The following is a 144,179-nucleotide window of genomic DNA, read 5'->3' as shown; positions in this document are numbered from 1 at the left end:
GAAGGAGAAGGAGGAAAGAGGAAAGAAAGGAGAAGGAGGAGAGAGAAAAGAAGGGGAAGAGGAAGGAGAAGGAGGAAAAGCAGAGAAGGAGAAGAGAGAGAAAGAGGAGAGGAGAGGAGAAAGAGAAACAAAGAAAAAATCCGGTTTTTTTTTTTATATATTAGAACGTTCCGACGAATTTATCTGTCGGAAATTTTCCGACGGATAAAAATTCCGTCGGAATAATTGGGTTTTCCGAGGGAATATTCCATAGGAAAATTCCGACAAATTTAAATTCTGTAGGAAAACTAACTTTCCGACGGAATATTCCCTCGGAAGCCTTTGATTCCGAGGGAATTAATTTCCGTCGCAAATATTCCGAAGGAGTTTCCGTCGGAAAGTCCGGATTTTCCGACGGAATTTCAGTCCGTCGAAACGATTCCCTCGGAAAACGGCCTATTTATAGTAGTGTGGGTTTTGGTGGTGGTGCTGGTTTTGTTTAATTGTTTTTTTTTATATATATATGTAGGATTAATACTTAATTACATGCCCTTATATTTCAATAATCATGCTTTAAAAGTTTTGCATTGGCCTTCGCGAAAGGTACAATTGTTGCAAATAACCGTTAACGGAGGAAGTATATATATTATTCTGACAATTATAGATGACTTTCAAGAAATTTAACAAGTCAGGACTGAAATTTTAAGGATTTAGCTTAAAAATAAATGTTCTCCATGTTATGTTCATTAATGTCCAACAATAAAATGACCATTTAAGAAATAAACATGCATGTTAGATGTGTATATGAAACATTTTTTACTGAAAATTTTTATGAAACGGATAGAGTATTTTCAAAGGATAAGGGATTGGTGGAAGTGTAGAACTTACCCTATGCGTGTTCCAGCATGGCCGGTAGTCTTAGACAATGTAAAGAGCATAACATCATAGTCAGCAGGAGAAGTGATGGGTATATAGTGTGGCCAGTAGTAAGCAAGGTCATATATTAGCAGGCCTTCTTCCCTATTCACCACTGGCTTTCGACTTCGACCATCAGGATTATTTGGAGATGTCACCACTTCAATGTAAGGACCTGATTCCTCTTTGAAGGTATTGGCATCTCCTTGCCATTTATAAAGCTCAGATCTCTCTTGCTCCATTGCCTCTTTGTAAAACTGTGCCAAGAAAGACTTGGATATGTCAAAATCAAAATCACACCTTTAGTCATTTCAAAATTCTATTGATCTGGTTAAGGGCGTTGGCACAAGTTTATACATAAATTAATTAAAGCCACATATATTGAAGTGTTGAAGTGAAATTTATTTCGCCCTGAGTATGAGGAGGTTCAAGCTGCATCCACACTTCTAGCCTAACATGCTCACACACATGTGTGAGTTGAGGGGCGTGATAAAACATATTCTTGTATCTCATCAACCATTAACTTAAGATTTTGATTGAATCGCTCCTTTAACAGTTTATTAGTTTCAATCATGTTAAATTAAATGGATTTTTAGTGACTGAAAATTATATTCAATGATCAAAATTTTTAAATTAAAGTGTTGAATAATTACCGAGTAGTAGGGCTCGGCACAAACAACGGGTATGTGCTTATTGTTACAAGTATTACTCTCTTTGACAGTAAAAGCCAAGGCACGAATTGCGGCGATAAACAACTGAGATGAACCCGTCCCTCCGATTATATACCGGCCATCGGTCACTGCATTTCCAACTACACGATGCATCCTCCTAACTGCGTCAATGAACTCCGGCATTTGGTAGATGAAGTCGGGCTCTTTGGGGTTCGCCAAGTAGCTAATCATGTCGGAAGCTTTTATAGTCACCGAGCATTCGTTATCAATGTTCTTCCAGTATGGGTAGAACATCATGGGATCACCACTGCATAAATGAGATGACGCATAACATTAGATAATCCATCTTGCACTTTGTAGTTGTCAGCATTAAACCCATAGTAGGCAAAAATCGCTTGAGCAATTCAACCTTCATTACATTGCCCACCACACCCCACGTACCCACGTTAATCTTTGAATCTTACAAATAACACTAATCAATTAAGGCTATGTTCGGTTTACCTGATATAATATACTTCCTCCGTTATTTTTTACTTGACTTGCTTTGATTTTTACATTATTCACCACCCCTCTGACCGTTTTTTGTAAATTATATACAAGTAATAACATATTCATGTGGGATCTTGTAGATTCGTCTCAATAAGTATTACCATAATATATAATTTCTATAAATTTTACTTATGGGGATTTAAAGTTATTGATCATTAAAGTTTTGCATTGACAAGCGTGATAAATAAAATAAGTCGAGTAAAAAAGAACTGAGAAAGTATCTAATTTGATCTATTGTTATCTTGGTTTACCTGAATTTTGACATTGTTTGTAAATTAATCCTTAAACAAAATTATGAATGGACGTTGGCAGATTTGTATTAATGTGAATTCCTCATATCCATCCCCATTCTCATAATATATTTATCACTATATTTACTGATAAGCACGCGCAATTAAGGAAAAAGGTCTAATTTGATTTGATATAGTTTGATCAAGTCTAATTTGACCAATTCTATTTATATGTAAGATGGTATTATGTTTAATTAATTAGGAGTTAAATTCAAATAATTAGTTGGTCAGATATGTCTAGTATGTAGGTCGTCAAATCAAGGATCGAGTTTAATTAGTACATTTAGGGTGTGTTGTATTCACCCAATTTTTACTTATATATGAACTTATCAAAATATATTTAAACTTTTCTGAACTTATTCAGACTTCTTTAATTAATTGTAAAGTGAATATGACTAGTCCAAATTAGTCTTTGTCATCACAATGTTCTTAAACTTATTTTTCCCGAACAAATTTATTATAACTTATTAATCTTTATCTGGACTAATTTTTTCTAATATAAGTGAAATAGGGTTAGGTGAAGTAGAGAAGGCCTTTAGGCTTTAGCTACGAAGAATTTCAAATAAATAAAGTGCTTGATGATCAATTACATGACGTGCTATGTTACTAATTTACTATGTACATAGAGAGAGCTTTGACTTGGTCAAGTAAACAATCAAGCAATTTTTTTCAGTATAGTTTTTCAGATCACAATATCAATAGTGATTACTGTACCATCCAGCCACCATGCAACTTAAACTTACGTTTCATGTTTAAACTCAACGTGTGCTCAATTATGGATTCATTTAAATAAGATCAATTTCCGCCAAAGTTGTTAGGCTTTGGGGAAAAGAAACAAGGGAAACAAACTCATTACAACCTCTAGCTTCCAACGTTTTTGTAAAAGATAAACAACAAAAATTACTATATAAAGTATGTATAAGTACTTTCAAATGATAATTTGCCTATGGAAAATGCAATAAATATTTATCGTTGTCTGCCAAATAAAAACAATAACAAACTTACTGATCAAGGTTGATAACATCACCGTCGTCCAAGTTATGAGTACCGTTGTTATTGTCATCAATGGTGACATTTTCTTGCTTTGTTTCATGCATTACTACTACCTCTTTTGACTCCATGGTAGATCCTACGTTACAAGCGGCCTTTCAAATATCGCTCTACCAATGCTTTAAGTAACGATTGTTATTTATAAGCCTATGTATCCGAATTTATTCGTTAAAATAAATAAATATATTTGTATTTATGTATGGATGTAGTTAGAAAGCAATATTGGTGAGATGGTTATACAATTTTGTCTTCTAATTAATATAGTTGGGCAATATTGGTGAAATTATTCACGAACAAATTTTTGCCTGCTCACATGGGGAGATATACCTTAAAATCAAAGAGAAGATACAAGTATACAACCAACAAGTAATTGAAAAGAAAGATCGGGTTCACATTTTAGATTCAAAAACTAGCTAAAAAAATTTAACAGCTACCAAACATTTAGTCATTTACCTAAATTTCTGGCTATAAGCCAAAAAAATAAAAATAAAAAATAAAAACCCACCTAGCTTTATTTTTTTTATTTTTTTAATAATTACATACATTTTTATTTGTTGAACACATACAATTTAAAACTTGGAAACATGGGTTGTAACCTCAGTCCTTTTAATTACTCCATACTAAATTATGCCATATAACATGTTATCCTTTTAAATAAATAGAAAAGGATATAATGCATTAGAAGTATGCACTAGTGTATTATTATTATTATTATTATTATTATTATTATTATTATTATTATTATTATTATTATTATTATTAAACAAAACTAGTGTATAAATGTTAATCATGCATGCAATATTAATATGTGCATAGGCCTGGTCCAAAAATTAGTTTTATAACAAGGGTTGTTAGCTTGTTCTTAGTCCCCGTTCAAAATAATAATAAAAAATAAAAATAAAAATAAAAAAAAATAAAAAAAAAAAAAAAGCTTAGTCTTAGTTCACTTACCCGTTGTATTGAAGTGAGTGGTAAGTCAGGGATTTACCTATTTAAATAAGTTGATAGACTAAAAACGACTTGTTGATTTTATTTTTCTTTATTTTGTGTAGGGGTTTTAACTCGAATTTGATAATTCAATTGATATAATTGTATCTTTGTAAACCCTAACGGTGTTAGAGTATATATATTGTGAATAGCCAATAGAAGCCTCTCAAGGAGAGTTTCACTACCTTACAGTGCCAAAACTCAACAATAATATTGGGTAAGGTTTCAAAATTATTTCTTTTATCCATGGTATATTGTATGCTACATTATATAGCTAGGTTCATTCAAAACATGAATAATGTAGGCTTTACAAGAATATTATAGGAAAAGGATTAGTGGGCGCCTTTTTTTTTATTATTAACTAGGTGTGAAGCCCGTGCGATGCACGGGTTTGGTAATATTTTTTTTTTTATTATTGTTAAATAAGAACAGATAAAATCATAAATATGAAAACATCAATTATTACTGTAATGGATTAGCTATTACAATTATTTTTTAAGAAAAGGAAAATTGTTACAATTAATTAAAATCTACTTTTTATTAATAATATAATTAAAATTCAATTTGCTTATATTTTTTTGTCAATACTCCTTTCTTTTAAAATAAATAAATAAATACTCCACCTACCCTTTTCCGTGTTCTTTGGTCTGTTTACATTATGTTAGTTTATTAACTTTGTTTACAATTTTAATTCCATTTAAATACTCATGTGTAGTCATATTCATAAAATAATTCAAATTATTTTATGCATGCATTCTAATGTCTTTTAATTAAAATGTCTCATTATTTTTAAATATTAGAGTTGGCAAACTTCTCGTATTGTGTCAGGTTAACCCATTTAAACATATGTTTATTTATTTATTTATTTATCTTTTGACGGAAAGTATTTATTTCTCTAAAGCAAAGAATAAAATGGAAAAAAAAAATTGTGGTTGCAACAAAATGGACCCATCTACGAATATGAAAGATATACAAATTAAAAAACTATAAATCTCGAAAGTTGTTACATAATAAAAAAATTAAAAAGCTAACATAAGATAATTAAATATCTATTTCTTGAACATGAACTTTTGTTATGTTTCAAGAGAATCCTTGATTCATAAAACTAAACCTGCATCATACACAAAGTACACAAATTAAAGTGTTAATATTAGCATACTATTAAATAATCTATAAGATAAAATTAGAAATTGTAAAAAAATATCTAAATGAATTATATACATCCTAAAACATGTATACCTTTACTTCTTTGATGTGATTTGGTCGGATGAATCATTAAAAGGGAGTTTTGCGGTTTCTTCAACGACTGTAATTTCATCTTTTGAAGTATCTTCATTATCTTTTATGACATCTTTATTCTATATCAAAATTATTTATGTAAGGTTTTAAGAAATTAAAATTTTAAATTCTTGAATTCTAAATAAACATTAAATACTTGTAACAATTATTTAGTACTTCAATGACACTTTTGTTACTAATAGACAATTCAAAGCTTATACAACATACTTTTCTTTGATCAAAATACAAATAATTTACTAATAAATCTAGAATAAATCAAATATAAATTATCATATAATTATAAGTTTTAGTTTATCGTAATTGATAATAATAATATATACAAATATATTAAAATAATAATAATTACCATTTGTCTTCTATTATGGACATATTAACTAATTGTGAAGGTAGTTTTGAAAATGTTAGATGACTATACACTGTAACTCTTAATAGTTAATATAGACACAAATCGTAATTACTAATAGACAATTCAAAGCTTATACAACATACTTTTCTTTGATCAAAATACAAATAATTTACTAATAAATCTAGAATAAATCAAATATAAATTATCATACAATTATAAGTTTTAGTTTATCGTAATTGATAATAATAATAATAATATATTAAAATATATTAAAATAATAATAATTACCATTTGTCTTCTATTTCAATTGAATCTCCAATTTCGTTTATAACCATACCAACCACATCTTGTAAAGCAAAGTGATATACAAAAAAAAAAAAGTTAGTAAAACGAATGATAACACTATAGAATTTTTAAAAAAATAAAAATTGAAAATATGTAAAATATATACCAGGGAGTGTTGCATTACTACGGAACTGACCTAAATGTTGCAATTGAACAAAATCAAATCTATGTAACGGAATTTTATCATTATCTGCAACGCCCTTAATAGATGTATTTTGAAAAAATTGTATCATTATCTTGTTATCGCTCACAACACGATATTCATTCTTGTTAGGTACAACAGAAAAATATCGAATTGTGTAAACTTTGCCTTCAATTAGTTTTGTACGAAATTGTCGTACAAATTTTCCTTTGATTGAAGCGTGGACATAATCACCCTACATATGCAAAATAATATTATATGTTAAAATAATATTGTAAGTTACACCATAAATTTAAAACGATAAGTATTATCAAATAAAAAAAATAAAATTAAAGGCATACCTCTTCGTCAATTAAAAGCATGTCCAAACTAATCAAACTATTATGTTTTCGAAAGTTCAATACATCAAAAAGCCTTGATACGCGTACTTTAATTTTCCAATCATTTTTGGTTGAATTAAGTTCTCGAATCGACGAAGTAGACCTAAGAAAACAATACAATGAAAAAAATAGTTAAAAATAATATTACCAGTAATTATAATTTGAAAAAAAAATTGAGTTTAAGGAATTACACCAACATTTTCTTAAACCTCAATATGCAATTTGTTTTGTATGAGGTATTGTGTGATTCTTTAATGGTGCATAATTAAATTAATGTCTATTTATAATAATAACAAATTATAAGCTAATTAAATTAATTTATATCTTTTTCCAAACTTAAATTTTATCTTTTATTAACTATTGAAACAATTGATAATATTTTACTTGACTGATAAAATTGATAAAAAAAAATTGCCTTGATAAGTATTGTTATCAATTGATTAGTTCAATTTACGGATTAAGGCTAGAACTCCTTTTTCCTTATCTTATACCACTTGCCAAGGAGGGGGAGCAACGAAGAGAATACGGATTAAGGCTAGAACTCCTTTTTCCTCATCTTATTCCACTTGCCAAGGAGGGGGAGCAACGAAGAGAAGACATTTTTTTAGGACGTATTTGAAAATACTATGAATTAATTCATCTTTGTACAAAATATCTTATACCTTTCATTTTATGATAAAATAAAAAAGATAAAAATAAAAAAGATAAAAAGATATATCAAATCTTTCTTCTTATTTTCTTATTAGTCGGAAAAACAATATTTTTATTTCAAAAATAAATACAAACCTTTATTCTTATTGGTCGAAATAATGATATTTCTTACGTGGCAAACGAATTTTTTAATTCCAAAATAAAATAGAAATTACGTGGCAAAATTCTTAAATATCATTCATCACTTTTGTTTAGGTGGCAAACGAATTTTTTAATTCCAAAATAAAATAGAAATCTAACTTTTAATTGGTCGAAAACATACCTTTGCTTACGTGGCGCACCGAATACTCCTTAAAAATGCCTACTTTATATATATATATATTAGATTTTAACATGTTGAATATAAAATCAACTAAACCATATAATAAATAGATTAAACAAGTAGGTCGGGTCATTAAATAAATGAGTACATTTCGAATGAATGGTTGAAAACCTATAAATAAGCACACGATTGCAATTTGTAAGAGGAGGCCCTCTTAAGCGACTAGATTTGGTTAGGATTTGTAACAAAGAAGGATAATAGTAATCTACGTATTACTGTATTAGATAGCTAATCTACAATACAACTATTTTTTTGACGGGTACAATATAACTAATACAACGCAATTTGATTAAAATTTATTTTTAACATGCCCTCATAAGACGGATGGTCAATCCGGAAAATCATTGGTTAAGTCATTCAGTAAGACCTACATTGTACAATAGTTTAATAGGAATTTAATATGGATCGTGAGCAAACATGTCAAGAGAAAGTTTGAACATCTATACGACTATACTATATGCATTGTATAATTCTTTCTACATCGTAACTTCCTGAGGAAGGAGGCTAAATTTTTCTATTGAAGCCTCACACTTCCAAAAATTTTCTGTAACCCTATGAAGATAATTCATTGATAGAAAGAATTTTTCGCGAGAATTTCACATTTACGTTAGACCAAGGAATTTGATGAGAGAAACGGGGGTATAGGAAAGAAAAGAAGAAAAAAAAAATGATTCCTAACTCTTCTGCCTCCTGATCTTGAGATATATCAACTGACAACAGAATGTTGTATTTGATTCGGTAGCGTCTGTGGTTTCTTCCTAAAAGCATGCTTCCTACAATGTTCGAAGATGCTGTCGTATATCAAATCAAATTGGACTCCGGCTCTCTCCCGGTTGATAATGAATAGAATGTGATCTCCTTCAACAACTTTGTAATACCTGCACATATTTTATCCAAGAAACATGGTTAGACATAATATACATGAACAATAGTCACACTGAAAAATTGCTCATGTTCTGTAGCCCAGGAATAATCGTTGAGAGTAGATCTATCAAAATTCAACAAAACAAATTAACTAACTGCAGTGAAATAATGGACATGGAACAAACTAGCCCAAATTCGAAATTACCAACCTATTGCAATATTTTGTGCATCATTGCCAATATTATATTTGGGTATTATATAATGTAACTATGACAATTAAGTTCTACTCCTCGCCTTGTGTTGGATGACTAACACTTAGCAACATATCTAACCCCATTACCTCAGTCAGAACAACATAGCTGAACATGCACCAACGGTATTTGTAGTGGATGTCAACTAGTTTACTTGGATAGTCTTTGAGGCAGTATCCAAAAACCCTGTACAAAATTCTGTCTACATCCTTTGTCTTCTGTCCTTGGTGAGTCTCTACACCCAATGAACTACAATATTTGCTAACCGTCACATGGTATTCGGGTAAGAAATTTTCAGAGCCTCTATTATTCAAAGAGATGTTCTGGCAGAACTGTGGAGATCATTGTACGACACACAACCTTACATCATCTAGTGCCCTTCTAATATATATAACATTATCTACTGAAACCATCGCTCAATAATGTTACCAGCAACAGGTAGGGTCTACAAGAATGAGCTGAAACTTTCCGTCTTTCTGTTAATTCTTTCACGTTAGATCTTTGTCCGTATATCCGTTAAAACATATTGTGCTTAATGACAAGGTATTGACTCTTAAGAGTAGCGGATGACAGAGCAATTGGCAAATAATTTTATGACAATAATTGTGATTACTAGATTGTTCCTACAATTTGAAATAATATAAACAAACCAAAGAGCAATATCATAGCATACGGTTGGTAAACTTGCTAGGCATTTAACTCTGTTACTCGGATAAGGAAGGTACAGCATTTAACATACCAGATACCAGGTTGCAATGGCCGGCAATCTTTATCATTTGTGACAAGACAGTGGGGATGTTCGATAGGAAATCGAGGATACATCATGGATATTGTGTTGAGTGCCCCATCATTGTCCCACCAATCTTCATCCCTGTAACAAGTAAAGAATTATTTTTCTGTCTCACTCAAAAATAAAACAGGAAGAACCGTTGCAAGAAAGCTAGAAAAAAATATCTATTATCAGTATTCAATATTAACACTTCATATTGCTCATTACACAACTTATATCACACTACTTTTGAAAGTTATAAAGAAAACAATTAAAAGTGCCATTTGAAGCATTAAAAGGCTTTTTTCTTCCTAGTAGGAGACACAAAGCTATTACAAAAACTAGCATACAACAGTAAAAGAGAGGTTTTGAACCTAAAACCAAAACATTCGTGATCTCGGTCAAAAAATTTGCAAGCATGAAAATAACATACGAGTACAATCTAAAAAGTTGTTGATTTTATCATTTTACATTACCATTTCAATCCAGCTAGAGAGATTAGAGGTTCTCACACAATAGTCCTCCAAGGAATTTTCAGCAAAGGAAACATGGTATGCACTACAAAATGAAAATGGTCAAAATTCTCATCTAATGCTAGCTAGAAGAGTTCGAATAATACAAATATTGAGTTACTAATTTCATGAAACTGCATATTTGCTCCCACCATTGACTAGTTGTAAAAGCATCTTGCACATCATATACAAATGCGAAATTAAGGAAACGGGTTAAGACCAGACTTGAGATCACAGAGACTTGGGATCTCAAACTTTATGCAAGCCAATAAACTAACAAAACAACCAAGATGTAAATGTAATACCTGTAGCCTTTGTAAGGGGGAGGTAAATCAGAAGGGTGACGCCACATGCACATCTGCAACACTCTGATGAAGAGCAAAGGGTGGATCCCAAGTACACCGGAAGGAACCGTGAAACCAAAGAGCTGTCGGGTTCGCTTTGTAGCATAACTGAAATAAAATGTATCAGGGAAAGTTTGTAAATGGGAGTTAAGCCGCATTGATCCTTGGATTGTTAGATCAGGAAGGATCCAATCTCCTGAAGCAAATGGACCAGCATTTCCTAAGAGATGGTCTACTAAACCCCATACACCAATCTTCCTCCATGACATATTGAAGTGGTCAAATCCAAAATTGTAATAGGACTTTAACCAAGGAATATCAAACCAATCATATATGATAACTCCCAATCGACAAAGCTGAAGCAAACATACAGGTTTCAAGGTCATTCCATCCTCTGGCCTGTAATCAATTGTGCAAATGATAACTATAAGCATTAAAGAGATTTTAAGAACAGAAGCATCATAGTAAGCAATCGACTACTTCTAGGACCCCACCACATTATGTCATTCGGCCTAACAAAGACAGCAATTACAAACAATCAATGGCAAAGAAGGAACTAGAGTGACAATGACATTTCTTAATTATCAGATGGATAAGAAGCAAAGTATTCCAGCTCAAAGCAACAACATCAAACATGAAATAGCGTCTCAACTCCTAACCAACTCGTTCTAAATAATAACTTAAAACCACCTTAATGAAATGAAATGCATCTCACAACTACTAACACACATAGAGTATATCTAAACATCACATCACCATTATAACACACAAATCTTCTTTACTTAGCCCTGCATTTCAACTGATACACATCTTAAGGGAAAGGAACTTACTGCATCCCATCAAAATAAGTTCTAGTGGTCCCATTGAATGCTCCAGATAAAGATGTTATGCTCAACACCCAGTTTGGAGAAGTGTCATGACCTTTAAATGCCTGCATACAAAGACATCACTATGTCAAAATGATACGAAATATCGAGCATCAATTTCATTCTATGCAAACCATGAATGATCCAAACCTTATCCGCAAGCATTTGCTGTAAAACACGTACAGCCTGAGCTCCGGCTGAATGCCCCACAAAATGTATAGGATGATCCTCATCCCATTCAGGGTAATGACCTACATATATACAAAAAATGAATCATAATTAGAATTCATCACAATCCCATCGTCATATTAATAAACAGATGACAATAACATATACATTAATTAAAAGACAGCAAAATTGCAATTGTTTATAATTATCCCGGAAACCTTGTTCATAAATTCTTCCAAATTGCGAATGTCCACATGATTTGCTGTGTTCTTCACCATAATCAACCTGACCCCCTTTCAAGTAATAGAACAATTCCCGCGCCCTGAAAATCAATTACCCAAAAAACCCTTTAAAATCATACATTCATACTCCAAATTTTCCCCAATTTAAAAAATAATTAAAAATAAAAAACCAATTTATTAATAATACAAACCTATCATATATGCTGGTTAAAGAACCCAAATCAGGCACCAAAACTCTTTCATCCTTCTTCTCTGCTCCAGCAAAATAAGATAATCCTCCCAATTTCTGGAAAAAAAAAAAAAAACACCAAATATCAAGATTAAAATAAATACTAAAAATGGCAAAAATTAAATAAAAATTGATGAATCTATTTGAAAATTAATGACTTACCCCTTGACCAAATCCAAAAATTCCATGAACCAAAACAATGGGAGGCAAATCATCAACAGAAGAAGGATGAACATCATCTTCTTTAACCTCAACAATGTTATTATCATTGATATTGTTGTTGGGTTTGAAATAATCACATAAAACTTGGGACAAATCATATGCAACAGCTGTGCTAAATATGTAAAACCCATAAAATAAATGAACCCATGAACTTACAAATAGCTCCACTAATTGCATAGAATTTAACCATAATCTCATCATTTTTTCCAATTTTTTTTTTCTTTTATTTGATTATGATTATCCTCCTCAAATCCCAAAAAATTGAAGGGGAAAAACCAAACCAAAAACCCCCTTTTTGTTTTCTTCTTCTCCTCACCTCAAATCAAGCTCCAAAAACCTCAAATTTTCTAAAAAAGAACGCTAATTTGTTCAAATGTTGGTGAAAAATTCTCAAGAACAATAAATTGTTAATGATTCCCACAATTTCTACTTTTTTTTTTTTTTTTGTTGTTGTTGTTGTAAAGGATTGTTTGGTGCTTTAGGTGTGAAAGAAGGGGCTATAGTTTTTTTGACATACCCCAACCTCACAAGTTTAACACAAGGCAACCAACAACCAAACAATGGTCTATATTAGAAGAGCCTGAGTTTTTTGAACTACTCATACGTGGCATCTTTTTATTTGTTTGTATAAACTGCATGATTCTTCATGGTGGGGTATACTATCAACTGACGTATAGCACAAGTGGACCTAGCTAGCACAATTCGGATAGATGGGTCGGGTTTTGGGTTTCATTTTAAATTGTGAAATCATAAATTTAAACTGCTCATATTCAATTAGGTTGGTGTGAGTTTCTCACAGTAACTTCATGTCGCGTCGAGTATGTCATTGAGTCTGGTCTAACTATGATAAAACACGTTATTTCATTTAGGACCTAGCTAGCACAACATGGCCCTTAAGCAAAAGAAGAAGAACTGACTCGGGATGGAACAAGCAATTATGGAGGACAGTGGCGTATCCAGGAAGTCAGAAGTGTGGGTTCGAATCATCAAATAATAAGATATAGCTCCTTCGTTTTTTTTTTTTTTGCAATGTTGATGATTTCACGCTTGCCAATGCACATTCTATTACTTAAATATCTTAAATTACATTTTTGTAATAAATATACAAAGTTGATATCAAAAAGGGGGAAAAAAATTAAAATTGCTTATATAAGCATTCGGGCTTTCATCAAGTGGTAATATAAGGAGTTTAGAGAAGAAATTGAAAAAAAAGGGAGAATAAATAAAAAGGCTTTAGAAAAACAAGTATACATGAGAGTTTTGAGGTGAAACTGAAAAAAATTTGGAGAAGGTAGTGAGGGTAAAGGAAAAGAGGGGAAATTATTTTTAAAGTTCAAGTGGTAATATTAGGAGTTTAGAGGAGAAATTTGAAAAAAAGGGGAAAAAAATAAATGATGTGAGGCTGAGAGTCGAACCCCAGACCTATAGGGGCCTAGCGCACAAACCAAACCCTTGCTACCACTGATCTGCGCTTTTTTTTCCTATATTACTTATGCACACAAATTCTATTTATTTATTTTTCTATTTTTAAAAATTAAATAAAAAAAAAGAAACAAACAAACAAACCTATTTTTCCCGAAAAATCAGTGGGTTCAATGAACCCACTTGAACCCACCGTGGATCCGCCACTGATGGAGGAGCATGACAAGGCAAATCACGAAGTATGACACTATGGAAAATGAGATTAGGTTGTGTACTCATGCCTAAGTCAACCTTTTGAAATTACAATTACGAAATGGCACATAGTGAGTAAGCTCATATGTGAGCTGAGCTTAGCCAAACCCAAGATATACGTGTTGTTCAACACGAGGCACAACTCATAATTATTTTTAAGGTGACTAGGCGAGATAACATAAACTCACTAAATATGGGTTTATGCCGCATCTGCAAATCAAGAGAAAGAGTCTACTTCACAAATTCAAAGAAGGTTTCATCCCAAAACCGTATGACAATAAGAGTAACCCCTTAACATTATAAAGTAATTAACTCTCTCATTTTTAACCAGAAAGTGTGGTGATACTTGGTTGTTTATTATTCAACAATACTACCATAGATTCATTATCTTTTATTTAAAAAAAAAGATTAATTTGGTATTATGCAAGTACTAGTGAGGAATTTTTAGCCTCTTAATAATTAGAGTCATAAATGACTATAAGTCTATAATAACACACATTGGTATTTCACATGATACCAACAACAAAGTATATCGATACCAACATAATATTTTGCATTCGTTAGTATCACTGAATAAGGTTGTTGGTATCATAATGATACCATTTAAATTACTCCGTATAATGAAATATCAACACACGTTATGATATATTTTTTCCAAATACGATATAAGTGAGTGGACGAATATGCCCTTAATAGAGTCATTTATGACTCTAACTACTAGAGTCTTAGAATTCGTCAGTAGTAGTTCATTGAAGCTATGTGGTGGTCATGAAATGATGATGGATAATACTGGTAGGTAGAAAGAGATTATTCAGTGGGTAAGAGATTCTAGGAGTTTCGTTGACACGAAAAAAATGAGCTGGAACTAGGCTGGAAGGTTATCTTACATACTCAATTCTCCTCCCTAAAAATCAAACTACGGAGTATTAATTACTCCTAAAACTCTATAACCTTATCCTTTTTATGTAGACTACCAAAATTAACAATATAGTACTGCTACTTGAATATAGGACTCCGTAGGGCCCCTTCAAATTTCTTACGGAGTCACTTGTTTGTGGGCCTCATGGCCTAGTATCAACTTCTTTACTTTTTGTTCTTTAAGGAGTCAAATACTACGTATAATGAATTTATTACTATGATGAAGTACGAGTCTTTCACATTTTGACTTTGATCTATGAGAATTAGAGTATTTGATATCTCGTTATTTATGTCAGGCTTTCATAGGCCTTGAGTTATTACAAATTAGATTGTCGAATTATTAATAGATTACAAAATTTCAGCCTCATTAACTAACTTAAAAATTGTACTGGTATGAAATATAAAAGTTAGTTATTCTCTTATACTTTTAAGCAATTTTCATACCACGCTGACAATTATATATTACTTCTTTTATATGATACTTGATCATTAGTTGCAAACATACTAAGACCACTCACAGCAGTGGGCAAAAAAACAATCTGCTCACTCTCTCTCTACCCACTTTTTTTCTTAACAAATATTATTTTGCCTATGAGCAAAGTTTTTTCACAATAACTATCACACCAATGAGCAAAAAAAAAATGTTTGCCCACCAATCTCTCTCTTACTTTTTCAATACCCCACTATTATTTTCTCTCTCCTACACACCAATAACTAATTTATTATTTTGTTTTTAAATTTAACCATACTACTCCAAATAAAATAAAAGTAGATTACATATAATATATTTTTTTAATTTAAGCCGTACATACGAAAAGTAGACTAAAATACGAAATTTAAGCCGTATATACAAAATTTAGAATATTTACAAAAATAAAAGTAGACTAAATATTATGAATATAGAGGATTTTTGTGTTTTCGGAAATTATACCAACAAATATGAAGATGGATGTCTATTTGTAGAGAAAAATATTTTATGACCGTTGGTGAATTTTTTTTTTTTTCCAATTTTATAAAGCACGAAAAGCAATTTACATAAAATAGCCGTTGCAAAATGGCTACAAAAATCTGATTGGTTCTTATACCTAATTGGGTCGCGTGGCAGCATTGGATTTGCTCTTTTTTTCTGAATTTGCTGGGACAAGTGTCAGCATATAAATGGTCTTTTTTTATTTATTTTTTCTGCTTTTGCTTGGACATGTGGCGGCTTTTGCTTGGTTCTTCTGAATGGGTCCCACGTGCACTATTTATCAGCAAATTTGCCCAAGTCTTGGGCATTTTTAGAAATGCTCATTAGCATATTTTTGCATTTCTTCATTTGATCACCATTGTAATGCATGAGCATATTTTTTGCCCACCCAAATTGTCCATGAGCATATTTTTTGATCACCATTGAGAGTGCTCTAATATGAGTGATGAATAACTTATGCTTACACATTTAATGTGTGGGCATTCTTGAGTAAGGAAGTTGAATATTCATACAATATGCGGTGCAAGTAAGACAATTAGCAAAGATAATAGTAGTTATATTATGTTAGATGACTAACATACAGAGATTGGTGGATTACTCATCAACTCGTTTTCAAATTGCAGGATGAATTCTTATCGAAATTATAAGTGGTCACAGGTCAAATCAAATGCTCCACCAACACTATATAAGAATTAGTTATACTACCTTTTTTTTTTTTTTTCAACTTTTGCTATTTTAATCCGTTCACTATTATGTGCAACTTTCTATTTTCTTTCTATTTTTAGTAAACAAAAACCCTGAAAATTACAAATTTACCCTTACTTAAAAATTCAGATTTTCTTAATGTTACCCTTATCTTTTTTCAATCACAATAACTTTTTTATCTAATCTAAAATCATTAACCTAATTTTACCCACCCATTTACTCATCTACCCACCACCCATTCACCCTCTTCATCTTCTTCTTTCTTCTTTCTCTCTCCTCCATCTTCTTCTTCTTCTTCTTCTTCTTCTTCTTCTTCTTCTTCTTCTTCTTCTTTCTCTCTCCTCCAAAAATGTCAGGATATACCCACCAATTCACTCCCAAACACCCCAATTTCTCACATTCACTCAATTTATCACAATTCAGCAACTAACACTACTTCCCATTATAAGCCACTTCTTCCACCACCCTCTCACCGGAAAAACAAACCCCACAAACTCCAATTTCCAGAACATTCTTCCGCCATGGGAGGACCTTCAAGGTGGACCTTCACCTTCACCATCTTCATCCTCGCCATTACAACGATCTCAGTTCAAGCAGGCAACAACAACCATGTCTACCTTTTAAAAATGTTCTTTCTCTCTCCAAAACAACCACCACCATGAAATCACTTGAAAGCCGCCATTAACCCACTTTCTTTCCTCTTCTTTTCTCTCAAATTTCTCTGTAAAACTAACCCATAAAAATGGGGTGTACAGCTTCAAAGCTCGACAACAAAATTCGCCGTTGCAAAATGAGATCTACACTTCCGATTTGTTTTCGTTTTTCGTTTTTGTTTCATGTTTTTATTGTTGATTATTGTAGATCTACAATTTCTATTGTTAATTTTCCGTTTTGTAAGCTTATTGTATGTTTTTGTATTGTAAATTTTCCGTTTTATTGTTAATTTTTATTGTTGATTATTGTATTTCTATTGTTAATTTTCCGTTTTATTGTTAATTTTCTACGTAGATCTACAATTTTTTTACTTTCGAAATTTCTGGGTTTTTTTGGGATTTTGTTCGACTTTTTTCGGTTAGGTTTAGTGTGGTGAGTTGGTTACGGTGCGGTGACTGTGTGGATGGAGCTGTCGGATTTTTGGGTGGTCTGGGGGTGGGTCTGGGTTGGAGGTGGTCGGGGCTGGTGGTGGAGGGGAATGTTAGATTTCTGGGTTTTTTGGTTAGGGAGGGGGCTGCCGGAAAAAGGAGGGAAAGACGTGAGGATGGTGGTGGTTTCGTGGGGTTGGTTGTGGTGGTGGTTTCGTGGGGGTGGTAGTGGTGGTGAAGGCGGCGGCTGGTTTTGGTGGTGGAAGTGGGTGGTTTGATTAATTATCCAAATATTCTCTCTCCACCTTAATTACATATTCCTATAATATATTAATCACCATTATACTTTCTTAAACTTTACCCTTCAATCTTTTGCTTCGTGCACCGCAATATGGCTCAAAGTTGCACATAAAAAAAACGGAGGTAGTCTTTATCAAAATAGGTGTATATTTTAATAAAAAAGCAAGGGTAAGCGGATAAAGAGTGGTAAAGTTATTGTTTAACCATTTAAAGAATAGGAGAAGAAAGAAAAAGGCAAGTACACGCGCCACCGACCATCGTGGGATAGGAATGGGTAAATGAATTTTCAATCATTCAGCTATAATTGCACATCTGCACATGGGAGTTGGAAAAAATACTTCACCCTTATTCCCGAATTGGCAACTCGACTCGGTCTGCCTAAAATATTATTGTCAGTTTGTCACTTCTTACCCAAAAAAACATGAAAATTAATGGTTGTAATATTGTCACTCTTACGTTGGATTTGGACCACATTTTACATTTTATTAAAATCCGTAAAGAAAAGAATAAAATCCGTAAAGAAAAGAAAAGAAAAATATATTAATGCTCTAGTCTAATTAAAATTTCATCTTGTAATCTAAGGGTAAGTTAACTACCATTAATTGATTGTTGGCTAAACAAAAAATGTTAACATTGGGATTTATTTATTTTTTTGGATATTTTGATTTTTAAGTCGGAATACATTATTTTTCACAATACATTCAACAATGTATACTGATATTATTATTTGATATATTATTATTATAAGTGGTCACAGGTCAACGGAGGTAGTTTTGTATGTCTTGTATTGCAAATTTGTTGTATGGACTATCTATTTTATCAACGGACTTTTTTTAATAATTCTAAGCTCTATATTCTTAAATTAGAGTATTGTTTTTTTTTTGTTTTTTTTTTTTTTGAAATAATTAGTTGCTTGTTAAAGTGACATTAAACATTTCATTTCATTTTTAGTTGAAAAACTTTGTCATTTGACAAATCATTTAGCAGACACACTATTGACTAATGAACATCAATTAACTTTTATGATAGGATGATGGCCTGGTTAAAAGTAAATATTTCGTAACATAAAAGGTCTTTTAAGATAAAATCGAAAATCTAGAGAGACAAAACAAGCTTACTTAGGAAAATACAAGTAATTTGTACGAACACAAGTTACACAACTACACAAAAGAAAAATAGAATAACTGAAATCATTTTATGTGGTCTTTATTTTGTATATTTAAATCCAACCAAAAACCGAGTCAAAATAGGCAAATATAGTTTAGGAAAGAGCTCTTTCCCAAATTAAAGTCAAGAAGAACCGCAATTCCCAAATTGCAGCCAAAGTTTTAAGAATTCCCAAAGTACCGTCCACGTCACCGGTTCAGGGGGAAGAAATTTTAAATCCGGTCTACAGCAAAACCGCTACCTGAAGTAGCGGTTTTTACTAATAAACCGCTACTTCAGGTAGCGGTTTCTTTTTAATAAACCGCTACTTCAAGTAGCGGTTTTTGTTTAATAAACCGCTACTTCAAGTAGCGGTTTTCTAGCAGGTATAATTTCCTGATTTCACTTTCCTCTTTCATTTTCGTCTTCTCACCAAAATCCCATCCACGCCTTCCACCAAAATCACACCTCCTTCAACGGAAGCCGGCGCAGCCAAGGAATCCACTTGTTTAATATTTATGTTTTTTCTCGAACGCTTAACATTAATTCAATTTTTTGTTATCGTGTAGGTCCCATGGAGCCGGTGATTCGTCCAGGCCCAGTTGATCCATCTGTTCTACGCTTGCAGACTTCCCATAGGAGCCACGATGTTTGGAGTGGCGTAGCTGATAGAGTTCTCTCAGTTAGGGAGCATATGGTCAGCGTGGGACGTGAGTGGAGGGTAGATGGCGGAGTACTAGAGTACGTTAGGCTTGCTGGGTTTTACGGTGTACATAGGATTTTGGGAGGAGGGTTTTTGCTTGATCGATCTCTTCTTACGGCGTTGGTTGAGAGGTGGAGGCAGGAGACACATACTTTCCACCTAGTGGTAGGTGAGGCCACCATTACTTTACAGGATGTCTCCGTCCTGTTAGGTCTGAGAGTGCACGGCCCTCCTGTCATTGGACCTCCATTTGAGGGATGGCATGACCTAGTTGAGGAGTTGCTGGGAGTTCGACCTGGCCATGATGATAACGGTAAGCCGTTTCTGGAGGGATCTACTTTGAAGTTGACGTGGCTCAGACGTCACTTCTCACAGATGCCAGAGGGAGCTGATGACTTGACAGTTCAGCGCCATAGCCGTGCTTACATAAAATAGCGGTTTTTTGTAAACAAACCGCTACTTCAAGTAGCGGTTTTAAACTAAGAAACCGCTACTTGAAGTGGCGGTTTATTGCAAAGAAACCGCTACTTCAAGTAGCGGTTTTAAACTAAGAAACCGCTACTTGAAGTGGCGGTTTATTGCAAAGAAACCGCTACTTCAAGTAGCGGTTTACCCTGGACCGGAAAAAAAAAAACCGGTTTTTTAACCAGTGCTTACGTGGACGGTAGAATGGGAAAATAAAAAGATTTGGCTGCAATTTGGGAATTGCGGTTCTTCTTGACTTTAATTTGGGAAAGAGCTCTTTAGGAAATAAGGCAGAAATGTAATAGAATACGTTATTCATAGTAGGTAACGTACTACAAAATAAAGCATTAGTAGGTAATCTAAATGTTATTACAAGCAAAAGATCATTCATTACAACATTATTTGTGTTTTTAGTGCAATATACTGTATCTTTTTTTATACTACCTCTATTTCTGAAAGTTTGACTCACTTATTATTTATGTGGTCAAAATAAAAATAACTTTGACCATATTTTATGAGCTATACAATATATATGAATTAGCATGTGAGATCTTATTAGATTCCCCTTATTATAAATAATCCAAATATCAACTTTTTATAATTTTCACTTATACACAACCCGAGTTATTTCATGGTCAAAAATATTTAGTGAAGACCACACAATTACAAAATGAGTCGAACTTTCAGAAACGGATGAAATATTATCTTGATCATACTCCGTATTCTTCATGTGCACTTTCGCGTGACATAAACGCCTTTACTTCACACCTTCGCTCACTGCTTACTCTAGCAAACAGAAATTGTTTTATTTCATGCATGTTGTGACAATAATAATAATTGACAGTTTTTAAATGAGTAGGTTGTATTATCGATGTCTCTTTATTTAAGGTAGATCTTTCAATTCATGATACTTATAACATGCCTAGGAATTTGTGATCAGCTGATCTGAATTTTAATTTACCCTAGTCGATCTTTTTGAATTTGGATCTAAGTTGCACACAACTTGATCGATGGCTTTGGTATTTGCCAAATTTGTGGATCTAGGAGATGAACTACTTGCTGCCTGCTGCTTCCTAGTCTCTACGCTAAGTTATGATTCAATGAATATTAACTTTACAACAAGTCGACAATATCATTTTCTTGTTTAGACACGCATATATGTTCATTTGTGTTTTGGAATATACAACACTTTTTTTTTCACGGACTCAATAAATTTATTGTACGAATTGAAGTATGTATTCCACACATGTTTTAACATTAAGAGTATATACAGATAGAGTAAAATGTGGCTTATTTAATTATACAAATGCAAATTAAAAAGTTAAAACAATACAGACGGTATAAGTTTACCTTTTTTTAAAAAAAAAAAAAATTACAGAGTGTGTGATGCGGGAGCAATAGTCCAATATGGGTTTCTTGAAAATTTATGGAGATTTTCGAAAGCCTACACTATCTTTTAGTTATTGTTAATTATTAGGATTTTTGCCTATGGGTTTTTACCTTTAATTTGAAAGGATTTTTCCTATTTTTAGGCTTTAAGACTTTTAGTTATTAGGATATTTATTTGTTTAATTTATTTATGTTAGGATAGATTTAGTAGTTGGTTACAAATATGATTAGGAGGTTTATTAGGATTAGGATTTTTAATATTATATCTTATTTTAGGATATGATTATTAGTTTCCTATCTTATCTTTGTACGATTTTTCACCGTATAAATATGGGTGCATATCAATAATGAATAATGATGAGAGATTTGTTTTGGGAATTAACCCTTTGAGCGTTGCTCGTTTGATTGTTAATAAAAAACATCACTTGTTGCGACTTATAGCTTGCGAGCCTTGTGAGTATTTTGAGGCGCCTTAAAACCAAAAAACGTTTTAAACATATCCTATTATATTAAAACTTAAATAAACCTGGTCCACAATAAATTATTGTGGACCCGGTATTATCACGTGACTCTAACTTTCTCTCCAACATCTTACTACTGCTTCCGGCCTTCCTCTATTCCCACCTAAAACTCATGCTTTTGATTTCTTTTCCCACTTTCTCTCTCTTCCGACATCCGTTCTTCCATTTTCTCTCTCTACAAAATCAACACCGATTTTTCTGTAAAATTGCTCGAATTATTCTTCAATGGCAAGAACTAGAGGTGGTGGTACAGTTCAACCGAGAAGAGGCCTTCGTTCTTCAGCTACTCGACCACTTTCTGGTATAATTGTTGTTTATCATTTGATTTCTGCAATTTTGAGGTTATTCATTGTTGTTTTTCTTTAATTTATACTGTTTGTGTGATTTTTGTTTCGTATTGAAGATCTAGGGTTTTTCGATTTTTTTCATGATTTGTACTGTATTTCTGCAATTTTGAGGTTATTCATTGTTGTTTTTCTTTAATTTAAACTATTTGCATGATTTTTGTTTGAATTTTGGTTCGTATTGAAGATTATTGAAGATCTAGGGTTTTTCGATTTTTTTTTCATGATTTGCACTGTATTTCTGCAATTTTGAGGTTATTCATTGTTGTTTTTCTTTAATTTAAACTATTTGCATGATTTTTGTTTGAATTTTGATTCGTATTGAAGATTATTGAAGATCTAGGGTTTTTCGATTTTTTTTTCATGATTTGTACTGTTTTTTCGATTTTTCGAAGGTAATGCTTCAGATATTGTGTTTATATTATGGTACATACAAAAAAGGGTTAATTAATTTAGTGATCAAATGGAGCATCATGTCAAAGGCAGTGTAACATCAGGTTTTTTTCTGTTTTTTTTTTTCTTTTTTTCCCTTTCTTTTAGTTTGACATAAAAGAGAGCTGTTGAATAATGTTAATTCAATGTGTGTAGCTCTTTGCTCAACTCAATTTTATGTATAGTAATGATTTGAATAGAGAAGGCGGGATTCATATTGACGTATTCTGGAAGTGGTGGTTTGCTTGAGGGCTTGTTTTCAGCTTTCTGTATAGTTATTTAATCGCACAATTTCATACATATACTACAATTTAGTCAATAATGATGATTTTCTGAAATATGGATTTTGCCTTTTTCCAATGATGTTTATATATGCATTGCTAATAATTATTTAGTTAAGTAACTTCAAGCACCACAAAGTATATGTGTTTGTGTCAATTCATGTTTCGCTGGGTGTAACTTCTTGTTGATGAATTTGGCCAATTAATTGGTGATTGCTCTAGTGTAGTTTGAGGTGCTATGAGAACTCTTTGTAGATTTTGTTTGATCATTTGTGTCATATCTTTTGAGCTCTATTACTCTTTGTTCCGAGAGAGCAAGATCCTTTTCTAGGCAAAAGCATTGTTAATTTATGATTATTAGTGATGGAGTCTGTTAGTTTGGTAATCTAACCTGCATAAGCTTCTTGACCCATTCTTTTTGGCAGTGGTTATGAAAGCCGAGTACGGTATACTTTGTATTCCTGAGGTATCTATATAGCAAGAAGATATGGTAACCAAACATCATGAATAGCCCTGCTGGTACCAGGATTACATCTAGCTTCTCCTTTTGCCACTTCATTTGTTCTCTTAATCTCGATCTCGAGTTCTTTTCTAATGAAATCCCTATTAGTTCTCTTTTTATATATTTAAATAGAGTATAAGCAGCAGAGAAGTAACAGTGAAGGTTTAGTTGAAATTACTGCTATATAGGTTGATGTTTAATCTTGCATAAGTTGGATTTTCTAATTTTAGTAAAAAAAAAAATATGGTCATGCAGAACATTACTTGCCAGAAGATTGATCTGTATGGAGCATTGGTGCCTTGGTTTCTCTGAGGTGAAAGACTTGATTCAGAAGGAATTGGATGTGCAGATTCAAGGTTCAACCATGTTATCAATGATATGGTTACCTCTATTTGTATATAGTTATCAATGATATAGTTTCCTTATTTTTATATATAGTGACCTTTGTGTAAAAGTCGTCAAAATTGATAAAGTTACCTTATTTTTATATATAGTGACCTAAGTGCAAGCGTCGTCAAAATTGATATTGTTACCTTATTTTTATATATAGTGACCTTTGTGTAAATGTCATCAAAATTGATAAAGTTACCTTATTCTTATATATAGTGACCTACGTGCAAGCGTCGTCAAAATTGTTATTGTTATCTTATTTTTATATATAGTGACCTCTGTGTAAATGTCGTCAAAATTTATATAATTTGATATAATTACCTTATTTTTATATATAGTGACCTCTAGGTAAATGGGGTCAAATTTATATAACTTGCTTTGGCACGTGAGACCTTTGGTCCACAATAAAGTTTATTGTGAACCAGGTCCACCCAAGAATTATTGATCCTATTAAACAATTCTTAAATCGTATACTTGCAGAAATGAAAATAAATAGATAAGATTACCGGTCATAAACCAAATAGAAATTTCCTTCAACAATTCAGAAGCATCCTATTCTTATATAAACACAGCGTTCCCATCCACCCACAAACTGGAAGGACGAAGAGCTTGACGTCGTCGATTTGGCAACGACTCGTTGGGCGAGACGACTTGTCCATGAATTTAATTGGGGCAGGAGGTTCATTTTGCGCACTCCACTTAATACGCCCTTAAATGATATGGTGTAGATTAACATTGCGATGCAAGGTTTGAGATATGTAAATGCAGCAGAGTAAATCGGTAATTCTTCTTTTATTTTGACAATTACTCTAGACTGTAGGCCCTACTTGTTGCACGGAGTAAATGTAATTTCTACAAAACTTAGTAATTTTTTTTTTTTATAGAAAAAGTTAGTAATTATTTTAGTCATCGTTTTAATAATTGTCACATAAATATTTTGTTAGATTGTGAAAGTCATAAATGTAGTAGATTGCAAATATGCAATAATGTGATTGTGGTATATTCAAGGATAATCTTTTTTAAGAAACTTTTGTAATTTTAATCAACAAAATTGAGTTCACCGATAAATGTAGTAGATTGCAAATATGCAATAATGTGATTGTGGTATATTCAAGGATAATTTTTTTTAAGAAACTTTTGTAATTTTAATCAGCAAAATTGAGTTCACCGAAAAAATCGATTTAATTATTAAACAAAATGACATATGTTTATTACATTTTCACTTTTCAATTTCATGTTTTGAAGAAGTAAGAAGACAAAGTTCAAGTTCAACCCCTTCAAAAATCCACAAATAATCACTTCCAAATCACAATTTCAAACCATAACATCCACTTCTAGAACTCAAACTCTAACTCGAAATCAAAAACCATATTCAAAGCGTCGAAAACTCAAACCAAAACCAATACCATTCATCATTGATCTCAAGCAACTCCTGTTAGGGTTGGTGAGTGTACAACGGAAGCAAATTAAAGATGTAGTGATTGATAAAATAAATAGAAGATAGATGAAGGCAAGATAAGAGAAAAGAAATGGACACAAAATAATTAACGTGGGAAAAATCATAAAAAAAAAACCCACGAATGACGAGCGCCAAAAATAATCCACTATATAAAAAATAGGAGTACAAGAACCGTTGAAAGGGTGAGTATTACAAGAGAACTCTCACTATAGGAACTCACAAAAGGCTAATGTGTACGGTATGGCTTCTTATGTGTGTATGTGTTGAATGCCCATGACTCATATTTATAGTTGTAGATGGAGTTTGGAAGAAATGGCCGGAGTATTCCAGAAATTCCTCCATCATTCTTGTAGCCTTAATATTTTAGAATGTTCCTGAACCACGTTTCTAGTTACTTCCAATGTCAAGAATTCTCTAGATCATTTTAGTGGCTTGTATGATACGAGTTTGTAGAAAAATTTAGAGAATTGAGGAACAACACCAACCACTCTACATGTATCCGAAAGCTTCTAGAACATGAACCAATACTCCATCAAAATAATGGGCTTTGGAAATTTGGGCCATACCCAACAACTCCATGATCTAGATGAAGCTCTTTCACTCTTCACGCATTACACCCAATTGGGTTTCAAACACGGTTACCCTCAACTCCAATGGTTAGGAAAAGGGACTAGCTTGCAAATATAAAAAATCTTAAGCTATCAGTTATACATTGTTGCACATCTTGTTGATTAGCTTTTTGTAGAGCAATTAACTTGGAAAATATTTATTAGAAAAAAATTATTATTAAATTAAAAATAAATTAATTTACAACTAGCTTAATCATTGGATCAACAGATAGCTAGAATTGTTATAGCTTAAAAACATGATGTATGTGGCATGACAAGCTATTAAAAGAATTAGCCAACCATTACTCTTCTCTCCTTTACAAACTCGCTCGATTTCGCAACTTCGATCAAATTGACCCATATCTTGAGTTCATCAAAAAGCGCGGAATTCGTTGCAAAGAATCACTCTTTATTGGGTAAATTCAGCATTATGGAAAATGTCAATTGGTTGAGAAAGCAATTGGGTTGTTTAATCAAATGCCCACATTCAATTGTGAAAGAAATTTGCAGTCTTTTATTACTTTGCTTAATGTTCTTGTTGATAATGATCGGTTTTCTGATGCCAATGATTTGTTTTTGAGGTGTAAGGAGTTGGGTTTTCGGCCGAATTCGATTTCGTTTAATATTGATGAAGGGGTGGTTGGTTAAGGGTGATTTGGATAATGCGTGTAAGCCTGTAAGGTGTTCGATGAAATGCTTGAGAGAGAAGTTGAGCCTAGTGTTGTGACTTATAATAGTTTGATTGGGTTTATGTGTAAGAAGGGTGATGTGGGTAAGGGTAAAAAGTTGCTTGATGACATGATTAGGAAAAGGAAACATCCTAATGCGGTTACTTATGCTCATTTGATGGAGGGATTGTGTGCATTGGGGAAGCATAACGAGGCAAAAAAGATGATGTTTGATATGGAGTATCGAGGGTGCAAACCCCGGCTTACTAATTTCGGGGTTTTGATGACTGATTTTAGCGCAAAGAGGCAAGCTTGATGAAGCTAAAGCTTTGCTACTTGAGATGAAGAAGAAGAGGCTAAAGCCTGATGTTGTGATATATTACATATTGGTTAATTTTATGTGCAAGGGAGAGTTGAGGAGGCTTATAAGGTGCTTGTTGATATGCAAATTAAAGGTTGTGAGCCTAATGCAGCTAAATAAAGGATATTGGTTGATGGGTTTATTCGTGTTGGTGAGTTCAAGAGGGGTTTGAGTATTCTACATGTTATGCTGTTGAGCAATCATTCTCTGCGTTTGGAAAGCTTTTATAGCTTAGTTACGGGCTTGCTCAAGGGCGGAAAGATGGATGATACTATAATATTCATGTCGAATGAGACTTTTGTGTCGCTTGAACTATTGGTAGTTTTTTTTTTTTTTTTTGACGAGGAACTATTGGTAGTTGATATTTCGAAGTCTGAACTCCGAAGTCCCAACATTAATCTGTCACTAATGAGATGACCCAAACTATGCATACTTCCTATAGCATTTTTAGGGATCATGTGCTATACTTTATTATTCCTATTTCATGAGTTTATATACGGAGTACTTGTTTACGATATCTGGGATGGGAAAAGCTGAGTGTTTGTAAAGTTTAAAGGACTTCCTTATATGTCTTTATACTTAAGTGATTAGGAGGAGCGAAGAATTAAGAATAACATAACCATAGTATATTTTGTGTAATCATGTTACATTATATATCTGATCTTCATAGGTTGGCGAGGGGGAAGGGGCGCAATTGGGTGGTGTTATGTGGAAAGGTTTAAACGTCTCAACTGTGAAGATGGATTAAGCTCCCTGTTTTGCTTACTGAGCCAATAATAAGGTATTCTGTTTCTTGAGTTATTGGCCCTAGGATAATTACTGGTGGGATTAAGACTTTGCTAAATTGGATGTCTGTCCTTCGACAACGATATATAGGAATTACGAGTCCAATGATAAAAGGTGGGCTTTGCTTGGGGAACTATGTTTATGGGCTTTGCCTGATAATAAAAGAAACATAGTAGTGGTTACTCATATGATACTGAAACTTAGGTCCAGATGGAATTTTTGAGTGTGATAGTGAGCTGTGCAATTAGTAGTTAGCAGCTTAAAGTTCCCTTCTAATTATTTCATAGTGAAGATATTGAGGTTTAGGTTTCCTTCTTCTAACCAACACACCAGAAGATGATTAATTGTTGTAACTGCTCCACCCCTATCAACTCCATCTTGTTATTCTTCTTTAGCTCAATTTTGCCTGCATATGTGGGTACAGCTGAGAAAAATTTAAAATCGTGAAGATGGCTTTGAAAACCAAAAAGTTTAGAGTACCGTACCATTCATTGTTTTAAACGATGTTTATGAATTGTACGAAGTAGTTACATACTGTGCTACGCAAAATGAAACTTTATATGTACTTTTCAAACACATTAACTAAATTGACCGTGATGAAATCAAAAACTAATAAGCATAACTTCATCGGTTCTTTTTTACTTGTTTCTTTTCTCACGCTTGTCAATGCAAAATTTTAACGATCAACAACTTTAATTTTTCACAAGTAAAAATCATAAAATTTATATATTATGATAGTAATTATTGAGACGAAATAAAAAAGATCCTACATAAATATGTTTTTCCTTACGTATTATTCACAAAATACGGTCAAAGGAAAGGTGGTAAATAGTGTAAAAGTCATTTTTATATGCATATTATACTGTCAAGTGAAGTGCGTGTTTCTTTTGCGAACTCTTAGCTTCTGTACTTAGACAATCTTTACTACGCGCTCGACATGTCAATCTAGGGAAAAAGGTTTTTTTATATGCTTATTATACTTGTACGGACTATGTGATTTTTCTTTCTTTCTTTTTTTTTTTTTTTTTTGAAGAAGATTTTTCTTTCTTTCTTTCTTCTTCTTCTTTATTCTATTTTATTTTATTACTAGATGAAATCCGTACGATACACGATTTATTTGTATTTTTTCAAATAAAATATTTTACTAAATATATATTTATCTAATAAATTTTGTGATATTCGCTTACTTATTGCTTGAATTTTTATTATAAAATGAATTATTAACTTTGTTTCTCATGTTTAGATAAAATTCGTAATTTAAAAAGACAATATTTTATTTCATAAAGTTTCATATGTGGCTGGTCACACCGTGTAGTCGGGATTACTTGGTCAGGAGTTACTTGGTTGATCAAGGGTTACTCAATCGATCAGAGGTTACTCGAACAGTCAGGGGTTACTCGGTCAGTGTTTGGGTGTGTCTTAGCCGGCCACACGATATGACTAGCCACATAAAAAATCCGCTGGTTTTATTTTTATAATTAATATAAAAATTTTGATCCAAAATAAATTGCAATTCTTTTTTTTCATTGGCTAAAATATAACATTTTCCTATGTGACGCTTTAAAATTAATCTTATGTAGCATAATCCTATTGTAGCGTTTTAAAATTATTAATCCTACGTGACGCTGTTTTATTATAATCCTACGTAGCGCTTTTAAAAAAAAACTAATCTTACGTGGCATAATTCGATTGTAGCTTTTTAAAAATATTAATCCTAAGCGGCGCTCTAATAATTTTTAAAAAATGAAATCCTACGTGGCGCTCTTGAAACTCGGGAAAAACTCCCCTTTATATATATACTAGTTTTGTGTCCGGACGATGCCCAGATTGATGATAAAATTTTAGGATAAACGTTTGGCTTGAATGTGAAATATGGTCATTTAATCTCTTTTAATAATGCATGACATTTAGACTTACAATATCATATAATAGTAGTTTTGATGATAAAAATTGTAGTTTTGTTTGTAAATAGATATCTATGTTATTTTTGACTTGAAATTATTTTTATTGAGCTTAAATTATTTTACTGAACTGAAAGTATTTTAACCAAACTAAAAATATTTTTACTAATTTTTTTTTAAATTTTTAAATAAATTAAATATATATAAATGGATCTTATATTAAAGAACTTTCTAAAACGAATTTTATGATGGAAATACAACCGAGTTATAGGATATTTATTAAAAGCTATGATTAATTTTGTATATACGAAATATTAGAAGTATATCGATAATAAAACTTAATACAACATTTTTATCTTAAGAAAATCTATCCAAAATTTACTTACTTACAATCATATGTGTCACAATAAAACATATTTGTCACCTACGTGACGCGACACTTGGCGAATAATTGGAATGCTAAGTGTCGCTATCTTGTGGCTTGGTTGCGAGACCGACTTTATTTATTAGTGACTAATATGTGCCCCTCGCGTTGCCCCAGATACCCATTTTAAAGAGTGTACTTGTTTGTGGGTATGTTTTGTATTATTATTATAATTATAATTATCGTAATAATAACAATAATAAAAAATTTATTATTAGTAGTTAATTTTTTTTTAAAAGTTAGATACAAAAAAGAGAGTAGAAATACTACCTATCATTCGTTTTTCACGTTTATTAATATTTTCTGTTTTTGTAAGTTGCACTATATTCACTTGGTCTACTACGACCAATGTTTGTGAATTATACATAAATAAAAAAATATATAATTAAGATATTGTTTATCAAACTTCTATGTCGATATAGGGCTAAATTTCAATGGGACACTAAAATAATAAAGGGATGTATAATTTTGTGAAAAGAAGAGTGTGTCGGTAAATAAAATAAAATAAATAAAAAGTTAAAAGTAATTATTTTTTTAACATGTAAAATCAACGGATTATATTATTGGTTTAATTGGACCATAATCTTGTGCCTTCAAAGGGATGTTGCTTTCTTGGTAAATGATGAACCAACGGCCGCTGGCGTGTGGTCAAAGTTAGAGTCAAATTTTATGAGGAAAACTCTAACAAATAAGATCTATTAAAAATCCAAATTGTATACATGCAAGATGAAAGAAGGCACCTTAATCCGGGAATATATCAATAAGTTTGATAGGATTATATCAAACTTGAAGGATATAGATGTGAAGGTAGATGTGGAAGACCAAGCACTCATGCTATTGCTTTCATTATCGAAGTCTTATGAAAATCTGGTTCAAACATTGATGCTTATGGGTGATACTCTAACCATGGATGAGACTAGAACATCGCTTTTAGCGGATGGCCTTTGAAAGGTAGCTATAAGTGGAATGATATCTAGTAATGAGATAGAATACAACGAACAAGCTCAGGGATTGTTTGCAAACAGAAAAAGGATCAATGAAAGAGGAAGAGGCAAGGGAGGAAAGTCTAGATCAAAATCTAGACCTCTTGGAGAAGGATCGGCCATGTTTCAAATGTGGCGAGCATGGTCATTTTAAAGCTAATTTCCCAAATAAGAGGGTAATATTCAAAAGCAACAACAACAACTCCAGAGGAAAACAATAAGAAAAACAAGAGGTGAGTTATGTCTCAAATGAAGAGGAATATTATTGTTACTTGGTTTAAGAACCATGCAATGAGATATCTGGTAAATGGATGCTTGATTCAGGAGCATCACACCATATGTGCCCAAACAGGAAGTGGTTTACAATTTACCAGAGTTTAGGTGATGGTACTGTTTTGATGGAAAACGATCATGCTTGTAAAACTGTCGAGTTATGTACTATCCAAGTCAAGATGCATGATCGAACAATAATAATTTTGTAAGAATTTCGCACATCCAACAAATTTGTCGTCTTAGTTCAAAAGTATGTCGTTTTAATCCTTGGATCAAGTCCAATTCTCTTGCACATTCGGTCCTACAATGATTCACAATTGATGTTCATTTCTGCAGTAGCTTTCAACAACAAATGAAAAGCAACTATATGACATAAAAAATAAAAAAGAACTATGTATGCTAGTCGCCGGCCTAGTCCACATAAATTATTGCCAATCTAATTAATTCAATTAAAGGTGTGTACATGAAATTGATATATTACCTCCGGTTCTTATTACTCGCAATAAAGAGTAGTTTTGCGGACTTTTAGGCAAAAAATCTTATACATAGTTAGTGAAAATAAGGGGATATACTTACGTATTAATCCAACTCCAAAAAAAAAAAAAACACAATTTCAACCAAAATTAAATTAAATAACCCACCACCACTAACACCACCCAGCAGCACCGAAACCACCTAACAACACCAAAACCACCCAGCGCCACCACCCAGCACCACAAAACACCGAACCCACCACCACCCAGCAGCAACACTAAACTGAACCCTGTTGACCCCAATACCCACGAACCCATAAGCTGTAACAACCCACCAAACCCACAAGCCGCAACAACCCACCAAAGCCACCAAACCTACCGAACCCACGAGCCGCAACAACCAAGGGCGGAGGTACAAGGGGCTGGTGGAGGCTCGGCCTCCTCGACCCATCATGGCAGCCCAGTTTTTTATATTGTTGGCACCCATAAGTTTTATGAATAAATATATACATGTTAACAAAAATAACAATGAAGTTGGGTTGCCTAGTTGGTTTCAGGAGGATATGAAAGTGCTTGTTGGCATGAGGTGAAGGTCGCGGGACCAATCCTTGTTACAATTTATAGGTTTTTAGGCTTTTTTGCCTTCTCTCTATTTTCAAAGTCAATTTTTCCCCTTCTTTCCAATTAATATCATTTTAAATGTATATTTTGATTTAGATTTATTTTTAATATATACATATGAAAATAATGTGGTCTCTTCTACTTCTTCTCAAAGCCATTTCTTTCCTTTTTTCCAACTACCTTTTTCATTATAATTACATTTTTCGATTAGATTTAAAAAAAAAAAATACTTATGTACATGTAGAATGATCAAGTTTTGACAATGGTATTTATAAATATCAAATAATTGCATTTTTTTCCCTAATAATTCCTATTAGTTTTTTTTTTCCTTAAGAAAAAATCTATATAAAAATCGACCCCCGACTCCTATATTCCTGGCTTCGCCCTTGACAACAATCGATCAAAACCACGAACCCACGAGCCGCAGAAACCCACCGAACTCACCAACCCCTACTAACCCACAGATCTAGAATAAACCACCCACAAGCCACCAACCACCAACCACAAACCCACAAACCAACCACGAACCCACCGATCTGAACCTACCACCCACGCACCCATCGATCTAAACCCACCGATGTGAACCCACCAACCTACCACCGACGAACCCCACGATGTGAACCTACCACCCACGATCTGAAACCACTGACGAACCCACGATCTAAAACCTACCACCGCTGAACCCACGAACCCACCATGAGAATGGGGTTGGAGGAGGGGAAAGAAAAATAATGGGGATGAGGGTGAAATTAATTAATCTCGGGGTTTAATCTAATGATATCAGATTTGTAGTTTAATAAGGTTGTTAAAAAAAAGTAAGGGTATAATGGTCATTTCGCAACCAAAAACTTACTACAAATGAAAAGAATTTTTTTTATTGCGAGTAATGTGAATCCATCCATTTTTGGCAAATGTTACGAGTAATAAGAAATGGAGGTAGTACAAAGCTTGAATAAATCTTACTTCTTTTTGCGTTGCAACAATGATAAAAAAGAGCAGAATATTTATTTTTTATTTTGCATTAAAGAAACATCTTTGCATTAAAGAAACATCATATAGAAGTACGTCCTCCGTTTTTTTAATACGGAGTACTTGCAACACTTTTTTAAACCGGAAATGATGAAATGTCACAATACTTGTAACACACTATAATTGGAACATTATTTTAAGGAAAAGTTGTACTATTTCCCTTATTTAAAGTACATGGCTCACTAAATATACTTCTAACACCCTCTCACCCCATTTTAAAGTATACTACCTCCGTTTTTTTAGTTGACACGTATTGACTTTAGCACTATTCACTCACTCCCCTTTGACAAATATCAACTTTTCATAATTTTTGTTTATCGGTAATTAGAGATATTAATGGTTGAAGTTGTGCATTGACAAACGTGACTAAGGAAACATGTCAACTAAAAAGAAACGGAGGAAGTATTAAATAATATGAACCTCACTTTTCTTAAATAACGTGAATATTATGTTGCAACTATTAAAAAACGGAGGAAGAATATAATATTTAATAAAATAAAATGAATCTTAATATATAGCAAATTTATTGGAAAGAAATCATACCCATGCTTGGTTGTCAGAGCATTTTTGAGCCAATAGCTCTATGGCAGAATTATCTCCATCATTCTTGGTGTCATAGTTGATCTTATCAATGTTGAGTAAAGTTTCAGTGAAGAATAAGTCGTTATCTTGTATTGCTTTGTGTAAAGGTGTTACACCTTGAGAATCTTGAAGATTAATTAGATCCTTCATGTATGGAATCTTGAAAAAATCTTCATAATTTATTAAACTTGTAAGTTTTATATGATGTAAAGGAGAATCCTTTTTTCAATACAAAGATATCGAAATGCTCTCGGATTATGGTCGATGAAGGCACAAATAGCAGCGACATGACCATTTTCACAAGCTTTTGTCCAAGCTAGGAGTTCGCTACTGAACATGGATGAATCTTTTTTCAAAACCGCTTTTATAAACCATGCAATACCAAGTTCATAAGCTTTATCCCAAGCTGATCGTCCATTGTTGTCTTTTTGGGTGATGAATTCTGGTGCTTCATTTACTAGCCATGTCCCAAACTTTTCATCTGCTTTCATTTTATTTTTGATTGTTTTTTATAACCAAGAGTTAGTATAAAGGGAAACAATGTTGAACTAATCCAGGGAGCTATGAGAACAAGACATAAAAAAAAATTGAGATATTATAATGGATAGAGTGTATATAACATCAATCGTAGACTTCAACCTACCATTAATCCAAACTTTTAGTTGAATTGTTCCTTTTAGGGTTGAGCAAAAGTATCTGAAGATCCGAAAATCCGATGATCCGATCCACATCTAATCTGAAAATTATGGATATCCGATCCGAATTTTTCGGATATCGGATATCCAAATTTTGGATTTCGGATATCCGATATCCAAAAAAAGTCGGAAATCGAATATCCGATCCGATATTCGAAAAAATTACTTGCGTTATTATTTCATTTTTATTTTACGGTTTAGTATTTAACTCATTCTCCCAATAACCCAAACTCCAAATCCAGATCTCCTTCTCTCTTCTCTCTCCTCTCAGATCCCTCACCGCCTCTCCTCTCAGATCCCCTTCAGCCTTCACCGCCCCTTTCTCTTTCCTCTCTCGGTCTGTTGGTGAGGTGAGGAGGGGATAAATGATGATTCAACCACCGACAAATCAACACGAGTTTTCCATCTTCGCTGCCCAAACCTAGCTTCTCTGCCCCAGTGGCCGGTGATGTGGTTTGTGTTCGTGGGTAGATGGAGAGAGAGAGAGAGAGAGAGAGGGAGCAGATCGAGAGGAGAGAGACAGAGAGCAAATTGAGAGGAGAGAGAGAATAAATCAGATTAGATTATAGGAGAGAGAAAGAAATTGGGGAATTGAAGATGAAGGTGAATGTTGGGGGTTTGATTTCTGGAAAAAAAATCTGGAAATTTTTTTATGAAGATCGATCAGTTGAATTGGGGGAATGAATGAGGTGAATTGAGTTGATTGGTTGGGGGGGGGGTGAATTAAATTTGGTGGAAATAATAGTGAAATTAAGTTAGATTAGTATTTTATTAAGTTTGTTTTGGGCTGTTGGTGAGGTGAGGAGAGGAGAGGAGGGGGCAGTTCTGGTGGTGGTCGGAAAGGGGAAGGGGTGGTTCTGGTGGTGGGGATAGGAAGAAGGGGAAGGGGAAGGGCTGCACGGAGGAAGATCTAGTTTCATACCTGACTTTGTTAATACCTTCTTCATTGAGCAAAGGTTTCTAGATAACTTATAGGTGATTTTTTTTTTTTTTTTTTTGGAAAAGGACCTAGGAAATTAGACCAATTATCATTAGCTAGAAACTGTCATGTTTAGTTGTTTATGGATGCAAACTTGCCTAGTCTTTCTAGTAGTTTTACAGCTAGCAAATAAAAGGAGACACTGGCCTCTTAAACTGATGTAGTGGTTTTAGGGGCGAGGATGGTTTAAGGGGTGGTGGAGTTGGCTGCCGGAATGGGTATGGACTATGGAGGAAGAGAGAAGGTGAAAAATAAAAAAAATTAAAAGTTCAACAAATTAATGAGCGACACGTGTACCATTGTATAAAAAAATTTGTCATAAAAATAAATAAATTATGTATATATTTTTTAAATTGTTAAATTGTAAAAAAAAACCATATTATTAGATGGGTCAGATATTGGATATCCGAACTATCCGATTCGAAATAATATTTTGATTTTTCAGATACAGATATCCGATTCGAAATCCAATTTCGGATCGGATATCTGATCCGTGCTCACCCCTAGTTCCTTTAACATGGTATCATAACTTGCTAGGTTTGTTTGGCCTTTCATAACTGGGCATTTATCAAGCTATTAGTTATGGGGCCTATATCGGATGTTCGTTCTTTTCCCATGAGGATTAAAATTGTGTACACCCTTATGGTGTGCTATTTCATGTTAAATATGGGTTTGGAGTGTACATGTCATTAAAAGAAAGAAAGAGAGAGTCCACTTCACAAAAGTTAAGGAAGTTCTAGTCTTAAAGTGACAATATGAGTAGCTCTTCAATGTTATAAAATATTTTTTTAAAGACGGGAATTTTATAATATGTGCAACTCTCTCTTCTTTAGCTTTTGGTTAAAGTCCAATATTGGTTATATATACATACATATACTCTTATCATCAATAACAAAAAAATTATTTCAATATTTTAATCCTTATTTTGATTATTATTATTGCTACTTTATATACTTGGTATTATTCTTAGTAATAAACAACAATAAAAGCTAACAAATCTTATTTACCTGTCAAATTTGTAGCAAGATGCAATAATATATTACGGCCATCAGAAGGATCCTTGATGTATTTGGTCCAACTTTCCTAATCCAATCTTGACATTATAGTTCTGACTACTTTAGGGCAATGATTTTGTATAGCTTGAAACAAAATATTGTGCCCTGGCTCGTAAATATCCAGAAGCTTATTAATATGATGTTCCCCCTCATGTAATGACAATATTCTATTGTAATCCCTCCTTTGTCTATTCCTTTGATTAGCTCGGGATGCCCTTTAATCAGTCGAGCACAAAATTCTTCTGCTTTAAAAGGAAGATACTACCAACTATTCAATAAATTTGTAAATACTTTAATTTCAATATTAATATTTACAAGTAACATATAGTACAACTTAGTGCTATTTTAAAAACAAATGTAATTTGAAATTTTAATATGTGAAACTTTGCCAATAATATTTCATTGACAAAGTTTGATTTATACATTTATTTTAATTATTTATAAGTTCCATTGGTATATCTAAAATATAATGAACTCAATGTAGAAAGCTTCCAGTTCATTTTACCAAATTAATTTGCATGTAACAATATGGGCAAGGTGGTTGTTTGTACACGAGTCAATTAAGTTGAATAGGGATCGCTTTTAATTAAATTTTCAATTTACCGTAATTTTCATAAAATATTACTCAGATCATCATATAACTTCGTATAATACTATCATGCACATTGTACCTGTTTTTTTTTTTTGGAACAATTTGTTGTCATAATTGTCTGCAATTAATATTTATGTGGAAGAGAGAAAAAGAGATAGATGGATATCATTGCAAAGATCAGATAAATTGACAAGATATACATTCAAACTTTTCATGACTGCATTATTTTGAATCTTAATAACTGTATTTTTATCCATTGACAAGATATATATTGCAAACTTTTCATACAGACGTCCAATGGCCAAGGACAAAGGTGTATCTTTGTCATTATTTAGTACTAACCAAGGAAATTCATCTTCATAGATGCTCGATGATCCTTGTTTGTATACATCTATGAGCAATTTTGCTATTTCAATAGCATCTTCTTCATTAGAGGTAAATTTAGCCAATATATGAAGAGGGTTCTCACCGTTATTTTACCTTGAAGAGACCAAGTTGACAAAAGTCCTCTTTACATCAGGGATTATATCATGGCTTTCTAGAAGACATCTAAATCGCCACATTTTGCCATCACAGACCCAAATAAGGAATACTGATAAACCCTCAATTTTTTTTGTTTAATTAGGCTTGGGTCTCTTTGAAGCAGTCGTCGAAAGATTTCTTCTTCTTCTGTAATTTATTAAAAAAGTACTCCATATCAAATTTTATGTTTTTTTTTTTTGTTTGGTTATTATTATTATATTTTTTTTTGAGACAATACTCCATATCAACTAGAAATTAGTAGAAGTAGCAATATACTTTGTAGCTTATAAAACTAAAATAACTAATTAATTACTCCCTTCGTTTTGTAATAATCACAATATAAGTGTTGTGCAAAGTTGTAGGAGAATTATAGGGTTGGGGCCAAAAGTTGAATTTTAAAATATAAAGTATAGTAGTTGGGATTTAAGAAATATTTAATTATACTTCGTATAAATTAAAGTATAGTATTAGCTAGAAGAGAGCGAGAAATATTAATAAGAAAATAATAGTGCAAGTGCGGTTGGTAGGAGAGAGAATTACTACCAATAAATAATAATAAAATAGAAGTGGTCTGGGTCCTTATCAAATAAGGAAATGTTGTAATTATTTGATTCTTATAAGCATCAATAAGATACTATAAGATCATTTGTTGATAGCCTTTCTTCTCGTGGAGTATTTAATTGTAGCTTTGTTTGACTTATATGGCATGTTGGCATGCAAATTTTTTATTTTTTTTTTTTAAATATTAAAGTAAAATCAATAAAGTGATGTGTTATAATTCTTTAAGAAAAAAAAAAGTAAAGTGTTATTCATATTGGCATGCTCATTTTTTATAAATATTTTTGATTCTTATAACTGTATAAGTTTTGGTATTTATAAGGGTTGTCAATGGTTTTAATAGCAAATTAAATGATGTTTTTATATATATTAGCCTACTAGCTCAATAGATAGAATATTATGCAAATGCACAAAAGATATGGGTTTGAATTCCACGTAGGCTCATTTGTGTAATGTGGAGACGAGAGTTTGTATGAGAGTTAGATGGTAATAATATTTATATAGTCATTAATCATTTCAAGTCAAATTTTTGCTTGTATAACTTAGTGCTAAATTGATTCACTTTTTTTAATTTACTATTTTTTTTATAATACAAGAAAAATATTTAGTTAGAACATAAAAAATAAAAAAAAATTAGAGCATAGGAAACAAAAATAGAACATAGGAAAAAAAATTAGAACATAACATTTAATTATGAATGTTAATATAAAGTTTCAAATATAATTTTTTTTATATACGTACTTTTTATAAATATTTAATTATATAAAAATTAGATCAAATTATTGCATCGGCATGTGTGTGTAAAGTATGACTATGTCAATTATTTTGGGACAAAGGGAGTATAAGTAAATAATTTATATACAGCTTTATTCTCTACATAAGACAAGTGAGAGAGTGACAATTGTCATCTTCATATTGATTTTCTTGTCTTATACATAGTAGTATATTACTAAGTTAGGTCCCGCGCCATGCACGGTAATTTTTAGTAATTATCATTAGTTTCACACTATTATTTAAGTATAAAAAATTATATTTAATTACAAAATAGGATGAAAGTTTAGTAATTACAAAATTGAAAAAAATATATATATTATACTAAAGAAAACAGAAGGAGAAATACATGCACGACTAATAAAAATAGCTATGGATTACATCACAAAGTTATGGATAGGAAATTATTATTGCATAGAATTGTTTAAAGAAAAATTATATCTTTGTTGAATGTGTATAAATGAAATATATATACTTACCAAATAGGAAGAAAAATATTATTATATCGTAAGTATTAAATACTTCTCTAAGAAGCTTTGGCAGCAAAAAAAAAAAAAAAAAAAAAAAAAACAAAAAAAAAAAAACAATTTCGGAGGCAATATTTTTAACCAGGAGATGACATGTGTTATTCCTGGTTTCGCCTTTAGGCCCCATTCACTTCACCTTATTTTGCTGAAATGAAATTTATTTTTACTGAACTAAAATTATTTTTGCTGAACTTAAATTATTTTTACTGAATTTATTGAAATTAATTTTACAGAACTGAAATTATTTTGCTGAACTGAAATTATTTAACTGATTTTTTTATTATATTTCTTCTTTAAGTTTACTGATTTTCATCTGCAATTATTTTTATTGAACTGAAATTATTTTTGCTGAACTGAAATTATTTTTACTGAACTAAATTAATTTTACTGAACTGAAATTATTTTTATTGAATATTATCTTTGTAAGGTCAAGTGAACAAGGCCTAACTATATAGTTATAGACTAACTTAAGTCCCATACAATGCACGTTTTATTTTATTTTATTAAGATTTACAACAATTTATAAATCAACAATTTTTTTTACAAATTATTCTCTTTGAATATGTATGATAAATTTCTATAATTTTTAAAATTTTCTAAATAGTATATTTTACCCAAAATATTGTATGATATACAATATGAATATCTTATATTTGCTTATTTTTTATAAGTAGTTGCTAAAAAACTTATTGATTTAGGAAGAAAACATTGTATGACATTGTAATTCTTTGTTTCTTACTATAAAAGATGTGGAAGATTTGGAATAGGAAGAGATAATTATAGTTGATTAAAAATACTTCCTACGATGCTTTAGCAGCAACAGCAACAGCAACAACAAAATTACATAATTTTTTTTGATACAACGTATAAAATATTAACAAGATTTTGACATGTATTACTTTTATTCATCTTTAGTATATAGGTATAGATAGTATATAGATTTGGGGTAATTTATTGATATTGTTAAATGTCGACCCATCAAAAAATATATTGACACTGATATTCAAGTAGTGGTACAAAAGAAAAAAGAAAAAAAAGTAGTTGCTTGCAAAGTTTAATGTATAAGGTAATTAAGGTAATTGTTCGTAAAAGTTGTAACCTAAAAGGGCTGCGTAGTATTAGGACGAATTTTTTTTTTTTTGAAACCTAAAAATAAATAAATAAATAATAACTTGTCCTAATACTACGTACCTAGACCTTTTATTAGGACGAGTTATTTAATTAGTCTCAAAACAACACATTTGACCAGTGGTGGATTAAAAATAAAATATTTAACGGGATTAAAATATATTTGATAATTTTAAAGGGATCATTTGATTAAAAATATAAGCAATTTTTAAGAAAAAAAATAATTTGATAAGAATTTAAATTTTTTAATATTCAAGTGGGGTCTAGGGACTCCACTTAATACACGTAATGTATGATATTAAAAATACGATATCATTAATTTAAATAATATTATACACATAATGTATGATATTAGAAATACGATATCATTGATTTGAATAATATTATACATATGATGTATGATATTAGAAATACGATATCATTGATTTAAATAATATCATTCGCGATTACATTTGACGACTTCAAATTTTCTCCAAGTTTAATGTTGCCTCGGTTTACATAATTTTATATGCATACTAGTTTTGTTCCTAGGTGGATTGTTGATAAAAAATTCAGGATAAATTTTTTGCTTGAATGTTAAATAATCTTATCCCATTGCATACGAAGAACATACTCTTTAAAGGGCATATATATAATCCCTTTTGATAATATATGATATTAGAAATACGATATCATTGATTTAAATAATATTATACTTTTTGTTATTTTATTAGTAAATTAGAAAGATTAGGAAGTAACTATCATAGAGATCTTTATTAGAAAAAAATATTCTTTTAAATCAAATAGAGTATAATACATGTAATACTCATAGTTTTTTTAGGATCTACGTACATAATTATAGCTCATATAAGGTTGAGAATTGTGCATTTATCATTATTGTTTTTACGTAGTTAAAACATATCTTGGATATTTAGAAAAATGATTTTGGTATAATTTTTTTTCACATTTGTAAAAATGATATAAGTACTTATAAATGGATAAAACATATCATATATCCCAATGCAAGGTATGAAAACCAGGTTGAGGGTAGGAAATGGGTTTGACTTGTATAAAAGAAGAATACAACATAACTATAACAAACTCAAAGAATTAACATTTAAAATTCAATCCCATGCAACCACGTCTCTTTAGAAGATAAACGTATAATATTGATTACCACGCAAAGGCAAGAATCATTTATAACTTGAAGATGTTATTATAATGTAGCCCTACTTTAGTAGAAATCTAGCCTTTTGAAGAATAGTATATCAACAAATTGGTAATGAAGTTTTAAGAGGCAGGTGATAAACGAATCATTCAAATCAAAATTTTGACTAGAATAATCCTTTTGAATTTTTTTTTTTGTAGTAATAAGCAATTAAGTGTGGTTTAAAGTCCAATTAAAAAAATTAGTATGTTTGGTTATATACAGCTATATATGTTGTCTATCACTTTTGGATATATTTAGTCATTCCTCATAATAATTAAAGAAGAGAAGAAAAAAAAAGAAACTGATATGTTTTGAACCATTGTAGAAGCTAATATGTTTAAACTTTAGTGAGATGCAAGCCAAATAGAATCCAAACTTGTTAAAACATTAGGAAGATACTATCTCCGTTGTGTTTTAATTAAGTTGACACATTTCTTTTATCACGCTTGTTACCGCACTATTTTAACAATTAATACATAAAAGCTAGTTAAAGTATAGTTTGTGAATAGTGTAAAAGTAAAAATGATGTCAACTAAAAAAACAAAAATAAATAGAGAAAGTATATATATATATATATATATATATATATATATATATATATATATATATATATATATATATATATATAAAAATTAAATGAGTATACTAAAGTAGAAAATCAGAAAATTTATTGGGTAACAAGGTACTTTTTTTTTTTTTTTTTTTTTTGAACGAAAAACAGTTAATATATTAATTCATAGAAAGGGAGTCCAACATGACATACGAGGAAATTTCATCCAGAACGGATTTTCCTATAATTGTTCTTGACTAAATGACACTAACCTCGCTAAATGGTGGGCCACGAAATTCCCATCCCGTTTTACATGAGACCAAGTAATAGAAGAAAGACCCGAACTAACAAAAGCAATATCTTCCAGCACATTATCGACAACCGCTAAAGAAAAGGTTTTCTTCTTTAGCTTGGTAACCATCACCAGAGAGTCAGCCTCAAGGATGATATCACTTAAGCCTTGCTCTATTGCCTTCTTTATCCCAAACCAAGTTGCTTTGCTTTCGGCAATCAAAGGATCCCATCTGGCTCTATGTCTGCTGACTGCCGAGAATAGGACACTACCCGTACAATCACGAGCAACAACACCCAGCCCTATCCATCCATCATCAGAGATCGCCGCGTCAACATTTACCTTCACTAGACCAGGTGCGGGGGGTTCCCATATCTGTCTGCTAGCAAAAGCGGTGGGAGGAGAGGTTCCCCCATAAATCCTTTCAGAGTACTCACCAAAATTTACAACAAGTCTGCTGTGCCTGTGCAAGAGAGCCTCATCCGGATCCCACTCCTTCTCAAAAACCCATCTATTGCGACGAAACCATATAAACCAAATAAGGAACAAGCTCCTTTGATACAACTCAGTTGAGAGGTTTTTTTCCCAATTGAGTATTACCTCTCCAAAAGAGTTCGATGAGACAAGGGAGAGGGCATCCTGGCAGCCACTTCTCAACCATAATTGATGCGAGCTAGGACATAGGATTGTGGCATGTATAACCGTCTCATTAGCTGAACTACAGCAAGGGCATCGAGGGTCCTCGACCAGGTGTCTATATTGCAGAAGGCTTCGAGAGGGCAATGTATTAGAACAGCACCTTCAGAGGAAGTGTCTGACTTTTGGTGTGACTTTAGCCTTCCATATTTCAACCCAATAATGATCAAAATTATCAAGGTCAAGAGACTTACCAAGTGTGTAGGCTGATTTCACACTATAGTGTCCATCCTTGGACCATACCCAAGTGAGGGTGTCATCCGTCAATCGTTCACTTAACGGGATAGCCATAATAGCGTGCTTATCTCGATCATTAAAAATGCCTTCGATTTTCTGCAAGTCCCAGGTATAATTCTCCTTATCAATGATCTCTTCGACATATTGACAAAGCTCATTATTCTCATTGGTGGTAGCAAAGCGACTTTCATCATCGATGAGCCAAGGGTCGGACCAAATTTTAATGTTCCGGCCATTACCCACTCTCCATAGCATGCCCTCCTTCACAAGCGCCTTTGAACTCCATAAGCTTTTCCATGAGTAGCTTGACAATGGACCTAAAGCTGCCTCTAAAATAGACGTTCGGGGGTAGTATTTTGCCTTGAGAACTCGGCTTACCCGGGAACTCTCATGTGTTGCTAGGCGCCACAATTTCTTTCCCAGGAGGGCTATATTAAAAACTCCCAAGTCTCTGAAGCCCATACCTCCTAGGCATTTAGGTTGGCATAAGGAACTCCAGTTCTTCCAATGGATCTTTCTACCCTTCTCGTTCGAACCCCACCAGAACCGAGCCATCATAGCATGAATATCTTGGATAAGGGCAATTGGGAATCTATACACACCAATCAAGTAAGTTGGGATAGCTTGGAATACGGACTTGAGAAGGATTTCTCCTTCCAACCTTGAACCTTCTTCCAGATTCGATCCTTCACTAAAGTGAAAATCGCTTTTTTTTATCGTCCTACCTCGGTTGGCAAACCGAGATATTTGGTGTGATTATCAACCATTTCCATTCCAAGAATCGAGCTAAGAGTGACCCGAGATGATAATTGGACCCCTTTGTTAAAAGACACCTCCGACTTGTCTAAATTGATTTTTTGCCCGGAAGTTGCTTCGTATTTGTTGAGTATGTCAACAATGACAGAACATTCCTGCTGGGTGGCTCTAGCACATAAAAGACTATCATCTGCAAAAAACAGGTGAGTAATCTCTGGGCCATTTATACTAGCCCGGGCTCCATGAATAAGATTTTTCTCCGAAGCCGCCTGTAACATTCTTGATAAAACATCAGCAATTAGAATGAACAGGTAGGGGGAGATAGGATCACCTTGGCGGAGACCTCTGGACGGAGTCAGAAGATCTGAAGGAATACCGTTGATAATAAAAGAGTATCGCACTGTGGAAACAAAGGACATAATAGTGTCAACCCAGGCTCCAGCAAACCCCAGCTTGGTCAAAAGTCTTCTCAGGAACTCCTACTCCACCCTGTCATACGCCTTACTCATATCCAACTTCATAGCAGTCAACCCACTACGGCTTTTAGATCTCTTCTTCATAGTATGGAATAGTTCAAGAGCAATCAAGGCATTATCTGTAATCAAACGTTTTGGGACAAAAGCGCTTTGATTTTTTGTAACCATTGCGTTAAGGAAGGGTTTTAATCTGTTTTCCACAGATTTTGAGGCTAATTTGTAGAGTACGTTGCAAAGGGAAATAGGCCGGAATTGGGAGATGCAGGTAGGGCTCTGAACTTTCGGTATCAAGGCTACATTAGTGATATTTATGTTATCCATAGGGACTCTTCTCAGAATTATGTCATTAACAAACTTTGTAACATCATCCCCTACAATGTTCCAGAATTTATGGTAAAAGATAGCATGGAGACAGTCTGGTCTAGGGGCCTTACAAGGACCCATCTGAGAGAGAGCAATGTATACTTCCTCTTTAAGATAAGGCCGACACAGGGAGGAGTTCATACTATTTGTAATCATGGTTGGGACACTGGCCAAGACTTCCTCCATCAACTGAACGTTCAGTTCGCCTTTAGCAATAAAACCCTATAAAAATCAAGAACAATATTCTCCACATTGGCCTTCCCTGAGCGCCACTCACCCTCACTATTATTAAGGCCTTTGATGTAATTTTTGCTTCTCCTTTGGGCTGCTTTATGGTGAAAGTATTTTGTGTTACGATCACCATCCTTGATTTCCGACACTCTTGAACGAAGAAACCAATAAGCTTCATTATTTTCATGGAGATCATCGAGAATACTCTCCAGCTTATTGCATTCGGCAAACTGGACTTGAGACCTCGCCTTCTTCTAGGCTTCCTTCAACATCTCCTCTGTCTCATTAATTTTCTCACCTAGATTGTCAAAAGCATTCTTACTCCACTTGGTTAAGTCATGAGCAATATGCAGGAGCTTGTTTGGCATATCTAGATGGCAAGAATTAGCCTAGGAGCTCTTGACAGCCTCCTCAATGCCATCTTCTAGCAACCAGCAAGTTTTGAATCGAAACTTTTTCCCTCTTTGAAGTCTTCTTCTTACCCCTCTTTGTCTCCGTATCCAACATGATGCCCACATGGTCCGATTGAAATTTAGTTAAGTGAGACACAGAGCTTTTGTCAAACCATGAGCACCAACGACAGCAAGCAACGAATCTATCCAGGCGTTCCCTTACAACACTGTTAAGGCCATTTCCACGTTCCCACGTCACCCACGAGCCATCATAGCCCAAATCTCTTAGGCTAGAGTCATCAAGCACGCCTCTAAAGGCATCCATATCTCTTTGATCTCTCAAAGCTCCTCCTAACTTCTCATTAGTACTAAGGATCTCGTTGAAGTCACCTCCAAACACAATGGGGTAAGGGGATGCTAGGTAGAGTTCGCGCATTAAAGTCCATGTTTTATGTTTCAATGCCCTGTCCGCCCACTCATACACTCCAACAAACCTCCAAATCCGCCCCCCCTCTTTAGTGATATCCCCACAAATATGGTGATCCGAGTAAGAGACTAAAGAGAAGTGAACCCCATCCTTCCGGAACATACAAAGGCCCCCCCTGATTTACCCCTACTATCCACACCAAAATACCTAGTAAAACCAAACTTATTTTTTAATTTTTCCGAGCAATTTCTGTTAATCATAGTTTCACACAGGATAACTACATCCGGGCTCAAACTACTACTCCAGTGACGGAGTGCTCGAATTGCGCGAGGGTTGCCCGTCCCTCGGCAATTCCAACAGATAATTTTCATTCCTGTTTGGGGGGTTGGTTCACTCCAACACCCCCCTACTTGACTTGCTACTTCCCCTAAAGAAGAGACTGAAGCGACTTTGTGTTTCTTAGTGAATTTCTGGAACTCAGGACTCATGTCCTCACAGTAGGAAGATTCTAGACTTCTCTTCGATGCACCCCCTCTAAATATTACATCACTATCCTTCGCATTACTTTCTCCTTCCTTAACACTTCTCCTTCTCCTAACAATACGTTTTTGACTGGCTGGTTTGACAGGTAGATCATGCTCCATCTCAACAACATCTTGAATTGTAGTAGGACTCACATAAGTACCTTGCTCATCATCGTTGGGATCAGCTCCCTGCCCTTCAATCACATCATCTTCTTTAGGCTCTTCAACTAGGCTTTTGATTCGTAAGACAGTTTTGGAGGTCTCAGGGTCCACCACACTAACAAGCATGACCTCTTTTGCCTTAGGGGGTGGGAAATACAACTTACGTGCAATCCCTGGGGGTCCAAGCTTAACAGTCCCTGGATCATTATAGCGTGGGATGTGATCCTTCTTCGTCGAAAGTAGCCCCTCCTTCCATCTCCTCTCCTTCGCAATTTCAGCCTCAGACTTCTTAGGGAATTTCCTAGGGGATTTCGAAGCCAAGGGCCGTATTGAAAAACAATCTCCTCGCTCCCTTCCTTTATCTCATCCTTATAATCGCAACCACCTTCAGTGTGATCTAGCCTCCCACAGAAGAAACAAAAGTCCTCTAATCTTTCGGATTTTATGGAAATCCACTTCGATGTCGAAAAACCAGTAGCCAGAAAAAGACCCCTACGCAGCGGTTTATCAATGTCAAACATGACCTTCATCCGCATAAATTCTCCCCAACCCAACGGATCATCCTCATCAAGTTCCAGGAAAACACCCAAAGAATCACCGATTTCTATTAGGTTATTTCTGTTTCGCTTATTGAAAGGAACATCCAAAAGCGTAATCCACAGGGGAGCATACTTGAAAGCAACTTCCGATGGTTGTTCATCACCATCTACCTCCTTGAGAATAAGAAGTTTTCCATCAAAGAACCACGGGCATCCATCAAGAACTTTCTCTCTATCAGTATCCCTAATAACCTGAAAAACAAAAAGATTTGTCTCCACCATCCGTATCATTACCTTATCATGCAGTCTCCAAACCGATGTTAATGTTCGCTTCATCGCCTCCGCATTAAAGGGTTTTGTAGTTAGGAGCTTTCCTACCAGGGATAGAGCAATTTGATTCTTCGAGCCTTCATCCTCCGTCTCAATCGAACCTTGCCAATTACCTTCGATTCCTCTTTAGTCAATCTAATTCTCTCGAAATCATCTATTAATTCATCGGCCATAGTGAAAATTAAGAGGCAAGAGTGAAATTTGTGGAGAGATTTGTGAATTTAATGGGAAATTGGGTGTAATCAAACGGAAACTGTCAACCCTAGACAAGGGACAAACCAACCCTAGACGAGGGACTCATCCTCAAAGACCAAGTTAATACAAGGTACTTATTTAATTACATAATTTAGGGAATGTTCTTATAATCTTATAAACATATAATATTGATTCCCACGCAAAGGCAAGAATTATTAATATCTTGAAGGTGTTATTATAATGTAGCCCTACTTTAGAAGAAAGCTAGCTTTATGAAGAATAGTACATCAATAATTTGGTAATGAAGTTTACAAAATATAGCATATTATAGTATGTAAGGCATCACAAATTATACTTACCGTCTCATTGACACATTTCACTTGAAAGAAAACATAATACATCCTCCATCCTCAACATCGACAAAATTTACAATGTTCACATACATGAACATAACTCTTTTGGCCGTCTTTTGTAATTTATATGTTAGAAAATATAAAATTATGTGGGATCTTGTCAGATTTATCTTGATTTATACTTCAAAGTATCAACTTTTTTTTTCCCCTGCTACAATAAATATAAAGATATTAATGACATATATAAATAGTGAACTGATAAGTGTAAAACTCCAATGTTGTAGTTAAAAAAGAATGGAGGAAGTATTTTATTTTCATTTCACTCAGCTTTCTAGTTTCTGCTCACATAAAAAAACCTTGTTTTACAAGGAAAAAATCACATTAATAATTCCAACTTTAAGGGATTTACCTACTTGGGATATGATTATATTCTAATAATCCCACCTTTAATTTAATTTGCTACAGTTTGCCTCTAGCACCCCAAATGACCAATTACCTAATGAATGGGTACTTTTTTTTTTATTATATTAATGCCACGTGTTGCAATTCAAAAAAAAAAATTAAAAAATAGAAATTAAAAAAAAAACAGAAAAAAAACTAACCTACCTTTCCCTACCACCACTCCCTCCCCTTGCCCCACCGTTAAACTCAATACCCAACCCCTCCGCCCCTTTTCCCACCGTGTAAACCGCCTCCACCCCTCCCTTTCCCTACTGGTACACCCACAACCCCATCCCAAACCAACTCCCCCCCACCCCTCCCCAACCCAGAACCCTAACACCACCCCCTCCACGACACCGTTCGAAACTATTATACTTTTCTTGTGTTTTAATAAGTGTTACACTTATCAAATTTGGCCATATTTTTAATAAGTGTTACACTTCTTTTTTTGGCAAAAAGTTATATTTTAATATTATATCTTTTTCTCTCATGGTCCCCACACAAACCTACTACTATTATTTTTTTTTTTTTATTATTTCTTTTCTCTCACATTCATTACACAATAAACTATTAACCACATTATCTTTTTTTTTTTTTTACAATTTTTTAATACTCCAACCACTCCACTTACCTCTTATTTTATTTAATTCAATTAAATTGCCTAAATCAATGTGCCGCTCAAAGTGTAACACTTATTAAAATATGGAGGGAGTACAAATGAAATGGTCAATCATATTTGCGGTAGGGTAAGTTGTTTCGGTCGGTTTCGGGGATGAGGATTGTTAAGGGGGGAGTGTTGTCGGGGTTTGGCGAGGGGAAATTTTGGCCAGTTTCATGCGGGTGATTTAATCTAGGGGGTGGTGGTGGATTTGTTGGGTCGTTTCGGGGGGTAGAAGGGCCAAATGGCCTTTTTCGATGGTTAGGGGGGGTGGTGGCCGATTGATATTCGATTGGGCTGGTGGTGGCCTAGGGTTTAACGATGGAGGAAAGGGAGGGATGGTGGCTAGTAAAGGTTTTGTTTTTTTTAGACTAATAACGTGTTGACACGTGTCATGGTATCTGTTATAGCAGGTCGTTGATCGATTGAGCTTGCTGAAGGCAAACTAAAAAGGTGGGATTATTAGAAAAATACCAAAGTTGGGGTTATTCAGAATTTCAGAGCAAATCACCTAAATTTAGGATTTTTAAAGTGAATTGGTCCTTTTCAAGCCTCACCTCTACAACAAACCACAGTACCACACTACTTTTTTTTTTTTTCATTTTTTTTTATTTCACTCAGCTTCCTATCAGGCCTCACTCATTTCTTAAGTTTGTTTTTCTACCTTTTTTTATTTTTATTTTTTTTTCTTTGAGGAAAAGTTTCGTTTTTCTACTTTGTTGTCCTTAACTTTCCCTTCTCCTTCAACATTGTCAAGCTGAACGCCTAATTGCCTACAATAAACTACATTTCACAGCTTGCTACAATCAAGTTGTCATTAACTTTTATAATTAATCTAGGTATTAACATATGGATATCACAACAAAATTAGGGTCAATTGTTGGACTAGTTAAAGAACAAATGGAACTATTTTCTACTCCAAAAGTCCTATTTTTTTTATTTTTTTTTTTTCCCGTTTCAAAGCTTTATAGTTTTTCTATTAATTACTGAGCTGATTTTCTTTTTGCTTTACTGTGCATAAGCTAAACTGCTAAAGTAATATAAGTGTGTGGTTCAACAACTTGTGTCTGTATTATGACTATTGTACTACATAGTTCTTAAATAACCTCCCACAACATTCTTAGGTGCCCAAAATCTTATAAAAATTCTTTTAAAAAAAAATGTCACTCAATTCACTTAATTAGAAGACATTATTCTGGTTTTCATTTCACTAAGAATGTCTCAAATAATACTCGTACTTCTTTGTCCTGTCAAAAACTAAAATAAAATTCTTTGCTTTCAAAAACTGCACCACTTTAAATAGCAATGAGTAACTTTGACAATGCATATCATTAATTATTTAGTAAAAAAAAGGACAGAATACAAAAATTTGATACATGACTTATGAATATACATGCAAATTAAACCAATTCAATCCAGGGGCGGACCCATGAAGGAACAAGGGGGGACCATTGTCCCCCTACTTTCGGGAAAAAAAAACAGAGGAAAAAAAAATTTAGGAAAAAAAATAAAATTGGAAAAATTGTTATATAAAATTGAGTGTAAGAATAAATAAATTGTTTGCCTTAGCTAAGTTGGTAGTGGGCTAAAAATAGTCAAGGGGCCCAATTTCAGGTTTACCTAGATTAGGGTTCGAATCCCCCTTGTAACATCATTCATTTTTTTTTAGTGTTTTATTTTAAGTTATTTTGACTTTTACCACCCGCGAAAACGAAAAATTTGGTATTACCACCTCCATAAAAAAAAGTTTTATTTTACGACCACATAAAAAAAAAATTTGGCTTTTACCACCAATCACCGCCAACTAACGGAAATATATAAATTAATAAATAAAAAAAACAAAACCCAATAATATGGTGACACGTGGACATGATAGACCCTACTAACGAATTTAAGGACAGAATCCGTTAGTTGGCGGTGATTGGTGGTAAAACTCAATTTTCATTTTTTTTATGTGGTGATAAAATAAAACTTTTTTTTTTATGGAGGTGGTAAAAACAATTATGTTGTTTTTTAGAGGTGGTAAAAATATAAAATTCCTTTATTTTAACCAAACCACTCGACTACTCCATTATTCCTATTTCCCAACCACGAGGCACGAACCACCACCCACGCAACCACGAGTCATGGACTGCAGCGAACATCTTCGGCAAATGTTTGTTAAGAAATTAACATCACAAGATAATATGGCATTCGAATCCCCCTTGTAACATCATTCCTTTTTTTTGGGGGTGTTTTATTTCAACCATACCACTCGACTACTCCCTTATTTCTATTTCCCAACCAAATCCAAATTACTTGTATTGTGTACCTGTTTTAATTATTTTAAATAGGTTGATGTTAGTTGAATTATCGAAATTGTCCCCCCATTGTCAAATTTCTAGGTCCGCCACTAATTCAATCAACAACATTTTATATTAATATACTATGTACACCGTATGCTTTTGTTAAATTAGGAGAAATGTCTTTATCAAGTAAATTTACAGAGTATATAAATCAATAATACACTTACAAGAAATGATGTATGATTAACATATATATATATATATATATATATATATATATATATATATATATATATATATATATATATATATATCATGTAATAAGTACTCATGATAAGTGCTAAACACCACAAGAATATTTTAAGCCAATAACTACAAGAATTTTATTGAATTTATTTGTTGCTTCAATTCACTCAACTTTCTGGCTGCTACTGCCTTCGCAACACGGAAAAGCTTTATCCTGAAAGTCATAGATTCATCAAATAAGTTATGCATAATTTACAACTAGCAATTGTATATAATCCTCTAAAGTTATTAAAGGATGTCAAAAACATATTTATCATTGTTGAAGAGATCAATAGCACTTTGTACAAGAGGGTTCTGTTCGCCGAAACTCCAATAAGAGAGCACATTATGATAATTATGATGGCTGCCCAAAGAACTTTGGGTATATAACCACATAGACCCCAGTCATAAATGCTAATATAGTGGAGTAAAACGCTACCATGAGTAACACCATGCTACGATCAATCAATAACAACGAATTACTCGAATCTTGGACCATAGACCATACAAGGCAAATCAAAACCAACATGGAAGTACACATAGCCAATGTATTAGACATCAAAAATACCAAAAATGCAACCTTCTTGGCTAAAAGTGCTTCCCCGCTTTCTTGATTTAATCCGCCAGGAAGAGTAAAACATGCAGTAAATGTAATAGTGGCTAATAGAGCCGCCACCACAAAATAGTGAATTTCGCACTTCTAACAAATTGGTCCTACGCTGGAAGTATGATGTTTTTATCCATGGATTAAACCCGATTCTTTGGCACATTTCTTCCTGCACATGGTTTACAATAAAATGGATAACTACATGTACACAAATTTTGTGATTTAATGTGATTTACTTAAAGTAACTTTGGAGGTATTATTTGTGAGATATAAAAAATTCTAAAGTTGCAACTAATATGTAAGGGAGGAATTAGAAAATTGAAAAGCATACCCATTTACTATCGTCCGTGCAAGCTTGCTCCAACAAATCAATAGGAGTGTTTTGGTCTTCATCCTTGATGTTGTAAGCTATTTTTTCCATGCCGAGTAATGTTTCTGTCAAAGGTAATATTCGATTTTGTACTGCTAAGTGTAAAGGTGTCTTCCCTTGAGAATTTTGAACATTGATTAGATCTTTCATGCGTGGAAACGTAAGAAGCTCTTCGTATTCTGTTAAACTTGACAGTTTCATATGATGCAAAGGTAGGAGTATTCTTATGCTTAATACAAAGATCTCGAAAACCAGCCTGATTATGGTCAATGAAGGCATGAAGAGCCGAGACATGACCGTGCTCACATGCTTTAATCCAAGCCAAGGGTGCTCTATTGAATATAGACGGGTCCTTTGAAGGTTCAATGGGCACTCAAGAGGGGGGGGTGAATTGAGTGTTAAGTAATCGTTGGCTAATTTTGCTTCTTTTCGGATTATGTGTGAGGAACCAGTTGTGCTGGTTCCCGTACGCAGCGGAATATAAATAAGCAATAAAGAAGACAACAAATTTAACGAGGTTCAGCCAACTCAGGCCTACGTCCTCCTATCCTAAGTTCTTTATTAATCTACTCCGAAAAACAAAGACAAAGAACACTCTGCTGTTCCCTACTCCGGGAACCAGCAAACCCCACACTCTACTCCGAGTGTGCTCTCGACTTACACTCGTAAGCCCAATGTGTTTGAACTCACAAACACTCACCCAGCCTTTAACCCCTTTGTTAAAGACTCAATACAAGAATCAAGAACTCCCCTTTGATCTCACTTCTACGAAGCTAATTAAGAGAAAAAGTTTAAGTACTAGAATGCTCTTGTATATGACTTGATGAATGGGATTAGTGCTTAAGTATATACTCTCAAATAATTGCTCTTTTAATTTCTGGAGAGGCACACGAAATATGTGAAATAAGATGAGTTTATATAAGCTTAGATTCCTAAAACCTAGTTTCCTTAAATCACACAATCTTAGAGAATAAGATATAATGTAATTTTAGGAAAGTTTTTATCTTATTTGATTTAATCACAAAGATAGAATCAATTAAGATAAATACTCCTAGTTTTTAGGTAACCAAGAATATTTCATCTTATTTCCTGCTGCACAAAATATTTTCAAAATAATCTTTTCGAAAAAAAATCTTTTTGTAAAATCTTTTTCCAAAACGGCAGCTCGAATACAGTGAACCTGGTTCCCCGACCTGGTTCCCTGAATTGAAACATGTTATGAAACCTGTTCCAACTTTGTACCAGATTTCATATCATACTTCAATATACTTTTAAGCACTTATATAACCCAAACATGCAAGCATACTACGGAGCATATTACATGAAAACCTAGATAACATATTAAAGCATAAATCGTCTTTTCTTCATGTAATCTTCAAGACTTGAATCTTCCTTGAATACTTCTATTATGAGCAAACAATCTTTCTTCGAAATATCTTCGAAAGGCTTCTATGCTCCAAGTCTTGGAATCAACTCAACTACTGCACATGTAACATGGTTAATGCACAATAAAGAGTATGTGACTGCTTTACCACGTAGCAACCATGGAAACAGTACATACTGGTTCCCTACCAGTACATAACACTTTTATCATATAACTGTTCCCTGTATAAAGACAAGTTAGTTCAATAAGAAAACTCATGTAAGTAATAACTTGTCTGGGGAAACAGTGTTCTATGTTAGCTGGTTCCCCCAACTGTATCGAACACTTTCAAGGACCTGTTTCCCTTAGCTGTTTGTCATCATTCAAAACTATCAATCAAAACCTAAGGGACTCAACAAATTCCCCCTTTTTGATGATGACAAACTCTTGAAGTTCCTGAACCTGTGAACATGCTCAAAAGGAAAACCGTCAAAAACTTCAAGGACTCAAGACTCTTTGGAACAAGTCAGTTAGGCCAACTGGTTCCCTAAACAAAAAATAGAAAATACGAAATTAGAAAATACGAAATAAAAAGACTCAAACTGACTCAATCTAAACTAGCTAAACCTTAGGCTTCAACTTCAGACTACTTCCCCCTTTTGGCATCATTAAAAAGTATCCACAAGTAAAAGCAATGTGCACAAGTTAATGTGCTTATCCATACAATGGCATCAACCACCATTCAAGCATTATGCTGCAAAAAGAGATTAGTCAAACAGTTCATACCATAGCAGAGTTAGTAGTTCATACAAGCCAACAAAGTTCAACCAAAGAAGCCCAAATCCATCCAAAAAGAAAGTTCATGGAATGGAGAGAAGTAGACAGACCAACAAAATCAGTTATTTAAGAATAAACATGAGGATGAGGAAAACAAGAACAGAAGCAGCATCACTCCTCATCATCATTCTCGTTCCCTTCCTCCTCCTCGAACTTTGCAACATCTTCTGTATTATCATCTGATTCCTCTTCATCCTTGTCACCATGCTCTGCTTAAACCAAAATCATTATATTACTAAGCATATTCTTGTGATTCCCCAATCTGTTTCAAAACCACTTCCTGACCTGCTGGTTCCTCTATTTTTTTTTTTTATTTTTTTATTTTTTTATTTTTTTATTTTTTATTTTTTTTATTTTTTTTTATTTTTTTTATTTTTTTTTTTTTTTTAAAGAAAGCATGAGAGATATGTACTGATTCAGAATGTTCTCCTTGTTGCATAACGAGTGCAAAACTAGCATCACATCAATCAAGCAAAGAGGTTCTTGCTGGTACCCTTTTTCTCTTGGTTCCTGGAACAGCGTCAATGGACTGTTCCTCCTGCACCTTCTCAGTGAACTTCTTTAATTGAGTTATTCTACTTCGTACCATGGTCTTAGCAGTGGGTGTCTCCTCATAATAACCAACAACCTCTATTTCATCCTTTTCACTCTGACTTTTCTGAATTTCCTCCAACTTCGGGCTTAAGGACATTTATGCTTCCTTCTGATGTTCCCCCTGAGACTGAGCTGGTTCCTTGAGTGAACAGTAACCGAATGAACAATGATGAATTTAAAGCATACGAGAGAGAGAAAGAGAATTTCGAGTGATGATGATTGATGATCTGCACAAAGGGTTAGTGTATATTTTTAACAATGAAGCACAAAGAGAGAAGAAGGAAAGAAAAGAGTTAGTTGAGCCAATAAAAAGCAACTGTAAAGGATATTTTTAAATTGAAATCAAAAATTTGGTAATTATCTTTTACCATAATTATCTCAACCAACTATAAATAAGGCATATGATATGTTTGCCTTTTATATGGGATTAAATAACTGAAATAAGATAAATTCCTTCCAAAAGGAAATATCTTATAGTAATCTTCCGAAAATAAAAGATATTATCGGATGACATATCAGAGCTGGTCTGCTGTTTCCCTTTGCTGGTACCTGTATAGAACCATGTCACGCTGTTTCTGGCAATTCAGCCTGATTTCACCTGTTTCTTACAACAATGATTCTCAATCCTTTTGAGATTTTGAACCATCTACACAACACTTGAAAGATATCAACATAAGTATGTACACACACTATACAAGAGAATACCATTCTAACCAATCATTGAAGGAAGTAATTGAAGCCAATACCTAAAATCTAACTAGACCTAAAAGGACTCTTAACCTACAAAAAGACTCTCTACACAAAGGCTTTGTGAAGATATCAGCAATTTGATCTTCACTTTTACAAAACAACATCTCCACCAATCCTTTTTCCACATTGTCTCTTAAAAAATGGTGTCTTATTTCAATGTGTTTTGTCTTGGAGTGTTGCACAGGATTCTTTGAAATATTGATTGCACTAGTGTTATCACAAAACATAGGAACACTTTTATAAATAACACCAAAATCTTTCAGCTGGTTCCTTATCCACAGTAGCTGGGAACAGCATGAAGCTGCAGCTATATATTCAGACTCTGCCGTGGATAGGGCCACTGAATTTTGCTTTTTAGAACCCCATGAAATTAGACAAGAGCCAAGAAAGTGTGCCATACCTGATGTGCTCTTTCTATCAACTAAGAAACCAGCATAATCTGCATCTGTGTATCCAATAAGATCATTGGTACTGCCTTTGGGGTACCACAATCCCAGATTTGCTGTTCCTACAAGATACCTAAGTATCCTTCTAACAGCCTTCAAGTGAGATTCCTTTGGATTGCTTTGAAACTTAGCACACAAACCAACAGAAAACACAATGTCAGGTCTACTAGCTGTTAGGTAAAGTAGAGAACCTATCATTCCTCTATAAAGAGAAGCTTCAACATCTTTTCCCTTAAGATCAGCATCTAATTTTGTAGATGGGGGAACAGGTGTATCATAAGCTTTGCTGTTCTCCATGCCGAATTTTTTCAGCAACTCTTTTAAGTACTTTTGTTGATGGATCATTATTCCATCATCCATTTGCTTAATCTGCAGCCCTAGGAAGAATCCTAGTTCTCCCATCATGCTCATTTCAAATTCACTCTGCATAAGATTAGCAAATTCATCACATAAAACCTGATTAGTAGCACCAAATAAAATATCATCAACATAAATTTGTACTACAATCAAGTGTTTCCCCCTGGTTCTTATGAACAAGGTCTTGTCTATTGTTCCCCTCTTGTAATCATTTGCCATCAAGAAATTGGACAATCTTTCATACCAAGCCCTCGGAGCTTGTTTCAACCCATATAATGCTTTGTCCAACTTGTACACATGTTGGGGGAAAGGTGCATCTTCAAAACCAGGTGGCTGCTCCACATATACTTCTTCCTTTAAATATCCATTGAGGAAGGCAGTCTTTACATCCATCTGAAACAGCTTAAAATTCATGTGAGCAGCATAAGCAATTAAAATCCTAATAGCCTCTAGCCTAGCTACTGGTGCAAACGTCTCATCATAGTCAATTCCTTCTTGTTGATTGTACCCTTGCACCACTAGCCTTGCTTTGTTTCTGACTATAGTACCAAGGTCATCTAACTTGTTTCTAAAGACCCATCTAGTGCCAATGACTGATCTTTCCTTGGGACGGGGAACCAGGTGCCAAACCTGGTTCCTCTGAAACTGATTTAACTCATCTTGCATAGCTAGTACCCAATCAGGATCAGTCAATGCCATTTTATAGTCAGTAGGCTCTACATTAGACAAGAAAGAATAGAAAGCACAAAAGTTTTGAAAAACATTTGTTCTCGTTTGAATCCCCTTATTTATATCACTAATTATTTGATCAGTGGGATGAGAAGATTGATATCTATAACTTTTAAAATTAAGACTGTTTTGTGCTTTCTCATTAAGTTGGGAACCAGCATGTTCATGGATCTCTCCTTCTTCTGAGGAGCCAGGAGGATTCACATTCATGCTGTTTCCTCTATCATTACTTACCTCAGGTTCAGGGGTGGTACCTTCTTCTGTTCCCCTGAACTCATTACCTGTCTATTATTTGAGGAACCATCAGGACTTGGTTCCCCTTCAGAGTCCTCATTATCTTCATTTTCTTCTCTAGGCACTTCATCATTATCATCTGGTGGAGTATTTGGTAGGCCTAGATCTGCTTGCACTTCATCCGTGGGACCAGTATACTGGTTCCCCGTGAAATCCATCAATCCAATCACTTCATCAGGTTGTACCTGCGCAATCTCAGAAGACATGTTAAATTCATCAAAAATGACATGGACACTCTCCTCAACACGAAGAGTCCTTTTATTAAAGACTCTATATGCTTTGCTGTGAGAAGAGTATCCAAGGAAGATTCCCTCATCACTTCTAGGATCAAATTTATCAAGCTGGTCCTTCCCATTATTATGCACATAACATTTACATCCAAAAATGCGAAAATATGTAATGTTGGGCTTTCGACCTTTAAGAAGTTCATAGGGAGTCTTATTTAACTTTGGTCTAATGAGACCTCTATTCAATATATAGCAAGCAGTGTCAACAGCTTCTCCCCAAAAACTCTTTGGGAGACCACTCTCAATGAGCATCGTCCTTGCCATCTCCTCAAGAGTTCTATTCTTCCTTTCTACAACACCATTTTGTTGAGGTGTTCTAGGGGCTGAGAAGTTGTGATTAACTCCATGTTCCCTACAATAATCAATAAAGTTATCATTATCAAATTCAGTACCATGGTCTGATCTTACCGAGACCAGCTTGTGGGTGAGCTGGTTCTCCACTTGTTTCACCAATGTTACCCATTCTTCAAACGTTTCATCCTTTGTGTGTAACATCATTACCCAAGTGTACCTAGAATAATCATCAACCATAACACAGACATATCTATGACCTCTTCGACTTTGTACTCTCATGGGACCACACAAATCAATGTGTACAAGTTCGAAGGGTCTGCTGGTACTCAAAACAGTTTTAGGCTTAAAAGAGATTTTGACCTGTTTCCCCCTTACACATTCAGAACAAACTTTATCAGCTTCATACTTAATGTTAGGAAGGCCTACAACTAAGTCACGTGTTTTAAGTTTGTTTAGAAGTGTTAGGCTAGCATGTCCAAACCTCTTATGCCAAATCCATTGATTATTGTCAGAAACAGCTTTCAAACAGATGGACTTGTCTTGAGGGATTTTATCTAAGAAGGTGATGTAAACATCATGCTTCCTGGTTCCCTCACATACAAGTTCTCCTGTTTGTGAGTTAACTATGTGACATAGGTTGGCTTGAAACTCAACTATATTACCTTTGTCACATAATTGAGAAATACTCAAGAGATTATGTTGCAAGCCTTCAACATAATAAACATCATCTATTGCGTTAGAAAGTGTCTTACCAACCTTACCTAAACCAGTGATGGTTCCCTTGCTGTTATCCCCAAAGGTGACACTTCCTCCATCAAAGGCCACTAGTGAAAGGAATTGATCTTTATCCCCGGACATGTGTCTTGAGCAACCACTGTCCAAATACCAATAGGTGTCTCCCTTCACTCTAGCCTGCAAGAGCAAATCAAACATTAGTTTTAGGAACCCAAACATACTTGGGTCCCTTTTCAACAACATTAACATCTTGTTGATCCTTTCTTCTCCATACATATTTTACACCCTTGCTGTTCTTATTAGCACTAATTTTCTTAGCTGGACATTCATGCATTTTATGTCCATTTTTACCACAATGAAAACACACATGCATCTCTTTAGTCATGACATACTTGCCTCGTTGATATTCTTTGATCCAGGTGGTTTCTCTGGGAGACCAGTTAGTCCTGGTTCTCTGTCTAATATAACCAAGACCCACTTTTCCTCTGTTTCCTCTTGATGAAGTCAGGTAATTTAAGGATTCTTGAGCATTCAATAATTTGTCCACATGTCTATGACTATCATTAAGTTCTTTTTCTCTGGTTTCAAGTGTTTTAGTTAACAATTCGTTTTTCTCTTTAAGAAAATCAAAGTTACTTTTTAAAGCTTCGAATTGTAGATTAAGCTTTGAAACCATAGAGTCAATAGACATGTCAACAACCACTGGTTGCTTGTCCTTTTTCAGTTGATTGATTTCCGCATGCAAATCACAAATATTACTTTCATACTTATCAATCGTATTACTGACATCTACACTGGTACCTGTAGGGGAAACAGTGAACTGTGCAGCTTTAAGTGAAGCAATTTCCTTGTGAGAGTTTTCCAGGTTGTAAGCCAATGTTTCAAAGGCCTTCAACAAGGAAGTTCTAGTACACGAATTTGCTTTACTTATAGCTACTGAAAAATCAAGAGTATCACTAGTGGTTGATAAGTCTCTAGGGAACCAGGAGGTCAGATCCTCTTCACCATCAATTGGTTCAAACGATCTTTCCTTTTCTAGTTCCACTTTACACTTGTCCAATTCAACCTCTAGTTCTGCTACTTGATTTTTTAGTTCATAACAGACTCCTTCTAGATGATCACAACTAGCAATAGCAATATTACATTCACCACGTTTTTCTTTTAATTCTCTTTTGCAAGTTATGTATGTTTCACTTAGTTTATAGCATTCATCTAGTAAGGAATCAATACAAGCAAGCATATTTTCTCTATCATATTCATGCATATCTTCTCTAATTTGCTCTAAGCTTACCTTGCGTTCATGTAGTACATCCTTCTTTGCCATAAAGCATTTGTTGAATGTACTGGTTCCCCCTCTGGTTCCTGGACCAGTGCTGTTTTCCTTGATGTTTGTAAAGGCAGTTAGGCAAACATCTGAGTTGGGTGATCCTTCTTCCTCATCTGACCCTGAGTCAGAGTCTCCCCACATGGAAGCTATCATGGCATTCTTGTATGCTTGTTTATCTCCGGATTTAGACTGTTTGTCATTCCACTTAGGACAATCTCGAATAAGATGTCCTTTTTCTCCACACTTGAAACATCCTGTAGAAGAAGAATTAGAGTTAGATTTTTTATAGTTTTTAAAATGCTTACCTTTGAAATTCTTTCTTTGATCTCGAAGAGATCTCTCAAATCTTTTTGCAATCATGCTAATTTCATCTTCATCATCTTCTACTGTTCCCTTAAGCGCCATGCCTTTTGCTGGTTCCTTCTCAGACTTAGAGTCAATCAGCATCTCATGAGTCATAAGGGAACCAATCAGCTGTTCCAGAGACAAGGTAGACAGATCCTTTGCTTCATATACTGCTGTTACCTTGGCTGTCCATGCATCTGTTAAACTACGCAATAATTTTCTCACAAGATCCTCGTCAGATAAATTTTTACCAAGAGATCTAAGATCATTTACAATAGTCATAAACCTACGAAAGCAATCATTGATTTTTTCATTTTTATTCATGGCAAACAATTCATATTTAGACATGATTAAATCAATTTTAGACCGTTTTACCTCACTGGTTCCCTCAAACGCAAGTTCAAGGGTGTCCCATATCTCCTTAGCACTACTGCAGCCAGATATACGATTTGTTTCGGTCTCACCTATTGCTTGTTGTAGTATTGACATTGCCTTAGCATTCTTCTCCAGCAACTTGTAATCAGCAGTGACCAATTCGCTATCTTTCTTGGGAACCTGGTTCCCCTCAACATCTGTCTTGAGAATGATATTAGGACCATTTTTAACTACGAGCCAGCATTCATAATCAATACCCATGATAACATTCTGGATCCTGTTCTTCCACCAAGCATAATTATTTCCATTAAACTTGGGTGACTTGTTGTCATAACCGATTGCACTTAATTCTTGAGTACTCATTCTTAACTCCTCTAGATGTTACTCTTTCGAGAAGCTTAGGCTCTGATACCAATTGAAGGTTCAATGGGCACTCAAGAGGGGGGGGGGTGAATTGAGTGTTAAGTAATCGTTGGCTAATTTTGCTTCTTTTCGGATTATGTGTGAGGAACCAGTTGTGCTGGTTCCCGTACGCAGCGGAATATAAATAAGCAATAAAGAAGACAACAAATTTAACGAGGTTCAGCCAACTCAGGCCTACGTCCTCCTATCCTAAGTTCTTTATTAATCTACTCCGAAAAACAAAGACAAAGAACACTCTGCTGTTCCCTACTCCGGGAACCAGCAAACCCCACACTCTACTCCGAGTGTGCTCTCGACTTACACTCGTAAGCCCAATGTGTTTGAACTCACAAACACTCACCCAGCCTTTAACCCCTTTGTTAAAGACTCAATACAAGAATCAAGAACTCCCCTTTGATCTCACTTCTACGAAGCTAATTAAGAGAAAAAGTTTAAGTACTAGAATGCTCTTGTATATGACTTGATGAATGGGATTAGTGCTTAAGTATATACTCTCAAATAATTGCTCTTTTAATTTCTGGAGAGGCACACGAAATATGTGAAATAAGATGAGTTTATATAAGCTTAGATTCCTAAAACCTAGTTTCCTTAAATCACACAATCTTAGAGAATAAGATATAATGTAATTTTAGGAAAGTTTTTATCTTATTTGATTTAATCACAAAGATAGAATCAATTAAGATAAATACTCCTAGTTTTTAGGTAACCAAGAATATTTCATCTTATTTCCTGCTGCACAAAATATTTTCAAAATAATCTTTTCGAAAAAAAATCTTTTTGTAAAATCTTTTTCCAAAACGGCAGCTCGAATACAGTGAACCTGGTTCCCCGACCTGGTTCCCTGAATTGAAACATGTTATGAAACCTGTTCCAACTTTGTACCAGATTTCATATCATACTTCAATATACTTTTAAGCACTTATATAACCCAAACATGCAAGCATACTACGGAGCATATTACATGAAAACCTAGATAACATATTAAAGCATAAATCGTCTTTTCTTCATGTAATCTTCAAGACTTGAATCTTCCTTGAATACTTCTATTATGAGCAAACAATCTTTCTTCGAAATATCTTCGAAAGGCTTCTATGCTCCAAGTCTTGGAATCAACTCAACTACTGCACATGTAACATGGTTAATGCACAATAAAGAGTATGTGACTGCTTTACCACGTAGCAACCATGGAAACAGTACATACTGGTTCCCTACCAGTACATAACACTTTTATCATATAACTGTTCCCTGTATAAAGACAAGTTAGTTCAATAAGAAAACTCATGTAAGTAATAACTTGTCTGGGGAAACAGTGTTCTATGTTAGCTGGTTCCCCCAACTGTATCGAACACTTTCAAGGACCTGTTTCCCTTAGCTGTTTGTCATCATTCAAAACTATCAATCAAAACCTAAGGGACTCAACATCCTTTTTCAGTACAACTTTTATAAACCATGCAGTACCAGTTTCATATGCTGTATCCCAAGGTGATTGTTTATTGTTATCCTGTTCGATGATGAACTCTGGTGCTTCATTAACTAGCCATGTCCCAAATTCTTCATCTAATTTCATAGTTTATAAAAAAGTTAATATAAGAATCATGTATTCAATCCGATCCCTAGCTTCATAAAAATCTCATTTCCTTTGACTTGTCTTTTCTTAACTATAGTTGTCAATTTCCAATTGCATTGGATCCAAAAAATAAAAATTAAAAGTTAAGCTTATGAAAATAGCACAATAATTTGAGAATGTTTTTCACCAAAAAAAAAAAAAGAAATAAATAATTTGAGAATGGAGAGAGTATATGCTTTAAGCCTATAAAAATATACTCCTTTGTTCTTTAATTATCATTATCTTTCCATTCACTAGTCTGTTTATGTAAAATGAAATAGTAGGTGCGTCCTTTTTTTTACAAAAAAAAAAAAAATAGGTAGGAGTGAAAAAGTTTGTTTATAAAATTTATGTGGGTCATATGGTGGGTAAAGTAATAAAAGTGGATATTTTCTTTACCTCAAAAAGAATAAAGCAAAATTAAAAATGAAAAGTAGTAAGATAAAAAAACTAAAATAAATTAATAAAAGAATGGAGGGAGTTTTAAAATTATTTTCATATAAATACTACATTCGTTTTATATTATTTGCATCTTTGGGTATTATTAGTGAGATATAAATATTTTAAAATTCAACTAATAAGAAACGGAGGTATTATTGTTATTAGAAAAAATTGCATTGCCTGGAATAATCCGACCATTGTCTCATCCACCCAAAATAATCCCACCTTTCAATTTTTTTTTTTAATAATTCGATGTTTGATGTCAATACTAATGGTCCCAAGTGACCGGTAACCTATTAAATAGGTAATTTTTTGTTGGGTTTAAAATACACATGTCACAACGTGATTTATATAAAATTTAAAATTTAAAATAATAAATTTAGAAAAAAAAAACAGTCAGACCCAGCCACCCTAGAAATCTTTCTTTCTCTCTTCCACCACCTCTAATGGCGGCGATATCTACCATCTCTGGACCCACCTTCGTCGTTTCCGCTCTCATCGACGAGCTCAATAAGCGTCGTGTTCCTCTTATCATCGTCGTCATAGAAGAATACTTTGGGACGGGAAAGGGAGAGGGGCTTGAATCACGACATGAAAGGGGAGGAAGGCCGGAATTGGGACGAGGAAGGGGTCGGTGCGGCAGGGTTGGTGGTTTATCGGTCAACTAATTGATTTTTTTAAGAAATTAATTAATAATTTTTAAAATTTTCTTAAAAAATAATTTTAACTTTATCTAAATTTTATTTGGACCAATTAGGTGTTGATACGTGTTAAATAACTTGTCATAAAAAGTTAGTTGATCGGTTGGGACCATTTGAAGTGAATTGACATTAAAGGAGGTGGGATTATTTTGGGAGGATGAGACAAAGGTCGAATTATTCAAGCAATTTTTCCTTATTATTATATCTGTCACCCTTCTTTTCACTAGGCGAAATTAGAAATATTAGTTAATCCCAGCATGTCTTCGTCAAGTGTGAGACAAAGTAGCAATTGATAGTCAAATAATGTAATAACATAGAGTGCAACTAGGCGCATAGCTGCTATTTATTTGGGATGCATATATGAGGGCTAACTGATAAATTCACATAATTTCTTTTATTGTTACTGTGGTATTTTTTGATATACCATTATACATGTATTTTATACTACTATAGTATAGGTTATTTTAGTAGTACTATTTATACCCATTATAAGTAATAGTGCTATAATATTTGATGATAATTTATATACTTATTTGTACCACTAGAAAAACATTTTTCTATCACTCTTTTGTTTTATTCATGCTATTTACTTGCCATGTAAATAGCAGCTATACGCCAATACTTAACCAATAACATATATTCCATAGCTTTTATCTCGTAAAATTATGTGTAATAATAAATGCTAAATATTATTATATGAAGGAACGAAAAACTAATATCTGTTAAGCTTGTAGCAAGATATAATATATTCCAACCAGTTGAGGAATCTTTTAGATATTTGGTCCTGTTTCTCTTATCCAAATTTCCAATATGGCTTTGGCTACTTCAGAGCAATTGTTTTGTATAGCAAGAAACAACGTAGAGTGCTCTGGCTCGTAATAATAAAGCAGTTCATTTATAGATTGATTAACCCTGAGTAGTGCCAATATGTAAAGTGCAAGATCTTCACGTTTGTTGCGTAATGCCAAGTGTAGAGCTCCTTCCTTTTCTCTATTCTTTTCAAACCATCCAATTGATAAATATCACTTACGCTCCAAATAAGTTTGTTTTTTTGTAAGCTTCAACAAGGAGTGGTACAATCTAGTTTGTTTCTTCATGAGTGGTAGTTGCAGCAACATGAAAAGGATTGTTTTGATAATTGTAATCCATAACATCAACAAGTTTTACAAACTGATCTTTCCACTTGCTCTCCAATATGAAATTAAATAGCCATTATTTGTCACTTTTTAATCCAACTATGAATTATTGTAGATCCTTCTTTATCTGCTTCTTTGATTAATTCTTAATGTCTTTCCATTAGTTGTGCACTAAAGTTTTCTGCTTGTAAAGAAGAATTGCTATTTAATATTTTTTCTACAATTATTCATAATTAAACAATATACGGAAAAAAAAAGCCTAATTTTATTTTAACTCATTTGCCAATGCATAAATTCAACTGTAGTATCTTTACAGAATTATTATTAAAAGTTACTTGTATAAAAAGTTGGTTTTTGAAATTACAAATCGAAAACAAAATTAAAATGATCAGACATGATTATGTTCGTTTTTTAGCTAAATTATGTTACATATATAATTTCAAAAGTCGAAATGTATCAATTGTTAAAATTGACACTCTTTTATTTGGAAGTAGTATTTATAATATCAACTTTTAATAAATCTAAACTATGAATAGTTAAAGTTATTAGTAATTGCAAAGTTGTGCACGATGAATTATGTGTAAAGTCAATCGACATGGTACAATTGAATAAATAATTGGCAACTTTTTATTTATTTATTTTAGGAAACATTTTGCTTGATATCAGATTCACCGTGAGTCCAATATATCTGACATTAATAATCTAATATTTGACGTTAATAATCTAATATCTGACATTAATAATCTAATATCTAACATGAGAAATCTAATATCTGACATTAATAATCTAACAGCTGACATTAATAATCTAATATCTGCCATTAATAATATAATATCTAACATGAGAAATCTAATATGTGACATTAATAATCTAATATATAACTATAGTAATTTAACATTAGTAATCTAGTACGGAGTATTTGAATTTTGACAATAGTAATTTAATATATGACATGAGTATATTAGATTACTAATGTCAGATATGAGATTATTAATGTAAAATATTAGATTAATAACGTCATATATTAGATTATTAGTGTCAGATATATTGGACTCATCGTGAGTCCGACTCACTCAATATTTTTCGTTTATTTTATATTCTCGTATAATTAGTTGATTAAAAAACTTCGTTCTTTCGTTTTTTATGAGATGAAACATTTTACTCCGTATTTGTTATTTTACCCAAGCAAGAGTTCAAGACTCAAGCTTGTTTGGTTAATCTTTAAAATTGAGGGAAACAGATCAAAATTTATGGGAATGTGCAAATGGGGGTGTTTGTTTGATAACAACATAGTAGTAAAGTATCTGTAGAAATATGATGTGTTTTAATTGCTTTGAATATTATTTATTTTATTGGGCTCATGAAACTAATGCAAAAGATTTGTAGTATTGATTGGTTTTAAGGGCCTACAATGGTCCCAAGTTGTAGGTTGACTTTGTTTGACTTTACTTTTATTTGGTTAACTTTTTAAGTTGACTTGTTTTAAACGGTTTTTAAAAGAGAGTCTTCCGCTGTGTGTCTTTGATAATTGTCTTAGCCGTTTTCACGGTGGCGGTAATGTCTTAGATTTTCCTATTTCGTATTTTAAAAAGGGCAAAACGGATATTTAAAGGGAAAGGAATTTCAAGGGTGTTACAAAGTGGTATCAGAGCTTAGGTTGAGATTTTTATTACCACTAAAACTAAAAACATGTTTTAAAGTGTTTTATTTTAAATTTGGCCAAGTGCTTATTTAATTAAGTATTTTAAAAGAGAGTTATTTCACTTATTTTATCTTTGAAAATTGAAAAAATTATAATTATCTATTTTTTAAAGGGTCCGAATTTTTTTTAAAATACAAATTTTTAAAAAAAAAAAAAATTGGACATTCGAATTTTTTTAGGTGTCCGATTTTTTTTTTATTTGGTCGAATATTTGATCTTTTTAGGGACTTATTTACGAAAATTATTTTTAAAAGAGCAGCCAAAAATATATATTTTTTTTAGTTTGTTCATTTTGCAGGAAAGCAAGGATTGAGGTAAGTATTATGTGTTAAAAGCTTTTAAAAGCATGTTGGTGAGTTTGGGTAGGAAATAATTTGGGCATATAAGTTAGAAATAATCATGTTCTTGTATGCATTAGTATTTTAGGTTGTGATGTTTGATCATGTAAATTGATTAATTGACAGTATGTGATTATATGATTAGAAATAGGAGAAATTGTTTGATTGAACATTGAACCCAATTCATCCAAAAACTGTATTATTCTATTTTCTTTGGGAAGGAAATTCTTTTCTAAACCTTTTCCTTTACAGGATGCCAATTCTTCCTAGCAAGCACTCCCATATTGGCACTCTAATTAAGAAAGAGTATGAACATCCATTTGACTATGTCAAGAAAATCCAATTCTTTTTTCCTACATGAGCGATGTCTTAGGAAACAAACACTATGACCAACCTGATCGAGTTTCTGCTATGATCATTCACTGCCTTCCAGATGAACCCCCATACCTTGTTGTCAAAGCAAAATTTTCTGATTTCTATTTACCAAGAGACATCCCAAACTACTCTAAATATAAAAATTGCTATGGACAATGGTACCCTAACTACAGATATTTGATCTCTTACCTCGTTACAGTTGATAAAGATTTTTGCCAACACTTACACATTCCATATCCTAACTATTACTATAACAATCCGGTAGGGCATATTTCCCCTTCCACTAGTCTTCAATCAGGAAGTTCTTCTCCCACTCAAGGTAATCAAGTAGGAACAAATGGGAGGGCAAGGAGAAGGAGAGATGATGGATGAGAGTAACCAAACTGTTGATAGTTCCATTATGGAGATTTCAAACCCAAATCCACCTCCAACTCCAATTATAATTAAAATTTCATCTGATGATGAGGAAGATGAAGAGTTTGTCCAAGTAGAGCAAGAACCAGAGTCACCTGAACCTATGGAAGAAGAGGATGACCCCGAATTCGATCCTGGAAGCTACGAACAATCTACCAACATGAAGAATAATGTTTGAAGAGGCTAGATTTTTGTATTTTCATTTCTTTTAGGATTCTTAGATTCATTTCCGCATTTCTAGTTATTTCGGTTTCAGTAAAGCAATAAGTGACATGTCCACAGTTAGTCAGTAAACTTTTGTAATAGCATAAGTTACTTAAACACTTTTTATTTCAGCATTTCGATTATTTCCTTACGTAGCAATAAAATTTCATTTATTTCATGTCAATTAATTCATTTTATTCACAAATCATTCATTTCATTCACAAATCATTCATTCCGTTCTCAAATCATTCATTTCGTATCACTACTCCAATAAGCCATTTCTTACTAAAAAATATTCCAATAATTCATTTCTAAACTCTGGGAATCCATGGGAATTATTTTTATTTATTAATGTAATGATTTATTAAATGTGTGGTTGGTTAGCAATCAATATTTGGTTGACAAAGCTGCAAATTTTGGGAATTTCAAATTTTATACTCCCAATTTGCTGGCTTATTTTTTTTTTTTGTGTGTGCTTCAAGGGTGTTAACTAGTTAGATGAGTGTCTAACTTGAGAGCTAGTCAAGACCATACTTAATAAAAACCCCTTTGTTTTAATTCAGGTGAAGAAGGATGGCAGGAGGGAATGGTACCAACAACAATGGCGGAGAACTAAGTGAAGTTGTGAGGCAATTGGCAGTTGTTGCCCAGCAATTAGCAACGAACACAACCAATAATTTAGATACTCAGGGAGAGTTGTTTAAGATGGTGGTGCAGAGCAAGCCACCAACCTATCAAGGGGAACCTGACCCAACTATACTGGAAAACTGGTTGAGAGAGTTTGAGAAGCTGTTCGGGGCAGTAAGGTGCCCAAAAAACTCAAAAGTAGGTTGTGCTACCTATTACCTAAGGGGTGAAGATGACCTTTGGTGGCAGCAAAATGAAGCTACCGTTAAGGCACTACCTGGATTTAGTTGGACTATGTTTCAGGAGAAGGTTAGGGACAAGTTTTACCCTAGCTTCGTATAGAAATAAAAAGCTGAGGAGTTTTCCAACCTTAGAATGGAGAATATGTTGCTCACTGAATACTGCACCAAGTTCATTGAACTGTCTAGGTTCGCTACAAAGTCTATTTCCACAGGAAAGTCTAAGGCTAGGAAGTTTGAGAGTGGGTTGACTACTGATTTGTAGTTAAAGCTATGTGGGCAAGTATTTGAAACCTTGGATGAAGTGTATGGGAGAGCTGCACATCTTTATGCTTTAGAACTAAAGAAAAAGAAAGAGCTAGCTGAGATAGAAGGGAAAGAAAAGAGAAAAGATGTGGGACAGAACTCCGGAAACCCGCATAGTAACCAAAACAATTTCAAGAAGAAAAAGTACCACCATAATAACAACAACTTTCACAACAACAATAATTTCCAAGGTAACAATCGCCAAGGTGGTCGGAACTTTAATGGTGGAGCTAAAAACTCTAGCCAAGGGAATGATAAGGATGGAAGGCGCTATTTTTGCAGAAGGTGCAAGAATAACCACCCTGGTAAGGATTGTGATGGAAATTTGGTTACTTGTCGTGCTTGCAACAAGTTAGGACACATGGAGTATGAATGTTTCTCTAAGAATCCCAATCAAAACAAACAGGGCAATGGTCAAGGAGGAACCCACACTAGTAGAACAACTTAAATGAGCACCGCAAAATGCGCACCGATTATTAAGAACCGGCGTGAAAAAAATAAGGCGGGATTGAGGGAAAGAGTAATTGCACCGGTTCAAACCAAACCGGTGCGAAAATGAGTTAATCGCATCGGTTCAGTTCGAACCGGTGCGAATGCTAATGTAAAAAAAAAGGGGCCCTTTTATCTTCTTTCTTTCTCTTTCCTCCATCTCTTGTTCTCTCTCATCTGCCTCTCTCTCATCTCTCAATCAACTCTGATGAATTTTAGGGGTTTTAATTCTTGTGAATCAATCGTTTATTTGCTATGTTGATATTCAAAAGTGTGAAGAGATTTCCTCACTAATGTTGTTATTGTTCATCGTCAAGGGTTTGGCGATTTCATCGATTTACAACTACCTACGGTTCTAAAATCACACAACCTCTCTCTCTAATCTAAATGTTTGGGGTATTCTAACCACTATTTAAAACAACGGGTAATTGATTAGTTTTAACTGATGTCTGATTTGTTGTATGCGAATTAGTAAATTGTTAGGGTTCTTCAATTTATTATGGGTTTTAATTTCTCTCCTCAATCAAACCCTAATTTCTCTTTTGATTTCCCCCTTTTTTCGATAAAATGGAGGTGAATAATGTAACCCCAGATGCGATTTTGAAGATTATTGCAAACCCATCTCCTGATTCTTCTTAAGATCTTCTAGATCTTGTTGTTCAAATCATTGATTTGAAAGCCGTCGGCAATCGTTTCATGTTCGTCTTTTCAAATCTCTTATATTCAGCTTGATTTGTTGTTTTGGTGTGATTTAATCTGTTGTTTGAATTAGGCTTTATTGGGTATGGTTATCACACATTCTAATATTTTAATTTGTAATTTGCATGCTTGAATTGAATCTGGAATTTTTTTTTAGGGTTTGATTTTGAAATGAATACTCCATCTGCTAAATGCTTGGTAATGTTTGTTGTTTAATTTGATGTTGTTGACTTAATTGTCATGACCTGTTCAAAAATTGGTGTTAGGGTTTAGTTGAAGTTTGCTTAATTGTTTGTTAGTTTTGAGATTTGGCTCAATTTTTCAAGGGATTGATTTAGTGTATTGTTACAAAAAATTGTTAGGTTTACTACTAGTGATGGAAAAACAGAAGCTAAAGGGTATTCTGTAGTCAAGTTTTTTCAGATATGGTATCTTCTGGATCCATTCAAAATTTGGGTCTTATTCGGGTTCTTGATTATACCCTCAACGACATCCCGAACAAACCCGAAAAGTACACTACTAGAAAACAGCTCATTTCCGACGGAAAAATTCCGTTGGAAACACCCTGAATTCCATTGGAAAATGCACTTCCGACGGAATTTCCGTCGGAACTGGTTGTCGAAACACCCTTTGTAGGTAAAATGGCCAATTCCGTCGGAAAAAACTGTTCCGACGGAATTTCCGTCGGAACAGTTTTTTCCGACGGAATTAACTCATCGAAAAATTTATTTCGGCCACAGAAAAGTCCGCCGGAATATTCCGACGGATATTCCGTCAGTAGCTCCTGCAAAAAAAATAAAAAAAACACGTCGCGCCACTACCGGCACGGCGTGTCACCACCTCAGACCACCAACCACCACTACATCAAACCCACCTAACCCACGCATAACCACCCCCTTTATCCCAGACCACCCCAACCAACACGCAGCCCCACCCACACCCAGCCCCACCCACCCCAGCCTGCCAAGAAAACCCCCCCCCCCCCACACGCAACCCCACTCACCCCAGCCTTCCCAAAAAAACCATGCAGCCCCACCCACACGCAGCCCCACCCACACCCACCCCCGCCCACCCAGAAAAACCCCCACCCACACGCAGCCCCACCCACACCCAAAAACAAAAACCACACAACCAAAAAAATAAAATCCAAACAAAAACCACAAAATCAAAGCTACAAAATCGAAACCACAACCAAAAAAACGAAATCCAAACAAAAACCACAAAATCAAAAAAACAATTTATATATTACATTCTCCAAAAATCCGAAAAGTTACAAACTGACATTACAAAATTTAAATAATTATATTACAATTTCATCAAAAAAATAATTATAATCATAAATTTGTGAAAAAAAACCTAGATCTACAAACTAACCAAAAAACCCTAGATCTACAAACCTACACTTTCGGCCTTCTATAGTGCTTGACGGTGGACGACTGGTGGTTGAAGGTGTTGTTGAGCAGCGGCGGTTGTTGCGGTCGTTGATGTTGGGGATTTTTTTTGAAGGCTTTTTGATGTTGTTGATGTTGCAATAGAAGAAGGGGGAAAGAGAAATAGAAGAGGCTTGTTGATGTTTCTGATTTTATGAACAAAACCTATGTGAGAAATGAGGGAGGAGAGGAGAGAGAAAGAGAAATGAGGGAGGAAAGAGAAAGTAAAATGAGGGAGAAGGCTGCCAAAGAGGCGCACAGCCTAAATGAGGGAGGTTAGGGTTTTTTAGGGTTGTGTTTTTTTTTTTATTATTTAATTACTTTTTCGACGGAATTTTCCATCAGAAATTTCCGACGGATTTTATTTCCGTCGGAAACAAAATGTTCCGACGGAAAATTCCCTCGGAAATTTCCGACGGATTTCATTTCCGTCGAAAGATTAAGTTTTCGACGGAATATTCCGTCGGAAAACCCATAAATTCCAACGGATTTGTATTCCGTAGGAATTCCGTTGTAAATTTCCGACAGATTTGAATTCCGTCGGAACTGGTCCGTCGTAAATTGGCCTATTTCTAGTAGTGGTAAGCCCTTTTTATTTTGTACTCAATTACAATTTACTACTAATGGACTTGTATTGTGAACTTTTTACTGATCTATGATTGGAATTTCTGAATGGTCAATAGGGATGGGTGTTGCTTTGTGGTCCTTTGCTACTTTTCTTACTCCCTGGGTAGCTGAAAAGTCTCTCTAGGCTCTGCTTGCCATGCGAGCTATGCTAGGCATTGCAGAAGGTGTAGCTCTTCCTTCGATGAACAGCATGATATCTAAGTATGTACACCATGTCTATTATTTGGAATTTAATGTCGACTGGTCATTTTGATCCAGGTTTTAACTTTATGATTTATATTTCTTGTTTGTCGTTTTGTGCACTCAGTAATGCAATTGTGTAATGAGCTACTCTGTTTAAACCCTTTTCTTTTCAGATGGTTTCCTAAAGCAGAACGAGCAAGAGCTGTTAGAATAGCAATGGATGGGTTTCAGCTTGGTAGTGCTATTGGACTAATACTTTCTCCAGTCCTAATGTCTAATGCCGGTGTGTTTTGACCATTTGTGATATTCGAATTATTTGGATTTCTGTGGGTTATTGTATGGTTGTCTGCTACTTCTAGTAATCCAGAGAGAAGCCCTCAAATCTTTGTGTATGAACTAAAATACATACTAACAAAGAGGCAACAATCTGCTCCATCCAATGCTGGGAAGGCACACAAAGCTAGAGTAATCCCACCTTTCAAGCGGCTGCTGTCTAAGCTTCCTACTTGGTCACTTATGATTGCCAATGCTATGCATAGTTGGGTAATGATTTTGATCTGATCCTCTATCTTGGCATTATATATGTCATTGACCGCTTTGCCTAATACAACAAAATTATGTTTTTCTTTTCTTGCTAAGGCAAGTATTATTTTTTTCTTGTGCAGGGCTTCTTTGTTATTCTTTCCTGGATGCCGTTGTATTTTAACAGTGTGAGTATTAAAGTTTGGGTTTTTGTGTGTGAAGTCACATATGTGATGTGATTTTTCTTTGAATGGTTATTTGAATGTGGTTATAGGTATATCATGTTGATCTTAGACAAGCAGCATGGTTTAGTGCTGTTCCATGGAGTATGATGGCGCTTGTGGGATATTTTGGAGGTTCTTGGTCAGATACGTTGATCCAGCGTGGTTTCAGTATCACTTTCACCAGAAAAATCATGCAGGTTGGTGTTTATATATATATATATATATATATATATATATATATATATATATATATATATATCTGCATTTCAATCATTTTGTGTGATAGGCCTCCTTTCTCTTGTTGTACAGATATTTAGAAGTGAGTGCCTATATTCTCTTCTTCTCTAGTTGATTTAGTCCTTTGAAACCACTTTTTTTTAACTTTGTAATATAGCCATGTTTATCAAAGCAATTCATACTTGTTTTGTAGTCGACTAGTTGTCAATTGAATACCTGTTAGGCTTCAAGTACTCGTATGTATTTATCTGTTTGCTTCATCTTATACTTTTCATTTTATTTTAAATGGCTTCTCTAAAACTGTCTAACTGAAATTGTTTGTTATGCAGTCAATAGGATTTATTGGCCCTGGCATTGCTCTTATTGGTATGACTACCGCAACTAGCCCATCTATAGCTTCTGCTTGGCTCACATTAGCTGTTGGACTAAAGTCATTTAGTCATTCTGGTTTCCTTGTCAATATTCAGGTTTGTTGCTTCTGAAACTTAAAATTTTTAGTATCACAGTGCCATTCAGTTTATGTGCTGGTGAAATTGTCGAGGGCTTAGTTTTCTGGTTTTTTTTTTTTTTTTTTTTTTTTTAACTTCTTTTTCCTAGTTAACTGAGTATTGATGTTATCATTCTACTTGATGCTTAGGGTGTAACTCTAGTATGCTTATCTGTTGCATTTACTGCTTCAGCAGGTCTCTCATGGTGCCATACAGTTCACAGCATATGAGGAATTGCGACAACTGCTGATTTTAAATTAGAAAAAGCCAAAACTAAAGATGTTGAAGTGCTGGTTAATTGTAATATTACAATATCTTTTAATGAAAATATGTAACTTTATACTACCTCCGTTTATTTTTATGTGCAACTTTTGCCATTTTAGTCCGTTCACTATTATGTGCAACTTTCCTTTTTCATTCTGTTTTTGGTAAATAAAAACCCTTGAATTTACTATATTACCCCCACTTAAAAAATTTAATCATCTTACTTTTACCCCTCATTATCCAAAACCCTAACTTAATTTAACACACCTAAATTAACCTAACCTAATTACTCCCTCCAATTTACCCCCCAACCGACACAACTCTACATCTTCCCAACCACCTTTTCTAAACTGATCTAGAGAATTCTATAGAACCCTAGATCAGTTTCTTTGTTTTCCTGTTCTTCGTGTTCTAGGGTTCCTGTTCTTCGTCTTCTTCGTTTCGTTCGCCCTTTTCCTGAAGAATTCAGAGTCCCACAATTATGTCTTCCCCCTTTCCCTCCCCTTTCGAGAGGCATCCAGACTTCACAATTCCGTTACATGACCTAGATCCACTTGTTGACGCCTATATTGGCACAGATTCACAGAGTGAGGCTCGGTTCATCAAGTCCCTCATTAACGACATCAACAGGGGCAATGATTTTCCTCGCCGCCTTTACAACTCTGAGGAAGGCCCTAGTTGCTGTTCTTCGACGACTTTCAAAGCTTTGGGGGAAGTCCTGAAAAATATCGACGAGGGGGAGAAGACGAACAAAGAGGAGGGTGAAGGCGAGTCCCATGCCAAAAAAAAAAATTGATTTTCAGGTTAAAGATGTAGATCTGGAGTCCGATTTTGAGGTCAGTGTTGCGCCCTCCCCCACCCCCAAGCGCGGATCTAAGGTTTCCAGGCCTCCTCCGAAGCTTTGGCGAAAGAGGAAGGCTGCGGTGGTGGCGATGAGGCGTTTGCGCGGGTTGCCTGATTTGCCGGAGTCCGACCTCGTGGTGCTGTCCTCTGATGAGGAGGCTGAGCACTGACCTTTGCGTAACGATTCCTATTCCTAATTTTTTTAAATTTTTTAAAATTTAAAAGAGTCCTAATTTTTGTGCCGGTGGATCTATGGCTGAAACTAGGGTTTCACTGTTTATTGCGGGATTGTTTGACTGGTTGTGGTTTCATGATGGGGTGTTGGTTGTGTTGATCTACTCTGGCTGCTAAGGGTTTGCTGTTATGGGTAACTTTGACTCGTTGTTGTTTATTGTTGGGTTGTTGATTATGTTAAATGTTAGGGTTTATTTGTATGTTTGTGTTGATGTAGGCTGGATACTAGGGTTTGCTGTGTAATGTTGGGTTGTTGGTTATGTTACATCTGGGAGATTTATTGCTGGTTGCATGTGTGTGTTGATACATCTGGTTGCATGTTGTCTTTATTGCTGGCTGTGTGGACTTGATTGATGAATGATGAGGCTGGTGTCTTGTGCATGTTCATTGTTGCCTAGTCAGTCCCTTAAAAGGAGTCCCATGATGTTGCCTTCTGTTTCTTGTTTATTAAAGAGTCCCCTACTTTGATATGCTATTTAGCTTACCCATATCCACATGATGAAGGGACTCCAATGAATTTCAATATGCACAGGTGATTTGCTCCATCAACATGAAAGTTGTTGTTGTTGTTGAGGTACCCTTGTGCATATGTGTAGTATTCAACATTATAACCCTCTGATGGATTTAGTGCCCACATAAATTGTTTATCTTTGTCATTCATAATCAACTAAAAATGTGGGTACAAAATACTAGTACATAAAACTTTACAAAAGACCATATGTATGATAATCTAATGACTATACTTCAGACTGCCTGACTTGTTTGGGTAATTGTAATCAACAAAATACACCTAACCACTGGATTGCTCAAAATGTTTTTGGGAAAAAAAAAAACCAATAAAACTTACTATGATAAGTGGTTATGTGTGGCAGTCCATGTGTTGTCTGGTTGTTGTAAAGACTCCCCTAATCTGCATCCACCTCCAAATCTTCTGTGTCTTCTTGAGTGCCTTGATTTGCTGGCCTAAACATGGTGTTTAGGTACTCCACAGCCTCCAATACATCCTCTTTCTGAACCTCTACCAAATCTGGAAGACTACCTAGGTTTTCCAGCTTTTTTTTGTTCATATGTGGTATTTTGTACTTGTTACCACCTTCTGCCTTGAGTATCTTAATCATACACTTTTGCAATGTAACCCAGATGTACTTGTTTACATGAGGGTTGAAAGTGTCATAAGACTGTTTGACCTTTTGAATTAGCTCCTCTAAGTCCCTAGGAAAAGACTGATATTGCAATGATTGTATAGACCTAAATAGCCCTAAGTCAAGGACATTCAAATCAGGAGACTGTGCTGGCTGGAAAACAAATTGAATGTTAAAGCCATTAGCTGTTGTTGCTGCCACAAACTCATCATCTGTAGGAACTTGGTGTGGCCTTGCATTGTCCCATTGGATGACCACATCCTTGGGCAGACCTTCAGGCCACTTTGATATGATTGCTGGAATAACCTTTGTTAGCAGCATCTCTCTGATTACTTCTCTGTTTATGTTCTGGAGTGCCTTGGTTTCCATGGTCCCTCTTGGTCTTTTCTTGCTTGCTTTCTGTGCTACTTGCTGGACAGTGAATGGAAAGATGCCATACTTTCCATCATGTAAAAGTTCCCCATTTATGCCATATAATGGCTTCCCTATGATTGCCATGAACATTGCCTTTAGTTTGAATCTTCTTGACTGAACTGCCATATAGGGATCCTCCTCACATGGCAGTAGGTAGAACCTCCTTTTGTCAGGGTTCAAGTAGAACCACTTTTCATCACAGTGTATGACATTCCTCATGTCAACAAATGTGGGGTCCTCATTCCCTGTAATTGGATTTATATGTGACAAAATCCATCTTAGTCTGGCAACCTTGTGGTCTGATGTGAGCAATGGTTTGTTGCAGCATGTGTGTGTTCTTAGCCTGCCTCTTTTCTTCAAATTGTGAACTGTAGTTAGACTGATCTTCAATGCTCCTGCATAGCTTCTTTCTGTCTGCCTTAAATGTAATGGGACTGACTGGAGAGTTTCATCAGAAATCTCCATTGGCTTTCTCCCTGTTTTGCCAAATTTTTTGGTCCTGACATCAATCAAGTCCCCTGTTGCCAGCTGTTTTTTTATGTCTGAAAAGATTCTTGTGATTGTTGATTTGTGGACATTAAATTCAGATGCTAATTGCTTCATGTGACCCCTTGGTAAAGTCCCATTGCTCATTTTCAGCAAAATTGCATCAACAATCTTTCTTCTTTGCTGCAAAGTTAATTGTTTTCTGCATACAAGACCAGTCCCTTCATGACCTTGCTGTTGCATTTGTGTGTTGAGAACATTAGTTTCTGTCTGTGGCTGCTGTTGCTGTTCTTCTTGGTTGCCATCCTGCATTTCATCTTCTGAGTTGTACTCCCATATTCCTGCATCCTGCATTTCTTCTTCTTCCTCGAACCACAGCTCTGCTAGCTCTTCTTCATTGAGAATGTGTTCAATATCAAAAAAAACAGAGTCATCAATTTCTGCCATTCCTCTTTTCCAGCACAGGGAGGATGAAGTCAGGGCCCTGCTGAGTTGTGTGGGTTGAAGATGAAGACTACACCCACCTGTGCATGAAGGACAACAGAGCACCCCTGTTTTTTGTAAAGTTTTAAGGAGTAGTTAGTGTGTAATTATTCTAACCTAGGATTTGATAAGCTTTTGTGGATGAAACTGTGTTTTTGGTGGAATGTTTCACCCACCTTTAAACAATGTTGATTGTAATTAATGCCTGACAATGGAGGATGATTTATTCCCTCCTTAAATGCTTGAATGAATGGTGACATTAAATGGGGGCATGGCTGTATTTATAGCCTCCTAAATTTTTTGGGAAAATTTGACTTTGGTATGAAATTTTTAAAAAAGGAGGGGGAAAGTAAAATTTCACCCCAAATTTTCGGTGGGTTTTGGGTGGGAAATTATGCTTTGGTTTTTTCTGCCAAACTTTCCCACCACAAACAAAAAGTGTGGTCCACACTTTCTCTCTCCTTGCTTTTTAATTAAACCCACTAACTTCTCCTAATATTTACTCTTCAATCTTTTGCCTCGTGAACCGTATTATCACTCAAAGTTGCACATAAAAATAAACGGAGGTAGTATATATGTTAGTGTTTCTATATCAATTTAAGTGAAAAAAATGCAAAAAAAATAAAAAAAAAGTTTATATATTAAGGGCACCGGTTTTGAAACCGAACTGGTGCCAAAAGTTTTTTTTTAATTTTTTTGGGCCATTATTCGCACCGGTTCACAGCAAGAACCGGTGTGAATTGTTTGAAGTAGCACCGGTTTTGAATCGGTGCTAAATTGTTTTTTTTTTTTTTTTTTTTTTTTTTGGCATCCTACAAATCTACACCGGTGCGAAAGGAGGGTTTTGAACCGGTGCTCATTTTTATTTTTCGCCTAGTGAGGGGTTACTTGAAGCGTTCACTCGGTTAAGGGTTACCTGAGGGGTTACTCGAGTTACTCGGTCAAAGGTTACTCGAGTTACTCGGTTAGGGGTTACTCGGTCATGGGTTACTCGAGTTACTCGGTCAAGGGTTTCTCGAGTTACTCGGTCAAGGGTTACTCGAGTTACTCGGTCAAGGGTTACTCGAGTTACTCGGTCAAGGGTTACTCGAGTTACTCGGTTAGGGGTTATTTAAGGAGTTCGGTCAAGGGTTACTCGAGTAATTCGGTCAGGGGTTACTTAAGGAGTACAGTCAGGGGTTACTCGGTCAGGGTTACTTGAGGGTTCAGTCATGGGTTACTTTTGGGGTTACTTGAGGGGTTACTTAGTTAGGGTTACTTGAGGGGTTACTCGGTCATCAAGGGTTACTCGAGGGGTTCGGTCATGGATTACTCGAGGGGTTACTCAGTCAGGGTTACTTGAGGGGTTACTCGGTCAGGAGTAACTCATCAAGTAACCCCCGACCGAGTAACTTGAGTAACCTCGGCAATTTGAGTAACCCCTGATTGAGTAACTCGAGTAACCCCTGACAAAGAAACTTGAGTAACCCCAGCAACTCGAGTAACCCCTGACCAAGTAACTCGAGTAACCCCTGTCGCACGGTACAGCAGGCCGCATAAAAAAAAATTGTGTTATTTTTTTAATTCGGCTTAGCTTATTTTTTTTGGAAGTATATTGTACAATTAATTCTATTGGAAAAAACATATATACATCATTAATTAATAATGTATAGTACTTTTACATATTTAATACAAAACAATAATTTATACGTAGTAAATTTTAATTCCCCTTATTTCATTTTTTATACAAAAACTACATTTGGTTTATCTCATAAAAATTGCCTCATTTTTATATTACAAATTAATATTGAAAAAAATTACTAGTGATGGGATGATGATAATAATAATAATAATGAAATGAAGTAATGAACTGAAAATAGTCCAAAAAACAGGGTCTGATGAGCGTTTGGGGTCACCTAATTTCTAATTACTACACCATAATTGTCTATTAACTACACCATACCAAAACGGCCACCTATACGAAATTATGGCTCATTCTTTTGAGCTGAAATGAAATACGGAGTAAATTGTAATGAAGTTGAAAAATAAACTAAGCTAAACAGTATTTTAATGAAATAAACTAAATAGAATTACTTCTGAAACAATTACTTCAAATAATAAGGAGTTAGTAACCGCTGATATGCTCGTATTATTGGTGACAGGTTTGTACTTCTTATATTTTTGAAAAAGGAAGACGATTTGATAGTTATGCACACTCTGTCTAGTATAATATAGCAAATAAAAAGTACATTAATTAAGTAATTGGGGAATTAATATTGTACACACTTTTTCATCCAAACATTTGCAGTATACTGCTTATTGCTGCAAAACAGCAAATCGGCAAATCTTTATCGTCCTTAAAATCTAGTCTAAGATGCTCTTACAATAAATTGAAAAATGCTCTGTACATGTACAATGCAATACAATACGTGCTCCCTATGAAAATATGATTTTATAATTCATAATTCACGAGTGATCCGTCAATATCTGCCGCAGTAGACATAGATCAATTCTTCTCCCATCATCAACCTGCAGGATCCAAGTTACTTACAATCAGATCAACAACATCAACTACCAATACTAACTAGATATTGTACATTCTCTTCGTCCCTTAAAAGTTGCAAGTAACTTTTTTTTAGAATGTCCAAATCATGTCTTAAACCGTCAATATATATACTTAGATTTCTTACAGGGACAATCTTATGGGATGGAGGGAGTAACATATGGATTATCACTACCTGTGCTTGTATGGTGTGAGCCAAATTACTGTCAATTCTTGCTGAAGAGCAGTTGATCACATTTAGCCCTTCTTCACCTAGTAAACGGAGAATTTTCGAAAGGCGAAAGCCTCGGTTGTTATTCTCATGATCGTCGTCATCCAATGCACTACTAACAGTAACTTCTATGAGTCCATCTTTACAAGGTTTTACTGTGACATGATGATTTTGCTGCTGTTTCGAAGTATTACTATTGATTGAATTTCCAGCAGCTGATCTCATCATTCTCAGTAATTCATCTCTTTTATCCTTTAGTCCTTTTACACCCTTCTCCATGTTCTTTATATGGTTTGTTGTCATTTGCAAGAGATCCGAAGTTGCCAGCTTCTTCTTCCGCTGCATCAATCGAATTATGTTAGGAAATATGGTTTTACTTTTTGGGTCGATCAACAACTAATAACAAGCAATAATCTCAATTTGATACAAGAATGTACTACCTCTTTTTGTTTTACTGGTACGTTTCGACTTTAGCACCTTTTAACAACTTTTTTTTTTCTTTTTTATGTTTTGTGATTTATATGTAATGAAAAATATAGTCACGTGTGATCTTATTAGATTCGTCATAATGATATATATTAAAAATATTAACTTTTTATAATTTTTGCTTATTGGTAATTAAAAATATAGATGGTCGAACTTGTACATTGGCAAATATGACTATGTGCATGCATTGGCAAACGTGATTAAAGATTCGTGTCAACTAAAAAGAAACGTTGAAAATATTTAATTGTTAAACCATTGTATTATACCTGGCAATCCTAACCCGACCCAATGACCAGACCTGCTACCCGAAAATGACCCGAACCCGAATCAAAATGAAGTAGACCCAATACCATAAATGGAGTTGACCCGATGCCCGAAATGACCGGACCCGAAGTGACTCGACCCAAAGTGACCTGACCCGAAGTGACTCGATTCCTGAATTGAAGTGAATAGGGTGAAATGGTGAATTACTTAATTTAGGGCTTCTTTCTTTCCTAAGTAATAGGTACTCACAATTTTTTTTTATTTTTTTAACGATTTTATTTTATTTTTCCAACTATTTTTTTTAAGTGAATTTATTTTGGTGACACGACCCAAACTTGACCTGAACCGAATTGACTCAATCCGAAATTGACCTAAAAACTGGTCCTAAAAATTGACCCAACTTGAATTGACCCAACTCGTACTGACTCGACCCGAATTGACACGATCCAAACTTGACCCAACTCGAACTTAACCCGAAGTGTTGACCCAAAAACCTGGATCGACCTAACCTGAACCGGACCAAAATATTTGCTGATTCGAAATTGACCCGACCCGAACATCCCGTTTGCCAAATCTTTTGTAACAAAGTAATCACCTACACAAAAAGTCCGAAGAACATTAATCAATTTATAATTAATTTTATTATTAGGGATTTGAAATACCTACAAAAATACAAATTTGTTTTTACTACTCATTATAAGTTTTGTGCTTTTTTAAGATAGGCTGACTTTTAGATTATAATATTTTGGGAAATTTTACATGGTGGCCTCCAGGTTTCAATTTTTCTACGTGTAAGACAAACTTTTTTCCAACTCTCTCAAGTGGCACTCTAGTTTTGCAAAATTAAGTGTAGTGTTCTTTTTTTGGTTTTATGGCTAACTTTTATAATTAAAATGGTTAACCTAAGGTTTTTTAGTTTAAAAATTAATTAAATTATATTTTAAAATAATAAAATAAAAAAAAAATTAAAAAACACCATAAGGGAGGACATTTCTTGCCTCCTCTTCCGCTCGATTTCCACGGCCTTCGCTTTCTTCTTCCTGGCCTCTTCCTTACTAGGGGCCGGAGCCGGAATTGGAGTTGGAGGTGAGGCAAAGTTAAACTCCACAACATTATGGTGAGGTAGTAGTTGATGAGCTGAAGCGTGAAATGAGTTACTAACAGTGAATTGATTATTATCATGACTATGTTGAGCTTGATTCTCAGTTGAAGTACTTAACACAGCTGAAACATCATGATTTTGTGGGTTTTGTGGAAAAACATCACTGATAAGCTGCATTAGATCATCATCTAGTGATATCGGATCGAAATTGAAGGGATCCAATGAAGTTGGAAGATTGTGATCCATGAAGTATTAGTATGAATAATGAAGTCGATAAGTCTAAGATGTATGTTTTTTTCTTCTTAGTGATACGGAGTATTACTTATAGTGTTGTAGAATGTTTGGAATTCAAATAATAGTTGAGGACGATGTATAGTAAAGCATTTATAGTATCTCATTAATTAAAATATTATGATACTTAGGATTTTGGTATGTGATTTAGATGCAAGACAGAAAACAGTTCAAATATATTTTTTGGAGTAAGTAGAAAGTTGGAGTGATTGGAGGATTAATAAAGGCAAAAATACCCTACGCCACACTGATTAATACTAGCTCCTACGTGTTAGCAATACATCACCTATCTATGTCTGTAATTTTTTTTTTTTTTAAATAGTGTAAAACTACTCCTTTGGTCTTGACGTTAATATAAGTGTGGGGGACAGTATTGTGTGAGTTCATTTTCACGATGAGACAAATATAAGTTATTGGACATTTTATGTATAAGTTTTTGAACGTCTTGACTTTTAAAATTTAAATATTGGACATTTTATATAAGTTTTTGAAAATTTTATTCTATTATTTTTTAAATGGGACGGGTGAGTTCACGGTAAAACGATCTCATCCAATAATATTTATTTTATATAACTTTGTGGTAGTTGAAAGATTTCAAAATCCTAGGTTTTCTAGCTTTACACCTATGCTGCACCAATAATCCCTATGATCCATATTGATGATCTTCCACTTATTTATTTTATTATGTTACGTTAGATGTATGATCTCTTATTATATTTTTTTAAAAATTGTTTCATTCTTAATATTACATGAGAAATTGTCTCAATCACCTTTCATTACTTCATTAAATGGGTCCTTTTGTATTATTTAATATTATATCATGCCTCCAATCCAATAGTGAAAATAATTCAAAAATCTACCCACTTCGCGTTAACTCTTCTATTTATTATTTTAATTTCAATCTATTGCTTTATTGTAAAGCAACTACCCATCTCAAGGGTTAAATTTAGAATTTTTCTACATTGATTAAGGTATTACCCATATATGAATTGAGATTATTATCCAAGAATAATAAAGAATTGAGTAACTCATAGGTTTACAAAGTAATTTAATTATGTAAATAGACCAACTTAACCAAAAGTTTAAGCTGATAGTTGAGGCTCAAAAATATGTTTTATACTCTATCACGCCCCCTCACATGAGAGTCCATGGGGCTTAAAGTGTAGATGCAGCATGGGTCCTCCTTATACCCAGCGCTTAATATTCCACTTGAAAGTGGGGGTGGTTTAGATTCAAACTCGTGATCTCTATGTCACGTTGGCTCTAATACCATATTAATAAACTTATGACATGGTAATTCAAGAGCTAGCGTGACGTAAAAGTAACGGGTTCAAATCTCATCCACTCCTCATTTCAAGTGGAATATTTCGCGCAGGGTATGTAGAAGACCCATACTGGATCCACATTTCAAGCCCAAGGCCTCTTATGTAAGGAGCATTTAACATGGCATCAAAGCCAGACCACGATATGAGACCCTAAATGGCTAAAGTTCACTGGGCCAAGAGTATGTCCATGTGAGGGGGAGTGAAGAAGCACTCTACCCGAAAAATCACATGAGACAAAGTTAAAAAGGGACATTACATGTGAGGGGGAGTGTTGAAGAGTAGACCTCCCAAGTATCACCACATGTAAGTGTCCCACATTGGTTGAAGAAGAGAGAGTTAATCAATTTATAAGGCTAAGGGACTACTCCTCCAATTGCCATATGGTTTTCGGATGAAACCTCCTTTGGGTTTGTGAAGTGGACTCTCTCTCTTGTTTTATGGGTGTAGCCCAACCCCGTATTTAACAAACTACTGTAACTTGTTACTAATGGTTTTATGATGAAACTGACTGTGTGTTGTCAAACTCTCTTTTATTATGCGGATTTGTGCTTATTAGCACAATACTTATACTTTATCATGATATCATAAAAGTATATATGATTTTGACTATAATTAACAATTCCAAAAAGGGATGAGCCCATTGATAAAAATGCAAACTAAAGAGGATTTGATGATTGCCATAGATTAAGAAAAATCCCAATATAATTGACATGATTTTAAACATGCTCATCAATTAGTCAATTACAACGTGTTTTTTTTTATTGGTTTCTCAGTTTAGTGTAGAAGTAGAATTATGTAGTGGATGGTTTAAAACGTGCTTAATTATAATAATTCTAATAATCTCTTCATATCATTTATGCACATGTTTAAAAATTAAAACTTCAAATTGACATATGGAGTAGGTATTATATATAAAGGTGTAAAACAGCCCACCAATAATATACAAAGTAGTACACTAGTGAAGGATAACTCAAGTAGTTAAATCTTCCTCTTAGTTCCTGAGATCGATTCTCATCACTTACCCTTTATGGTTCTCTGAACACCGAGAAACAAAAATGTATATTGTAATTTGGAAATACAAAATAGAGAGAGATACAAAGAGCTCGAATTCCTAGAATAAATAGTTTTACAATTAGGCCTTGTTTAGTTCAACTTATTTTTACTTATTTCAGAAAAAATAAGTTCAGATCAGATCAGAAAAAATAAGTTCAGATCAGAACATCGTTTTATGTGCGGTTTTTTATCGCTAAATATTCTTAATTTCGTAATGAAAAAAATTGTGAAAATTACATATTAATAAACTACACATTATTACGAATCTAACAAGATCCCACTTGATATATTTTATAGATTATCGTACACTTAAGGTCAAAGTTTAGTCAAATCAGACAATCATATCAGACCAGACCAGACCAGACCAGACCAGATCAGATCAGATCATACCAGACCAGGTCAGATCAGTAAAAATAAGGTGAACCAAACAAGGCCTTACTCAGTTAGGGGTTTGCCATTTGTTGAAAAATGTCATAAAGTAACAAGTAACAACATTAATACGTTATCTCGTGTTTGTGAAACTTGTCATTGACAAAAAAAAATTCATCCGATCTCTTTGATAGAAAAGTTTGTACAAGGACGTAAAAAGTAAACAATCACCTATATATATAATTGGCGCACATATATAAACATAATCAATCTATGATTTATATACAATAATACAAGTATATGTTTGATGTAATATATCTCTATCATACGACCCACTATATTATTATACTAAAGAAGTATCACTATTTAGGCATTTACAGCAATTCTAATAGTAAATTAACTAGATTAGTACCCGCACGTTGCACAGTGGTGATAAGCAATTTTTTCATATTCTATTATATCTTTTGTTGTTGATAACTTTTTAACATGACTTAGTTCACTTTTTATTTTGTAAAAATAAAGTTTGTTACTCTATAAATATTAAATAAATAAATAAAAAAAAAAAACCATATACATCATATTTTTTTTAATGATTATAATTTAATGCTACATCATAATATTTACGAAACGGTAGGTACAACCAGTTCGTGAACAACCAGCCATCGCATTGTAAAAATTGGATAAGTTCGATCTAATGGTCATTGGGCCTCCTAAAAGGATCTACTAAATTCATGTTATTGAAAATATACTAAAATGATGGTTAGAAAAACTACACTTCGTATAAAATATTGCATTATCTAATGAGTTTATACATTTAGAGTGGAAGCACAACAATATTGATGTCAAAGACAGGTTCGGATTTTTATTTCATAACTACTTGGTTCCAGTTTTTAGCAAATAAATTGAAAAGGCAAAAAAAAAAATTAAATAAATAAATAAAAAAAAATGATGACATCATATGTAAATTTGGAGGGAAAATTTTTAATGAGAGTTTGACACGTAAGACAATTTAGGAATTTATGACATCAGCATGTTTTGTTTTAATAATAGTTAACAGATTAGCAAATTAACTTGTTATGCCACATAAAATTTCAAGTTAATCTCTTTTGTAGTTAGTTTATGTCCCAATAGTTAGATACTAGCTTTGTTAGGAAATTTATTAAAATAACCAAATACTAACGAGATTTGTTTTGAGAAAAGATATAATGTAATTTTTTTTTATTTATTTCTATCTTTTATGCTTTTCTAATTAGATGAGTTGAGATTTATAATTAGGAAACTAGATAGATGTTAGGTACATATATAATAAATTTAGGATTATTTAAGCTTAGGGAGCAAGTAAAATAAAGAAAATTATCAAAAGGTTTATTGTCTTATTATATAGTAACATAATAAAACAATATTTTGTATGAGGAGAGGAAATCTAAATTTTCTTATAAACATTGTCTATTTTATTATTGTGATTTGCTATTTATTTTATACTAGCTTAGTACCCATGCGATGCACAATAGTAATAACTTTTTTCTCATAATTAATTGTGATATAATATAAAAATGAGGGAATTCATGTATGTGGAATAAACAAATGCAATGCATATAGAAAAATAAAATAATAAGCTAAAAATTACTAATACTACAATTGAGGAAAAAAAATATTGTTGATTAGTTGTGTTGAAAATATTTAAAAGTAGTATAAATTATTACATTAATGATGCATATTATTCCCAATAAAACTATACAATCTAGTGACTCTATGACTAACGACTTATTTATAAATGTATTTTAATAAACATGACAAATATTAATCAAACAACAGAATAAAATCTACGGTAAAACTATTAGTACAACATACATGTAAATACATAAATTACAAATAATATATCACCTTCAATTTATATCCAATAAAATAATTTCAATGAAAATAAATACTACTCGGATTATTAAAGGCAATAATATAATAATCAACAATTAGGCAACACTGACCTATACTATTAGTAGTACATTTTCTATTTATGATATGATGCTCTACATTATATCGTCGTTCTTTGTTATTATATAAAAATGTGTTTGAAGCTATCCAATAATTGTAATATGATCATTATTTGTTTATTGCCGATAGATATTTATCGAAAAAAAGGATACACAAGAAGATGTCACTTGTCACTATGTCCGGCGTGTCTTTTACTATGCATCTTATTTATAATGTTGAATGTTTTAATAAATTTATTATCTCAATCACATGTTTCAGCAAAAGATAATTGTATTTACTATGATATTAATTTATTTAATTACGTAATAACAAAAAATGATTGATATTTCACATTTTCCTAGAATAAAAAAATATGATATACTTGTCGAACACAACATTTATTATATAGTCATATGTAACACTCCATTAGTCTAAGAAACAAAATATTAGATGTATTTCAAAAAACTTAAAGTGATATTTTAAAGTAATTTCTTTAATATCAATTATATGAATCAATTTTATTATTACTTTTTGGGCAAAATTTAATAATACGCCGTCTAAAAGATGTCCGGCAGTAATAATAGTATCTTGTACCTAAACCAGTGGCTCACTGTTTCTATAATTAAAAAAGAGTTAGAATACCATTTTAGGTAAATGTGTATGGAAGAATTAAGAGCATGAAATAAAAAGAAATACATTTTATGTAAAGATAATATATAAGATTTGAAATACTGTTATTATAGTTGTATTATGCAAATATTCCAAAAAATAAAGAGATTTTTTGCTAAAAGGGGAGGGGGAGTATTGGAGGGAAAAAACAACACCAAGGAATGACACGTGTCATTTCTGGTGTCTATTTTAGTATTATGTTATTAATTGATTGTGTTTGAGGGTGAATTCCCAAATCGTTCAATTGCACACATCTATTATAATAAGCTTGTTATTTATATAAGTCTTAATTTATTAATTAGCATTTTATATTTATTTTTATTAATACATCAACCTCTCTTTTTAAGAAGTTTTTTCTCAAGCAAATTAGCTTACTTGACCAAGATAATTTCATTTTTTTTAGCTTCAATGGTCAAGCTAGTAGTTAGGGAATTTTCTAAATTACAACCAAGTTCTTATGTACAACCTGGAGATGCTCTCTATTTGGTTAATAGTTGTGCCTACCATCTATCGATTTCACCCCAATAGAACCTACTCCCTCCGGTTTTTTTTAAGTGTCCCATTGAGGAGTGCACGGAGTTTTAGGCCAAAGAGTAAAATAATATATTAGTGGATATGATTAGGAATAAAAAGAATTGGAAAAGTAAGAAAGAGAAATATAAATGGCATGGGGACCATTAGGTATAATGTGAGAGTGTAGGGAATTTTTCACCTCCACCCTACATGTGGGTCATGTTGTTGAGCATGGTGGCGCTCCAAGGAAAAGAAGCTAGAGAAAAAGAGTCGCCAACAAGTTTTAGGAACTTGTAAACCGTTCACGATTGTGAAAGTTACACCACATTCACAATCATAGAGATTGCTAACTCCATAGTGGTCCGGAACCATGACTGGATGTTCGGGGATGATGGTACGAACTTAACCTAAAAGAGTTTAAACATGTCCTAAACAGGTCTCTACTTGATTCTTATTGATATTCATGCGCGCTTTTCGATTAACATACATACATCAAATTAATCCTAAACCTTTTTAGTTTATGTTGGTTGATTATTAATGCACAATCAAATCTAATATTGCACAATCAAATCTAATACTAGTGATTACTTGAAATAAAATCATATTAAACTTAAATCAGAATATTAATTATCTTATTAGGCGTGATTTCAAGTACAAATTCCCTTTAAGCCTGCAGAAAAGGGGTGTGATCAAGCAATAACAATAAATCATGGATAATCAAGCAACATATGATTATTATAACAATCATCATCATAACAATATCATCAAAACATCGTTAGTAGTAAGATCATAGGCATGATATTAAACAGATTAATAACAATCCTAACATGTCACTAATAACAAAATCAACACATTATCCTAAACATGATACTAGAAATCAAAATCAAAGTGTTATCCTAAACATGATTCCTATTCAAAATTAAAAGATTAATAATCAAATTACTTATTTTGATGCCTCGACCTTCTTGCTATAAAATCAATACACGCGTTAGTAAAGTTCAAGAAAGCAGAAATCAATAAAGTAAATAATAAACTAAATTAATTAAGAATTGAAATATAGATTTGGGACCAAACCCTCAAAAATCGAGGTCGAAGACAACGTTAAGTGGGGTTTGGAGTGTTCGAATTGCCCAAAGGAAGTACGGTGGATGATTTGGATGAATTAAGGATATGTTTAGGCTAAGAACATGGATGTTTAGGAATTTGTGTGCGGATGAATATAATGATTGTAGCTAAGGATTCTTGATGATTGTGGCTGATTTGAAAACGGGAAAAACAACCTCTATTAATAAGGAAAAAAGAGAGTCGAAACGATCAGAAAAAGATCAGAAGTTCTAGACGCAATAGAATTTCTCCATCGCGGCAAGACAGGTCTATCGCATCGCGACAGTGCTGATGTGGCGCGTTGGGCTTGTCGTTGTGCGATGGCTCTAAAAAATATCAAAGTTAGTGCGAAGTTTGGTTTCTGATAAGTTTTCTATGCAAAGTATATTCGAACGTCTTTGAATTTGAATAAAATAAGGATTATCATATGAGGAGTTTTATTCAATCTCGAACTTATTTCATCTTTATCTTTTCGAAAAAGATAGATTAGAACCTTCTAGAAGATTGTAGAAGATCCTAACTGATTTAGGATTAGGGAATATGATCATATAGGGGCTAAATAAAATATTTGGACTCCATATAATTATTGGGTCGTACTAAAGGTGGACCTAGGCTCGGATTGGACTTGGTTTAGTATTTTGGCCATATCTCACTCGTTTTAAGTCGAATTTGGGCTTATAATATATTGTTGGAAAGCTCTTTTCAAACCCCATCCATCTAAACAATAATTGGACTAGGGACATGGACCAAAATAATCAGGTTGGGCGTGTTTTATAATTTGGGCACGAAATAAATGATTTTAAGGACACGAAATGAATATTTTGGGATTAAGAACACTTTAGGTAAGGTTAGAAAGACTGTCAAGGCTTAAGGAAACTTTGCACGACCCTTCAACTCTTTGTCGAACTCGTCAATCAAAACGTGAAAGGTAATCATCGCTGAGTTTGGTGTTTGGGGAGACACAATCAGGTGTCTACAGAGAGGAAGAAATATTATAAAATGATGTAGGGTCAACATAAAGAGAGAAAAATAATATATAATTAGGGTGGGGTTTCTAAATTTGGTAAGGGCTGGGACACTTAAAAAAAAGGCCATTTTTAAAAAGTGTGCACTTAAAAAAACAGTGGAGTACTTTTTTTACACCATATTAAAAAAAATACAATATTCTCTCCTTTGTTTTAGTGCATTTCTTTGACTATTATGGAGTTTTAGCAGATAGTCGAATAAATTAAAATATTGTGCAATTGGGGTACGCTAAATAAAAAAATAATATGTATAAAAGAGATAGTGAGGCACTCGTAATAGTTTATTATATTAAAAAAATAAGGGGTGTGAGATAAGAGAAATAATTAAAAACACAACAAAAATGAGAGTAGATGTTCAAAAAAGAAAGTGACGAACTTAAAAAAATGTCCGAAAATCCGGAATCGAAATGTGATACATTTAAAATATGGAGAAAGCAAACTATAATTACAACATAGTGCAGAGTATATAGTAAGGACATTATGGACATTCTTTTATTATGTCTCTCTCCTACCAACCTCACTAACATTATGGAGTATTTTTATTTATTAATTATCTCATACTACAGAGTAACAATTATATATATATATATATATATATCCCACTAAGTATACTTTATGCAGAGTATTATAAAATTCCCTCTTTATTCTGCACCCTATAATTTTCCTAAAAGTTTGTGCAATAGCTAATGTTGAGATTATTACGAAACGAAAGGAGTAAAATTTTATACATGTATGTCCATTAGTTAGTGGATCGATTAAATTTCGACAAGATAACGAGGTATAAAAAATTGTTTATAATGACCTGTAGTTATTGCACTTTGAGATTGAAGGATAGCTCAAGTGGTTAAAACTTCCCTCCTAGTTTAAAGAGATCGTGGGATCACTTTTTATACGGTGGAGATTTAGTTCGAATTAGCCAATAGAAGTATTACCTTTGTTTTTTTAGTTGCATCACTTTCCTAAAAAGAAAGTTTTAAATTACACTACAAGAAAACAGCTGGATTCCGACGGAATTTTTCCGTCGGAAACGTAGGATATTCCGTCAGAATCAGGCCTTCCGACGGAATTTCGTAGGAAATAGTCTGTCGCAGCACCCCTTGTCAAAAATTCGACCTTTTCCGGCGGAAATTACGTCGGAAGGTGTTATTCTGACGGAATTTCCGACAGATTTAATTCTGTCGGCGCTAATTTTGACTTTAATTGAAATTCCGTCTCAAATTTCCGGCGGAAATTTCCATCGGAGGTGGATAGGTTTCCGACGGAATTTTCCGTCGGAAAAGTCAATAAAAAAAATAAAAAAAAAATTAAAAGCCCCACCTGCCCAGTAAAACCCCACCCCCACCCCCACCCACCCCTGCCCAGAACAACCCCCACACCCACCCCTGCCTAGAACAACCCCTACACCCCACCAGCCCACCCACCCACCCACCACACCCACCCTTGACCAGAACACCCCCCACACCCACCCCTGGCCCAGAACAACCCCCTACACCCCACCAGCCCACCCACCCACCCACACCCACCCCTGCCAGAACAACCCCCACACCCACCCCCTGCCAAGAACAACACCCACACCCACCCAGACCAGCCCACCCACCCACCACCCCCACCCACCCACCCACCCCACCGTATTTCACCTGCCTAGAAAAAACCACCACCCAAACCACCTAACCAACCCCCTAACCCACCCACCGAGAAAAAAAGAAAAAAAAATTCGAAAAAACGCGAAAAAATCCAGAACAACCAAATCGAAACAAAAACCAAAAATCGGAATAAACCAAACCCAGATCCAAACAAAAAAAATCGAAAAAAATAAACAAAACCAATTGAAATCGAACAAAATAAATAAATGTACAATTATCTTCTGAAATTAATAGAAAAAACATTACAATTATATAATTATAATCAGAATTGTTTAAATAAAAAAACTAGATCTAAATGTTGTTGTTATTGTCGTTGCTGCGTGCTGGTGTCGATGTCGTTGCGGTGGTGTCGCTGCTGCTGGCGTGGTTGTTGTAGTTGTCGTTGCGGTGGTGGTGTGGTTGTTGTCAAAGAAGGGGAAAGAAGAGGAGAGAAGGAGAAGTCGAAAGGGAAAGAATGAGGAAAGGGGAAAGAACGAAGAATGAGGAAAGGGGAAAGAACGGAGAATGAGAAAAACAGAAGGGGAAAGAAGAGAGAAGGGGAGAGAGAAAGAGAAGAAGAGAAGAGATGAGAGGAGAGAGAAAGAGAGGCAGAGAGGGAGGAGGAGAGGATAGATAAAAGGGCTGGGGATTTTTTTAGGGTTTAGTTTGTTTTAATTTTTAATTTTTATTTTTTTAAAAAAAATGCTAGAATTCCGTCGAAAAATGTGTAAAATCCGTCGGAAATTTCCGAAGGAAATAAAATCCGTCGGAAATTTCCGAAGGAAATAAAATCCGTCGGAAATTTCCTACGGATTTTAAATCAACCAGATATTTATTATTTTCGACGGATTTTTATCCCTCGGTATTTACAGCTTCCGACGGAATATTCCGTCGGAATCAATAAATTCCCGAGGGAAAAAATCTGTCTGAAATATTCCGAGGGATTTTCCGTCGCAACAAACCTTTTCCGAAGGAATTTTCTAAGAGACCCAAATTCTGTCGGAAAATTCAAAATTTCCGACGGAAATGTCATCCGTCGGAACAATTCCGTCGGAAAACGGCCTATTTCTTGTAGTGTTAGTTGCATCACTTTCCTTTTTAACTAATAAATTCTCTCTATCTCTCTCCTACCATATGGGCCCCATTTATTTTTTCTCTCTACTCCAAAAATTGCCTAGGAGTCCGTGAAAACAAAGGTGATGCAACTAAAAAAACCAATTGGTCTTAGCTGCACCATGCTCTATAAAATGAACATTTAGTATAAAAATTATGAACATGTAAAAAATGAACATTCACTAATAAAAAAAGAATGTTCGGTACAAAAAGTGAACATGTTTTTATAAAAGTTTATCAATTATATAAAAATGAATATGATTGTCATATAATCATATAACTGCTAGACCACGGCCTTAACACGAAAATTTAGTAAAAAAAAATTATGAACATATAAAAAAATGAAATTTAGTAATAAAAAATGAATACGTAAAAAAATGAACATTTAGTAATAAAAAATGAACATGTAAAAAAAACATTTAGTAATAAAAAGTGAACACATAAAAAAATATGAACATTTAGTTTATTAAAATGAACATTTATTATACAATCATTGATATACCTAATAAAATGATCATTTCATAAAAATATATGAACACATTAAATAAAACAAACATTAAGTATACAAAAATGAACAGGTCAAAAAAAATTATGAATATTTAGCATATTAAAAATGAATATGATTTTCATATATTCATATATGTTCAAATTCATTGTATTAAATTATTAACGAAAAATAAATATATAATAAATCGTTAAAATATATTCATTTTTTATGTACTGATTGTTCATTTTTAGTGTACAAAATGTTCATTTTTAAAGTACTACGTGTCCATTTATTTTTATTGAAATTATACACAAGTTCGATTGTAATTAATTTATTTCTAAAAATTTAAATATCCACCTTAAATCTTATCTTGTTTCATCATAAAGAAAATAATTATAAATCTTTAACATGATAGATTATGAATCGAAAGAATAACCAAAAAAAAAAAAGAGAGAGAGAGAGAGAGAGAGGAGAGAGAAAATTACTATAATTAATTGTTACTCATCACAAATTCATCACATACTACAAATTGACAAAATACACAATAATTATACTACCTCTATTTCTGAAAGTTCGACTCAATTACTATTCACGTGGTCAAAATAAAATAACTTTGACCAACTTTGATGATTTTTACGAAAGAAATAAATTACCATGTGAGATCTTATTAGATTCGGCATACTTTATATTCTTCAAGTATCAACTTTTTATAATTTTCAATGATACATAGCCAAGGATATTGATGGTCAAAGATGCACATTGGAGACCGCACAAATGCAAAATGAGTCGAACTTTTAGGAATGGGGAGAGTATATGAAATTTCAATCACAAATTTAGAAAATATAACCTAATTAAACCAAATTATAAATCAATAACATAAACAAATATATATATCAACAATCTCTTCAAAAATACCAATTAAATCCATCACGAATTCAACAAAATTACAGAAAATAAAGGAGAGAGATAATGTTAATTGAAGAAGATAATGTCTAGAGGAGAGAGAAATTTTCAAACAAAATTAAGGATAAAGAGAAAAATTAAAAATAGAGGAAACATATACATAAGAATTAAGAAATAAGGTAGGAAGAAGATTGAGTAAGGAAGGAGAAGAAGTAGTACAATGTATGTGTGTTTTACTGTATAAATGTTAATGGTGGTGCAGCTAGCTTATATCTACTAGGATGCATCTAAGAATTTGCCCTAAAAAAACCAATGGAGGAAGTACTCCCTCCGTTTCGTATTAATCGCAACACTAGCGTGTTCACAAAGTTTAAGAAAATTTATAGGATGGGGCCTAAAAGATGATTTTTTATAAAATACAGAGTAAAGTATTGTTGGTAGGAGAGAGAAATAATAAAAAAAAAGAAGTATAAGTGGGGTTGATTGGAAAGATAAATCTAATATATCAAAGGGAAGTTTTTTCCCGAGTTTTTAAAGCGCCACGTAGGATATAATTTTTTTTTAAATTATTAGAGCACCACTTAGGATTAAATTTTTTAAAACGCTACAATAGGATTTTTCCACGTAAGATTAATGTTTTGTTTTTTTAATAAAAAAAATTCGCCATGTAGGATTAACAATTTTAAAACGCTGCGTAGAATTATGCCACGTAAGATTAATTGTATAGCGTCATATAGGAAAATGTTATATTTTAGCCAATAAAAAAAGAATTGCAATTTATTCTAGAAAATTTTTTATATTAACTATAAAAATTAAATCAGCGCGTCTTTTGTGCTGCTGGTCATATCGTGTGGCCGGATGAGACCCACCCAAACACTGACCGAGTAACCTCTAATTGTCCGAGTAACCCCTGATTTATTGAGTAACCCTTGACCAACCAAGTAACCTCGAACCAAGTAATCCCGACCACACAGTGTGACCAGTCACATATGAAACTTTGTGAAATAAAATATTATCCTTTTGTATTATGAATTTTATCTAAATACGAGAAATGAAGTTAATAACTCATATTATAATAAAAAATTCAAGTCATAAGTAAGCGAATATCACAAAATTTATTAGATGAATATATATTAGTAAAATATTTTATTTGAAAAAATACAAATAAACCGTGTATCGCACGGGTTTCATCTAGTGATAACATATTTGTGAAAGTAGGGTTAGTGGGAGAGAAAAATAATAAAATAATAGTGGATCCTTTCCAAATATAGAAGTATAACAATTAATATAAAACGAATGTAAAAGAAAAGTGTTGAATTTAATATAAAATGGAGGGAGTATATAATTTCAGCCCAACTTTGTTAATCATCCCATCGATTACTTCAGATAGACAGGCCACAGGCCCATACTATCTCTCTCTCACTCTCTCTCAATTGACCAAAATGAAATAGTTCTACTTCACAAACTGACCGAAAACCCCTAAAACCCTAACAAAATTAAACCCATTTTCCCCCAATTTCTTCAGATTCGAAAATCTGGGTAAAAATGGCGTCGATTTCATTGAAAGGGAAGACGAAGAACATAGCAAATAGATCGAAGAGATACTTAGAAGAAGCTTTATATCGTAGACTGTTTAAAGATGGCGGAGATGAAGTTAGTGTTCGTCATCAATTGAATGAGTTCCTCAAAAGTCGTAAGAAAGTTTACAAATGGGAAGTTGGTGATACCATTAAGAAGCTTCGACAACGCAAGCACTATTATGCTGCTCTTAAGGTCTTTTTTGTTTTGTCTTTCCTTTTTTTGGGTTTATTTTGATTGTTTTTTAGCTGAATTTGTGCATTTTGGGGTTTGTTTATTGAATATGCAAGTGATTTCAGAAGATTAATACAAATTAGTGTTATTGATGCAAATGGGTGTTTTTTTATTTTTGAAAGTTTTTTGATTGTTAAGCTCCAGTTTGTGTATAGTTGATAATGAAAACAGTTGATGGATGATTTGTGAATTGATTATTGTTGCATTAGTCATGTGGGAGCTTGGTTTTTTCGGTTCAAAAACTGTTGTGGTTAGAGAATGCAATGGCTGTAGTTGCTGACCTTGAAGACACTTTGTTGGTTTTGAGAAGAGGGTAAGGGGAGGTTATGCCGAAGCCGAGATTTTTCGTACGTTTGGTGTCTTGGATTTTTTGCTTTGAAGCCTAATAGTTGCTGCCCTTTCTTCTCGGAAATGGGAGGCAGGAGGTATTATATGCGGTTTCTAGCACAAGTATCATAGAACCTAATGTAGGGATATTGAGTATTGCCTGACTACGGCCACCCTTAGTTATTTGAGTGGTAGACTGTAGTGATCGACTACTGGTTTACCCCTAAAGTTTGGGGTCTATTTGGATTAGGTACTTTTTACATATTTATGAGGTGTAGAAGGCGTTGGGGATTTGAAGATAGTCTGGTTTCGAAATTATTGTTATTATTTACTTAACAAAGTGCATTGCTTGGATACTTGTGGTTAAATGTTTCCTATGATTTAGTGCTTTTGCAAAGTTATTAAAAGTGAAGTGTTTGAGCTGAATGCTAATTCCTAACTTTTGCTGGATTGTTCACAATTTTGTGGACTGCAAATTCAAGCTCTTAGTGCCTAGCTAGAGTAAGAACTAGAAACTTAAAAATTGTGGCTCTTACTTGTATATTTTGTGAACAAGGGTATTTCTCCTCAATAATTAAATATCTTTACATAATAACAGCTCTGTATCCAAATGGACTCTTAATCTTATACGAAGTATGTGTGCAAAAAGATTTGGTATTCGGATTCAGACAATCTAAGTATTGATCTCCAGTCTTTGGCCCTTTCAGAGGTAAGACTTTTGGAAGTCTGTGTAGGATGGGTTTTCCTTTTTCCTTGGATGCTCTTGAAACCTTGTACCTCATAAATCCATATCTTCCTGTATAGTACCCTAAAATGACCTGGATTTTATAGAGTTTGATTTCCGTATGCAATTGGAATCTAAGACATATATTAGGCTGTAATGTGAACTAGATAATATCATGTTAGAAAAGTAGTATAAGAAATTAGGAATACGTAAGTTTTAAACACATAATCAAAGAATTAGTTTACAAAAACCTATGGCTAAAATTAACAATAATAGAATTAGTTTAGAGTAACTTAGGTTATAGTATGCAAAGAGCTATCCTTAGAAAGAAAACATCCCACTGCGTTGGAAGAACTGTAGATGGAATTAATGCGCTCCTCCCTTATTACCCTTAGGAAATGCTGGAGCCACTTGCTGTTACTGTCCCACACTTATTTATTATACCTCCTTAAGTTTATTAGATTTCTAAATCAAGGCTTTGGTGGTGTCATGTGTTGACTTGGAGCTGTCTTTTATATATCCAGTAATTTACCCATTTGTTGTAGCATTCTCAAATACCTTTGGAATATTGTTTAATTTTTACATTGTTTGTTAATAGATAATTGCTTCTGCATTTCCATTGAGTGCTCTGCATATGATTTCTTTTTCTACTGCTAAGGTTGCTCTATTAGTCTCTTTTCCCTCCTTTGTCTCGCATATTCTGTAATCAAAAGCTCTTGTCATTTGGTGGAGACTGGAGTGGAGAGTACATAAGCGATTTAAATATTGATGGAACATTATGTAATGGAAACCTTTAGTTGAATTAGGTTTTAACAAAAAAAATTCACCTATCTTACTCCAGACTTCATAGGTTCATTTGTTAGTAAACTTTTTTTGTAATTATTTTTGAATAATACTCTAGCCGACCCCACTTATGGGATTAAGGCTTTGATTGATTGATTGATTTTTGTATAATATTATGTATTGATGTGAAGTATACTGATAAATAGTAGCATAGTTATGACTATCTAATCGTGCATTGCAACCCAACCTATAATATTATAGGAATATTATAGGCTCATCTTATGATAGCATAGTAGTAGTTGCATGCTTTCTTGTTACTGGTAATGAGTGCTAACCCTTTTTTCCCAATCTTTTACTTTTCCAATTTTGTTTTTTCTCATCACAATTCTCCATGGTACTATGGTAATAAATTGATGTGGTTTACCTTTATGCAGCTTTCAGACACTATGGCTAGTAGGGGCATGAACATGACATTAAGTGACCAAGCTATCCACCTTGATCTTATTGCCAAGACTCACGGCATTACTGCTGCTGAGAATTATTTTGTTGATCTTCCTGAATCATCAAAATACATAGAGTGTTATGGTGCCCTTCTTAATTGCTACTGCAAGGATTTGAACTCTGATAAAGCTGAAGCACTTATGGAGAAGATGAAGGAACTCGGTCTGCCTATTACTGCCATGTCTTACAACAGCCTGATGACTATGTACACAAAAAGTGGTCAGCCTGAAAGAGTACCTGCTCTGGCACAAGAAATGAAGGCCTCTAATATTATGCTACAAATATACACGTATAATGTCTGGATGAGAGCTTTAGCAGCGGCTAATGACATTGATGGGTTTGAGAGAGTTTTGGATGAGATGAAGCGAGATGGACGAGTGGCCGAAGATTGGACAACATACAGCAATTTAGCATCAATTTATGTCGATGCTGGGATGTCGGACAAGGCTGAGAATGCTCTTAAGGAGCTTGAGAAGCGGAACACTTCAAAAGCACTCTCACCATACCAATTTCTCATTACTTTATATGGTAGAACTGGGAATTTGGTTGAGGTTTATCGTGTTTGGCGCTCTTTAAGGCTTGCCTTTCCTCAAACTCCAAATATTGCTTACTTGAATATGATTCAGGTTTTGGTCAACTTGAAAGATATACCAGGTGCTGAGAAATGCTTTAAGGAATGGGAATCTGGCTGTTCACTTTATGATATTCGTATAGCAAATGCACTCATTGGAGCCTACGTCAAAGATGGTTTGTTAGAAAAGGCTCAAAAGCTCAAAGAGTGTGCTAGAAGTAGAGGGGCTAACCCTAATGCTAAAACTTGGGAGATCTTTCTGGATTATCATTTGAAGAAAGGGGAAACTAACCCAGCGGTTGATTGTGTTGAAAATGCAATAAGCAACGGAAGGGGAGATGGGACTAAGTGGGTTCCATCTGTCGAAATAATCAATGCAATGATGCAGCTCTTTGAACAAAATAAGGATGTTGATGGGGCTGAAAGTTTTCTGGAGCTTGTGAGAAATGCTGTGGATAACTTGGGGGCAGAAGCATATGAATCATTGATAAGAACATATGCAGCCGCTGGAAGGACTAGTCCTTCTCTGCATCGCCGATTGAAGATGGAAAATGTAGATTTGAATGAGGCAAGTAAGAAGTTGCTTGAGGCAATTACCGTTGAATGAGTCTCCCTTTTTTGACCTGTAATTCTTGCTCTTACAAATTTTTGGCTAGTTGATAGCTATTATGCCAACTGTTGTTGTTTCAATAATGGATATGGCCTGTTTTTGTGGCTAATTCTCTAATTTTCGTTGTTAGATGTGAGATGAATGGAATTTTGTGTCCTTTCTTAGCCTGTATGCTGATGGCAGAACTCTCTGGTTCGCTGATTGACATTGATACTTGCAACTTAATATGTCTGAAAATATTTATGTAACTGTATTTTTAGGACCTGGGATTTTGTGAGTGAATTTTTGGTAATTCATTTTCCGACATAGTTATCTGTATGCATCTTTAGTCATCACCTCACAAAACTGATTTGGACCAAGTTCCCAGTCACTATCTTGATCTGTATCTAAATTTGCATGACTTAATTTTATACTCGAATTGAAAATTATGACTATTGATTGAATTTATCATAATGAGCTACAAGTAATTGACAATAGAATTGAATATTGCTTGATCCAACCGGAACAACTCATCACCTCATATGATTTAAAATTCGACTCAATCTCAACCGCATTGTTCCATATCTAGCTCTCTCCAAACATGAATAAAAGTGCAATTTCCCCAGTTGTGCATGTAACATCAATTATTCTACTACGTTTTACAAATTTGTGTATCATGTTCTTGGTTATCAAAGTATAGAATTGTAGTATAATAGCAGAAATATCGACTGTTTTGAAAGCGGCAGAGGAAGCTCACTGGTTGAGAACTATCCTGGTAGACAAATGGACACACACATCATAGAAGGAAATAGTGGACAATGTTATAACTACTGCCGAATAGACCCGACCAGTGAGGTAAGAATACATTGGTGGGTTAACAAATCATCATATTGGCAAATTTTACTTCACAATAACAAGAAAGCATAGCATCTACACAATCGAAAAGATTAGCGTGCAGATTTTGAGTAATCCAAGATTCCAAGCTATGGGTGGTAAAATCGCCAAGGCTCGATTGAGGAGAATCACTAAGGCCAACCGTGTGCCTTGCGCTCGATTGAGGTCAAGTGGAGGTACTCTCCTTACCGGCTCCTTGGCCGAGGCTCATCCCAAACCCTATAGCCCTTATTAAGCTGGTGAGATTAATGAGGAAAGCATATCTTATGGTCATATTATGATTTATTATGACTACGAAATTACGAATGATGTAATTGTATCTCTAAAACCAAACCTTTTTTTTTTTTTTGGTAACTCTCATGGTTTTAAGGCCTTGTTTAGTTCAACTTATTTTTACTTATTTCAAAAAAAAAAAGTTCAGATCAGAAAAAATAAGTTCAGATAAAATCATTGTTTTATTTGCAATTTTTTATTGCTAAATATCTTTAATTTCGTTATGATAATTACATATTAATAAAATACACATTATTACCAATCTAACAAGATCTCACTTGATATATTTTTTTGTTTTTACAGATTATCGTACACTTAAAGTCAAAGTTTGGTCAAATCAGACAATAAGATCATATCACATTAGATCAGATCAGACCAGATCATATAAGTTCAGATAAGCAAAAATAAAGTGAACCAAACAGGGTTTTTTCAAATATAATTATCAGACATGGAAAATCATGGTCCAAATAATTATTATCCAGACCCATCTTAATCAAACCAAGTAGTCGAAACAATTTGTGATTGCCACATCAACCCAAATTACTTTGTAGTTGAGCTATTTTAATTGATAAACTCCCATTTTCTAGTAATCACAACTTCAATTGACGCAAATGTAATCCCCATATTACCTCCATTATTCTTAACACCAACAATATTGCAATATAGTTTTAAAAAAAAAACATATCTATCACAGAGAATAGTAACTGCACAATCACTCGTACGATTACATAGACATTTGTTATGCCGTACCATACACAAAATGTAGTAATTAATTGTATACAGAAAAAAACCCTCGTCCGTTCATGGATCGGAATAAGCTCGACTAAGATAACCCAAGGATGCACGGACACGCCAAAAATCTGAAGAGTCCGAGTCGACACGCGTGTCGGACACGGACACGGATGAGACACGGGGCGACACGTGTCCGACACGCAGAAAACCGTGTCCGATTTTTTTTAACCGTTTTTGATTTTTGGACACGGGCCGTGTCTTGGGCTGACACGGGCCGTTTTGGTATGGACACGCGAAATACCTAAATTCCTATGCTTTGCCTCTCTACCTCTTTCCAAGTTTTCAGTTCTCAAACTCTCAATCCTCTCATCCTCTCAAGTCTCAACTGAACCCCTTGCTGCTCACTTGCTCAGTCGCCGACTTGTAGGTCTCACCGTACCGCCGGCTTGCTGTCTCCGTCACCGCCACTCGCCTCCTTGCCGGTTGTCAGGGTTGCTGGCATGGCCCTTGCTGCTCGTGGCCTTCATCTCTCATTGTTGCGGGGGTTGCTGGAGTTGCTGGCCTGGCCCTTGCTGTTCGCCTGCTCGTCCTCAGCCACCACCTATCACTCCACCGCCCACCTTGTCGCCCGTCGTCCGTGTCAGCCACCAGGTATGGTTCTTCTCTACTTTTTTTTTTTTAAATTCAATTAAAGTTCTGAATATGCATCCTTGGATGTCGAGAAGTGAGAGAATGTCGGTGAGAATGGAGTCTGGGAGAGAACTTAATCGGTCTTCATTTTCTGAGTCTCCGCCATTGTTGTCTTTAATGGAGCTCAATTTCAGCCTTTTCGTGCTTATTTCTTGGTGTTCTGCCATTCAACAATTGAGCTCCATTGTTATCTTTACTGGAGCTCAATTTCTGCCATTCAACAATTGCTGTGATTCTGAAGTGAATTCGAGTAATGCTAATTTGGGGAATTTTTTAGGGTTTTAATCAGTGTAAGTGTGTAAGAACTTCTGATTTTCTGAAATTCAATTGCTTCAATAATTCAATTTGTTGTTCGTCGTCAGCCAGACAACCACCGCCCACCACCGTGTTTTGACAGTTTTGTTGATTACTTGATGAGATGTTTGATTTTGTGTTATGTTTCTAGTTTTGTTTGATTACTTGAAGAGTACTATTAAGACATGTCTGGTTTGATGGTTTCTTGATATGTATCCGACTATGTCCGTACACTTTGTTCATTTACTTGTTTAATTAAAATTGTGTGTTTTGAGGCTAATTATTTAGTGTTTTATTGAATTAGTTGTCAAATTCTCGTTTTTTTAATATATTATATGCCTTGTTATACGCCGTACCCGTGTCCCCTATTTTAGGATTGCCGTTTTCCCGTGTCCGTATCGTGTCCGTGTCCGTGTCCGTATCCGTTTCCGTGCATCCTAGAGATAACCTCGATCGATCTCGATCCAATGCGGACAGTCAACACAGCAACCGAAAGTTGCGCTTCAAAATCAGCACGTACATACATACTTAAGCAACACCTTACCTTCCGATCCCCATGCTATGCATTAATTTAGGCTTTGTCTGTCTAATTGTTTTTAGTTTCATTTAATAGATACTCCTACATGATCCGACGTAGTCGCTTAGAATCCAAGTCAAAATCATTAGATTATTATCATTTTTTATATTTTTTTTTTACAAGTTTGACTTTATACCCTTAGTAAATAAATAATTCCAATCAACAACTTGCCGTTGAAGCTACGAAGTTGGGTCAGATTCTTTGATGTTGTCGTGAGTGATAATGTCTTATATTTATGCTTTGATTTCATACTCGACCTCTTGATTTTGCTATTGGAAGTGGGAAAAGATACTTCCAATAGCCTGTTTTTTCAAGAAAATAAAGTGGAAAATTACATGATTGGTTCCCTTGATTTAGGCAAATGATGAAAAAAAGAAAATAGGCAGATAATAATGAAAAAGGATTTTTAATATTAATGTACAACTTTCATTTAAGGTCATTTGAGCACCGGTTAAATTATTACCGGGTCATGGTTACTTTATTAAAAACCGGTGTTTTTACGAGAGCTCAACAGTTAAGTTTTATGAAAAGGAGTTGTATATACTCCGTATTAAACTAATTAATTATTTTGATAGTTAGATAGTATGTGTATCTCATTATATTAACTACATACAAAAAGATCTATTCAATTATACTTAGAGCTCAATAAGATTTCACCTAAAAACTAGAAGCTAGGTAAACTTAACACACAATTTTAACCCTAAATCTAAAAATGGTTGGAATGAATTTTTACAAAAATACTTTAAATCAAAATATATACAGGAATACAAGTTGACCAACTAATTTGACTCATGACTTCAGTTGATCACATACATATTTTAAATCGTTGTTAAAGAACTAGTATCTAACGCTAACTATTCTACTTAATTGAAAGGAAGGTTGATGAGATTTGAACTCGTGACTTTAATTCTTGTCACACTAGTTTTAATAACATGTTAAGAGGACCAACAAACTTATCAAAAGTTTATGCTCATAGTTAAGGCTCGAAGTATATGTTTTATACTTTATAAATTGCATTACTTTTGTTTCATTTAACTTAATATAATGGTGAATTTGCAGGGGGTTGAAGTTGTACGCTAATTAATTGTACTTTGTATTAAAATATATTCATTTTTTTTAAGAAAAACTCAAATAATAATGGATATATAGCATATAGTAACACCATGACATTGGTTTAATATGAGCCTTTATTTCGTGGGACTCATTAAGCAAAATCTTCTTACTTCATTTTGTTTATTGTACTCAATTAATCAAATATATCTTATACATCTACCAAATCGACATTTATATGTAAAATCTAATGCTTCCTCTAGTTCATGTATGTGTAGTGTCCTTTTCCTATGTAATGATTCAGTTTAATGGGAGACATTTAATTCTATACATGTGGTGTACCAAATTTGACTTAAATTGAACGCTTATTATATCATTTAATTTGTTCTATATATCATTCCTCGTAGTCTAGTTATGATCACTAATATTCATCATGAAATTCCGATAATTTTGCTGCCAAAATGCCTCCCTATTAATTAATACTATGGAGTACTTCGCATTCATTACACCTCTCTTTAATTACACCTTTTGTCACTTGCAATTATCTTGTCCAAGTATTTATTTACTTAATTAGCAAGCACGATTAGTTATTGAGGCATTTCGATTAGGCGAAACACAGGAAACTAGCTAGTTTAGGATTGTTTGCTTGATTATACTTTCAAAATTTTCGAACCGCACCGTTAAATACGGTGCAGTTTGCGGTTTAATCATATTTTTTTAAAAATTATAAATATCTTTTTTAAAAAAAAAAACTTTTACTTTATTTTGTGATTATAAACCTATAATTTGAATATTAAATTCCTTTTTTTTTATTTTTTTTTATCTTTAATTACTTAATAGTCAAAGATTACATCATATTTTTAAGTTCTTTTATATATTTTTTTGATAAAAGCGGTTTAGGTGTTTGGTTCAATATATTGGAATGGAATCTCATACTAGAAAGGTATGGATTCTAAAACCCATACTAGCCTATAGTTGTTTGGTTTAATGTTAGAATGGATTGTATTATTCATTAAAAGAATGGATTGTGAATCTTAGGGGGGGAGGTGGGTATGGGATTTGATAGGTATGAGGTAAAGTTAGAATTAGGGGTGACACTAATGTAGTTTAAAACTGAACCAAACCGCAAACCGAACCGAATTAGAAATGTGGGGTGTGTGTGTGTGTGTGTGTGTTTTTTCTAATGTGGGTCAATGCGATTTGAGGAATCCCAAAACTGAATTAATATGGTTTGGTTTCGGTTTTAAGATTTGAAAAACCAAAAACCGAAATCATCACTACATTTTTCTTGCTCCACCTAGCTAAAAAAATTACGTGTCATCCTGTACCACTAAAATATGTTCTACGTGTTAGTTTTATTTCCGTTTATAATTAGATTTTTTTAAGAAAAAAAAAGAAGAATTTTATATACTTCGTATATCAAGCAAACAAAAAAGAAAAGAGGGAACAAAGAGGAGAAATAAAAGACAAACCATATTATATTCACTTTTTTTCCTTTCCGCAATAAAATTTATACAAATGCTTCCTAAAAGCAGTGTGATTAATGGATCACCTATTAACCTAATTAAGAACCAAAACTTTTCTTAAAAAAAAGAAAAAAAAAAAAAAAAAACTATAGAATAGCCCAAACCCCATGCACAATTTTGACCAAACCCCAAGATAAAGGCACCCAAAAAAATAAAATATATGTGATTGAAAATTTTGCTAGGGACATCTAACATTTCTTCCAGGCCCTCCATAATAAAAATAATTACCCCAAACATTATTAATACCACCTCTAATATCATAACAATTTGGATGATCAGCCAAAACTTTGAGGTTGGATAATGGAATTAAACTATTACCCCAATCTACTATTTGCAAATTCCGAAAATAGGAAGCTTTTCCAAAGCCTTCCCCTGAAAAATGACCACTTCCCATTTGAGTTGAAGTGTGGAAACCTCCTGTCTTTGAATTCACTATTTCCCCTCCAAATTGTACCATACTTGCATGGTCTCTTAGGTGGGTGAACAAAAATGAGGGCCAATACCCGACTAAGACTCCGGATCCGAATTCGAGCCACCAATTTCCGTGCTTAGGATCCTGAAAAGAAGAGATAACAAAACGGTTTATAATGTTAAGTTATAAATATGTTAAACATAGCTTTAGAGACGACACATAAAAAGTTTAATGTTAAAGCCCTGAATAGCAATTACTAAATATGTGTGGCTTTATCATATATTTTTCAATTAATGTTTTTTCTTTTGAGATTTTCATTCTTAATTTCTTATTCATAATCCGAATACAAGTACACTCGTGGATTCTATTATAGTGATATACTGATATGATTAGATGTATATGTAATGTTTTACATGTAAATATTAAGAGAAAAATTATATGCATGATCTTATATATAGATCTAACCCATGGGCATGGTAGCAATAACTATGCGAAATTGATGCGGTAAAACATAGAAGTGATTTAGCCGTACAAACTAAGTTGGTAGATTATACTATAATTTAAGTTGTGATATGGTTAAGGCCTCGAACTCAGACACTACGTTCATTAAAGTAAAAGCATAAACAATTATATTTACAACGGTAAAACATATAGTCGTGTATTTGAAAATTTTACAAACTAAAGTTTTTGATAATTAATTCTTTCTCTTATTTGTGACATTTTTTCTTCTAATATACTAAGGTATTGTTTGATTGGAGGTAAATAGCATGGGAAATTCTATTTTTTAGGAAATGGAAAAATCATGTGCTGTTTGGTTGACACAAATTTATCAAAAAGGGAAAAATGGAAATTCCAAGGGAAGTTTCACTTTCCATGAAACATGGGAAATAACTTACCAAGCCCCCCTTGCTAAGTTACAATTCATATGTTATTGTGGGGCCTACTTGCATTATTATCACTAATAATTTAATCTCTTTCTTTCCCTCTCCAAATTTGTTAACTTAAATAAAAATTATCAAGTTAACTAATAAAACATAGGAAATAAATTCCTAGGAAATCAAAGTTCCTATATTATCAACCAAAAAAACATTAAGTTAATTCCTAGGAAATGGACAAGGGAAATTACTTCCCATAAAATACAATTTCCTAAAAAAACTCATTTCTCATGTCAACCAAACAACACCTAAGAAATACTTGTATGTTAAATCTTTGCGATGTTTTGTGGTACCACATCACATCCATTTTATTTATACTTTCGTTCAATAATATAAGATATTGAAAAACTACATGTACAATAATAACTTGAACTATCAGTGATAGTTATAAAATAATTCTAACTATAGTATTGTTAAATTAAAAAATGTTCCAACTCCTGAATGACCCTTCTCGATCCTAACTTTTTCACCTACATTTAGTCAAAATTTTACATCAAATTGAGGATATAATATTTTATGTATATTGTTGGACTCAATAGCTTTATAATTGTGAACATCTTAGCTTACTGTTATTAATTGTTGGATGTTCAAATAGTAAGAATAGCAAAATCATCCATAATTTTATTTAAGAAATCTTACCATCAATCAATTTCACACTTATAATAAAATTACATGAATTCTTCATCAAATATTCAAAATAGAGTAATTTTGATGACTTTCTATACAAGTAATATTCGTTTGTTAACTTTCCATGTACAAAAGAAGAAAGAGAATAGAATCTTGCAAAGTTGAAAAAAAAGCACAAGGGACAAAGTGTATCATAGTTTTTTTTTTATAAAAACAAAATTATTATTTAAAATATGTATATTAAAAAAAAAAAAAAAAAAAATAAAATTAAGAAAGCACTAACTTAATCTAGTGCACGCGTGCAATATAAATTCGAAGCAAAGAGGTAATAAGAAAATATTTAGGTAGGAAGATTTGATGATGTTTCCATGAAGAGTAAGTAAAGTTATATAAATCCTGATTCTTTCCTAAAATATAATTGGTGCTTTAGGCATGTTTGTTTGTGCCATATGTGTAACAAAGCCTAGCAAATGAGTAAATTCTTAGCCTTGAATGACAAGTTTTATGGCATTTTCATGACTAGCATCATTGTGGTCCTTGTTCATTCATTTTGCCAACATTTTTCTAGTCATGTTATGATGTACTTGGTATTTCAATTACTCCCTCCATTTTTTTTTGGAATGATAGAAATAAAAAATTCAAAATTATGTATCAAAAGTGTACTTAATAGTGTACAATGATTAACATTTAACAGTGTATCCACGAAATATACTCTTAGCTTAATTGTTTATCTATTATATCTTTGTCGAAAGCACGATTCGTCTTTAATCACCTTATTTTTTGTGAAGATAACTAAAAAGCTAATTTGAAAATTTCTGTTTAAATATTTTTACTATAGCATTTAGAAAATCATGATGGAGTTGATTACCTTCCATATTAGCAAGCTAATGTCAAATTGTCCTCCTTTGTATGACGATGTTGGTGAGATTGCAGCTCCAATAGCAATCTTACTATTAGTTTGAACAAAGCCTGAGCATAACAAGTTGTAGCATCCGGTGGCTTGGTACGCATCGCTCTGCCATATCAATTACAGGCATCAGTGTAAGATTATGTAATATAATTCTCCTCGATTACGGTATTCTCATTAATGTAACATTTATAAGGTACACATACACTTCTAATAGAGATATGTAAAATTAATATGATGATAATCTATGTACACTATAACAGCAATAATATCGCAAGAATATTAATGTACTAGGTATATACATTCTCTATCAAATAGAGTGTCACATTATTGTCGCTATAAATGTATTTACAAGCATTAATGTTGATAGGCTTTAATTATTTAATAAATACTTAAGTTGTTTCGAATAAAATTATTTAGTTTTCAAGTACTATCATGACTAACACAAGAACAAAAAATAAAAAAAATGATTTATCATGTCAGTCTTTTGGTCCACAAAACTTAATACTTATACGTAAATTTAGACATTCAAATTTACATATAGTGTAATGTAAAAATGTTGTTTATCGAGTGAGTTTCTTTATAAAACATAAAATAAAACGAGTAGGTGAAAAAAGGGTGACTTACCGTCCAATAAGTAAAGAACCTAGGATAATTATCACCATAGAGCTCCGGGCTAACCTGAAACAGAATTCAATAAGTAGTTTTAGCAAATATTAGCCACGAATGTTGACCCTCTATTTAGTAATTGAAAGGTAGTTGGATGTGAAGTAGTCAGCAATAAATTTCCATAATAACACTACTTGCCAACTTCTATTAATGTCAATTTTATTTTGAAGTGATTAATAGTATAATATATACTTATATAAATACCCTAAATAAAATAGTATTTAATTAAAAAAAGACAAGTCATGAAAAATGAAGAAAATAACATATATACCTGCCAACCTGCTTCAATTGTATTAAGATCATCACCAAATGAACCAGAAATGACCCACATTTGTGATAGGCTAAATTCATAGGGGTTTGCCACTCTAGGCGACCACACATTTATGCTTGCTTTTGCTCCATAATATTGTTGTCCAGATACATATCCCACTGCATGCTGTTTAATCACACAACAATTAGATGTTCAGTACATTAATTGTTACTAAATCACGCGTCATTCATAAGCCAAATCCGTTTAATTTGAATACGTGGAATCACGATTATTCGAACTTGAATTAAACCTCAAAGTAAAATACATATGAGGTACTCTTTCAGTCTTTAAAAATTCTTTTTATTTTGACTTTTTTGTGAAACAATCATCATCATTTAAGCATTAGAACTTTTAGAAACGGGAAAGTATATATATATATATTATACGGTTTATCTCGAAAGCATGGAATATAATGATGGATAAAGTTGCAGAAAATGTCATCAAGGCAATCGATTTGAAGTCATTATACAAGGGACAAATATATGAAAGCAAACTAAATGAAGAAAATCATGAGAGTGAGGAGTTACTACAAGAAGCAACCTGTCTAAAATTAAATGAGTTGAAATTAAAGAACAACCAACTATCATAAATTTTCTCCTTTCGTTTTTTCAGTCATAAAAAATCAAGTCACTGAGTTTGCTCAAATCCTGTCTTACCAACATTTCTGATTCACATTTAAGTTTTTCCTCTCTTCCGTTTTTACTTTTTTTTTGGAGGGTTGGTAAATTAATTTTGATATGACGACATGGTTCAATAGTCAACACCCTCATTTATTTCTAAATGAAAATCAGATAATTTTTTTGTGTTTTTTATGAATGAAAATAAGATAATTTGTATTGGTATCTTAACTTATGTAAATTTCTATTTCCTCCAAAATATATATATATATATATATATATATATATATATATATATATATATATATATATATATATATATATATATAATGATTAAAATACTTTATTTTGGAGTATTTTTCATGAATGGTTATGAAATGATTCTTTTTATAAAAAGGCGAAAAATGAATTAGTCTTTTTATACCGGATAAAATGATTGCAATGTTCGTGTTACATGTATAATTGTTAGGTACACTAAATTATCATCATTGAAGAAAATATAACAAAATTTCTTTTAGCACCTCTTAAACTAATTTTAATCGCTTATTTCCTAGAGGAGTATAGGTTATAAACACTAGACATTGTGATACGTTAATGATTTTGTTTGTTTTCTTTTCTCGAGTAACTAACATTATAAAAAAAAAAAAAAAAAATTATGAAATTTGAATACCAATCTATGAAATCAAATTATTGCTAGTACATTGTAATCTTAGCTTGTAAGGCTAAATCAATGAAATAGGGATTACAATTTTTTATAAGAATTAATTTATATTCTTCATAGAAAAAAAAAAAAGTGGGACAATAAAAAACTTTAATAAGCTCTTTTCCAGTGGCTTTTGACCCCTTTGCCTTGTATTCACTATGACCCTTATGGTGATAATGATGGACAAACTTAAGCACTTAATCGCTTTGCCTTTTCTTTCCCCCTAATTTTTTTAGTAATCCTAATTTCTATCAATTACTCATAAACAATATTCATACGAAATTCACAAGATACCCTTCATACTTCTATATTTTTCGAGTGTTAATCGTTAACAAGCTCGAACATTTACAAAATTATGGAAGAAAAAACAATCCCTCAATATCTAATATTTGAACGGTGATTATCTCACAAAAAATGATATTAGTCATGAAGAACTTAGAGTGACCAAGGGAGTACTTTTATTAATAAGTAAAATTAGTCTCAAAATACAACTTTTTTATGGTTTCTATATATCTTTGGAGGGGATCAAGACCATTTATAATTAAAAAAGAAAAAAAAAATTACCTCATGGTCAGAGCCAGTAGAATCTCTTCTAACAAATTTTCTGGGTTTTCTTCCAAATCTTCTAACAGAGCTAACTCTCATCACTTCTTCTTCATTTGTTCTTCTAATTGGAATTGTTCCATCTGGACATGCTTCACCTGTTACATGCCATAATTGGAAACTTTCTTCATATATTTTTCCTTCTCTTTCATGTCCTTTTGGCCTCTCTGGTGGTTCCTGCAAATATTTTTCATAATATTAATCATAAAATTAACAATGACAATAATATAAAATCATATTGTTAAGGTTTTATTATGATTATATGTCCAAAACTGATGAAACTTACCAATGGCTTTTGACCTCTTAACATAGGATGATCAAATGCTGGTTGTTGATGTGCTATTACACAATCTATAAGATCCCCATCTACACTCTGTCACCAAATCCAAAACAAAAAAATGTTAATAATGCATAATATACAATGCTAGTAGTATTTGCAATGACTCGCTATATTCGAAATTAGTTGTCATGCTGATAATGTAATTTAAACTAGTAATGTGACAGCTGAATCCGAATGTTTACAGTTTTATCTCTAACATAGCAAAAAACAATTGACATTTCAAAATAGAAAGTTTGATAATACAAACTGTTTAAGCAAAGTTGCAAAATGACATAAATGCAATATCATTCCAACAAAAAACAGGGGAAAACAGAGAGAAGGAAAAAGAGAAAATACTTGAATAGTTTTAAGAGGAGTTTTGTTGATCCTCTTAAGATGTTGTCTGACTCTTTTTAACTTCTGAGCTTCATCACCAGGGCGAAAACTCTGAGTATCATTTCTTGGTTTATCATTGGCAATGCCGGTTTCCGAGGTCGATAAAACAGGGGAAATCAGAGAAGAACAAACAAGTAGCAAAATTACACCAACAATGGGAATGATTGAGGAAATCTTCAACAAACAGCAACTAAATTCCATAGCACCCATTGAAGAAATATTACTATAATCTTTGCTTTTTCTCATATTTTGTCCACATTTATGTTGTCTTCTTCTTGTAGAATGGTACAAAAAACCTTCCTTTTCTTCTTCTTCTTGGCTTCCTTGTTTATTTCTCTTTGGTTCTACAACCATATTTCATAATATATGACACTAGGAAATAGTATATAAATATATACCCAAGAAAATGTATATTTTGGGTAATATAAATTTTTATATTTTGGGTAATATAAATTTAATTTTTTTGGGGTTTTAATGACAATCTTTAAAACACTATTTCCAAGGTTTAGAATGGCTAAAATGACAAACAAAATGAATACTTGCTTCTATTCTACTGCTTCTGTACTCTATAATAACTGCACTACTTTCTTGGTTTTAGGAGAGAGAAATTTAGAGAGAGAAAATTTGAGTTGGGTTGATTAAAAATGGTATGAATCCAATGAAAAATTGGGTTGGGTTTTTATTGTTGAATAACCCATGTGGAGATGGGTTGGAGGTATTAATACAATGGGGTGTTATGATCAAAACATGTTATATTTTAATTAAATTTAATTTATAATATAAAGTTTTTATGAAATCTAAACATTATGATTTTGATTTATGATTAAACATAAGAGGAGAGAGAATGGGGCGTGGGGTTATGTTTCCAGTCTCCAATACATAGACTGCAAAACTTTAGCTTTTTTGTGGTTATTTTTATAGGCAATTACAATATGGTCCTAATCTAAGAAATATTATTTATTTATTTTTATTTGGTTATTTATACTTATTTATTTTTAATTTTGTTGTTGTTATTCTTTGCTTGGGTCTTGAAGACAGATAGGAATTACACTGGGATTTTCTGAGGTTCTAAAGTTGGGTTGTTTTGCTTTAAGGGAGGTTTCTTTCTCACTTCCCTAGATGTTCTTTGTGTCATCCTCTCTAATCTAGTAAATTATCTTTAGTGTTAATATGGTTTTTAGCACTTGAAAACAAAGTTATCCCACTTTGTTAGTCATTCCTAAAAATTGGTTTTTGTATTTGTCATCTAGATTTGGATAATTTTGCACAAAACTAGTAAAATATGGAGATGGTGATAATAATAAAGGAGTTCGTGTATAATTTTGACAGTTTGTGACATGTATTCTTGTTTTAATAGGTCAGTATTGGTGTTGGCGATTTAACATTATTTGCAACTCCTTGATCAGCTTGTTGAACTTAATTGTGCAGTTGTGTGCGATCAACTTGTATACATAGTGCACCATAAACATTAGGTCTTTGCAATTGTTCATCAAAGTTGTACATCACAACTTCACAAGAGTTTGTTTCTCCAACAACCTCACAAGATTAAAGCTTTGTTGTATTAGATTATTAATGTTTAACGGAACTTCTTTTAACATGCATCTTATCTAAATTTCTTTAATGTAATTTAACGTATCTGAATTCTATTGTTTAGACATCATCAATCTGAATACATATGTGAATTCAATGAAATTTAGGTTTGGGTTAAGAGTTAACACGTGAAAAGATATTTTATTGGACATACATCATCAATCTAAATATATACATTTTCCTTTGATTGTCATTAAAAAAGGTGAATTTTGTCTAATACGTGTGTACGTATACCCAAATTCTTAGTTATTAGTGGTGTTCCGGCTCAAGATGGTCTTCGCAACCTTTGCGATTGACACAAACAAACTTAAGATATTCAACATTTATCCAGGAATTGTTTTATTGCTAGGAGAGCGTGGAGGGGTAGATGACTTAGCATCCGCTGATAATTTTATTAGAGATAATATCTTGAAAATATCTTAATATTATTCTCATCATATATCACTCCTATAACTTTCTTTGTTAAGACGGGCTTGGGTCGGATCAAATCAAGTCTCTGGTCAAATCAGGTATCAGGTTATGTCGGTTCAATCTAACTTTCAAATTAGGTTTAGGTTCGGTTCAGGTTATTAATTTAGCCCATTCACCCTTTCGGGTGTAGGACGGGTTCAATTCGAGTCAAATTTGGGTTGAGCTCAATTTCAAGTTTGAGTTGTGTCAAGTCGGGTTTAGGCAGGTTAATAGTTGGTTAATTTGGGTTCGGGTTCGGGTTAGGGTTGAGTCAAATAATTATCTGATCGAATAATCTTTAAGTTGGATTATTCTTAGGTTTGGTTCAGGTTCAGGTTCAAGTTGAATCAATATCGATGTGGTCAAGTTAAACCTATATAATTACGCCTTCTATAATTTGATCAAGCATTATGAAGATTTTCTTAAACCTACATAATAGTGAACAAAAGGTATATAAGCTGAACAAATTGTAGTAATATGTTGCTAAGCTAATGTATTGCTATATGATCTAAACAAAAGGTACATGATCTGAACAAATTGTATTCTACTGTTTTATCATTGTAAACAAATTAAACTCAAAATTTATTTTGGTTAAATAAAACTTGTTTCAGAATATTGGGTAAAAGCAAGTCGCGTTGATATCTAATTTCATGTTAGTTTTAGGTCTGGTCAATGGCAGGTTGGGCTAACAATGATGAGTAAAATAATAAGTCTAGTTATGGGGTCAGCACGGGTCGAGTCAATAACAGGTTATGTCGGGTAATAATCGTTATCGAGTTCTAGTTGGGTCGGGTATTAGTTCGAGTTGAAATTGTTGTCAGGTCGGGTTAAATCAGTTGTCGGTTATTATCAGGTCAGGTAAAAGTTCAGGTTCAGGTCATAAAGTATCGCATCAAATCGGTGGTCGATTGATTAACATCAGGTGGGTTTAGGTCAAGTTACAGGTCCCTAGTTTTACTCCATTGTTCAAATACAGGTCAGGTTTAGGTCATTGTCGATTCAGATCGGATTCTCGGGTCAATATTTTACAGCTCCAATAACAATTTTTTTATATTATATTCATCGTCTAAGTGATGGAAGTATGGAACTATGTTAATTCTAGTTGCTGCTTCCTGCCTAATGCATATATGCTGACTAAAGTGACAACGAGGTAAACATGGTAATTAATCAATATTACTGCACTGTTATAAGGAACTTCAAACGAAATCAATAGAGATTAAGGTACTTTCATATCATAATCGCCGATCAACAAGCAAAATAATTAAATAGACTTTTGAATTGTCGTTTTCCAGGAAATCAGGAAATAAGAAAGGTAAATAAAATTTTCTTAATTTTGTTTTTGTTTTTATGTTTTTGTGTTAAAAAAAAAAAAAAAAAAAACGTTTAGTGTAGGGGCCAAAGCATGCTATTTTTGGCATGCGTATCAGCGTATATGTTTTGTTATTTTATAGAGCGTTACTATACCTGCATGAATATATGCACATTTTGCCCATGCATGCGTATGGCCGTAATTTGTTATTTTCTTCTAAGTTCTTACTATTGTATTAATTTATAATTCTTAACCTTATGTTTTGTTATAATTAAAATAATAGGAAGTACCATTTAACATGTTTTAATTAAATTATATAGATATTGGAATGATATATAACTATATAAGTGATTGGAAATTATTGAAAAAATCAAATAAAGAAGTGAGAACTTTGTGAGATATCATCCAGGTATCGGATGGGTATATGTGTATACTTAGGACGTGTTCAATACTAATATTTAAGTAGCTTTTAGTGGTTTAAATTAATAAAAAATTGAGTGTTTGATAATGTAATGATGGGCGTAGTGTTCAGTAGTGGTTGACGTAATTTTTATCAAAATCAAATAAAATTGTATTAGCCTTAATTAGATGATTAAAAGTAGCTGCTAATTTTTTGACAATTAATCAATTTCTTCTTTACCGAACACATACTTATACTTTAATAAACTATCTTCACAACAATAATTTATTGACAACTAACAATTACTCTCACACTTTGTTTTGCCGAACAATGCCTTAGCCCTATTCTATTTACCTTTTTTTTTCATATACAACTATTAGTAGGCCTGTTATGGTTCCAAACCATTTTATATATGACTTTGACTTTAGGGATTGCACCACACAATCAATCACTTTATTTTTGGAAAAAAAAATAAATTACAAAGTTGGTTCAAAAGCGAAAATTATAGTACTTAGTGAACTTGACAAATTTCAACTTTGACCTACATGTGTGATTTATATTTTATGTAGATCAAATATACTCTTGTGAATACGTGTTACAACCATCTCATTGTATAGTTTTCGAGTATATTTTTGTAATTTATACCTATTGAAAATGGAAGAATTGGTCAAAGTTTTCTATGTTGGCAAATGTGTTAGCCAAACTGGGGCATTTATTATCTACTCCCCACGTTTCGTAATAATCGCAACACTTTCTATTTACGTCCGTTTTATAATATTTGCAACACTTTCTTATTTTGTAAGGATCCACTACTATTTTATTATATCTCTCTCCTACCAACCCCACTTACATTACTTTTTTATATTTCTCTCTCCTACTAACAACCAAATATATCCCCACTAACTATACTTTATATTATAAAATTCTCTTTTTGGTCCCTACCCTATAATTTTCCTAAAAATTTGTGCTACACCTAGTGTTGCAATTATTACGAAACGGATGAAGTAACAGAGGGAGTAATATTAGCCCAACCAGAATATATTATTTCTTAATTTATCTTATCTAAACTTTTCATCAACTATAAAGTCCCTATAAAGATTTTAGTAATTCAATTACATGACTATTTTTAAATTCTATTGCGTGGATAGTCAAAAGTTGCGAGAGATGGTTTCAATCACCAACTTAACATCTCGTGGTACGACTAAGGTGCCGGGAGTCCTTCAATTCATTGTGTTATCAAACCTAAACCAACCCAATTACTTTCCATTATGTTGCTGATGTGTGTGTGTGGTGTGTATGTGGGGTGTGCGCGTGCGTGCGTACAATGTGTGAAATATGTGTAGACAGTGGGGGTTGAAATTGAGGTAAAAGAAGTTTTCCAACAGAAAAGGGTAGAAGTGAGTCAAACAATTGAAACGACACAAAATAAAAAGTGAGTCGAACATTTGGGAACAGAGAGAGTGGAGATGTTTTTAGAAAAAGCCTATTTGAAGATCATTGAACAATTTTACTCTTTTTAAAATTCAAGCTTCTCAATCATCAAGTGACACACAATACTCATTTATTCAAAAAAAAAAAAAAAAAAAAAGTGACACATTACTCACATAAATTTTCAAATTCTTGTTCACACCTCATTCCCTTATTCTATTCTAGAGAATCATGCAAATTAGGGTTTATTAAATAGAAGTGCAAACATGTGACCTACGTGATCATACAACTATCTTTCTTTTCCTTCTATTTGAACTTTGGCTGAAAAAAACCATCTTGGGTTTGATCCATAGACCTGATAGGGATATATGAGGTTGGAAGCTATGTTATTACTATAGCTACCACCTCAATCTTTGGTTTTTATATAATACACCACATTGTTTTTTTAGCCAATTATATACTTAATAGTTAATGGTAAAACTTAATTAGTTAATAGTAAAACTTAATAAACCTAATGCTAGTCTATGAATACTCATTAATATGAATGAGATTTAGACCTTAGCACTAATCATAGTGTCCACAAGTTGAACTTATATATAGATGGCTCATTCATACATAAGAATATAACATATATACCTAAAGATTTTTCAAAATATGAAAAGATATCAATAAAATTCATACTTAGTAGGTATGATTATGAATATAGGAGTACTATTGAGCATAATAATGCACAAATAGACATAATTGTGGTGTGGTGTTGGATGTAATTTGAATCCTGTTTTGCCGCATTGACTAGAAGAAGAGCTTATGAAAAAAAATAAAATAATTATACAATTCTTTTATATAATAAAGTTTCTTTTAACTTATGGATTATAATATATGCTTTTTCTTTTGTTACAATATTCTTTTATGTTGTTGATCAAAGCGGCTTAGATTTGGTTTGAATAATAATGATATGGAAAGCTAAAAAGTGGTTTACTTGGATTCAAGTGAAGTTAAACCAACATAAAACTGTAAAATTGGGTCCACTTGGTTTGTGGGCTTTTTGTCAGCATAACATCTGAAATCAACCTTCTTGTTTATTTTGTGACACCAGCAACATTGTGTTGCTTTGCTTCATTGATGACATATCACGCTCCAAAGAGGGGTAATTAGCTTTGTGTTTTTACCTTTTTATTTACTATGATTAAGATTTAATTGCAATAAAAATATTGATCATTAATGTTATAATATGAGGAAGCCCCAGTTAATCTCTGGGATAAACAAAATTTGTTTATCACATGACATTTTGGTAAATAAATGAACAACTTTATCTAGTCATCATTAATGTAGGACCCACTTTTATGGAAAAAGTTGATTTATTTACAAAATTGCCATGTGATAAACAAATTTTGTGAATCTCAGAGATTAACTTGTATTTACCCTTATAATATGCCTTAAATTTATATGCCCATTTAAACGATTCAAAATGGGGTTATGTTGATCAGTCATTGACTGGGGTCCATTAGTTTTCGTCTAGGCCTATTTTTGAGGCCAATTAGTTTCTATTTTGAATAACTTTTAAGTTTTTAAGTCATTATTGTAGCTTAATTTCATAATCTATTTCCTCTAAATTAATAAAATTTAGATTTGTCTACATGTGGACGACGTAGCTAGTACATTGTTAATGAATGATGTAAATATGTGTGTATGATGTTGTTCTTTGTTAAACAATAAACATTTTTGCATTTTAACAACAAATGCTGACACTAGTTGATAGACCGATCTTTGATGATTCAATAATTATCAAAAGCGATTGTTATATATTTGAATGTACAAACTTTTGCTTTGAAATAGGTTTGATGATTGCTCAAATTAAAAATTATTTTATATGAAAATTCGCTAGATAACTAGTTTTTATTCCTCTAATGCACTCATTCCTCTTGAAAGTAAGTAAAGGTGCAGGCATGCAGTGAAAGCTGGGTCATATTTACATAATGAATTCAGTTCATTCCAATTCAGCTACAACCATATCCAAATGATGAAAACGATTTCATAGTTCAATCTTACAAAGTGTGTGTAGTCTCTCGGCGTTAACCTTGTATTTATTGATGTTTCTAGCATGAGTATCAACTTTAACATAGTAATTAGCTTGTCAATTCAAGCATCAAAATTAAAATAAACATCATGAGAGACATTAAAACTTGTCTAGGGAAGCTTAGTTATGGTTATGATCAATGGATTCTCTCTTCTTGGAGCGTGATAAAGAGAGTCCCACAAACAAGAAGCAACAAGAAAGAATGCTTTTCGAGGAACAAAAATGGAACACCCATGTTCTATGATTTGATTTAGCAACTACAACAATTTTAGCATTTTTAACTTGATTTAGACATTAGTGAGTAGTGACTTGCGAGTGAGATGACTATAAAGAAAACTAGTCAATTTGTCGATTGGAATTCAATTCAAAGTCAAAAAAGAATTTGGTCACACAAACTCATTCATCATTACAAATGATCCCACATAGGAAGTTTTTGGGTAACAAATATTGTTTCATGCCCATTTAGTAACGGATATTCTGGTGTTGTTTGATTGTGTCTACCAATTAGAATTTAGTGGCTGCATGCTGTCTAAATATTGGAGTCATTGTTCTAATTAATCAGTGTTTATGTGAATATTTAGACCTTTTGTTAAAATATATATATATATATATATATATATATATATATATATATATATATATATATATATATATATATATATATATATATATATATATATAGACCTGTGGTAATGCCTGAGACACACATTATTTTTTCTTTCCCCTTTGACTAAAGCCTTACTAGTCACTTGAAAATAAATTTTATTTTAATTATTTAATAATATTACTAGTAGTAATCTTATTATTATGATCGATACATTTTACAATTTATTTATTAAGCCATGTTCATTTCACCTTATTTTTGCTGATCTAATTTTTTTTTACTGAATTGTAATTATTTTTGTTGAACTTAAGTTATTTTTATTAAACTGAAATTATTTTTGCTGAAATGAAATTAATTTTACTAAACTGAACTTTATTTAACTAATTGTCTATTATATTTCTTCTTTGAAATTACTGATTTTTACTTAACTAAAATGATTTTTACTAAACTTATTTTTACTGAACTGAAATTAATTTACTGAATATTTTATTTTTAAGGTGAAGTGAATAGAGCCATACTCTGTAATTATTAATATGTTATATATACTATCTCCGTTTGTTATATAACCCTAGTATCATGGTGCAACTATATCAATCTAAATGAAGGGATTGAAGTACTACCATCCGATAGATTTACTCCGTATCATTGATTATTATAGTCATCGAGTAATTCTTTGACTATCTTGATAGGGAAAGTTTCAAACATTAACCATCAAGTGGAAAAAAGGACTCCACTATTTAGAAATAAAGAGGACTAAAGATGATTTTGCTTTCTAACCACATAAGAAGATAAAAAGCACACAATCTTAAGGGAAGGTTAGTAATTTCTTTTTAATTTTTGGAGTTTAAATAATGCTCTTCACATCCAATAGAGAAATGTTATATTTTCTCACATCCAAATCTTGAGGTTTAGTTTCTAATGACATATTAGATCAATCCCTTATTAGAATTCTAACACAATTGATATTATACACACCATGACACCAACAATCTATATGGTAGCCGATTTTATAAATAACAATAAGGAGAATAAATTAAGTGTAATTTGATAAGCAAAGTTATATTCTGATGTGTAATGTCTATATTAATACAATATCATCTCGACTTTGTGTTTTATTTTCTTCATAAATTAAATGACCATTACTACCAGGCCATCGATCCAATACGAGCTTCTAAATAGTAATAGATAATACGGAGTAATGAAAAACCGTGAAGATAAAAAGACCAGAGAATAATTTGGCCTAGCTAGGGTGAACTATGACTACCACATACGGGTGTCAATTGATTGTTTCTCCTACAAATTTAGATACAAATTTATCCCTATTAGAGCATTAGCTTAATTTATCATCACGACTTACAAAACGGGCCTAAGGATTAAGAACACTAATTCCTTGTTGGCTCATTATGCTTGATGTCGGCTATTATCTTTGGGTAGTATTCCATAAAGTCAATTTTTCTCAAGTTGACTTGTTCCTTAAAATTTGACATGCACATTTCAAAGATGTCATAAGCTAGCTAAATAGTCATCATATACTTGTCTTTTAAACCACATATAATTGAACAATAAAACTTAGCTTGTAGTTTGTTGGCCAACATCTTGATTAAGTTAGAGACAAATTCCTAGTTACAATCACAAACATCATTGTCCTTTTACTCGGTTCTTGGTGTCCTTCAAAAAGCCTTCTTGTTAATTAGTTTAACATCTTTTTATCCGATCATCAGTAAAACCTTTAAAAGGTTAAAAAAAAAGGGGGCAAATTAAAGCATAATCAATTGAAGAATATAGGGAAACACTTGCATGATAAACTAACACCAATCTATAGATAAATGACTTTATTTGCTTCTAGTTTCACCAATGTAGTGAAAAGCCTATATCATCAGTATCCACTATAAGCACACCAAATGAAAAGCTTAATTAATGATCACAATCTATCGGTGAAATATAAAGGGTAAACATGTAAATGTGGTGTATCTGTATGTTTATTATAAATATAATTAAGTGTCAGGCCAATCATTGATGAAAAAAAAAAGAAGAGGTTATACTATATCTACATATATTTACTCGCGGTGTTCCACTAAAACGATTGCAAACACACCATGCCAAAAATTTATCGTTGAATCTTAAAAATAGATCAATTGATACTAACCAAGTAAATTATCTTTTCACCCTTTTATTAGAAACTTTTTTCTAGGGGAGTTTTTAATTTTAGTGAATCAATCTTGTGCTTCAAAAACTGGGATCATCAACTAAATTATAACTTTATGTGTGTACCATATAATAAAATCACAAAGAATCTATTGTAAAGGCAATGAGAAAGAAGGTATAAAAAAAGAGGGATAGGGCAAAAAGTAGCTTCATTCAAGGAATGGAACAGAGAATATGGCAATGTGCAACCATAATTGTGTCAAACAAAGCATTTTCAGCTTTTTAGTTATATGCTTCAGCCTAATTAAACTCAAAGCCATCATTTGTGTGACTTTCATATTAATTTTTTTTTTCTTGTGCTCTTATATAATACTTGTATAATAACTACAATCAATTTCGTTCTTTTTAATTATCTAACATAAAATATTGTTGTATATTTTTACACTTACACTGTTTCTGTATATTTTTACAAGTATTATTTTTTTCTTGTGCTCTTAAATAATACTTGTAAAAATATATAGAAACAAAATAAGTGTGAAAATAATACTTGGATTATTGACACAGGTGCTTCTCATCATGTAACGGGTGACAAGTCCTCTCTAATAGATATTCAATCCATTCTACCATGCCCTGTTGGTCTTCCCGACGGTGCTCAAGCAGTTGCTACAAAGGAGGGTCGTGTTTTCCTGGCGGATGGAATAATTATTCTTGAACATGTCTTATTTGTTCCTAAATTAAATTACAATTTGTTATCGGTCTCTAAATTGATTGACGACTCTCATTGTTATGTACGATTCACTAATTCTTTATGTGCTATACAAGATCAAAAATCGGGGAGCTTGATTGGAGGCGGTGTATGAATAGATGAACTCTACTACTTCCGGCGCATCCCAAAAGTATGTGCAGTCACGGGTCCGAAGGTCTCAACATTTGAGTTGTGGCATCGAAATTTGGGGCATCCGTCTGAAAGAGTTATCAAGTTACTCCCTGCTATTAGAGGTACTTCTGGTAGTAAATATTTACATAAGGCATGTGACATTTGTCCTCAAGCTAAACAAACCAGGGATAACTTTCCTATAAGTGATAGTCGTGCTAGCCGTATTTGAAATGATACATTGTGATCTGTGGGGGTCGTATAAAACTCCTTCTACTTGTGCTGCACACTATTTTCTAAACCTTGTCGATGATTTCTCAAGGGGTGTTTGGGTTTATTTGTTAAATGACAAAACCGAGGTCTATTCATCTTTTTGCTCATTCTTTTCTATGATTAAAACTCAATTTGATGTGTCTGTGAAATATGTCCGGAGTGACAATGGTACGGAATTTAAACACATGCTTCCTTATTTTAATGAACATGACATTTTATTTCAAACTTCTTGTGCTGGTACTCCACAACAAAATGGCCGGGCTGAGCGTAAACACCAACACATATTAAATGTGGGTCGAGCATTAATGTTTCAAGGCAATCTACCGATTGATTTGGGGAGTGAGTGTGTTCTTGGAGCGGTATATTTGATTAATCGTACTCCCTCTCGTTTACTAGACAATAAGACACTGTATGAGGTCTTATTTGGCAAAGAACCTACCTTTGATGAAATGCGAGTTTTTGGTTGTCTTTGCTTTGCTCATAATCAAAAGGCTAAGGGTGATAAATTTGCACCGAGGAGTAGGAAGTGTGTGTTTGTGGGATACCCTCATGGTAAAAAGGGTTGGAATTTGTATGATTTGGAAAAGGTGATATCTTTGTGTCCCGTGATGTTAAGTTTTTTGAGCATGAATTTCTGTTTGCGGTTAATAGTGGTTCGGTTAATAATCATGTGGGTGTGGACGAGTGTCTAACGACAATGTTGGGGTCGATTATGATTTCTTGGATGACTTGGAGCATGTATTGGAGGTGGGTGAGACCTCACTTGACCCCACCATTCCTTACAAAGCACCCCCCAGCCCGGCTACTGCGTCTACTGCCCATAACGCAACCCTCAACGTTGTTGTTGTTGCTGCAGCTTCTGGCAAGCTGGACCGCAACCAGCTTGCGGCACTCAGCACTAACTGCAGCCAAGCCGCGGTTGCTACTGCCTCTACTGCTTCGGCTGCTACTGCATCTGGTGCTACTGCCTCCGCCACTACTACTTCTGCCCGCACTTCGGACATCAATCCCGTGGTTGATTCAGGTATCTTTTCTTCTTCCTCTATTGATTTGGGTCGTGGTCAACGACATCGGCATCCTCCGAGTTGGCATCGTGATTATGTTGTACATATTATATCTCTCCCAAGTCCATCTATCTCTCCCAGTTCACCGCTCCATCCAAGCACCTCAGGTACTCCCTATCCTTTAGCACTTTTTGTGAATTGTGATAAATTTTCTATGCGGCACTGTGTATTTATTGCAGATGTAGATACGACTGTTGAGACTCGTAATTTCAAAGAGGCTATGAAACATGAGGGGCGGAGAGAGGTTATGCAAAAGAAATCTTTTCCTTAGAAGATAATGAAACTTGGGTAATGGAAGAATTAACTCCGAGGAAGAAAGCTCTCGGGTGCAGATGGGTTTACAAGGTGAAACATAATTCAGATGACACAATTGAAAGATTGAAAGCTCGCCTTGTTATATTTGACAACCATCAAGTTGAGGGTATCGATTATAATGAGACATTTGCTCTTGTAGCAAAAATGGTCACCATTCGTGCTTTCTTAGCTGTTGCTGTTGTGAAGAATAGGGAATTGCATCAAATGGATGTTCATAATGCCTTCCTTCATGGTGATCTTGCTGATGAGAAAGTCTATATGAAGCCTCCTCCTGGGTTTCATTGTTCTCAACCGGACATGGTATGTCGCCTACGGAAGTCTTTGTATGGCCTTTGACAAGCACCCCGTTGTTAGTTTGCTAAATTGACTAGCTCTCTCAAAAGGTATGGTTTCACATATTCATACTCTGATTATTCTCTATTCACTCTGAATCATGGGGCTATTCATCTCAGTGTCCTTGTGTATGTTGATTATTTGATTATTTTGGGGAATAACTCTTTTGCAATTTCTGCATTTAAGTCATACTTCAGTGACCGGTTTCATATGAAAGATTTGGGTGTTTTGAAGTATTTTCTTAGTATTGAGGTTGCACGAAGTCCGGAAGGCATATTTTTATGTCAACGGAAATACACCCTTGATATTATTGCAGAGTCTGGTTTGTTAGGGGCAAGGCCGGCTGGTACTCCGATTGAACAAAATCATACTCTGGCAAAATTGGAGACACTTCTTATTGATGACCCTGAAATGTATCGCCGTCTTGTGGTCGTTTGATTTATTTGTCTTTTACTAGACGTGACTTGGCTTATACAGTTCATATCTTATCTCAATTTATGCAATAACCTTGACAAGATCATTGAGAGGTAGCACTTCGTGCAGTACGCTACTTGAAAGGTTGTCCGGGCCAAGGGATCTTTTTGAGTTCTGATTGCGATCTACATTTGACAGGTTGGTGTGACTCGGATTGGGCTAGTTGTCCTTTGACGAGACGACCAATTTCTGGTTGGTTGGTGTTTCTTGGTGGTTCTCCGATTTCTTAGAAGACCAAGAAACAACATACTCTCTCTAAGTCTTTTGCAGAGGCAGAGTATTGTTCAATGTCGGCAATTACTTCTGAGTTGAAATGGTTGAAGGCGCTACTTGGCAGTTTGGGAGTCTCACATCATGTGCGATGAGCTTGTTTTGTGATAGTCAATCAATGTTATATATTGCGCATAATCTGGTCTTTCACGAACGAACTAAGCATATTGAGGTTGATTGTCATTATGTTAGGTATGCGATTCAAGAAGGGGTCATTAGTTCGTCTTATGTGAAAACAACTGATCAACTTGCGGATATATTCACTAAGGCCATAGCAAAACCCAATTTTGTATTTACTTGACAAGTTGGGCATTTGTAATTTGCATGCTCCAACTTGAAGGGGGTGTTTAGCCTAATATTGTATAGCTAATGGGTCAATGTTACCGGCCCTAATATCTTGTACGGTTGTATATATATACTTGTTCATACAGTAATACAACTAAGAAAAATTAATTTATGATAAAGAGAAAAATCGTTATATTTAGTAAACATACTTATGCGTTGATGCATGGAGTGGTGGAAAGAGTATGAAAAGAAGACAACTAGCGATTACAAAAGACACTATTTTTCAGCGAAACCGTAGTTGTTACTTGTAATATTAACAGTGCGTGGTTGGAACAATATGCCAATCTATTCTAGAACCTAGACTGAAAGGGTGTACGAGTATAAGATTATAAGTAATACAAGAAAAAAAATTCAAATAAAATAATAATGACGTGTGTAATTAATCGATTAGCCAGCATGCATTGTCGTAATACTATTACTGAAATCCAGTTTGTTACAATCATTATCACAAAATCCAAGAAGAAATCAACCTGGTTAATAGTACAAAAACATAATTAATCAAAGGTAAAAAGATGCTAATAAGATTTCTTAGTGCTTTTAAATTTTAATCAATTTATTTTAATTTATGGGGTTAATGTGTGGCACGCTTTAGCCAACATATGATAAAATGAGGTGCCATGCCAAATAAAGGTAAAATGATCAAGTTTGATCATGATGTTGTTACTTATTTTATGTACATGACATGAACATGGTTACGTTCTCTACGTTATTTTTTCATCATGGCTTTTCCCACAAACATCATCATTCTCTTGTGCGCCTTCATTCACATTTATTATTGTTTATAGCTATGAATAATTATGAGCAATCCTTGAAATAAAAATCTCATATAGTTGCAAAATCTTGTACTCCTAATTAACAATTAATTTCATATATAATAATAATAATAATAATAATAATAATAATAATAATAATAATAATAATAATAATTTTTTTAACGAGTAGTTTTTGGATATACTTGCGATATTGATATGATGATTTTCTTATTTTGTCGTATATATAAGGGCCTTCTTATACTCGCTATCTGATGTGAAAATACTTTTAATTACACAGTATAAAAGATAGGCTAATATTTCTGATGAAATTTTAGTTTTTACTTTATACTTCTCCATTTTGATTAAAAGTAGATGAAATATGATCCTATATAAAAAAATATTAATATTACGAGTAATAAAAAACATAGGTGAAATTTCCTTCAAAAAAAAAAAAAAAAAAAAAAAAAACATAGGTGAAATCATGAAAGTGGAAGGGAGATAGTTTAGTGGGTTTTATGGACCTAGCTCTCCCAAAACATAACCCAATTGCAAATAGAATTGACGACCAGCCGACTATATAGCCCATGTAAGTATAATAATATTGGGCTGAATCATAGGACCTGTAATCCACCATTCTAAAATAAACCATTTATAGATTTGATTATAATAGCTTACAATTTCTAACTAAAAAGTTGATTACAATGAACATCATTTATAATTGTCAACATAAGTGGACACCATACAAACTTGCAATGCAGTACTAATTGACATAAAATCTACGTAGTATTATGATCTCAAGCTACGTCTAACTATCATTCTAAAATGAGAAAATCGTACGCAGTAGATGCAAGTAATCTGAGACAGAGCGATAAATTTGTCGTCTTTTATCAAATCAAATGTATCCTTTAACCCACAACTTACCATGAATACTAAAAATCTCATATCCAGAATTAGAAATAGTAAGCTCAACCTCAGAGAACGCTCGTCCCTCAGGCGGTCGAATGTCCCAAAAATCTCTTTTAATTCCATCATTTTGTTGAATGCAAATCAACCAATCTCCCTTAGAATTATCATCCCCAATTTCCATAATGCTTTTCTCTTCCAACTCTTTATCACAATACTTGATCTCGTATCGCCTCGAGCAACTGTCCTGCAGGGGAATATATCCCCTGCATCTGTTGGATTCCGAATGCCCGGCTGCTACATCCGCAATGTCATCCTTCCATGGATTGTAGAAGCTTATATTCTTGTTTGTTTTGTTGGTAATTTTGTTTATCCATATATAACCAAAGTTTAAGATTTCTGTCCTAAAAGGACGACGATCAGTCGAGCCTACTGAGTCTTGGTGTTTCCAGTACATATCTAGCTTATGCTCAATCCAGATATCGTTATATGCAGTTGACATAGTTACAATAATTGTAAGAAATTAGCTAGAAATTATGCAGAGTTTTCGTTGTTTAAATTTGTTTGAAATAGTAATCACGACAAAAGATGTATAAATAAGGGTTTATTACATCAAGTAGTTTGAACTTGTAATACTCCTTAATCTGTCTACTTTGCTTCTATGTTAAGTTTTAAACAGTGTACTGAATTTTTTTTATCAGTGTATCCTAGTAAGATACAGGTCATAAAGATAGCTTTTCTTAATTTTTTGGACTTGGTCAATAAACACATGCATGTTATTTTTTTGACTAGTGGTAATACGCCAAATATATACTCAATAACTTCCTCTGATTTTAAGGAAAATTCTAAGTGAGAAGAACAATATAAACGAAACCCTAGCTCTGTTATTTCAAGTTAAATGCAACATATATGATTGTAAATTTTGTGTAGAACTATTACTTCTTTGCAATATCTCGAAATCTGAACAAAAAAAATAAAATAAACGTAGCTTCTTATAAAAAAATAAATAAAGATGATTTTTGACAAAAACTCCATTTGTGAATTCTGACAAAATTTACTATAATAATCTCATTTGAAACATTTGATGAAGATTCAAAGACGTACAAAACGTGTTGAGGCATAGCCTTACCAACAACACATGTAAGTATTCCAGATTGAGAAAAAAAAAAAAAAAAGAGTTATACACTTTGCCATTGCCTATTTCTTTGTACTTATTTCTGCGATGTGCGGATGCTTTTTCGACTCTCTTACTAAGGTGGCCAAGGGTAATCTTAATCATGGGGTTGGAATTTATTTTTTGCAGATGATAGTATACTTTTTGCTAGAGCAAATGTGCAGGAATGCTCGGTTATAGCTAATATCATCAGCACATGTGAGAGAGCTTCGGGTCAGAATGTCAATTTAAGAAAAACAGTGATTGCTTTTAACAAAAAGGTTGGTCCGATTTGGAGGCAGGCAATTTTTAACATTTTGGGAGTAAGGGAAGTAGAAAGACATGAGAAGTACCTAGGCATGCCGACTATAATTGGGAGATCGAATAAAGCAATTTTTGCAGAGTTGAAGGAGAGAATATGAAAGAAGCTGCAGGGTTAGAAAGAGAAACTCTTATCAAAACCAGGGAAGGAAATACTTATCAAAGTGGTTGCTCAGGCCATTCCAACATATATGATGAGTATTTTTAAGTTGCCAAATGGTCTTATAAATGAGATTCATGCGTTGCTTGCTCGTTTTTGGTGGGGGTCTACAGAGGCTGCTAACAAAATGCATTGGCAAAGGTGGGAATTGTTATGCCGGCCCAAAGCTCTAGGAGGGATGGGATTTAGGGATCTAAAATGCTTCAACCAAGCACTTCTAGCGAAACAGTTGTGGAAATTACACCATAATCCGGGCACCCTTATTCGTTCCATTTTGAAAGCCAAATATTTCAAAAATTGTGATGTTCTTGCCACTAGTCGGGGCTATGACCCAAGCTATGCTTGGAGAAGTATGTGGGGTGCTAGGGTGCTACTTCTTGAAGGTCTCAAATGGAGGGTGGGAAATGGGAGAGCAATTAATGTGTGGAGCGATGCATGGTTACCAAGTAGATCCTCTGCTATTGCACCAACTCCTCTTGCTTCGAGTGACATGAATTTGAGGGTTATTGAATTAATTGATCATAGCAGCTGTGCTTGGAATACTGATGTCATTTCTAGCAATTTTAATGAGGAGGACAGAGCAAAAATCCTGACGATTCCTTTATCGCCAAACTGCACCCCTGATAGGATGTATTGGTGGCCGTCAAAGGATGGTACGTATAACGTGAAGTCTGGATATTGGTTGAGTAAGAGGGTGCCGAATGCTGCGCAAAGTGAGGATATGGAGGAGGTTTGGCGCTTGGTATGGTCTCTGGATTGCCCTCCAAAGTTGAAGCATTTCTTGTGGAGGGCCTGTAAAGGCTTCCATGCTGTAAAGGAACGCTTATTCTATCGCCATATCCCTCCGGAGAAGACCTGTTCCATCTGCAATTCCCCGGAAGAGACGATCATCCATGCTACATTTGATTGTGTCGCAGTGAAAGAAATTTGGGCAGCTAGTAATTTTGTTTCTCTGATCAATCTTGCTCCAACTGTTGGCTTTGTTGAGAGATTTATGTGGCTGTCAAAAAAGGTATCGAGAGGTGAGTTAGTCACTCTGGCTGCTCTTGCTTGGGCCTCGTTGCATTGCAGGAACAAACAAACGTTCGAGCAAGCCTCTTTCAATGCTGTAGAGATTGCGCAGGGGTGGGTGAATTATGTGAGGGAGAGTAATGCATATGCTGTGAAAGTGTTTAACAGGGCTGCCCCTTCTGCGTGCCTTTCTGCTAGCTCTTGGTGCGTGGACGAGGCAGAGGCTGCAGCATGCCGCTTTGGCCTGAGCATTGCAAGGAGACTTGGTTTCTCTAATATCCAATTAGAAAGTGACGCTGAGAAGGTGGTGTGGGCTGTCAGATCAAAGGCTATTGGTTTCTCTCCTATATTATTCTTGCTGTATGATGATATTGCTAAGTTGGCTTCATGTTTTAGCTCTTTTTCCTTTTCCTATATTAAGCGAGCGGGTAATATTCTAGCTCATAGTGTTGCTAGATGGAATTCTAGAGGTTGTAATGAATTTGTTTCTCCTGGTCCTTTTCCCCAAAGCTTGACAACTTTGGCGGAAATTGATTTATTATAATGAAATTTGCAGCTTGTTTTCTTAAAAAAAAAAAAAAAAAAAAAAAAAGTGTTATTCCTGCTATTGCCATATGGTTTTGGGATGAAATCTCGCTCCTTGAATTTGTGAAGTGGACTCTATCTCTTGGTTGCGGGAGTGGCTCGGGCTTGTATTTAATAAAACAGTTTTGGGTTTAGTGATTTCAACTCCCTGGTTTTAAATGTTTGACTCATTTGGTAATAAGACTATTCAATACAATAAGTATTGAACTCACATAAAAAGAAAACACTACATAAATACTTAGAAAACAGGGAAATTACAACATATACTTAAAAAATATAATTATTCAATCAACTTACATGAAAGCTAAGGAAAACATGACATGACAATTTGTGGAAAGCATGAAAATTACAAGATTTGAAAAATACATCAACCAGAAAATTAAAACACACAGACACACAAATTAAAGAATTACTTTAATTGCCAACGATATAATTAGCTAAGTTTATTTTCTATGTTGAAATGAAAGGGCTGCTAGAGTGCAATTCCAATCAGGACTATAAACCTCATACCCGGTATCTTTGATAATAAGGTTGATGAACGTCTTGAGAAGCTTAGGGTGCAATGCACGGATGTCTTCATCTACTCCATCATGCTCAAACGATACCAACCAGTCGCCATCAAGATCTTTGACTTTCAACATCTTCCACTCGTCGAAAGCTTTCGTGTAGTACGTGATCTCGTACCTTCTAGAGTGGCTCCACAGGGGTATATACCCCGTGCAGCTGCTGGATTATGAATCTCCTGCTTGGATCTCGCCGCTTCGGTCAAGATATGGGTTGTAATACTTTATTTTATGGCTAGATTTGTTGGTGACTTTGCTCTAGTACACCCACCCGTAGTCCGAAAATATTGATTTCAAGCCTTCTTCTGACATATCTTGGCTCAAACCCGGTGGAAGTTCATGTCCTTCGCACCTTCTTTCACCTAGTATCATCTCTTGGTTTGACATGATGTATAATACTTGTAATTAAATGAGTAATGAGTAAATGAGTTTATGCACTGATGTTATATATATATATATATATATATATGTGTGTTTGGGTCCAATTTAGTCCAATTGGGCCTAAACACTAAATGATCCAATTAAAAGCCCAAGGTCAAGGTTCAACTCTCCAATTGTGCTAAAGTCAAAGGTCAGCCCACAAAGCAAGCCAATTGGGCTAAGGCCCAACCTCTCCATGTATGATGAGGTATAAAAGCCATCATATTGATTCTGATTCATATATAGATTCATATGTTCACTCATACATTCTGATATATTCCATAAAAGCCTCAAGCAACAAACTCTCTTGCATAGTGTCTTCTTCTTACACATTGTACTGACTTTAGCATCGGAGGGGCCTTCCTCGGCAACACCCCCAGGCTAGTTTACGTGTGTTTACTGTGCAGGAAATCTTCGGCCCAACATAACTTGGACCGAATCCAGCCTTCTCCATTTCAGCGGACCTTCGGCAAGGTCCCATTGTTTTCACCCGAAACAATTTGGCGCCGTCTGTGGGGAAGACTTTCAAAAATCTTTAAGCCAAATTCCTAACCGCAATGGCTAAGAACCGCAAGAGCAAAAGCCTCCGTCAAGGAGCGGGCGAAAAGCCTAAAACCCCTACACCATCGCCCTCACCGGACCGGAACTCTCCCAAGGGTGCCGGCTCGGGGGGAGGATCATACAAGGAGGATTCCCTATCTCCCGTAATTCATGACTCTCAATATAGGCCGGGCCACTCTCGGTCTAGCAGGGGTCAGTCCGATCATAGGACATATTCAGTGTCCCAAAGCCAACCATCGGCTGCGCGCCCTCATTCCCACACTCGGCCGAGGACCCCTTTGACGGGGCCCAGCTCGGAAGAGGTGGCAAGAGCGCTGGCAGTACTCATGGAGGCGATGAGGGCACAAAATATGCCACCACCTCGTGATCGAACTCCTCCGCATACCCGGCATCAGCGGAGGAAGTTAGACCATGATGGTGGGAAGCTTCCTTCCTTCCGGGAACTGGAAGAGTGGGAGGAGGATTCTTGGAAAAATGAAAAACAGAGGAAAAAGAACCCTCAATTTTTAAAAGGATCCTCATCCTCAAGACCAGAAGCGCATAAGAGCAGCAGCTCAGCTTCTCGGCCAGAATCTACTCACCGAGAACCTGAGACTGTTCGCAGAAGCGTCCTTGACCGACTCGGCGGCCAGGAACCGAGCGTGCGTAGTCGCCTCTCGTTCCCTGCAGCCGAGGCCCAGGCTTCCCAGCCAGGGACGAAAACCACTCCTACCTCTCTAAGAGGGCGGAGCGCGGTCCCTTCGGCCAGGAACAAGGGCAAGGCCGTTATGCTACCCGCTAGTTCACCATTCGAGCAATGGATACTGGAAGAGCGCGTACCCACGGTCAAAATCCCTTCGCACATCACATATGACGGGACCACGGATCCGAAGGACCACATGGCCTCGTATGAGACTCATATGCATCTTTGCCCCAGATCCGAGGCGACTTGGTGCAAATATTTCCCAACCACTCTCAAGGGGGTCGCGCAAGCGTGGATCTCCAAGGGAGTAAGGCAAGGCTCCGTAACAGGGTGGGATGATCTGTCCTCCAAGTTCAGGAGCAAGTTTTCCACGGCAAACCGCCGAGAGAAGACTACCGCAGAACTCATGAGTCTGCAACAGGGGGAAACCGAAAGCCTCCGAGACTACCTGACCCGTTTCAGTAACGAGTCATCAAGCGTCTCCCAGCTGGACCAGGGGCTAGCCGTTTTCGCAATGCAGAATGGCCTTCAGCCAGGAAAGTTCCTAGACTTCATGGTCATGCATACCCCGCAGACTTTGGAGGAAGCTCTTAGTGCTTCGGATAAGTTCATCCGAGCCGAAGAATGGAACAAAGCGAAAACCCAACCTCAATCCGGGGGAGGGAAACAGAGGCAAATACCCTTGTCTGAAGGCCAAGGCCATAAGGCAAAGGGAAAGTCAAAGGCCCCGGAGCAATCTTTGGCCAACGACCCAAAGAAGGAAAGATTTGCCTCATACACAGGCAGATACGAGTCCTACACTCCGCTCTCTCTTCCACGCGCCAAAATTTACAGTGTGACGAAGGAGGAGCAGAGTTACCGAAAGCCGAGACCACTCCCAGAGTGGTATCAGCGAAAAAATAAAAATCAGTGGTGTGAGTTCCACGAGTCTTCGGGCCACAACACTGAGGAGTGTATCCAACTGAAGGACCAGATAGAGGACATGGTCCGGAAGGGATACTTGAAAAAATACATCGCGGATCACCGCGAGAAAAAAGAATCCGAGAGATCAGCAAAGGACCCTCGGCAGGACCTTGATTTCCCCCGGAAAAATAGTAAAAAGCCGGAGGGGAAATTCCCTCCGATCAATGTTATCTCGGGAGGAATATACTCTCGGAGGGAGCACAAGCGCCACCTTAGAGCTTTGACTCACCAGGTGAACAACGCTGACATTCAATCTCCCCAGTCGCCGGTGCCGAACATGACGTTCACAGCCGCCGACTGCCGGGGGATTACGTTCCCTCACGAGGATCCGTTGGTGATCATCGCCACGGTGGCCAACCACGACGTCAGTAAAGTCCTTGTTGATGGTGGCAGTGGAGCAAACATTCTGTTCCGAAAGGCCTACAATCAAATTAAGCTGAAGCCCAAGCACCTTACGCCGGTACCCTATCCGGTATCCGGGTTCAATGGGGCTTCAACTTATCCAGATGGGAAGGTGACACTTCCTGTCACCATTGGTTGCGATGAGGCAGCCCGGAACGTCATGATTGAATTTTTGGTCATCGACGCTCCTTCAGTGTACAACGTGATTTTGGGGAGACCCATAATTCACGAGATCCAAGGGGTCGTCTCAACTTATCATCAGCTGATGATTTACGTCTCAGACGCCGGCTTCCCCGAAAGGATACAGGGCAACCAAAAGGACGCCCGAAGGTGCAACTACCTCAAGCCATCCAGTAGTCGCCCAGATGACGACAAGGATGAGGAGGAGAAAGAAAAAGAAAGAGAGCCAAGCACAAAAAAGCCGAAAGGCCTAAGTGCTTCGGCCCAAGGATCTGTACCCAGAGGTAAAGGGCCCGAAAGGGAAAAGGCTAGCTCCTCAGCTGAGCCGCAAGACTCAGAGAGCCAGCCGAAGAACAAAAAGACTGGGACACCTGCTGACATTGGCAGCAGGCCAGATTACGAAGAGTCCAATCCATCAGCAATGGACATGGACCAACAGACTGAAACAGTTGAGTTGGCCGAAGGAGACGCTGAGAAATGTGTAACAATCGGGATGGACTTTGATCCGAACACCCGTTGCGAACTTATTCAGCTCCTTCGGGATAACAGAGATGTGTTTGCTTTCTCGGCAGCTGATATGCCCGGGATAAGTTCAGACCTCATCTCCCATAAGCTTAATGTTGACCCGACGTGTCGACCTGTTAAGCAAAAGAAGCGGAATTACTCCGCCAATAAGAACCGAGACATCGCAGCCGAGGTCAAAAAATTATTGGAGGCAGGATTCATTGAACCTTGCCAATATCCAGAATGGCTGGCAAATGTGGTGATGGTTCGGAAGCCCAATGGTACCTGGAGGATGTGCGTTGACTTCACGGACCTAAATAAGGCTTGTCCAAAGGATTTCTATCCCTTGCCGAGAATCGATCAGCTAGTCGATTCGACAAGTGGCCATGCCTTGCTTAGCTTCATGGACGCATTCTCGGGGTATCATCAGATCTTTATGCACCCCGACGATCGAGCCAAGACAGCATTCGTCACGAACGCTGGGGTGTACAATTACAAAATGATGCCCTTCGGATTGAAAAATGCGGGGGCAACCTATCAAAGGCTGGTGGATCAAGTTTTCGCCGATCAAAAGGGCCGAAACATGGAAGTCTATGTTGACGACTCGATCGTCAAAAGCAAAAAACTAGAGGACCATGTAAAGGACCTGGCTGAAACTTTCGCCACCTTGAGAAAGCATCAAATGAAGCTGAATCCGAAGAAGTGTGTCTTCGGCGTGAAGTCAGGGAAATTCCTGGGGTTCATGGTCAGCAAAAGGGGGATTGATGCCAATCCCTCTAAAGTCAAAGCGGCGCTCGACCTTCCTGAGCCGAAAACGAAGCGGGATGTTCAGCGGCTCACCGGAAGAATGGCAGCCCTCTCGAGGTTCATTTCCAGAGCTTCGGATAAGGGGTTACCTTTCTTCAAAGCCCTGAAAATCCCGAAAACAAAAGAGCTCGTTTGGGAGGAAGAGCAAAAAGACGCCTTTAAACAGCTTCGGGAGCATCTGGCTCAACTCCCAACGCTGGCTAGCCCAGCTGAAGGAGAAACTTTGTACCTATATGTGGCCGTTAGCCCAGCCACCATCAGCGCAGTATTGCTGAAGGAAGAGAGTAAGAGTCAGCAACCGATCTACTTCGTGTTTACTGACGGATGCCGAGACTCGCTATCCTCTACTCGAGAAAGTTGCTTTCGCGGTAGTAGTAGCTGCTCGGAAGCTGAGGCCTATTTTGATTGCCATCAGATAGTGGTCTTAACTGATCAGCCGTTGGAAAAAGTTCTCGGCAAGGTTGAAAAATCTGGTAGGCTAGCCAAGTGGGCTTTTGAGCTCACCGAATTCAGCATCAGCTACCGTCCGAGGGCTGCCATTAAGGCTCAAGCTCTAGCGGATTTCTTGGCCGAATGCTCATACCAAGAAGCGCTAGACAGTGAAAAGAAAGTCTGGACCGTGTTTACGGATGGGTCTTCCACCGAAAACGGTTCGGGGGCAGGAGTAGTGATAACTTCTCCTGAAGGCAAATCCTTTGAGTATGCACTAAAGTTTTCTTTTAAGGCCTCGAACAATGAAGCCGAGTATGAGGCAGCAATCGCCGGCCTAAAATTGTGCATCTCCTTGGAAGCCGATCATGTCTGCTTAAAAACAGACTCTCAGCTTATCACTACTCCTGCTAGTTGCATATCAGATCAGTGGCAGCTACGAGGCCAAAGAGCCCTCCATGATAGCTTATCTTGCCAAGATCAAATCAGTCATTGCAGAGCTGAAAACTTTTGAGGTTCAGCTGATCCCAAGGGGTCAGAATACTCAAGCCGATGCACTCTCCAAACTTGCTAGTTCATCTTTTACCGAGCTGAACAGATCTGTATATGTAGAAGTGCGTCGAGAGAGAAGTGTCGACAAAGCACCTGAAGTGTGCTGCGCTGACCCAGAGCCTAGTTGGATGGACCCCATCCTAGCTTTCAAGCTTCGGGGAGAAACTCCTGAGGATAAAGCTTTGGCCTCCAAGATGAAGAGAACCAGTTCTAGGTTCATTGTCTTCAGGGGGGAACTTCTGAAAAAGTCCTTCTCAGCCCCATTGCTAAAATGCGTGGGACCAACAGATGCAGATTATATCCTACGGGAGATTCACCTCGGCATCTGTGGGAACCACATTGGGGGAAGAACCTTAGCCCACAAGGCATTGAGGGCTGGATATTACTGGCCCACCATGATCGCAGATGCTAAAGAGCTGGTTCGGAAATGCGAAAAATGTCAAAAATATGCTCCAGTTATCCATCAGCCAGCAAGGGATCTTCAGCCGATCCTTAATCCACTCCCGTTTGCCCAATGGGGACTGGATATACTGGGACCATTTCCAGAGGCTGTGTACCAGAAAAAATGGCTGATAGTTGGTGTCGACTACTTCAGTAAATGGATCGAGGCCGAAGCAGCCTCGAACATTACAGAGCAAACTGTCAGAAAATTTATCTGGCAGAATATCATCACTCGCTTTGGCATCCCGAGAGTATTTGTCTTCGATCATGGGAGGCAATTTGATAACTTACCGCTGAAGCGGTATACAGATCAGTTCGGCATCAGACTGGCATATTCAGCGGTATGCCACCCGCAAAGTAACGGACAAGCCGAGGCTGCAAATAAACAGATCTTAAATGCCCTCAAGAAGAGGGTGGAAGATCAAAAGTCCAAATGGCTAGAGGAGCTCCCTGGAACCCTTTGGTCCCTTCGGACAACTGAAAAAGAGGCAACGGGCCACTCACCTTTTGAACTGGTGTATGGTGCCGAAGCCGTCCTTCCAGTGGAAATTGGCTCTGAGAGCCTTCGAGTGCACCACTTCTCGGCTGAGAATGAGCGACTGATGAGGGAATCTCTTGATTTCCTCGACGAAGTAAGAGACTCAGCCCGAGATAGAATGGCCGCCTATAAGCAGAGAATCAGCAAATTTTATAACCGAAGGGTCCATGCAAGGCCTCTCAAAATTGGAGACCTTGTCCTTCGGAATGCTGCTGCAGTTCAGAAAGGCCGAATCCATGGGAAACTCTCAGCTGCATGGGAAGGACCTTATGAAATTTATGATGAGCTTCAGCTAGGGACATACCGACTTCGGCAGTTGGATGGAACTGAGTTGAAAAATCACTGGAACGCTGATGTACTGAAAAAATACCATGTGTAAACCCTTCGGGGCAGAACAATCTTTGTAAGTACATTTTGAACTAATGAAAGGCCTTGGAGCCGCCATTTATATAAATGTTTGCAACTTTTTATCCTTTCAAAATTTTCTTTGTTCTATCTACTCTTTAAGGGTTTTTTATTCAGCCTCGTCTGAAACCTTCGCCTTCGGGTAACTGGGTTTCAGATTGCTGACAAAACTCGTCTTTTTAAAGAACACTGGTCTTTCAGCTGAAGTTAAACTTCAGTAAGACTTGTTCTCCAAAGACATGAGTCCATGGACAATTCTGGGATATTGCCTTAACTGAGCCTTGTATCCCAGAGAGCCATTATCCGAAACATTGCCTTAAGTTGGCCCTGTGTTTCGGGTATCCATTTTTCAAAGATAGACAGAAAATCAAGGATAACAGCAACAGTTGAAAATTTTTATATCAGCCTCGTCTTAAACCTTCGCCTTCGGGTAACTGGGTTTCAGATTGCTGACAAAACTCGTCTTTTTAAAAAAGAACACTGGTCTTTCAGCTGAAGTCAAACTTCAGTAAGACTTGTTCCAAAGAGGTTAGTCCATGGACAATTCTAGGATATTGCCTTAACTGAGCCTTGTATCCCAGAAAGCTAATATCCGAAGCATTGCCTTCGGTTGGCCCTGTGTTTCGGATATCCAACTTTCAGATGAAGTCAATCTTCGGTAAGACTTGTATCCTAGAGGCATTGCCTTCAGTTGGCCCTGTGCTTCGGATACCCATTTTGAAGAAGTGAAGAAATTGCTTATTCAGCTGAAGTCATACTTCAATTTCTGGGGGGGCAAGAAGCACTATCAGTGCAAGTATGTTCGGCAGAATTGAAGAAACAGAAACAGTAAAGCATTCAAAAATAAAGCAACTGAAGAAAAGAGCATCAGATTAATAATTCATGCTCAAAAATTGAGCTACAAGTTCAATTTAACAGTATCGGCAGCCGCCCACAAGCGGAAAATAACAGCTGCCGAAATACGTACATAAGCAAAAAAAATAAAACTGCTGTACGACAAGGCAAGCTGAAGCAAAAAACAAGGCAAAAAATTCAGAAAGCGGCAAGTCTAAAGTTAAGCGCATGATGAACCGCAAGATTCTGAAGACGACTGCCCGAGTTCCTATGCTTCAGCCTGAGGATCAGACTGATCAGTGTTGAGCCCCATGGTGGCCTCAGCCCCAGCAGCAGAAGAAGCGGGCTTTGCACTCTGCCGAGCCTCCCTTTCCATATGTTCAGCTTCCAACTCCATTCTCTCAGCTTCCTCTTCGGCTTCCTCAACCTTAAGGATTTCAGCTTCGGCTGGAGTTGCATACTTCATATGAGGGTCTTCGGGATTCTGGACCCACTCAGCACATTTAGACCAGTCCAGCTTCGGTTCAGCATGAAGGCAGACTCTTCGGCATACTCGGAACCCGTTTCTGAAACCCATCTCATATTCCTCTTGGGTATAGACACGGACTTTGAGTAAAGCCTCAGCATCAGCCAGCTTCTTCTGGGTCTCCTCCAAGTCTTCCTTGGATTTCTTCAGCTCATCAGCGAGCTTGGAGGAGGAACCTTTCAGCTCATTCAGCTCCTGCTGAACTCGGGAAGCCTTTGTCTGAGCTTGGGCCACTTCGACTTTCTGGGTCATCAGTTGATCCTCAGCCTCATGGAGTTTAGCTCTTTGGGCTTCGGCAGCAGCAGCAGCCTCTGAGAGTTGGACATCTTTGGCCTGGAGCAGCTCTCAGCAGCCATTCGGCTGGCTTCAAGAGCCTCTAGACGTTGCTGCACTTCAGCTTGTGCAGCAGCTCCTTCCTAAATTCGGCTCTCAACAGCAGCCTTGAATTTGGAGACGTCCACTCCCATATGCTCCTGGAGGAATTTTTCCCCTTCCATCAGTGGGGGAAAAACTTCCTTCTCCATAGCGTCGCAGAAGGTTTTGAGGGCTTCAGCAGCTCTTTTCTCATACTCCTCACCCTTCTGCTGCTTCTCTTCAGCTGCTGCTTGCTTCAGCTTAGCAAGCTTTAATTCCTCTTCAGCCACCTTCTTGTCGTGCACAGCAGCGTCTACCCTATCTTGTAGGGTATCTATCAGCTCTACAGTGAGAGTCTGATTGTGCACGAACTGAAAACAGGAAGACAAAAAAATAATAAATAAAAAATAAAAAAATATATAGAGCTGAATTTCAGAGGAAATAAAGACAAGGAAAATTACCTGCATCATCAGCAGTTGGTTAGACCTGGCTGGGTCAGGAACTGATCTGCTGGATTCACCCATCCCAACAGTGGCCTTCAGCGACCAGATCCTTGCCCTATCTACTTCGGACATGCCAGCAAAATCGCCGAAGTAGGCTGCAGCTCCTTCTCGGTTCTGACCCCATATGAGGTCCCAGATGTGGTCTGGGATTGGAATTCGGGGGGCCGAGAAACCCATTTCTCCAGATTGCAGAGTCTGGAAAGAAGGGAAGGATGACGATGGAGCTTGATTAGCTTTGGATGGCTCAGCATCATCCTTCTCAGAGGAGTCAATTACTATGACCTCCTCTTCTTCAGGGGTGAGGACGAAAGCCTCAACCTCTCTTGCGATGTCTGCCGTGAAGCCCTCAGCACTGGACATCACGGCATCCTTGTTTTCGTGCTCAGCAGCACTCTTCTTAATTTCTTCTTGGACCCCTCCCTTAGATTCGGGAGTTCTCTGATCCACCTCCATCTCAGGAGGTGGCGGAGGGGTCTTTTGAGGTGATTGGGGTGGTGGCTGGGGAACCCTCGGCGATCCGTTGCCTTCCTCGGGTTCCCTTATTGCAACGCCGATGGTCATCGGCCTCCGCTGAAAGTCATGAGGGCCGATGATGGCCATCCTTCGGCGCCTTTTCAGAAGGGGCTGCTCGTCCATATCTGAGTCTGAAGACTCTCCTTGTATTTGGTCTTCGGGACGAACAGGAGCTTTGCCTTCTCTGTGTCTGTTACTCTCTTCAGACTGTAACAGACAGGGGGAAGGAAGAAAAAAAAAAAAAAAAAAAAAAAAGAAAAAGTTAAGTCTGAAAGCTCACCGAGGTCTTCAGCAAAGCCTCGTCTTCTTCAGCTGCTCTAGCTGCAGCTTCGGCTTCAGCAGCTCTGGAGGACCCTTCTCCTCCTTCGCAAGCTTCTAGAACCCGTGCAACCTCTTCGGCTGTGCGGGCAGCTTCAGCTTCTTCGACCAGCAGCTGAAACCAGGGGTCTCTCTTCTTCCACCAAGGCTTCTGCCTCTGATACAGAGCAACAGCCTCAATTTGGAAGTGGGAAGAGTCTAGATGAACTTCCCTATGCCTCGGCTCAGTGATAGACGGGGCCCGTTCAGTTACAACTCGTTCTCGGTTGACACCAAGACGAGCGTAGTTAATGCCAACGTTGGTCTCGTCCCGCTCTGAAAA

The 144,179-nt window shown here is 34.7% G+C and overlaps 6 protein-coding genes and 3 pseudogenes across 6 annotated transcripts; 3 read left to right on the top strand and 6 right to left on the bottom strand.

Moving 5' to 3' along the window:
* LOC110707095 overlaps window positions 1-3,560 on the bottom strand; it is a 6,070-nt pseudogene extending 2,510 nt beyond the window's left edge.
* Window positions 3,561-8,302: 4,742 nt separating this feature from the next.
* On the bottom strand, window positions 8,303-13,017 carry LOC110709205 (lipase-like). The gene is made up of 8 exons (XM_021887417.1): window positions 12,394-13,017; window positions 12,194-12,288; window positions 11,979-12,082; window positions 11,743-11,843; window positions 11,557-11,657; window positions 10,688-11,125; window positions 9,841-9,972; window positions 8,303-8,864 (listed from the first exon to the last, which is right to left on the bottom strand). The coding sequence occupies exons 1-8, from the start codon at window positions 12,652-12,654 to the stop codon at window positions 8,693-8,695; spliced, it is 1,404 nt and encodes a 467-aa protein (XP_021743109.1). The 5' UTR covers window positions 12,655-13,017; the 3' UTR covers window positions 8,303-8,692.
* Window positions 13,018-26,606: 13,589 nt separating this feature from the next.
* LOC110707984 lies at window positions 26,607-28,501 on the top strand (annotated as a pseudogene).
* A 15,601-nt stretch (window positions 28,502-44,102) lies between these two features.
* On the bottom strand, window positions 44,103-44,789 carry LOC110707975 (uncharacterized mitochondrial protein AtMg00310-like). Its single transcript, XM_021886071.1, has one exon. It carries the CDS (start codon window positions 44,787-44,789, stop codon window positions 44,103-44,105), a length of 687 nt encoding a protein of 228 aa, XP_021741763.1.
* A 25,485-nt stretch (window positions 44,790-70,274) lies between these two features.
* On the top strand, window positions 70,275-76,114 carry LOC110707966 (annotated as a pseudogene).
* A 1,904-nt stretch (window positions 76,115-78,018) lies between these two features.
* On the bottom strand, window positions 78,019-79,602 carry LOC110707956. Its single transcript, XM_021886051.1, has one exon. It carries the CDS (start codon window positions 79,600-79,602, stop codon window positions 78,019-78,021), a length of 1,584 nt encoding a protein of 527 aa, XP_021741743.1.
* A 2,318-nt stretch (window positions 79,603-81,920) lies between these two features.
* Window positions 81,921-82,947, bottom strand: LOC110707084. Its single transcript, XM_021885123.1, has 2 exons — window positions 82,356-82,947; window positions 81,921-82,146 (listed from the first exon to the last, which is right to left on the bottom strand). Exons 1-2 carry the CDS (start codon window positions 82,734-82,736, stop codon window positions 82,084-82,086), a joined length of 444 nt encoding a protein of 147 aa, XP_021740815.1. The 5' UTR covers window positions 82,737-82,947; the 3' UTR covers window positions 81,921-82,083.
* Window positions 82,948-98,050: 15,103 nt separating this feature from the next.
* LOC110709195 (pentatricopeptide repeat-containing protein At1g60770-like) lies at window positions 98,051-102,295 on the top strand. The gene is made up of 2 exons (XM_021887409.1): window positions 98,051-98,458; window positions 100,766-102,295. The coding sequence occupies exons 1-2, from the start codon at window positions 98,231-98,233 to the stop codon at window positions 102,008-102,010; spliced, it is 1,473 nt and encodes a 490-aa protein (XP_021743101.1). The 5' UTR covers window positions 98,051-98,230; the 3' UTR covers window positions 102,011-102,295.
* Window positions 102,296-107,669: 5,374 nt separating this feature from the next.
* Window positions 107,670-115,784, bottom strand: LOC110709186. Its single transcript, XM_021887403.1, has 7 exons — window positions 114,488-115,784; window positions 114,098-114,184; window positions 113,773-113,988; window positions 111,850-112,014; window positions 111,537-111,590; window positions 110,871-111,017; window positions 107,670-108,584 (listed from the first exon to the last, which is right to left on the bottom strand). The coding sequence occupies exons 1-7, from the start codon at window positions 114,878-114,880 to the stop codon at window positions 108,207-108,209; spliced, it is 1,440 nt and encodes a 479-aa protein (XP_021743095.1). The 5' UTR covers window positions 114,881-115,784; the 3' UTR covers window positions 107,670-108,206.
* Window positions 115,785-144,179: the final 28,395 nt, after the last annotated feature.

This window comes from Chenopodium quinoa, unplaced genomic scaffold (assembly GCF_001683475.1).
Source record: "Chenopodium quinoa cultivar QQ74 unplaced genomic scaffold, ASM168347v1, whole genome shotgun sequence".
NCBI classification, from domain to species: Eukaryota; Viridiplantae; Streptophyta; class Magnoliopsida; order Caryophyllales; family Amaranthaceae; genus Chenopodium; species Chenopodium quinoa.
The sequence above is the reverse complement of the archived record's forward strand: the minus strand, read 5'-3'. Positions and strand labels throughout refer to the sequence as shown.

Bases quoted from the DNA above. Each gene is read 5' to 3' on its own strand.
- LOC110707956 (XM_021886051.1), bottom strand. From the start codon at position 79,602: ATGGCAGAAATTGATGACTCTGTTTTTTTTGATATTGAACACATTCTC.
- LOC110709186 (XM_021887403.1), bottom strand. From the start codon at position 114,880: ATGGTTGTAGAACCAAAGAGAAATAAACAAGGAAGCCAAGAAGAAGAA. The intron at 111,018-111,536 runs GTAAGTCACCCT...TTGATATGGCAG, and splicing joins GGTTCTTTACTTATTGGACG to AGCGATGCGTACCAAGCCAC. The intron at 108,585-110,870 runs GTAATCAACTCC...TCTTCTTTTCAG, and splicing joins TTAGCTTGCTAATATGGAAG to GATCCTAAGCACGGAAATTG.
- LOC110709205 (XM_021887417.1), bottom strand. From the start codon at position 12,654: ATGATGAGATTATGGTTAAATTCTATGCAATTAGTGGAGCTATTTGTA. The intron at 11,844-11,978 runs GTTTCCGGGATA...GTATATATGTAG, and splicing joins TGGAAGAATTTATGAACAAG to GTCATTACCCTGAATGGGAT. The intron at 11,126-11,556 runs GTAAGTTCCTTT...AATTGATTACAG, and splicing joins ACTTATTTTGATGGGATGCA to GCCAGAGGATGGAATGACCT.
- LOC110707084 (XM_021885123.1), bottom strand. From the start codon at position 82,736: ATGCAGCGGAAGAAGAAGCTGGCAACTTCGGATCTCTTGCAAATGACA. The intron at 82,147-82,355 runs GTAGTGATAATC...TGGATCCTGCAG, and splicing joins CTCACACCATACAAGCACAG to GTTGATGATGGGAGAAGAAT.
- LOC110707975 (XM_021886071.1), bottom strand. From the start codon at position 44,789: ATGGCTCGGTTCTGGTGGGGTTCGAACGAGAAGGGTAGAAAGATCCAT.
- LOC110709195 (XM_021887409.1), top strand. From the start codon at position 98,231: ATGGCGTCGATTTCATTGAAAGGGAAGACGAAGAACATAGCAAATAGA. The intron at 98,459-100,765 runs GTCTTTTTTGTT...ACCTTTATGCAG, and splicing joins ACTATTATGCTGCTCTTAAG to CTTTCAGACACTATGGCTAG.